This window comes from Colius striatus, chromosome 5 (genome assembly GCF_028858725.1).
Source record: "Colius striatus isolate bColStr4 chromosome 5, bColStr4.1.hap1, whole genome shotgun sequence".
NCBI lineage: Eukaryota > Metazoa > Chordata > Aves > Coliiformes > Coliidae > Colius > Colius striatus.
This window is the reverse complement of record NC_084763.1, coordinates 57,352,157-57,491,160: the sequence shown is the minus strand read 5'-3', so window position 1 is coordinate 57,491,160 and position 139,004 is coordinate 57,352,157. Positions and strand designations below refer to the sequence as shown.

At 49.9% G+C, this 139,004-nt stretch overlaps 4 protein-coding genes across 11 annotated transcripts; 2 read left to right on the top strand and 2 right to left on the bottom strand.

Moving 5' to 3' along the window:
- Nucleotides 1-19,963: 19,963 nt before the first annotated feature.
- On the bottom strand, nt 19,964-44,136 carry TMIE (transmembrane inner ear). The gene is made up of 4 exons (XM_061997423.1): nt 44,030-44,136; nt 35,532-35,649; nt 24,631-24,780; nt 19,964-20,316 (listed from the first exon to the last, which is right to left on the bottom strand). The coding sequence occupies exons 1-4, from the start codon at nt 44,126-44,128 to the stop codon at nt 19,964-19,966; spliced, it is 720 nt and encodes a 239-aa protein (XP_061853407.1). The 5' UTR covers nt 44,129-44,136.
- A 5,549-nt stretch (nt 44,137-49,685) lies between these two features.
- On the top strand, nt 49,686-93,773 carry ALS2CL (ALS2 C-terminal like). Of its 5 annotated transcripts, none has more exons than XM_061997451.1 (26): nt 49,686-49,789; nt 68,348-68,456; nt 69,288-69,480; nt 71,210-71,275; nt 72,007-72,172; nt 72,547-72,675; nt 72,962-73,081; nt 74,390-74,466; nt 74,847-74,913; nt 75,628-75,824; nt 78,920-78,985; nt 79,878-79,976; nt 80,583-80,741; nt 81,009-81,120; nt 82,730-82,807; nt 84,242-84,369; nt 85,067-85,240; nt 85,881-85,971; nt 86,839-86,996; nt 88,623-88,691; nt 89,599-89,772; nt 90,190-90,232; nt 90,461-90,522; nt 91,518-91,667; nt 91,797-91,893; nt 92,464-93,773. In XM_061997451.1, the coding sequence occupies exons 2-26, from the start codon at nt 68,351-68,353 to the stop codon at nt 92,533-92,535; spliced, it is 2,853 nt and encodes a 950-aa protein (XP_061853435.1). In that variant the 5' UTR covers nt 49,686-49,789; nt 68,348-68,350; the 3' UTR covers nt 92,536-93,773. The 5 variants fall into 5 exon arrangements, with proteins under 5 accessions (XP_061853435.1, XP_061853434.1, XP_061853436.1 ...); XM_061997450.1 differs by lacking the exon at nt 49,686-49,789 and adding an exon at nt 56,464-56,549; XM_061997447.1 differs by lacking the exon at nt 49,686-49,789 and adding an exon at nt 56,766-56,787.
- On the bottom strand, nt 93,640-101,775 carry JMJD4 (jumonji domain containing 4). Its single transcript, XM_061997457.1, has 7 exons — nt 101,670-101,775; nt 100,510-101,104; nt 99,390-99,555; nt 99,044-99,169; nt 98,155-98,422; nt 97,368-97,514; nt 93,640-96,380 (listed from the first exon to the last, which is right to left on the bottom strand). The coding sequence occupies exons 2-7, from the start codon at nt 100,772-100,774 to the stop codon at nt 96,069-96,071; spliced, it is 1,284 nt and encodes a 427-aa protein (XP_061853441.1). The 5' UTR covers nt 100,775-101,104; nt 101,670-101,775; the 3' UTR covers nt 93,640-96,068.
- SNAP47 (synaptosome associated protein 47) lies at nt 93,828-128,899 on the top strand. Of its 4 annotated transcripts, none has more exons than XM_061997453.1 (5): nt 93,828-93,932; nt 108,515-109,067; nt 114,842-115,326; nt 120,044-120,174; nt 126,498-128,899. In XM_061997453.1, the coding sequence occupies exons 1-5, from the start codon at nt 93,893-93,895 to the stop codon at nt 126,642-126,644; spliced, it is 1,356 nt and encodes a 451-aa protein (XP_061853437.1). In that variant the 5' UTR covers nt 93,828-93,892; the 3' UTR covers nt 126,645-128,899. The 4 variants fall into 4 exon arrangements, with proteins under 4 accessions (XP_061853437.1, XP_061853439.1, XP_061853440.1 ...); XM_061997455.1 differs by lacking the exon at nt 93,828-93,932 and adding an exon at nt 100,292-100,377; XM_061997456.1 differs by lacking the exon at nt 93,828-93,932 and adding an exon at nt 101,652-101,792.
- Nucleotides 128,900-139,004: the final 10,105 nt, after the last annotated feature.

Genomic DNA, 139,004 nt, shown 5'->3' with positions numbered 1-139,004 from the left:
CAGGAAGCCAGGTAGGGAATCTTCTGCCTCTTACAAATGCAGCACCTGAAAGAAGATGTTTTAAAGCAGCCAAGTGTCTCATAACAGCAAGAAACAGAGAAAATGAGCGAGCTGATGCCATGCAGAGCATGGGTATCAATTCCAAACCTGGCACAGCAGCAGGGGGTTGATCACCAGGCAAAACAGAAAACTGGAGAGCAAAAAAAGGTGAAAGGGAATACTTGTGTCCCAGACTGTGGTTTAAAGGCAGCTGCAAAACCAGGGCTGGGCATATTTCCTATCTGAGCTCCCAGTGATAGGTGTGAGTCAACCTGAACATCACTCCCAGACTTCTTCCAAGGTCCCTGTTTAACTCTGACTCTTCCCCACGCAAGGAAAGGCTTAAAGTTAGAGAAAATCGTGCTCTTCCATAGGAAACGAGTCTGCAGACAGCTTCTGCCCTGCTTGGTTTATCTTTCTGCCTCATCTGACACCTGGTGATGAGCCAGGCTTTGTCTATAGGAATGGTACAGGCATCTTTGTTCTCTTTTGGCACAGGCTTCGTGCTCAGGAGTCCATAAACAAGTGAATAAACTCACTTATTTGGTATTCCAGAGCTGCAAACTGCCAGGTTGCCCAAAGTAGAAGAGGATAAGCTTTATTTACCTCTCTTCACCCTTGGCTATGCTTCTGGAGAGAGATAAATCCTCAGCAGGTGCCTGGTATTACAGCCTCCTGAATTGCAATGAAACAAGATGCACAGCTCCTGCAATCAGTTCCCCCTCCTGAGAATCAGCCTTTCTGAGGTGTGTTTGTTTTGAGGGAAAGACTCTAAAGCTGTTTGCTGTGGCTCTTAATAAGGCAGAAGCAGAGGAGCAATCTCTGTGTGCTTTTCTGCCCCAGTTATCCCCCCTGAGGTGTGTCACTAGAGGATAATCCTGGCTGGGGTGAGAATACAAATATCCATCCTACCTTTGGAGTGCCTCTGATGCCTCTTTTGTGATGAATTTCTTGCTTCACTGTGGCACTCATGCATAAAAATGTACTAAGGACTAGCACTCAATAAAGGGACTAACACTCAACCCCAGCCTGCTGCAGGTTAGGGGTTTAAGTGAGAAATAGCCTGTAAATCATGCAGTTAATTGGCCACTATTGCAATTCAGAGCATTTGGGAAACACCAGATCAATCACACCAAGGGAAAAAAAGCAAAACCCAGCACCAATCCTGCCTCCTAAAGCTTGGTAGTGCTTTAAAGCTCTGAACTCTTGCAGACAACAGAGAGGGAGGCTGGGGGGACTCAAAGCAAGCAAAATGAATCTCAGTTGAGTCATCCTCATTGCATATAAATGTCTTTAAAGAATAAAGAGCTGCAGTTAGAATCAAAGGGACGTTTCTTAGTGAGTATTAGCAGCTATGCCTTGTTGGAACAAGGAAGGTGGAGCTCCAGAAGAAGAGATAATCTGGGTATTTTAACACTTTCAGCCAAGAGACACAGTGTGCTGTACTTTAGGATGTTCTTTCAAAGCCATGCCATCAGCAAATTCTTCTCTCCTTGCATCACTTGAAGTTAGAGAGAACCAGTCCTAGCAAGTGAATCCTCCCATCTGCCCCACACTGCATCCCTAGGACAAGCTGTCTGGCTGAGATACAATACCCACAGCCAAGATGATTCCTGGCCCATTTTAGTTCATGCTTGTGGCTGTGAATTCTCTTGATTCTGTGAATTTGATGCATTTCTTAGACACTAATTAAGCCTTTATGCCCCTTACAGAACCCCTCTGAAACGTCTCTGTACATGGTGGTGATCCTTTTTCAATGCAACTGGTATTTTACAGGTGAAGCTGCACATCCATAAGAGTATCCTGATGCACAACTTCATTGTACACCTATAACTCCAAACAAAAGTGGATGATTACACCTGTGCTGCTGAGTGCTGCTTCTCACTCTCCCTTCACACCCAGCCACTGGGTTTGCATTGACACCTGCTGTTAAGGAATGAAGCTCCTGTGCCATTTCCCATGGTTACACAGCAAAACAAGTGGGAGCTTTGGCATTTGTAAGGCTGTGTGTGTCAGCTGCAGGTTTTGCTGGGGGTTTCTGAAACTTGCTCTTGGTCAGTTGGTTTTCTTGGTGCCAAAGGAAAACAAGCCACTGATGAAGATGTTGCTCTCTGAGTTTGTGTCTGTGGGAAGGAATACAAATTGAGGCTGGTGGCAATTGCAGATTAAGACAGACTTCATCCCTCTGTCCCGTTCTTGTGTGGGAACACCAAGATTTGGATTTCTGCAGGGCTTTTCACCCATGCAACTGCAAGAATGGCAATGGCTGGTTGAAGCCTAGAAGGGAGAGCAGATCTCAGGCTCCTCATACATCTGCAATGTCACAGGTGCCCCAAAATCTGCCATTCCACTGAGACACACTGTAAGCAAAAGCAGCATCTTCAAGAGCTGCTTCAGAGTCCTTTAATTCTGCCTCAGATGTGGGGCCAAGAGTAAAGGAGGAGGAGGAAAAACTGTTTGCACATCTGAAAGCACACCCTGGGGGAAAGACACCAGGAATGACAGGGGAGAGATGCAACCCTTGGAAAAAGGAGGCTGCATGCCTCCAGAGGCAGTTACCTCAGTCTCTAGGACCTGGGAAATCTCCAGCTTCAGGAATGCTGCATCACTCCTCAGTCTTTATCCCAGGGCTCCTCTGCTCCAACAATTAGCAAGTTTCTTCTAAGAACTGAGATGATTTTACCTTCAATTTTAGCCTCTTCCGTGATAATTGTGTTTAAATGAGGAAAAGGTGATTCTTCTTAGAGAGGGAAACATCTCTATACCCCAAAGACGACAGCAGAAGTAGAACTGTTGGTGATGTTCCACATTTCCTATTGGTTATGCTCAGCCAAGACAAAAAGCTGGATAATCTACTCTAAAGGGCAATGCAGAGGGAAGAGTGGAAGCAAGATGGAATGCAGAGCCATCCTGTACCTGGAATAACCTCCCACAATCAGACACCACAAAGCTCAGAAGCTTCCTGAGCTGCAAGTTGAGTCCAGACTTTTGCATTTCACAGTCCCACGAGATGGATCCTCCACGGTTTTGTCTTTGTTTTATGAGCCTGTCTCTATATTTAGCCCCCACAGCTTCCTGTGTGACAGTGAGTTCCAGCCCATGAGCTTGGCAGAAAAAGAGGCCTCCTCTCATTTGCTTTCAACAGGTGTTACTCTAAGAATTCATTGGGTGCTGCCTTTAACTTGTAGAGGTGCCTGATCACTTTTTCCCACCTCATCACCCACCAGGAACGTCCAGACTTATGCCAATACTTACCAAGCTAAAGAGCAGGAAGCATCTTTTCTGATGTGTCCATCTGATGGGCTCTGTCACCCTTCTCTGAACCATTTCTGGTCCCAGTGTGTCCTTTCCTCCTGAGGGAAGGGGAGAACTGGACAGCAGCACTCAAGGTGTGGGTGCACTGTTCAGCTGTCTGATGCTTTTGTCTTCTTCTAACACAGGTATTTCTGTTGTCCTCTCTTTAGCTCAATGTTTGCACAGCCATTGCTGATATTTATCATCTCCTTGAGCACTGAGCTGACTTACAAAGAACTCCAAACTCACTTAACCTCCATGCTTGTCTAGTTAAGAGTAATGAAAACAACCCCCTAAAATTCTCTTGCCTGCAAAACCTTCTGATTTAATAAGAGAAAAGCGACTCAGGAACAACTTGACTGAAGTGAGTAACGTTACACAGAGCATAATTCAGCTCAAAGTCTTATATTAACAGTGCTGTCAGGCTTCATATATCCAGAAGATGTCTTGATTCAAGAAAAGGGTCATTAAAGTAAGCCAAGTGACTTTCCTACTCCAAGGCTCTGGAGCAGCTGGGGGGCAAGTGGCCATGGGGTTGGCTGGCACTGAGGCAAATGTGTTAAACACTGAAGAATTTGCTAATTTAAATGCACCATATTAATAACAAAGCTAAGGTCTGGGAGCTGTAATAAATAAATAATGCAGCTAAGATCTGAGAGACAGAACCAAAGATATATCATGAACAGCTTGCCAGTTCAGCCAGGGCTTTGAAAAGAGACTCCAAGCCCAAGAGAGACTGAATTAAGAGACCAGTTCCAAGCTGCACAGCTGCCTTTGGGTCACCAGCTCTACAGAAAATAAACACACACATTTTGCCTTGATGTTCCCTGACACTCCACAGGGTCTGTGCTGCAAGGGCTCCCACTCCCCATGAGAAATGGGAAGAGAGAATGGACATAGGACACAGAGGGCTGCATTAAATGGCTCTACTGGCCCACCTCTAACAACAAACTGCAGAAACTGCTTCACAGTCTAGTGAGAGAACTCTGTATGAAGTGTCACTCACCATAAGCATTGTCTTGTCTTGGGCTCTTGCTACTTCAGGATGGCAACTAACTGCTCAGCTTGAAATTCTCAGAGCATTTCAAGGCAGTGAGTCAGTTTTGCTCACGTGTCTCGTAGGTTTAGCTATGAAACAATCTGCATCACCCTCTCTGTCTGGGTTGGTCAATGTGTTGACTTGCTCCAGATAAAAGCCAATGAAGATCATCAGGAGGAACAGGACTGCAAGCTGCTTCCCCAGCCTAACCCACCAATATAGACACAAACCAGCTACAAGACAAAGCATGACCCTCAGGACTCATCCCTAGGTTTTCTCCTCTAACTCTGACACCCTTACCTATTCAGGGTAGGAGCAAACATGGCCAGATGCTCTAGGATTAAAGAACTCCTCACCTTTGTGTTTGGTCCTAAATGCAGAAGTCATGAACCTATTGAGTCTGTAACTATTGAGCAATAGATTGGGGTTGTTGTGTGTTACTGTAGCTACCTAAGAATTAGATATCTTGTCTAAACCAGATGTGATGCCTGAGCTTTTCTCTGCAACTACCAGGCAAAGAACCATACACTGCTGATTTTCCTACAGCAATTAAGGTAAATCCACAAACCCTTTGAGTGAAACATGACCTGCCCTAAATATCCCATCTGCCAATTTCAGGTAAGCTTCTTGGATAAGACTTGTTTCCTTACCCAGCTGTAAGCTCTTTCCTGGTGTATGCACTGAACAAACAGTGGATGGCAACTTCTGAGACAAAAATCAGCTGTATTTCCAAACCACCAGATGCTGTGTTGCATGAATGGCCATATTACTTGTTGACAGGGCTTTTGAGCTTCTCCAGGTTTCCAAGGGAGGGATTTTGCAGAAAGTCCAGTATGAAACAGCTGGGAAAAAGCATTGATTGCTGATAAAGGTGTAACACCACAGATCTTCCAGCCAAGCCAGCTGGCAGTACCCAAACATTGCACTAGGCATGATTAGACAGTCAGTGAAACCCCAATGAGAGTCCTCCTATTTTGTAAACCCTCAGGGTTGCTCCAGAGCCACAGCTTTTAAAGGAGAGGGCTTCCACATGAGGGAAAAGCTTGAGTTCAGCTGGGGGTGATGCTAATGCAGCCCAACCCATCTCTTAAATAGAGCTCTTTCAGAAGCATTTGAGTGCCTTCAACAGAGCCAACAGGGTGAAGAGCAAGGCTGGGATCTCTCTGCCCTGTCCACCACTCATCTCTGGACAGACCCAATCCCTACAGGTGAGCACTTGCAAGTGAAGATGTTTCCTATCTGCTTGTTTATTTATGACTGTTGCCGTGCTATTTGGGTTTGTAGCTCTTCAGGGTAGAAGCCAACTGTTAGTAAATGCTAATGCAACACAGCATCACGGGGCCCAGAGCCTGTTGGAGGCTCCTACGTGCTGCTGTGGTACAAATTCTTGGGTTTTATTTGCTGTGTGATGAATGAGTCTGGAGTAGACCCAAAGGCCAAAGCATGCACACGAGATAAAAGCAAACTGCTTGGATTAGCTCTGCAGAACTCCCTGAGTAAGTGTCTTTGCTCCTCTTCAGCCAAACGTTGCTGGATGCTTCAGGCTTTTTAAATGGTTTGCAAAATGTAGCTTGCATTGGCTGCAGTGTGCCTTTTTTAACCAAATGATGCATAAGGAGTTGGTGTCAGAAAGGGAGGCACATTTCTCTGTTGCACTCACAGGTGAAAGAAGGGATGTCTCACCTAATTCCTTGCCATACCCCTAGACACTGGAAATAATGATATCAAGCTGTGTCTCTACAGGGATGTGCCCAACTAATGCACTCAGAAACAACAAGTGGAACACCACCCTGTGCTCAAGTGCACTCTGGTCCTTCTGGAACAGCATGGCTCACTTGCCAGGGAAGGGGACAGATGCAGTGACCACAAGCCAGGTTTTAAATATAGGTGAGACCATTTTCCTCCCACCATCCCTAGGAGAGGAAATCATTGATCAGCCAACCTTGCCACAGAGAGCCTTGAAAGAGAATAAGCACCTGTGGACATCTTTCCCATCTTTTCCTGATTACCCAATAGATCTGTGATGGGGTTGAGCTCTCAGGAGAGGACCTCTTGTACCATCAGCTTCTCTACTGCAGGTCTCCATGTCCAGGCAGTATGAATGCTCTCCCCATGAGAACCTTAGTCTTTAATTCCTTTTAAGCCCAGGCAGAGGAAGATGATGGGAGCCTCTCTGTTAAGCATCACCCAACAGAACAGGCTTTTGCACAAGGTGATAGTAACCAGAGAAGTGTTTCTCTGGTCTGGGTGGCCTCCAGATCCCTAAAGCTCCAGCCTCTAGGTCCTCACTAGTCCATGCATTTAACCACACTGGCTACCACACACACCCAGAGTGTATTTGTCTTCCAATAAAGAAACAGGAGGACAGGCTTCTGTCTTTGCACCTTCCTAATGGAGTCAATGACTGCTTCTAACTTCTTTAATCTGTGTTTTAATCAAGATCAACATTTTGTGTAGGGAAAAGCAAACAAACCTTGCTGTTGACAGAGTGCCCAGTTGCTTGCTCCAAGCCTTTCAAGGCCTTCTGGAGGTCTGAACCTTTGGACTCATGACTGTAATAAGCTCCAGGAGATTTTTTTTGTGTACCCAGCTTTGAGAACTGGTATGGTTATAGTTAGGAAAGTGATTCTCTAGGAACATAAACCCCTTTCCCCAAAAGATCTGTTTCATTGCATCTTTGAGTCAGAGTGGATTCTTTAAGCAAGCAAACCTCGTATTTCAGTCCTGTTGGTTCTGCAGAGCCAAAGCTGTTAATGGAAAAATCATCTCCATTTGCTTCCAGCTCATGCATCATCCACAAAACCATTGGCCACACTCCAACAGCAGAACTTTTGGGGAGGACTTAAGAGGCACATACGAAAGGTTTTCATCCCAAAACTGAACTGATGTCCCTGGCAATTAGGGGAGGGGGGAGGGAGCACGTCTATAACTTTGAAAATGAAAAGGATGCAATCTGGAAGCCATTGAGGGAAAGCAGAGAGAGGGGGAGAGGATTCCAAACTGCACCACTTTTATCAGCAGCCTGTGCAAGGCTCTTGGATGTGGGATGAAGGATGTGGGACTGCATCTGTGCCCAGAGATCAATGGTGCTTCAGAGCTATTTTTTTGTTAAGGTTGCAAAATGGTGACATTAAAGGACACAGCTGGGCCACTTAATGTTCAAAGGTTAGATGTTAAAGCCTGGTGTTTCACTCAAATGCAAAGGAACCCAGTCTATATCACCCTTCAAAGGCTTGAGTTTAAAGTCATCCCCCCCATAGCAAACTCTGTGATGCTTTTTGTGGTGTTTAAGGTTTATGAAGTACTCAGGTGTTCTGGTGTCTTCTCAGGGCAAGGAAGAGCCAGAGATGAGCACTGGAAGGTCTGCAGATCAATTCATTCCCTTGTTGAATGCTTTTCTAGGGCAGGGGAGATCCCCCATTCTCTAAACAGATGTTCAGGGTGTTAGAGAGGCAAGTTCTGAGCTGCAAGTGTCTCTGGCTCACTGTGCTGTCCATAAGTAGGAACTGCAACCCTGGCAATGTGATGGGGAAGGTTTTCTTCTGTTTCTTTCTTTCTCCCATCATCCCCCTTTAGCAATGGGTGTCTTACCATCACTCCCTCAGGAGAAAAAAAACCCCAACCTAAACCCAATGAGGAAAAACCCCCCAAACCTCAAACCAATGACAACAACCACAACCTCCCCCACCTCTGAAGAGATGGGAGACTGAAAGGAGTGAAACACACACCACTGCAGCAGCTTTTAAATCACCTTGATGCCAGCTAAATTCTCCAAGTGACACTATTTCATAGCTTTTGTCCTTGAGACAGCTTCACAAAGCACATGTGCAAAGGGTATCTTCCCAGGTTTCCTGGTTCAAGTGGCAACTTCCTCCAAAGCTTGTTTTAATAAGCAGTGTCACCCTAAAAAGCCTTGAGAGATCAATTCAGTGCCTATTCTCCCAGTGAACTGTGGCCTTTGTCAAGGTGATGCAAAACCAGCTCTCCTTCCCCCTGTGTTGTGTAATACTCTTTGCAAGACTTTAGTGTCTGACATCTACAACATCTCTGATGCTTGTAAAACATCTATCACCATGTTGTGTGTCTAATAGCAAGGATTGACTGGGGAGAACAAGAAGTGTGGCAGCTATAAAATGAAAGCTTCCACGTGTATTAAGAGAATGGGAGACACTCAATGATGTCTGATGATGATGATGATGCTGAGCCTATAAGTATTGGATCTGGCTTGTCCCTTGGAAGCACTCCAGTGGTTTCATGGGTCATAGCTACACTTGCAAAACAAAAAGGAAGTTGGAGAGTGAGCCAAGACAGGCAACTTGACCTCCTCCATTCACGTTCTGTGGTATGAACCCAACTCTGGGTGTAGATACACCCGAATCCATAACTCAGGTCAGGCTCTTTCTGGTGCTCCAACTGGCATAGCTCAGCCTACAGCCCTGCAGCTGGGTTCTTCTGTTCCTACTTTTAGGTCATGACAACCTGAAACAGGACATCCTCATGCACTGCAGGTCAGGAACAGTCCTTGGCCCGTGCAAACCTCAGGAAAGGCGTCTGCTGGAAGGGTGCTAATTGCCATTGGCTGGGGACAAGAGAAGTTAGCTATGTGGATGGCAGAAGTCTTGTACTGAAGGATGTTCCCTGATATTCTTTGACTTATTAGAATAGGCATAGACAAAACCTTTGTATTACCAGTTTGGAAGGGGGGGGAAGTTCTGGGTTTATCATCTTAGAAGTTCCAAGTGTTTCTGCACAGTAAGGGTGAGTTTCTTGGCTAGCTGACTGGGTTTATTATTCCTTTATTTAGCACTCAAAACAAGTACAGCTCTTTCAGACCCTACAAGAACAACTTCTAGAGCTCCCTTGCTAGCAATCAACCATGCTGAGCCTGCTTTGAAGCATCCTCCATCCTCAGATGCACCTACTTCAAGGGTGATATGATGCTAGAGCAGTGACTGTGGTCGAGGGAGTAGAGTGATGAGGCAGCTGGGTTGGGTGCAGCATGGGCAGGGAGGGAACAGCACTCCTGAAGAAGCTTGTCTGGGAGCTTTCAAAGGATCCAAGACTCCTTCAGTCTCCACAGAGGACACCCTGGAACAGTTGGTCCAGGAGGGAGGACTCTTATCCTTGTCAGGGTAAGTACCATAGGGTATAGATGCATAAGTACATGTATAAGCACATTAACACTAAGGTTTGTGAAGATATCTCTTGGTTGGAGGCCAGGCTGGTGAGGTGGTGAGTTCTGACTCACGTGTTTTTGAGCTCTTAGGTTTGGCAGCATGGGGCATCCTAAATCACCCTGTACCAGGTGATGAGGAGAGCTGGGGAATGACTCAGCCACAACACGATATTTATGACTTTAAAGGCAAAATGAGTTCTGGGAAGCAGGAGAATGTGAGCTATTTTTAGGAGAGAAAGGACAATGAAGTCTTGTCTACACTGTGACTTTTTCTGCAGCTGAAAACCTGAAACCTGTTTAAAATCACCACTTAAACAAGTTCTCGGCTGCCAGTATCAAAGTTACCATTCCTTCAGCTTTAACCATGTTTCAGAGGGTTTGTTTGCTCTGTTCTCCAAGAAGACTCCATCCTTGAGTTAATTTTTCCTCATGAAGCAGGACAGAAGTCTTTCTCCCCCCTCTACAGAGGCAGCTGCCACAACTCAGAGAGGGGAAATGATTTGAAGCCAAACATGAAGCGTGTGGCAGAACAGGGTCTTGGTCCCGAGATTTGAGTTAACCCTCTAAGCATTGCACTGCCTTGTTCTGACTGTGCCTTGGGTCTTTTAGAAGCTGCTTCAGTTTGTGAGGGATGGAGCACTTGCATAAAGAAGACACCATTTTTCTCTACAAAGAGCAATGAGGTGTCAACTTTTAAACCTTTTTTTTTTCTCCTCTCTTTGCATTGGAAGAACAAGACCTGGAAATATGGAGCAAGAAGGTCTGAAAGCAGAATGTCTTGAGGGGAAAGAAAGAGGAACCCTCAAAGCTGTGTTTTTTAGAGTTGTTTAAATGAGTGTCATGACTTCTAGTCTCAACTGGAAACCTCACACATCTTGTGTGTGCAAAACCCACCAACTTTCTATTCAAGACATGGTCTGCTTCCATGTTACAGCCCCATCATTGATCCAGCTCCTCTTAAACCAACCAGGATTTGCACCTCACTTCTCATAATCCTCAAATGAGGGAGATCTCAGTACTTCATTGCTCTCATCAGTGGGAGTCTGTTCTACCACATGGCCCAAAGCTTGTGTCTATAATTAAGTTGATTTGTTCTGTCTGCATCATACCAGGAAAACACACTCTTTCTTTGATGTAATTAGTGATCTTTGAGGGGTTTGAAAACTATCTCCAGGCTTCTCCTTGGCATTCTCTAAGGTGAAGCTGTTTCCTTTCCCTTTCAGGCCATTATTTCCCTTCTCTCCTGCTTCTCCTCACCTCTGTCTGGACCACATCGACCTTCACTACAGTATCCAAACAGAGCATGGGACATTTCAACCTTCCCAGACATTCAGGGTATTCTTTCACTGTGTTTCAGCATTCATTAAACCCTTGCCAGCATTCTCCATATTTCCATTCTTTTTACAGCAAAAGGAATTGCTTTCAGCCACTCCTTTCCCACCCACAGATGTGTGAATCATACAATGGTAGGGGTTGGATGGGACCTTTAGAGACCATCCAGTCCAACCCCCCTGCAGAAGCAGGGTCACCTAGATCAGGTCACACAGGAATGTGTCCAGGTGGGTCTTGAAGACCTCCAAGGAAGGAGCCTCCACAACCCCTCTGGGCAGCCTGTGCCAGGGCTCCCTCACTGAAAGAGTTTTTCCTTATGTTTAAGTGGAACTGTTTGTGTTCCAGCTTCATCCCATCACCCCTTGTCCTGTTGCTGGCTACTATAGAAAAGAGGGATGTCCCAACCTCCTGACACCCATCATTGAGATATCTCTAAATGTTAATTAGATCCCCCCTCAGTCTCCTCTTCTCCAGACTAAACAGCCCCAGGTCCCGCAGCCTTTCCTCATATGAAAGATGCTCCAGTCCCCTGATCATCTTGCTGTCCCTGCACTGGCCTCTCTCCAGCAGTTCCCTGTCCCTCTGGAGCTGAGGAGCCCAGAACTGGACACAGGACTCCAGATGAGGCCTCAGCAGGGCAGAGCAGAGGGGGAGAAGAACCTCCCTCAACCTGCTGACCACACTCTGCTTGCTGCCCCCAGGCTGCCATTGGCTTCTTGGCCACGAGGGCACGTTGCTGGCTCATATTTAGCTTATTATCAACCAGCACTCCCAGGTCTCTCTCTGCAGAGCTGCTCTCCAGCAGGTCACCCCCAGCCTGTGCTGGTGCAGGGGGTTGTTCCTTCCCAGCTGCAGGACTCTGCCCTTGTCCTTGTTGATCCTCAGCAGGTTCCTCTGTGCCCAACGGTTTGTGACCTACTCCAGCTGGTCCCACCCTGACAGGGGGGTTGGACTTGGATGAGCTTTTGAGGTCCCTTCCAACCCTTGAGATTCTGTGATTCAACTGTATTTAAGTTGAACTGAAGTAAAGGAACCAAATAAAATAGGGGTTTAGTTTTCTTCAACCCTTCTTTAGTCTCTTAGTCATTGACTGAAATGCTTCTGTGAAAGTCCTCAGGTTGAACTATTACATAGTGCTCTGTAAGATGCTCTTCTGTCTGTCTGTCTCTTTCCAGGACATAACAGGATCAAATATTCCCTTTGGAGAATTTGTCTGAAAAGGTTTGGCAGCATTCTGAGATGTTCTTTGGCAGGTGGGACCATTTGATCTGGCAAAGTAGCTGAGAAGTTGTTGAAAGAATGAAGCTGTAATGTTGGATCAGATGTGATGTGGCTGATTTGCCAGAGCTGTGTTTTGGAGGGTTCATTTCCACTGGTGGGTATTTTTCAGGTTATATGGGCAAGGTGGCTCTCTTCTACGTGTGTAGCTCCAAAGATCCTTGGGTCCCCACCCCCAATGGCATGAAGACAGAATAGTTTTCAAGCATTCTTTCTAATAGCTCACATGAAATGTCTGTGTCATTAGTGTCCAAGTCATTAGGTCTCAATCCCATTGTAACTTTACAGCTTATTTTATGGGTAACATCTCAGTAAGCAGGTCAGTGCTTACATAAGGCTGTTGCATGTCCTTTATTCTTGCCAGTTCTTGTGCTTGGTTGAGTTTTCAAGCCTGAAGAGGAGACAAAATGCTGTCTGAAGGGCTCTGATCACATACTCTTACATATCAGATACTTTTACTGCTTCCCCTTGAGGATTTTCCATGGAGAGTGTCTCTCAAATCAGTCTTTCCTAATTGGAAAAACAGAAGGATGCAGTTTGGGAAGTGCAGGGCATTGGCTACAGCTTGCTCTGGGCAATGAAGTCACCCTGAGGCTTTTATAGAGAGCAGGGGGACAGTGGCTTCTTGGAAGAGATCTGAAGTTCACCTTCTCAAAGCTTGATCCAGTAACTTGGGCTTGAAGCTGCTGTCTTTGGCAAATGCAGGAGCTCTCATGAGCTGAAATGCTCAGCTTGGTTGCCTCAGAGATTATCATTCTCCTTTTAAGTCAGCTCTGAACCCTCCAAGAAGAGAAAAGGCCATTCCAACATGGTCCCACCACACGCAGCCTGGGATTCCAGCAGGTCCCTGAGCTAATGCCTCTCCTTCAAGCCAACACCTGGCTTCCATGTACTCTGTCAGAACATGCACTCACAGTGGGTTTACATCTCTTTGTTTTTGGATAGGTAGCCCTGTTTAATGAGATTGACCTGGAAATGCATCTGAAGGCCTGTGATGGGTGCTCATTCACTCAGCTGTGCCACCAGTCCAAAGCCCCCCAGTCACTAGTCTCCTTGTGCTTTCCAGCAAGTTTACCTCTTCCCCCCCCACCCCAATTATGCAGCTCCCTTAGAATCAGGTTATAACTTACCCTAGTGTTTCATATCTCCAGCACTGAGATGAGTGACACAGGACCCACCTTCTGCACCATTCTGATGCTCTCCCAAACCATCAGGTGTTAAAAACACACCTTAGAAACTCCCAGTCTTTGCAACCCCGAGGTAACAAACCTGCTTCACCTCAAAACCCCAGCAGAGCAGTTTCCCAGTGTCTTCCTTCTACAGATCTTCCTTGTGCATTGCACTGTGCCCCCTGAGCTCTGGAAAGCCAAACTCTAGGCCACCTTCCCATCTCTTCACTGAATGCTCTGCACTTATCCAGCTTTGTGGCCTGGGGAGCTTGTGTCTGAGGCTGGAACCCAAAAGCTCTGTGTGCAGAGATGGGAAGCACAGCAGCTTGTCCAGACACCATTATCTCCACCACCTCTTTCACATCACAGTCAGAAGACTCTCAGAACCTTTTACTTTCCTCTGTAACAAAAGCTAGTGATGCTCTGCAAATGCAAACACAGCTTTGAGTAGAGGAACAGCTCCAGAAAGGCCTCAGATGATTGGCATCTGGGAGGAAAGCAGGGCAGTTATGGTCCATGCCTGTCAGGCAGAGGTTTGTAGGATGGGAATATCTCTGGTAGGTGGTGAGGAACCTTGACAGAGCTGAGGAAGGGCTGGTGTTGCATTGCTCTGTGGGGAGTGGTGTGGATCTCCAAAGCACCACACAAGGTATTGTCCCAAAGCAGCAGGGAGCAACATATCTAATGAGCTCCCCAAAGAAGAGGCAACCCCACACATGTGGGGTCTGCCATTAGCTACAACCTCCACCAGCAGTCACTGGAACTGTTAGCATCTGCTCTCTTTCTACCAGCAACTCAAACAAGAGGCTTGGACTTGACAGTCTTAAAGGTCTTTTTGAGCTGAAATGATTCTGTGGTAAGATGGTCCCATGAGACACACATCTTGTGCAAAGTGCTTCCTGGAGCTGGGTGAGAGGCTGGATCTGCTCAGCCTGTGTTTGCTGTTGCCTGATAGCCTGTGTTCCCCAGGAGAGATGTTTCCTGATGGCTGTGGAGAACATATCCTTGATATCTCCTTTTCAACCATATGCCATCACCCAAGGGCTCAGCTCAGCCCAGCCTTCCTCCTCCCTGACTAAGAGAGGAGATGGAAAGGGGAAATGTGTGTTAAGCCTTTTCTGTCCCTCTCCCAGTTCATTGACTCATCAAACAGAAAGCCACAGAAATGAAATGATTAGTCTTTATTTCTATACACATGGGGCATTGCTCCTAGGGTCTGTTTTATGGGCTGGGGGAGGAGGGGAATGGGATGGGGACAGGGTGGAGGAGAGCACGAGTGCGTTTCATTTATGAAGCCAAGCCCTGCTCTAGCTTCTTTTCCTCTGTAGCAAACTGCCTGTCCCCTCACAGGAAGACTTAATCAAGTCTCCAGGGATGTTTAATTTGAAAAGATCATAATCCCCATCTGGAAGCATTGGCATCAGTAAGATCCACCACTGTGTGATAGCATGGAGCCAGGGAATGTCTTGTAAGCCTGTAAAAGAAACTCATTAAATTGCTATTCTGAATGCATTGCCTATGGAGAAAGCCCCTCCATAAGCTACTTCCTATCTCTTGAGCAAAGGAAAAGATGTGACTGAGTGTCAGAGCCAAGCAGTTTGAGGCTGGGGTGCCAGGAGAGCAGCATGACATTGTATAGGAGGAGCAAACAGCAAGGCACAGGCCTCTCTGCAAAGCACAGAGTCGTCTTTCCCATTCAGGGAGCTCTGTTTCAAAGCCATCCCTCCTTGAAGCAAGGAACAACCAGTCTAGAGGTCAGCCACTGAAAGGCTTTTGTGCAAGGAGGTGGCAAGGGGTCTTGGGATGCTAGCAATGGTAGCAGGTGCAGACCACAACAGGTCTCAGTTTTTGAAAGACAGAAAGGCAGGATCAGTCAGCAAAGTGCTTGGAAGTGATGATCTCATGTGGCTGCAGACCCCAGGCTGCAAGCAAGACACGCTGCAGATGGGCTGACTCTGCAAAGGGCACCAGAATCCAGTATCCCTTCACTATTAGAGTAGCCACAGGTCCCTGTAGCCCAGCCTCTTATCCTGGATGGCAGCCCAGAAACGTCCAGGAGAGGCAAAAAGAGCAGATAAAGTACAAACTGAATGCTTTTGGGAGGAATCTCCTGATCTTGAGGTAAAAGGAGACTTACTCTTCCCTAGAATCACACAGTCGAGAGCTGTGAGTAACAACCCAAAGAAAGGCCAATTCCCAAAGCCTTTATGTCTTGTTTTCCTTCTTCCCTTCTCTCAAAGCCAAAGGAGTTTCTCCAGTGCACTGAATCACCTCTTCAGCTTCTCAGCAGTGGGTTTTGAAAGTGAACATGCATTTCTATTGTGTCTTAAATAGGAGAAATTTCTATTGTGTGCTCTGACCTCCCTGCAAATAACTCTGCTTTGATAGGCACTTTTATGGTAAGAGAAGATAGCAAAGTTCAGGGAGGCCCCAGCACTGTTATTTTAGATCAAATCCCTGGAGCATCTCAAGAAGGAAATGTGCACAAAGCCCTGTTTCACAAGATCCCTGCTCAGGTCCCATCCATTGTCCCCTGTTTGGTTTCTGACATTGAGCAGATTGCCTTTTCTGTGCCCCAGTTACCCTGAATGACACTTCTCACTCTGCAGGAGTCCAGACTAAGGGACTGAATATATCAGGGACTCAGCACTTGGGGATGGGCTTTGTTTAGCCAGAAAACATTAGGACCATAAAAGTCTTTTGGGTCTGTGTGTCGAAATGAGGGGAGTGTCATGCAAAATGCCATGTGGTGTCAGGAAGAGTGGAGAGCCAGAGTTATCTCCCACTTATCTGCTGCATCTCTCAGACACCTTGGGGGGGTTGGAGTTACACTCCAGAAGTGTGTTTGCAGGAACACTCTCAAAGGACCTCAGTTTCTCCCCATCTTTATTTGTTCTCCCCTCCAAAAATCAAGGGAAAGAAATAACAGCAGAGAGGAACTTTTGCAGATCTGCAAGCCCCTGTCTCTCTGACAACAGCCACCCATGTCAGCAGCATGAGGACCAGTCTGACCTGCAGGTGAAAAGCTCCATTTCCAGTGCTGGAAGTATTTGTAGGCTGATCCTCTTTTATTTTGGCTACTGGAAAGGAAAACAAGCTGGTTCCAACAGCTCTAGCTCGGGTTTGGGACTCTACATGTCCCCAGTGATGACCTTATTTGTTCCTTATGGGTGTAAGCAAGTGGTAGGATGAGAGGAGACCCAGGTTCCTTCCTTACCACGTGCCAAAAAGGAGCTGGGCACAGAGGGCTTCCCTTCAGAAGGGAGATCCAAAATGCTTCTCCTATTTAGATGTTCTATGAAATCAACAAGAAGCAGCAGTTCTCATGCAGAGCCTCACTGTGTAAAGAAGTATATGAAGGGGGGAAAGACCATCTTTCTCCTTGAGACCTTCTGGAAACACTGCAGAGGATTTGCTCCTTTGCAGGAGCTTGCAATGTAGTGCTGAAGAGCTATCACAAAGCTTCCCAGTAGCTGCACCTTGTGTGTAGCATCTCCTGGCAGATCAGCACAGAAGCTGTGCTTAGTTTTTAACTGCTTTTCACTAATGCTAAAAGCAAAGCCAATGAGGAAAAGGGGGCATGAGGAAAAGAATGTGGACAGCTTATCCCTGGGCTTCTTTCCCCAAAAGAAGGAAGGGTTAATGTTTAAAGCCTCAGTTTAAAACCCCAGCTAGGCTGGCTGAAGTTCTATCTAGCAAAGGCAATGGCTGTGTTGTTGATGTCTCTTACATGAGTGATGTCCCTTGGGGTATTAAGCTCCTGTCAGCTGAACTCCTCACCCCTCTTAACCCATGGAAGAAGGATACTGGAAGAAGATATGATGGCTCACATAGATCAACCAACACCACACAAGTCATCTTTGAACTGAAGAAGAGATGTTGCCACTGCCAGCCTTGACTGAACACCACAAATAAAGGTGAAATATGCTGAGCACAAACGACTTTTGGAGCTCTCTCCACATATTAGAGAGGAAGAACAAGGTTCTGTCTAGTGCAAAGCAACAGAACATTTGGAGCAGGTCAGGCCGAGTCCTTCCTTGTCCTGGCTTGGTTTGTTTTCTCCACACCACCCTTGCCATGCACATAATCTAATGCTAAGCACAGCTACTGTCATAACCACCTGCATGTCTAAGCCTTGGGTCTCAGATCTCACTTTTGACCCCCAGGATTTGTTGTCTCAGTTCTGTTTTTTGGAGAAGGCAGCACTGCCCTCAGCCTTGTCATCAATGCTTCATTTTGCAAAGCTGCTGCAGCTGGCAATGGCATTTTTTCCAATGCAATCTCTCCATCTGGTGGTGTAACAAACAGCTCCCAAGCTGCTGGGGGTCAGTCAGTGTGCTCTACTCCAGCACTGCTATTGTACAGCCACCTGTAAAACCAGCTGGGGGAAAACACACAGCAGTCCTTCCTGCCCAAATCACAGCTGCATCTCATCCTGCAGCTGCTTTACCTGTGAACTGGAGTTTATAAGCCATAAACATCCACTCAGCCCCCCTAAAATACACAATGAGCTCATGCAAGCTTGTGCAGGTCTCAGGGAGTCACATCTCAGCACACAGGCAAAGAGTCTGACCTGAATGCACTTTTCAAAGTCCTTCCTTTCTTTTCTTTGTGCTGCTTATGGAATCAATTCATTGGACAGGGAGAGAACAGCTGGAAGATGATAACTGGAATATAAGTCATGCCATGTTGCTGTGTGTTGTAATCAATGTGATTTCCTTCACCCTGGCACTAGGAGTCTCTGCAGCTGCCTGGGTGAAGATGTGTTAGTATGAACTGATGCCTCAGTAGGTGTTGCACATCCACATCCACACACAGGCTGGGTTCCAGACCTGTGCTCCTGCAGAGCTGCCTCCTCCCCAGTTAAAAGTGGATAAAGGCATCCCTTTCCTGGACTTACAGCCCACTAGTTGTCCTGAGCCATAAAACCTGGACATCTGAGACTCCTCAAGCTGAGGAGGGAACTGAAAACAGATCCCCTGCTCCTGCCTGGGAGCTGCAGTCCCCACTTCTCTTCAGACTTAGACATAAATGTTCATGAGATACATACTCCCACTTATCATTGGGTGTCATTGCAATGGATGGAGCTGTAGGGCTCCAAACTCTTGTCTGCATACAGGAGAAGGATTTCTGAGCCTGACTTCTCTCTAGCATGGCAGATTACAGCTGGAGGCAGGGAACTGTCACTGTTCATGCTCTTAGTAAATATGTCTATGGTTGTGAACATCCTTCCCATCACCCCTTCAGTAGTTCTGGTGCTTTGGAATCCTTTTATGAGCTGACTGACCTCACTAGCACAGAAGAACATGCTCTTCATTTCTCTGGGTTCATTTGCTACCAGGATGGGTTGGGTAGGAGAGGACAGAGGGGAAAGGAAAGGTGAAACCAGGCAGAAATGTCTTTGCAGTGATGGACCAGCTCTCTGAGTGAAACCCACAGGGTGAATAGAAAGCAGCTGGATTAATGTAAATGTAGCTCCCAGAAGTTAGACAATAAACTGCTGGAGATAACTCCAGTTATAACTCCTCCTTGCCCCACAAGTAGACAAAGCCATGCCAGTGTGGCTACTCAGAGATGTATGTCCAGCAGAGACAATAGGTAGAGCCTCAGTCATCACAATAGCTTGTTAATTATCCCCCATTGGCTTTGTGGCTAAATACCCACTGGCTGTTAAGGTATAAATTGCTGAGATATTTACAAAACACTCCTGGAGGAAAGCTCTGCAAAGTCCCCCAGGAGGGGAGAGAGACAGCAGCCACACAGCAAACTCCCTGGCTGCAAAAGTGCCTGGGCAGAGAGCAGAGACATGAATGCATTCAGCTCCTGCTTCCCCTGAGACCACCCTGAGCTGCTGCTGCACCACACTCAGCACCTTCACAGCCCCTTGGTCCCACTGGGCTCTTCTTGCCTGCTGCCTTTTCTGAAGGGATGCTGAGCTGATGATGATGCAGTCTGCTTTGTGTTTCCTCTGTGCACATCCTCCTACAGGATTTATCTGCCTTTCAGCAGAACAAATAATGAAGAAGAACACAAAGAGGTGGATAAGCCTGGGAGAGATGTAGTTCTTTGCATGTCCTTCAGTCCAGAGAAGGAAAGAGGCAGCAGAGAAGGAAGGAAAGCTTACTGCCACGTGTCCAGGGCACCTCTCAGAAACCACATGAGCTGTGACTTAGAGAACTCTATTCCTTGGGGTTTTGCACCCAGAATTTATTCAATGTCTAAGGTTATTCTCATACAAGTCCTATTTAGGAGGAGATGATTTATTAGACGCCTTAAGGTCCTCAAGGAGGACAAATGTTAAGTGAATCTCATCCTCCCAGCAGTCTAGAGCTTCACCTCAGTGCATTCCTATGCTGATTCAAAGTCCCCACTCCAGCTTGAAGCTTGGTTCCAGGTGCTGTTGTTCTGTAGCTCTGCACAGTGCACTTTACTCACAAGACCCTGTGTAGCCCAATGGCCTTTGGTGGACAAAATGAACCAGTGACCTGGGCTTTGAAGTAATAAATGCATCTATCCAGCGGCACCCAATGACCTGAGTACATGGAGACAGTGTGTCCTCCTTGCTCCCAGTGCTCTACCCAAAGCAACTGGACAGTGCCCTCCCCAAAAGACTGGCAGCAGTGTCTTTTAGCAATGTCACTTCTTCTTTGCTGGGGCTTTGGCATTCCCACCAGCTTTGCCATTAGATTTGGTGCCTCCTCCTGATTTTGCTGCATCACCCTCTTTTTCACCTTTCTTCCCACCACTTTGTTTCTTGTCAGTAGCATCTTTTCCTCCTTTATCTCCTTTATCTCCTTTATCTCCTTTATCTCCCTTTTCTCCCTTTTCTCCTTCTTTCTTTTTGGCCCCATCCTTCCCTTCTTTCTTGGATCCTTCTTTCTGGTCCTTTTCACCATCCTTCTTCTTGGAGCCTTCTTTCTTACTCTGAGCTTTGTCCACTTTTCCAGACACAGTGGGAACTTCTTCCTTTTTTTCTTCTGCAGCTTGAGCTGTATGCAAGGATGGAAAAAGAAAACAGGAGAGCAGTTAACTTGGGCTGCCAGGAAGAGGGCAAAACTCCTGCTCCCTGCTGGCAAATCTTGGGCAAAGGGAAAATGCATCTACTGGGGCTGTGTTTGTGTGGCTCTTCTGCTCAGTCTTGCAGCATTGCATGTATTTGTTTAGGGAGGATGGACTGAGGGGGTAAAGCAGAACTGGTCATTGCAAGGGCTGAGTTGTTGGAGGAAATGTCTCCTGAGATCCATGCACATTGTAAGCACATCCCATAGGCATTTCCCAACAAAGACCTTCAAGGAGGAGTTGTCTCCTTCCCCAGGAAGGAACAGAAACACCTCTCATGCAATCCAGTGCAGACCTGTCTCAGGTTTGGGAGGGGTTTCTTTTTTGTTGGTTGGCTTTTCTCCTACTTTGTGTGTGGGATGTGTCTCCTGCAGCTGAGAGTGGACAGCAGGGATTCTGCTGGGGGCCTTTGCTTTCAGAGACAGACAAGCACATGATGGCTTTCCCAGCAGAAGACTAAAAAGCAGGCTTAGCTTATGTCCTGTCCACATCCAGTCACCATGGGCCTGGCTGCCCACCACAGGAGCTACAAGAAGCTTCTGATATCTTTAATTATGGAATGTTTTACTTGGGAATGTGTTGGACTCACAGGGGAGAAGACTCCTCAGCATCACCCTGGTTCTGCAGAGGTTTCATTAATCTGGCAATGGGTTTGGTAGCAGAAAGCTTTTCTTCACCTGTTGTTATATTTCTCCTACTGGAAGTGGTTCATTCTCTCAGAAGCATTGCTGAACTCAGAGTTTCATGCATTGAACTCTCAAGCAGCAACCTGGTGCTTAAACACAGGTCACATGTGATGTGTTTCTTAGGGCAAGCTTTCCCTTTGCTCAAGACCAGCAGAGTACAAAGCTCTGCCAAAACAACCCCAACCCTGGAAGTGTGTAAAGCTTCCCATCACCTCCTTCTCTCAAAGTCCCCAAGGTGGACATCAGATATGGAAACAGACAACCATGTGAACACAGCTCAACAATGAAAATCAGCCAGGATGGAGCAATGACCTCAGCAAATGGAGGATGATTGGTCACTGCTGAGCTTCCTTCCCTTGGCTTTGTCACAGGTTGAGGAAAGATGACAGTGACCTGGCTCAGGAGGCAGTTTGTTACAGGTGAGTTGTCTCAGTCCTTACCTGGAGCCACTCCAATCTGCTCAAGCAGCCCCCAATCTCCCATTGCTATGGATGCCTGCAGTGTCCCTTCCAAATGGCAGCAATGTCTTACAGGTGCTCAGCAAACTTGAACTTGTTGTGTTTACCTAAAACATCCCTTCAGCTGCACACTGCAGTAAAACATCACCCCTCTCCCTCTGGAGCTGCTGGTTCCTTTGCACATGCAAGTGGGAGTAGAACAACACAGACTGTTTCTTACAACCACAGGGCAAATCCTGACTCTCATTTTAAAACCAGAAGGAATGAGAAGAAGGAAAAGGAAATCAGAAGCACTGCAGGGTCTGTACCCTGGATAAATAAGGTAGGAAGCAGGTATACTCCACAACAAACCAGCTGGAGCATCCTCAGACCAGAACACAACATCTCCCAGGACATGGACCCAAACAGTCCATCTCCACTCAGAGCAAAGGCCAAGTCCTGCTTGTTCTTCCCCCACAGACTGGGAGACAGAGCACAAATGGATCCATTTGTAAGTAGCATTTCATCCACTCAAGCCTTGCCTCCATTTTATTTCTGACTAATAAAAGCCCTTGCCATATATGACACTCAAAAAAGTGCATGGAGAACCATCTGGCAGTTGGGATATTCCATCACACTGAATGTGAAGCAGGGTGAAATAATGCCAAGGAGTGAGAGTATTTCAGCACTGTGATACATTCATGATTAACAGCATTTGACACTTACAGACATGTTAAAGCATTTAATGGCCACTCAGTAATTCAAACCACTCAAGTCATCTCTCTGGCCTTGACTGGGTCTACCAGGGGTTGTTACAGCATAAGCACATAAATAGTTGACAGAGACACACATTGCATTTCATGGGTGCATAAATCAAGGTGGGCTGCCAAGTGTCAGTGGGGTGACATGGCAAAGCATCACGCTCTGTACAGACCAAAGCAGCCTGGAGATGAAGGCCAAACATTTGCATACTTTCCATTGCAATGCCTAAATCATGGAGTGAGACTCTGTTTTTAGGAGGGGGTTGGACAGGATGCACATTCATCTCAGAAGAAGGGAAAACCAGGGGGTCTGATCACACGTAGCTCTTGCATCTAGCTGTTTAGGCACTGACAGCTGAGTCAGTCCTGTTGGGTCCTGAGGGCTGGAGGCATACCAGACATCTTTATGGCACAATTCTAGCTCTTCCACTTTAGCAGCTTCCCTACTGTGAAAAGAATCACATCCTTTTCATTTCCCCCCATGAATAAAGGGATAAAGTCTAGACAGCTAGTGCTGATGCAGGCTTCTTGGTAGATGTGGATGATATACTTGTAGATGGATGACTCCCACCCTGTACCAGCTCCTTCAGGAGGACTTGAGCAGATTTATATCTGCCCCAGGGAGTGATTAGGAGCTTCAGAGGGCACAAATTAACGAGCCACCCAGCCATCAGCAGCCACTCAGCAATGTGTTATGCACCAGCCTCCTGCTCTGCACCACGCCAGGACCATCATTCTGGGATTCTCACAAGGTCAAAGAGTGCTCAGCTACCCAAACTCCACACTTAATGGGGCAAGCATTTAGATAATCTTTATGGTGCAGATGACCTCTTGGAGGTTGCTTTCTTGTGGTAATTTACTCATGAGTTCAGGCTGCAGTAATTTGCCATGATCTCATTAAACCTACAGCGAAGCAACTAGCCTTTGCATCCCCTGGTTGTGGCGTGTGAAGGCTGCTTACAGGAGCCCAAAAGTTACTGGCATGCTGGGGTGAAACAGCCATTCTGCTGCCTAAATACCCTTTCTGTCTCTTCTGCTTATTCCCATCCTTCATTTATTGGTTTTCCAGCAGTAACAGCTAAGCAGGAAGAGGATGCAGCCACAAATGAGTGAACTGGGCTTTCTGCTATCTGCAGGCATGATCCTTCCCAGCCTCTGGGATCTGCCAATAGCTGCTCCTTACAGAGTCAGGATTTGGCCTTTTGGGCAGAAAATCAAAGGACACAATACTAAGCACTTCCATGTGTGGTTGCTCATACACACAAGAATGCATTCACCAGACCTTTGGATAACCTTTGACTTTACAGAATCACAGAGGCTGAAGGGTTGGAAGGGACCTGGAAAGCTCATCCAGTGCAACCCCCCTGCCAGAGCAGGACCACCTAGTAGGTTAAAAGAATGTAACTGTTTGGACAAGGGCTTGCTCATGCCAAGTAGGTTCAGCTCCAGAGAGTGGTCTGTGCATGAGTGGTCTGTGCATCCTCAGTTTATAGTACAGGCACAGTGAGATGTCTGAACCCCTCTGAAATAGAGGCATGTGCAAGTTCCCACCATCAAGCACTTAGCTCTGTGTTTTGCTGCTGTGGGACTGAATTTCTATGACTGTGTTATCTGCCTCTCTGAGTAATTTCAAGGGCTGAAGCATCACATTCTGAGTGAAGGAAACTTGCAGTTTCTGTGGATCTTGGAGCTTGCAGAGACACGGGAAAGAGGGGAAAAAAGTTCATTAAAAAAGGTATTGAGAAAACAGAGGTCAAATGCAGACAGGGAACTGAGAAGCAGAGGGTCCAGGGTGCGGTGGATCTCATCAGAAAAGGGAAGCCACAGACAGACAGACAGGAAGGCAGTCCCCTAATTTCCTTGCAGGGCCATTTCATCTTCTTCTTTCACCACAGGCAGGGAGTTGAGAGGTCTGGAGTGGACATGACCAGAGAGAGTTAGAAGAGTTTCAGTAGAGCCTAGGGTACAGAATCAGGAAAGATGAGTGAGAGCAGTGGAGAGCAGTGACAGAAACACTCTTGGCCATCTGAATGGGTCAAACATGTATGAGTAATGGGAAACAACTCTTTTTTGCCTACTAACATCCCCCAACCCAATAACCAGCCCTTAAACCAAACAGTTTAAACATGAACTTGGAAGGGATGACCTTGTATCAATGGAGAAACTGATCCTTTCACCTCCATGACCACAAATGCAGGTGAATGGAGAGGGCAGGGAGGGACTTCCCAAGTCATGGCAATGTCTTCACGTTGTGCCCAAGGAGCACAAGCTGCCTGAGACTAAGGGAGGACCCACGCATACACAAAACAACCCCAACAGAAGAGACGGGTCTGGTGTGTGGGTGTGGGCAAGGGCAGTACCTCCAGGGATCTCTGTGAGCTCGTTGAGTGGTGGCACAGTCTCCAGTTTGTCTGCATAGGTCTTGGCTGCCTGGCGCTGAGCGTACCGCGCTTCGATTTCTTTCCTTGTCCGGGGAATGCGGCACTTGAAGATGCAGCACAGTGTGATAACTGGGGAAGGAGAAAGGAGGCAAGAGCATTCAGCTGAGTCAGCAGCCTAGCACAGGGCAGACAGCAGGAAGGACAATTAACTTCAGAAGAGTTTCTTCCAGTGGGAGCCTGTAGCCTTTGGTATCAGTGGAAGTACCAGCCTGAGGGATGTGGCCGCACCGACGGCTGGAAGTAAGAGTGACCACTCTCTAGGTGAGCTGTGCTAAAGGATGGAGCTTGTGCTTCCCACCAAAACCAATGTCAACCATTGCCTTAATCCACATCTGCCACCAGTGCAGGGCATCAACACATTTAATCCCTCCTCTCTTTTGAAGTGACAACGGTGACGATGCTGATGGAGGCTCCTGACAAGATGCCTGAGCCATTCACTTCTGTGGCAGGGAGATGCTGGGGCTGTGGACCTCCAGCTGAAGAGTTTGGCATGCAAACATCTCAAACCCTCCAAACCAGATCCAGGATAAGAGCTCAGTATATGTCTTAATTGACTTGCAAGCAAATCCATTCAGGGCAGGCCAAGAGCTCAGGTCCCCTAAACCCTCTCATCGTGCATGCACTTATTCCATCACTCCTCTTTCCATGTCTTAAGGGTGCAGATGATGGTTTTAACTCCCAGTAAGATATTTTCCTGCTTAAACCTATACATCATTTCAGAACTTCCATCTGAAAATCTAATCATGCTTCAGACAATACACTGGGATGAAATCACTGCTGGTTGGTTTCCTAGACCGGCCATTCCTGAGCAGAAAGTTGGTTCACCCACATACCACTCTGACAACAACAAAGCAGCAACTGCAGGGAAAAGGCCAATTAAACCTGGAAACAGGTAATCATCAAATTAGCTGGCCCACAGGTCATAAACACATGCTGGGAGGCATGGGATAGTGTGGGCTCTTGGAGCTCTCCAGTTGCCCTTTTTTTTGTGGGCATCTTTCAAGTAGTTTGAGGGATTCTTCTGTTGTAAAGAAAAGCTGAGCTTTCCAAGCCACCTAAGCTCTTAACCTCATTTATATCCCTTGTGGAAATGGGTTGTGCAGGCAGGCAGAGCCACGTGCTTGGAAAGATGTGGTGGGATCAGTTTTGTGCTCTGTCCCTTGTTTTCACTGGAGATCCCTCAGGCTGCGAGGATGCCGTCAGAGAAGGGCAAGCATCCAACTTGCTGCACACTTCAAAAGCCAGGTAATCTCCTCTGGCTTTACATCACCATGAGCAATGCATGAGACCTTTGAGATTAATCCAGGGAAATGAGAGAAGTGAGCTCTGTGTTTGCTTCCAAGCATCAGCCTTTCTCATTCACCAGGACTAAAACCACTCTGCAGGCAGCCTTTGCAGCACAGGCACGCACAGACCACTTGCTAGTGTAAATATGACTCCCTAAAAGCTTGTTCTGTGCTTGTCCAGCCTCTCCTAAGTCAAGAGGGATGATGTTAACCTGGAATGAGCTCTGTGTGACCTCTCCACGCCACAAATAAGAAGAGGAAAGTTGTGCAACGCCTTTCTCAGTGTCCTGAGGTTGGTGTGAAGTTCCCAATTGAAGTCTAGCAGCTCCTCTGTCCCTTTGCTGAGCTTTGCTGCCAGAAATATCACCCCAGCTCAACAGTCTGCTGTTGTGTGTAATCCCACTCTAAATGTCCCAACAGAATGTGACACCTGAAGCTGAAGCAAATTGCCTAAAATGACCTGAAACTATAAGGACCTGTGAACTGGGGAAGCCATCAGGATGCTTTTACTCCTGCTGTTCCGTGAGGGTCAGCAACAAGCTGAGGGCAACTGAGTCTGATGTGCAAGGTGCCCATCTGGTGTTAGTGGCAGCTTGCAAGTGGGTAACGTGCCACATCTGGATGGCACACAGCTGGCTCTGGCTGCTGCTCAGGGCAGGAGAACTTCACTGTGAACCTGCCTTTACAACCAAAGCATGGCACAGACCTTTTCAGACTGAAAGATACCCAACAGTTAGGCAAGGCAAGGTCAGGCTGGACATAAGGATGCGTTTTTAACAGGGACAGCAAGCAGGGAAACGACTTACTGGGAGGAGGATGGGGTATGAGCCTTTCTCTAACCACTTCTACATCAAGGTCTATTGTTTCCCTAAAAGCACCATGGAATTCAGCTAAGCCAGGAAACACTCTACTGACATCTGAGCAAAACTGCCAGGGAAATTGGCATCATATTTCCTGGAGAGTGAGAAATGAGAAGACTTCCAAGTAAAGCACAAAGAGATTGGTCAATGCCCTTAAAAGCCAAGGACAAACTGCCTGCCAACGTCACAGTGGCTGCCTTAGCCCTACAGGAAGGAGTAGGGCTGCTTGTATCTCTCACAGTCCCACTTCTCAGTTGCCAAAGGACAGAGGTGGTAGTTGCAATGTGACAATCCTGAGCTGGGCTCTGCTTAACAGTAATAATGCTATTCCCATCTCCATCCCCTTTGCAAGTCGTGGGGCTCAAACCTAAGGATTCACCTGCTCTGCTTTGTGTGTGCCAGAGCTAGAGATCACAGTCTTCATATCCAACACTATCCAGGTAGCAAGAGCTGAGAAATGGCCCCAGCAAACTCTCATCTGAAGTACAGTAACAGGGCCAAGGTTAAACAACATCATTTCCACCCTAAACAATTAGATGCTTGTGATTAAGTGGCAGCTGAGTGTTCACTCCCCACTAAAACGTTTTGCTCTGTATAGGAGTAAGCTAAGAGCATACACAGAAGACCATGAAAAGAGCTCTACTGGCTTAAAGTAATTATCCATGTGGCTAGATTACCCTGTCCATGGTCCCTCCTTCTCTTTTCACTGAAGTGAATCCAGTTAACCAACAGTAACAGCTGCTTCCAGATAAACTGTGCACTAAACACAGACCCATGTGCAAAACCCACCAAGAAAAAGAGGAGAGAACTAACTGAGTGCTCCCAGGAGATGGACAAGATGTAAAGGAAATCACCTCCCCAGGCTCCAGACATAGAGAACCATGAGTGAGAACTGGGCAGTTTTAGGGATGGAAGGGAAACTGGCTGCAATCCACAGTAGGTTTGTTCCCTTTGAAGCTGAATAAAACACAGTCTGGCAGTGGAGCATTTAATTACCATTTAGCAAAGTAGCCTGTGCTGCTCTCAGTTAATTAGGCAGCCATTCCATTGTTAATAATGCAAGCAATTAATGCAGATGTATTCAATGGCAAGTTAACTGCAGCACTTGTGTTTAAATGCCCTTTGAGGAGGCTGGAGGGCTGCTTTGCTGCACCACTGCAGTGATGCTTTAAGGAAAGAGCTGACAGATTTGGGCTGTCTAAGGTACTTGTGGAAGTGTTAACAAATAATTGTGGTAATGCAAAGGGCAATGAGGGCTACTAACCCCAGGTAAGTAGCTTAGTGATGGAGAGGGGTCTTGTAGGACTGGTCTACCTTGAGTGCTCAGCTGCTGCTGCCTCAATCACCTTGTTTAAAGCTGCTGCTGGAGCTATTGCTGAGATATTAGTGCCTCAGAAGAGGATGCCCTCTTTGAGCTGGGCTGCAGAAGGAGGAAGCTTTCCCTCTAAAGGATGTGTAACCCAATCCTGGCTGCTGCTCAGGGTCAGCTTGTGGCAATGGGTACCTGAGGATCTGCTTTCTTCTGGGGGAGAGAGACATTGGTGCTAAAAATGTCAGATTGAACATCCAGGTTGGACATTAATTAGATGCCTGCCTGAAGATTTTTCTCAGTCCTGTCCTTTATCCTGCTCCATAGATGAGTGGACAATGAGCTGGAGTGAGAACTGGCTGCATGACAGAGCCCAGAGGGTGATCTACAGTGATGAGTTGAGCTGGAGGGCTATGGGCAGTGCAGTTCCACAGGGATGGGTTCTGGGGCCAGTCTCATTCAACATCTTCATCAATCACCTGGATGAGAGCACAGAGAGACCCTCAGCAAGTTCCCTGCTGGCACCAAACTGGGAGGATGGGCTGATGCACCAGAGGCTGAGCTGCCAGTCAGTGAGGAACCTGCTGAGGGTCACCCAGGACAGAGTGCTGCAGCTGGGCAGGAACAAGCCCCTGCACCAGCACAGGCTGGGGGGGACCTGCTGGAGAGTAGCTCCAGGAGAGGGACCTGGCAGTGCTGGTGGGCAGCAAAGAAACTGCTGCAGAGAGGCCAGTGCAGGGCTACCACGATGCTGAGGGGACTGGAGCATCTTCCCTATGAGGAAAGGCTGTGGGACCTGGGGCTGTTCAGCCTGGAGATGGCTCAGAGGAGACCTTATCAATGCTGATAAACACTTAAAGGAGGGGGATGGAGAGTCTGGGGCCAGTGTTTGTTGTGTGGTGGCCAGTGACAGGACAAGGGGCACAGGCTGGCACACAGGCAGTGCCCCTGGCACAGGAGGAGAAGCTCCTTTGGTGCTGAGGGGAGGGAGCCTGGCCCAGGCTGCCCAGGGAGGGTGTGGAGGCTCCTGCTCAGGAGGTCTCCAACCCCACCTGGACACATTCCTGTGCCCCCTGAGCCAGGGGAAGCTGCTGGAGCAGGGGCTGGGGCAGCTCTGCAGGGCCCTTCCAGCCCCCACCATGCTGGGACTGTGTGTGATTCCATGTCTGTTCTTTCAATGCAAATCTAGTACTTGGCTTAATGTGCTGATTTCCTAGAAAGTGAAAACAGGAGCCAAAGAATGAAGAGCCATGGACTGTAGTCCCAATAGTTGTGCCACTATGACTTCAAGCAAAACATGTTTTTGAATACATCCCCCTTTGTCAAATGCCCTGAGGACATGCTGAAAGAGCTGCTGCAAGGGGTCAGGGCCAGGGGGTTTGTAGTAGCCTTGTGCATTTGTGTGTGTGTGTGTGTGAGCATATACAACAATGGAAGTTTAAGAGAACATGATGGTACAAAAGAAGAACAGTATAGGTTATCTGTTACCAGAGAAAGAAAGACTCACTGTTAATTGCAGTACTTAGAAATGGGTCTTTCCTGAGTCAGAGACACTCTGAAGCACCCCATGTTGTGTTCAGTTTGAGCTAGTGCCCATAAGTTTAGGGACACAGGCTGTTTTGTAGGCACAGGAGAGCAGGACAGCTCTAACACACAAATGTCTCACATGTGAGAAAAGGTTTCCATGTGAGAACATTGAGGGTAAAAGAAGGGCTCAGCTCCATCCCTTGTCCCATGCAGTGTGACAGGGGACAGTGCTCCTCTCCTTGCATCCATCTCTGTGTGTGTGTGTTATTCCCTGCACCCTGAGGAGTATTTCTCATAGTCTGGGCTGCTGGGCATTCAGTGCTTGAAGAGTTAAAGCTTGTGTCAGAAAGCATCATGTGAAGCATCCCTGAGGCAGCCTGAAGGGATCCCTGCAAATCCTGCACATCAATGGAAACAGCTGGCTTAGTTTTGACATCCAAAAGCAATGGTCATTCAGCAGTGCAAAGCCCTCACATGGCATTTATACTTCCACACCTGCAACAGGTTGGTAAATAAAACCACTAATGCTTGAAATGAAAGTGCACTCAGTTAATTGCATGCAAGATGTCCAACAGCTTGGTTGGTGCTCCTGAAATAACACCCGATGCCTGGGAACAGGATTGTTCAGTGTGAACCTCTCTCCCTTGTACTCTCACACTGTTATACACCCCTCTTGAACCTCTGACAGCTTCAAGCTCCCAGTTTGCACTGGCTGATGAACAGAAGCTTTGTGTTTGTGATTCCCAAACATCCCTCCTGGTGACAGAACTATTTCTTCAAGCTTTCCTGCCTGTGGTTATATGTCAGGAGAAAAACTACTCCTGCTTGTGTCTGAGGCTACATGAGCCTTTTGACTGGCACAGGAGAGAAGAGGACAGCATCTCTGGTAGATCATAGCATCATTTCAGCTGGAAGAGACCTTTAAGAGCACTGAGTCAAGCCTTTGTCACAGCCCTATCAGCCACCAGCCCATTTCTCTAAGGACAAGGGAGAAGGACACAAAGATGACTAGAACTGAGCATCCTGCTTTTGCAATCAGCTTCTGCTTTAGCCCACTGCTTTGTCACTCCTCACCCAGCTAAAGCCCCACTTAGTACTAGACTGGCTGTGGATGTGCAGCGAGCAAACCTGTTTCCATCTCCCCAAAGCTGTCTTGTTGCCATTAAAACACCAGCAGCCAATGCATTAAAGCCTACCACCAGCTTAAGTAGCTCAGGCTTTCCTTGGCATGATAACTAGGCACCATCCAAAGCCAACTTGGTTCTTCAGTTTGAGTTGAGCACAAGGCACCAGCAGCTTATGCCTGGAACACAGCAGTGAGATGTAGTAACAGCTCTGCTGCAACCCCACCCCACGTGGGAGCCTCCTGCTACACTTCCATCCTACCTTCCAGTACTTTGGTACTTGAAATGCCTCTTGTTGACTCTACATCAAGCTGTCACAGAGGAGGACTTTGGGTAGGAGCTGGGAGGCATTGCTTCCTCTTCACACCACTGTTGCTACTCCTACAGAATCACAAGGGCTGGGAGGGAGCTGCAAAGCTCATCCAGTGCAACCCCCCTGCCAGAGCAGCACCACCTAGAGCAGGGCACACAGGGACTCATCCAGCTGGGCTGGAATGTCTCCAGAGAAGGAGCCTCCACAGCCCATCTGGGCAGCCCCTGCCAGGGCTCCCTCACCTCAACAGGGAAGCTTTTCCTTGTCCCATCACTCTCTTTGTGCCCTCTCCCCTCTAGAGGGATAAGCCAGGAGGGGTGCTGAGGCATTGGGTGTATATAACTGGCTGCTGGCTTTCCCAGGGATGGAGCAGAACCACCCCCTGTGCAGTTTGCAAAGGGCAATGCTTTGGTGCAGAGTCCTCAGGCTCTGTGAGTGAAAAGGAGCTGTGCTAGATTCCAAGACTGTGACTCAGTCCCATCCTAGCAGAGTGCTGGTTCTCAGGGAGAGAAGGAACCAGATAGCAGTGCTCCTGAGTGAATCCAACCCTCCTGATGGCTAATTAGTTGTCTGTTGTTGTCTCATCAAAGGCTCTCCAAGAAAAAGACACAATAGTGCAAGCTATCTCTGCTCCTGCCTGCAAGGGGAGGTGGGGGCATCTCTTCATCAACCAGCTCCCAGAGAAGCCATCCAGAGCAGCTGAACTATGCTGAGTGCTCAGAGGCAGCCTTGATAAGGATTTCAAGCCACATTGTCAGGCTTTCCATGCTCTATCCAATGCAAACATCCAACAGGGAAGGTTTCCTCTAGCCAAGGATGAAATGCCTGAGCTAAAATCTCGCAGCAGTGACTTGCTCTGTGCAGCACCTGAGGAACTTTCTTCTTCCAGCCTTTCTCTACAGACCTTTCTCCCTGTAAAGGCTGTGCTTGCCCTAAAAATCAGCTCTTGTGCCTTCTGCAGTTGTGGCAGAAAGATTTGATGGTCCTGATCTTGCAGTAGAAGTGTGTAAATGCTGTCCACAGCCCTGGGAGCTCTGCCTGCAGCATCACCTGAACGATGCTCTGCAGCTGCTACCAAGTTCTATTTCCTAGCATGAGCTGGGTTACTCCTCAAGCTTTTGTTTCTCTTGGGATGTGCCCCCAGCACAGAGCAGGAACCAAGGGAAAAGGGATGGATGGGTCTGACAGAGGTGCTTTCACGTGGCAGCTGAGAAAGCTGCTTCTCAACTGCTGCAGCACAGACAGAAAAGCCTTCATCCCTTCTGCTGGGTAGAGACAGGGCTTCTCACCTCTGGTTTGTAACCTCCCCAAAAACCTTGTTAGGAGTTAGAAGGTTTCCTCAGAGACTCTTTGCTCATCTCAGTGGTGTGTGTTGGTGTGTAAGATGCCTTTTAAGTAGCTTTTTAGGTTTCCATTAAGCAAGGAAATGGAAGAGATTGATGCATTTGGCCTTTTTTGCCAACCCCCCCCCCCCCCCCAGCCTTTTCTTATGTGATGATGCCATCTCGTGGAAGCTGCTGAGAGCAGAAGCTCACACCTCTATTTGCAAGTCCTGACACTCAGCAGGAGCAGCTTCGTGGGGAGAATGGGGAGTATGTACTTCAGGTGGGATGCTCTAGCTGGGTGCTGTGCCTGTCCTGAGCAATTATCATGCTTATCCGGGACCATGCCAGAGCAACTGCCTTCTATTTCCATTTCAACTGCTGGAGGGAGGCCAGGGAGTGCTACCAAGATGCTGAGGGCACTGGAACATCTCTGTGAGGAGGAAAGGCTGTGGGACCTGGGGAAGAGACAGCTGAGGGGGGATCCCATCAATGCTGATCAGTCCCTAAGGGGTGGGTGTGGAGAGGATGGGGCCAGTGTTTGTTGTGTGGTGGCCAGTGACAAGACAAGGGGTGATGGGCACAAGCTGGACCAAGATAATTCCCCTGGCACAGGAGGAAAAGCTCCTTTGGTGCTGAGGGGAGGGAGCCCTGGCCCAGGCTGCCCAGGGAGGGTGTGGAGGCTCCTGCTCAGGAGGTTTCCAACCCCACCTGGACACGTCCCTGTGCCCCCTGAGCCAGGGGAAGCTGCTTGAGCACTGGATGAGCTCTGCAGGGCCCTGCCAGCCCCCAGCATTCCATGATTCTGTGAAGGGAATCCACTTCAAACGCTCCCCAATCACCCACAGTGATGTAGATAGGGGCATCAGAAGCAGCTCAATTCCTCTCCTCATCCTCATTTACTCCTCACCTGACTCCACATGACAAAGCAGACACACCTGAAAGCCTTGATAACAAGGTGAGGTGATAAACCAATGGGATTGTGTGCAGGCCCTGGGAAGGATGCTCCTGGGTCTCCTGGGGCTGTTAGAGGAAGGTGCTAGCTCTTGCTGGCTGGAGATGCAGCTCTGGCTCTGAGTGGGAAGGTGCTCCTGGAACTAGGAAAAGGAAGCCCTACTAAAGCTCTTGTCCTCTTAGAGAGCCAGCCCATTGCCTGGCTTTCTGGACTGACACCAAGGCAGCCTCTGAGAGCTCAGCTCACCTGTGTCTGCTCCTGAGAGTTAAAGCTTTTCTGGCCAAGCTGGGGAACCATCAGTGCTTTGGGGATGGCAAAGCAAAGGAGGAGGAGGAGGAGGAGGAGGAGGATGTTGCTGGAGCAGGATACGAGAAATTGGTGAGAACTTGGCTGTATGATTCAGCTCTTCTAATGTCCCTGAGGTTGCACCTGCCTTGTTCTGACTTGGGTCCCAGGCTTGGTTAATAGCTGCTGTCTTCCCCAAACACAGCCTGTTTTCACAAGGCTGGGGCACTTGCTTTCAAATCCCCTCTACTTGTGGAAAGCAAGCCTCTTCAAACAAAGGCTGTAAGAGAGCAGGAGGAGGGCCATAAATGGGTTCCATGATGTGCTTTAAAGTGGTTTAGTTTCTCATGAGTCTCTGCTTTCAATGCTCTGCCTAGACTGCAGCTTTCCTCTTGTGTTGTTTTCTGCAATGTATTTCATTTCTGGACTGTGGTTTGATGAGTGAACTTCCATGGGTGCTTGCTTCTTGTTGCTGGTGCTTGTAGGTAAGCAAACACCCCTTAGCTGCCCGTGGGATACCTTCTGATGGGTTGGTTTGCCAGCATGGCTGCATTTCCATGCTTCTAACCCTAAATAACCTGCTATTGCCAGAACCAAGAGTGTCTTTAACAGTTTGATGCCCCTGAGCCAAGGAAAACGAGCCAAACAAACCCCATTCACCTCTTGCATCCCAAAGCTTCTGCTCTTCACTGGGATGCCTGTTTCACATGGTGCATGGAGTCCTTAGGCTGAAATACCTGGCCCTGTTTGCTTTGCTCTGTGAAGGGATTGTTTGCAGAGGGTGTTGTGGCATGGGATGAATTAGCCTCAGCTTCATCAGGGGAGAGCAGGCAAGTTGCAGCAGTAGTTACCTCTCAAACTTCAGGTCTAAAGGGGGGTGTTTTGGCCAAAAAAGGACAAGGAGGGAAGGAAAAAGGCTGGCTTTGAAAAGCATGAATGCCTGGTTTAAATAGAGCATGGAAAGATAATGGGAAGGCTCTGAGGGAAGGACTGATCCAAGGCTACCTACAGCAGCCAAATGAGGGTCTGTGGCAGCAAGAAAGGACTTGATTCCCCCCAATACCAGCACAGGCTCCATCACACAGGCTGCTGTGCTCTTTGATTACAAGGAGAACCAGAAGTCAGTTGTCTGCAATAGTGTGTTTTTAGAGCTGGCCCAGCAAGCCCCTGTTCTGAACCATGGCTGCTTGTAGGCCAGGGTTAGCATTGCCCATGGAGCTTGTCTGTGAGGCCAGTTTCTTTGGGAGAGGGCTCCTTGCTGATGAGGAAGAAGAGCAGAAGTGATGCAGAAAGCTAAGGCACTCAGATGAATGCTGACAAGCCATTAAGGTCAAGAGCTAGAATGAGAAGAGAATGGTCAAATATGCCTAGGAGATTTAGATGCATCTAAGCCCATACGGCTGGGTGATGCCCTTGGGGTGGGTAAGGGTTTGAGGTGGTCCCTGGGATGATGGGATTTAGCTGTAATAGCTGTTAATTAGCTGAGGAGAGAGCAGATTGAATGCTGATGGGGTAGTTTGCTACAAGATGCTTTGGGGCTGGAATGTGCTTCTGTAGCTGAGCACACTTGTAGGGCTCACACTGTCTTCTTCCCTGAGAGGCCACCAGCTAGGACCTGTTGTATGTTGCAAGATGAAGCTATAGTGGCCTTTCTGTGGTTCCTTCAAGGATCCCACCTACCTCTCCCTGCTCCACAATCCCCTCTGTGTTTGTAGCCCCTGCAATGACCAAACAGCCTCAGCCTACAACCTCCACAGCCATCTGGTCTGTAGTCCTCCAACAACAAGTCCTACTTGGAGGGGTTCTGTGGTTGGTGCAAGGCAGAGAATTACAACTTACTGACTGCCAGGACAAAGATGGCAAAGATACCAACCACCTGCCAGAGACGCAGCCCCCAGATCACCACGGTCTCCGACGTCACAGGGTCCGGCTTCTTTTTTGGGGGTTCTGTGGTAGCCTGGGAAAGAGGGAGAAAAAGAAAGAGAAAAGTGGTTTTTAAGGCTCTTTTTTAAAGGTTTTTCCATGGGTTTTGTTGCAGTGGTATCTGCTGGGTGGGAAGGGAAGGAGGAAAAGAGGGTGCAGTGAGAGCCAGCTGCTCCCGAGAGATGGGACACAGAGGTCCACGCTGACCTTTGTGTGTTTGGGCATCTCTTTCTGGTTTTACAGCATGCTATATGGTGAGGCCTGGCAGTGGAATGAGGGAGCTGCTTCTCTGTCTCAGGCTGCAGTGCTGCTGTTGAAAAGTCTTGGTGCTGTTCCCCTTCTTGGTGCACGTTCCCTTGCTGACCCCACACCAGTCTCCTTGTGCTCGTACATCAGGGGCTGAGAGAAGGGCCAGGACATGGTGTGAGGAGAAAGTCCTTTGGTGCTGAGGTGAGGGAGCCCTGGCCCAGGCTGCCCAGGGACTGTGTGGAGGCTCCTTCTCAGGAGGTTTCCAACCCCACCTGGACACGTCCCTGTTCCCCCTGAGCCAGGGGAAGCTGCTGGAGCAGGGGCTGGATGAGCTCTGCAGGGCCCTTCCCACCCTCACCATGCTTGGGACTCTGATTGTCTCCAGTTGTCCTCCCATGGAGCTCCTCCAAAGTGTGTATGTCTCTGTGGGCTTGTGTCCAAGCTCTGAACATCAGCCTTAACTCCCTTTTCTGTACAGGGAATGCTCTTCTGGAGCGGGGGGGACTCCTAAACTCCAGTAACCTGCAGTTCTGCTGTGTTTCACAGCTCCTTGGCTTGAAAAGATGTGAGTATAGGACTCAGTCTCTTAAACACAGGCATCTAGTCTTGTCTGAGGTGATCTGGAGCGTCCTCCATTTGTATCTGAGTGTAGGAACAGCTCTGAACTGGCAACAGCCTTTTGATACAAGCTGAAAAGTTCACCTCCTGAACAGGCACATCTGACTCCTTCTCAGCTCATGGAAGTGCTCTTAAAGCACAGCTGTAATGGATACCACAGAGAGAACTGGAGCTACTCTCCAATTACTTGCCTATTTGTGCAATACAAACCTCATTTCAGCCTCTTACTAATAAAGGATGCTTCCCACTGTGTCTGGAGTGCTTTGCCTCCCAGGGGCATCCTATTCAGAGCCTGTCTCCTACAAGCTGTCTTGGTTACTCAGCATCACCCCTCAGGGCAGTTTTGGACAGCCATTCATCTCCCCCAGTGCAGGGACTGACCATGGGGCATCTCAGGCTCCCTCACCTTCAAAGTAAAGGCTTTTTTTCCCTTGTCTTTGAGTGTTCCAGCTTATGCCCCTTGTCCTATTGCTTGATGCTGCAGAACAAAATGTGTTTCTCCATCCTTTTAACATCCAGCCTCTCCCCTCAGCCTTCTCCAGGCTGAACAGCCCCAGGGCCCACAGCCTTTCCACCTCACACACATCTTCCATCCCCTCAGCATCTTTGTAGTCCTCTGCTTCACTCCCTAGAGGTTCCCTGACCCTTTGAGCTGGGGTAGCTCAGAACTAAGCTTTCCTTACTACTTATCCTGGAGTGAACTTCTAGGGTAACCTCAGTCTGATCCCCAGGAGACATTTCATTTGTAGTACTTGGTGTGTTTCTGACATGTGGTGAAGCTCAGCTTTGCAAAGGATGGGTCTTTACTTCCAGACCTGTCTCTGATGTGCAGCTGGGAAAGGGATTCACAAAGACACGGCCTTCCAAGCTTTCCTGACTCAGCATGAGTGCTGGGCTGCTACAAGCTGTCCCAAGGCAGAAGAGAGGCTGTAGCACTACTGTGCATGCAAGAAGTGTGTTTTCTCATGAGGGGCTGCTCTGGAGAGATGCTTGCTTGTGGATGCATTCCCTGTGTGCAGCTGTGGAGAAGCAGCCCTTTGTGGGTTGTGTAACCTGCTTTCCTGCCTGATGACAAGCCACAGGGTATCTCATGCACCAGAGCCTGCTGGTCTCCAGCAAGCTGTTTGACTTTATTGCTGATGAATTATTTACTGCAGTCATAAATATCATGTCCTGAAAGAATCCAGACTAAACCAGAATGCAAACTGCAGGTCTGAAGGTGTAGGAACAAGAACCCACCATCCCAGCTCTATGGCTTGGAAGTGATGGGACCGGTTTTCCACAGCACACACAGACATGGCTTAGTGCTGGGCTGGCTCTGCAGGGTGAGGTGAGGGCTTGGACTCAATGACCTTAAAGGTCTTTTCCAACCAAAACAATGCCATGATTCCATAACCAGAGATCCTTGCTGCACTTGCCTGTAGAGCCTCTCAGTGTCAGTCTCTTTGCTCTGGGGATCCCAGAGCACTGGATGCATCACCCTTGTTGAACAGAAGCAATATTCCCAGTCCAAGGTCAAGTAGCTGAGACAGGCAGTGAAAAAAGACATTCTCAAGATCTCAGCATGGATCAGTAAGTCTAGAATGGACTGCAGGATCCTCCTCTAGCAGCTGGATGGCTTCTGTTGAAGCCTTCACAGAGATGAAACGTGCACTAGGTGTTGTTTTTTGATGTTTAAATGTTCTCCAGTCTAATTCATGAAGGAGTGATGAAGAAGGACTAGTAAAAAGGGTTGGGGAGAAGTAAACAGAAAGGTAAGGGATGTGCTGACCTATCAGGTGCTACAGCAATCGTGGCTCAAAAGGAGGACATCCTGACTGGGTTCTGCATCACTGTGCAAGCATGTGCTTGCCATCAGCAGCAGGGAGGTTAGTGATGGCAGTGCTTCCTCCAGACCTGGCCAGGCAGTGGTAGGAAGCTGTGGATAAGGAGCAGCATAACCCTAACCATGGCTGAACCTACATTGGAGGGAAGAAACAGCAAGGTTAAAGATCTCTGCTGCTTCTCTTTGTTCCACAGAAGCTCTTGATGTGAAAGAGTACAGAAAAGAGCAAAATATGATGGATATTTAAGGCAAAAAGCATGAGGCAAAGACTCTGCAGAGTCATGACCATTCATGTAGATCCTTTGGTTTAACCACTGAAGCTCCTCCTCATGTTCTCAGGAGGGAGTGTTAAATGCCAGAGCTGGAGGATGCAGGGAACTCACTGTGGTGTCGTGGCCAAGCTGCCACAGCTGCTCTCTGGCAGGAGGTGGAAGAGGTTCTGCTGGCCCATTACTGCCACATGCTTTGGGTTTGCAATGCTTCAGCCCCTGTAGGGCTGGTTGTGGGAGGGGATCTAAAGCAGGAGCCAAAGCTGGACCATGTTCATGATATCCTGGACCTTCTGCTTTATTACCCACTGTGGCAGGTTGCCTTAGTTGTGGAGGCACGATATCTCCTTCCAGTTAAGACCGGGCTACGCCAAAGGCTTGCTCTCTCCCAAGCCCTGAGGGATGGCATATCCCCAGGAGTGGTGGAGCTCAGGCACATCTTCCCCCATCCCAGTGTGTCTCAGAGTCGCAGTGAAGTCAGGATCTCTGCATTGTGTGTGGGCATCACTTTTGCTTCCCAGCAAGGGCTGGGAGAAGGGAAAAACTACTCCCTAGGGAGCTGGATCTGAACTGACCTTGGCCACTTAGGGCTGTAAAACATCTACTAAACCCCAAAGCACTCAACCATTTCCAGGCAGGTTGCCTTTTTAGGTCAGGACAGTTTGACACTGGTTCTGCTAACCATAAAAAAAAGGAGGAGAATGATGAGACTCCCATGATTGCTCTATTTCTGATTCATTTCAGGCAGGAGCTGTCAGTGCTGATGGTGGGGGAAGCAGAGGTCTCTTGCCCAGTGGAAAAGGAGACAGCTGCTAGAGACTGGAGGTTTATTTGCATCATTAAGCATCAGAGGAGGAAAATTGAAAAGGGTTTGGGTCTTTTTCTAAATGCCTTTTCTCATCAGGCTTGAGTGCTGCTGCTGCTTTGCCTGCAGCCTGGCTGGGCTCTGAAAAGCTAACCATGTTTATTCCTAATTGCATTTGATTGCACATATCTAAAGGCCACAGATGGGTTGGGAGGGCTGAGCTTTAAATAAATGTGTGCACACACTCTGTGCACACACTCTCTTCCCTTCTCCTTCCAAGCAATGAGGAAGAGCTGCACAATCAGAGCCATGGATCCCCATGCAAGGCAAAACCTCCCTGGTGAGGCCATCAACGTGCTCTGCAGTGGCAGGGGAAACCCTGGCAGAGTCCAGCTGCAACATTAAAACCACAGTAGTGATAAGTGATGACTGTGGCTTTGCAGGTCAAGGGACAGGGTAACAGGGTTGTGTGTTTAGAGGGGAAAAGACTGGTCACAATGACTGAGTTTGGTAGCTGATAAATCGAGTAATTCATGTTAAATGATGAGGTAAATACAGCTGTTGTCCTGGATCTGAGGTTTGTGCTGCCCTTGCTTTGGCTAAAGGGATTCTTCCTGTGGCCTCAGACCTCCAGCCTCCCTCGTGTGTTTCTTGGGTCTGTTCTCCTGAGCTGTTATTCTCCTGGTTGTCCTTTTCCTTCTCAGCTATTGAGCTAAATCTCTGCATCCCCATGGGAAATGCACCTTGGGAGTCCACTCTTGCTCCTCAGCAATCTTCCCTGCCTTCACTGAAACACACGTGAGTATTTTTAGCTTGTTGCACACAGCACCACATCCATCACCCTCACTGGGAGGCTACAAGTGAAGGTTACTGTCCCTTGAGGCCAACAATACAGAGCTAAGTGTAGTATAAACTCCACTTAACTCCCTGTGAATCAAATACATCACTTGTCTATGTGGCAGTTGGAAGGTCTTGGAAAAGACTGGAGAGCCTGTAATTAACTCTCCCTATTTTAAATAAGAAAACTCCAGTGCTCTTCAAGTGACCTCAGTCATCTTCTTACCCCCCTGCATCAGGACCTGCCTTTGCTCCACTGAAGCTGCTCAGAACTGATACCAAAAGATGAGTTAATTTGGTTTCTCCTTCCCTGTGTCACAGCTTTTCCAAGGAGCCCAATCTAGAACTGACAGGAGACCAGAAGCACTTTGATTTCTGTCATGGCAGTTGGAAAAGGCACCTTTTCCTGCTCTGATAAAGCTTCTGAAGTGTTTATGTGTCTTCCCAGGATGGAGTTTGACCTCCTGAGTAGGAAGCACCAGATTCCAATCCAAGAGCTTAATAAAGGTCTGACAGATGCAGAACTGATTCAATAAGGGGATCCTTAACTCAGCCACTTGCTACATCCCAAACACTTGATGTGCCTCCCCATCCCTGGCTCCAGCTTTACACTTGCTCCAAGCCTTTTGAGAGCTGATTTCATCACCCTGATGGTTTCCTCTATGAGGAATGCATTGCATTTGTGCCAGGGCACCCTGTGATAACCTGGGAGGCTGCCAAAACAAGGTGGACCTCTCCTATAGGACAGTGGGGATTGCAAAGGTCCAGTGTTCAGGCTGCTGTTTATTTTTTGCATGTGCTTTTATGCAGCCTGATTCCCCCCTTTATGCACCTGCAGACAGCCAGAGGTGCTCACAACAAAGGAGGAGACTGGGGTAAATCAAACAAGGGCTGAGAACAGCCTTGGGATAGGAATGGGAAGACAATTATGTCAATGAGGAAGCCAAGAACAAACCCTATGGGGATGACTGGGACAATGTGGTCTATTCCAGATGGTTTATCAGCCCTTAGTACCTATAAAGTGACTCCAATCAGCACAGAGATTGCTCAAAGTCGAGTCTCAGTGCTTGTCCTGTTCTGCTGCAGAGTTCCTCAAGCTGATTACCAAATAGCCATCAATACCACAGTGCTAACCTTCACCCAAAGGAGAGACAAAGCTAAGAAAGGATGGGATCTATATTGGCCTGTACATTCTAGAGGCACTGAGAATGTTGATGCCTCTCCCTCCCTAACTCCTCCCAGCTCTGTTTCCAGAGCATCCCTTGGGCATGTCAAAGGTTTGATGGGTAAAACCAGTAGCAGTATGAACAGTGCTGTGTCCTCATCTCTCTTTCCCTGCGTCAGCTGCCTACTCCTTGCAATGCACACTGTATCCTAGCTGGGGCTCTTGGAGAAGTGAGGAGAAAGGTGCAAAGCCAGAAATAGGCAAGTGCCATACACAGGTCATGTAATGGGTTTCATTTATCTGGGGGGAGCCAGATGCATGGTCTGAGCAGCCCTGTGCAAAGGGAGCAACAAGCCAAAGCCAAGCTCTTTTGTTCTTCAGTCTTCTTGGTGCTAGAACATTGGTGTGATGCTGGAAAAGTGCCTTCCCCCAGCCTGCCAGGTGTTTAACTAGCACCTACTGATGCCTAAACATGTCAATGCAGTTTAAGGTTGAGATATAGAGGCACTGGGTAGAGCTACAGGGTTGTGCATCTTCTCAGACCTGTCCAAACAACAGTTGAACCTGGGCAAGGGGTTCCTGGACAAGAGCCCACAGCTCTGGGTGAAAAGCAGAAGGTCCCTCTGCAAAGCACCTTCGTGGAGCACTTAATTTAGCATCATCCAGGGCAGCCCATGGAGCTATTTCCCAGTCTTCTCAGTGCCAGGGCAGCTTGCTAACGTTTCAACAGTTAACTGTCAGCTTGAGAGACTGAGACATCCCATGAAAAAGGAAAGCTTTTTGTCAGGTCCAATATTCAGAGGCTTTTATTGCCCCTTTGCTCCCAAGTACAGGCATCTGCACATCTACAAATGCTTGAGCACCATTAAGCAAGAGCATCTTCTCAGTCTCTTGCTTCTCCTTATCGTGGGGGCTTTATTTTTCCTTCTCAATGGTTGTCTGTAGCTCACTGCAGTGCTCTGATACCCAACCCCTCTGACCTTTTCTCTCTTTGCTTTTGGTGGGCTGGCTTAGCAGAAATTGAATTACTCAGGCTAACTACATCATGGCATTATTTGAAGTGAAAAGGTCCTTGCAGAGCTTTGGAGCAGCCTGTAATTAATCTGCTTTTAGAAACACAGCAACTGGCTGTTCATCTCAGCTCGTTTTTGGATAGCTGCTACTTAAACTGCTGTGTTTCCTGGTGACATTTGCTCCCTCTGATGTGCTCTAAGAGCCTGTCTGGTTAGTTTTCAAGAAAGCCTGCTGGAAGTAAAGCAGACCCTTAAAATGACACCTGCTTTATAACAGTGCTGTAGCTTTGGCCATTTCTCTTTGTTTTGCTTTGGCATGAGGACAAAGCTGTAAAGTGTGTGGCTGGGAAAGATGATTGAAGGGAACATCTCCCTAGTGGGGTGGCTGCTGTGTCTGCACGTCCCCCTGGGCTCAGTGAGGCATGCTTTGTGTGAAATGTGCTCTGTAAGAGAAAGTTCTGCCTCGCTTGTCACCTTGAGAGCTGCTGGAGCTGGGAAGAAAACCATCTACAGCAGAGTTTGTGTGAGTCTGTAAAGGAGTTTTAGGCTCCTGTTTGCCTGGCTGGGGGTGTTAGGTAGTGGTCAGATGGGATGGGTTGGTACATCTGTTTGAAAGTCCTGACTTAACTAACTTTAAAGTGAGATGATCAGAGAGCTGGAACACAAACAGTTCCACTGGAACAGGGGGAGAATGTGCTTTGGTGCTGAGGTGAGGGAGCCCTGGCCCAGGCTGCCCAGGGAGGGTGTGGAGGCTCCTTCTCAGGAGGTTCCCAGCCCCATATGGACACGTTCCTGTGCCCCCTGAGCCAGGGGAAGCTGCTGTAGCAGGGGCTGGGGCTGGCTGAGCTCTGCAGGGCCCTTCCAGCCCCCACCATCCTTGCATTCTATGAATATTTTCCTATGCTAGCCCACCAGAGCCCTTAACACAGCCATGCCTGCACAGAGGTTAAAAGGGGTGTCCTGCCAAATTGTTGGCTGCTGTCATTCTGAGGAGCCTGTCCTTCCAGGCAGGATTCTCACATCTGAAAGTGCTGCTGCTAAATTCCAACCCCTGCCAGGGCTTGTTCCTGAGCTGTGAAGCTGCTCAGCCCTCCTGGGTCATCTCAGCCTTGCTCTGGGGCTATGGGAGTGTGTAGGGCAAAGCTCTGAAAGTGAGCTGTGGGTGAGGTACATCACCACAAAAGTTGAGGTTTTGGCTGAACTAGAGGAAGGCAGAAGGTGATAAATGCAGCCCAAATGTTTAACTTGTGCAGGTGCATCCAGGGAGGGGGATCACTGGGGTCATGTCCTCTTGTTTCCATGAGCCTCTGACGTGGAGCACTTGTTGGACATGTTGGGTGGGAAATACCATGCTGCCACTTTGACCCTTTGCACTGTGTCGAGCCAAATTTGGGACTTAAAGCAGCCCTGAAGTGCTGACTGTCCCCAGCAGCCACTGCTGGCATTTTAAAATGCCCCTTCTTTCTAGTGCTGGGCCTGTAGAAAGCAACAGGCATCTCCTAAAGAAGCCTCTAACTCCTTGGAGCCACCTTAAATCCCCTGCTGCCTCCCTACCTGCCCTCCCTGGGCACCACACATAGAAACCCCCCCATCTCTGGATACCCCCAAGTCTGTAAAGCAAATTGCTCCTTACCTCAATCAACTGTGCCACTGCAGCTCTCGAGCAGGACAAGAAGAGGGAGGAAGATCCCACCCAGGAGAGAGGATGCTGCAAGGGTGGATCCCACGCCATCTTCCCAGTGTATCTCTGACTTCTGCTCTGCAGCCCAAAGCAAGGGAGGTGAGGAATCACCCAGGCAGCTCTCAGCAACCTTCAGCATTTACCAGAAGCAGTCTCATGCTGTCCTGGCCCCTTGGTTCCTTTCTAAGCCAGCAGCCACAGAGCTGATGCCGGGGAGTCATTAATTAATCAGACCGGTGTCGCTTACCCAGTGCTCTGCTGCTCCTCACGCTGGGCTTTGTGAAGGGAGGGAGGGAGGGAGGGGAGCAAAGGAGTGCTCAGAGCTCCCTGAGTGATTCCAGCTCTCTTGCCCTTGTTTTTCTCCTGGCCTGTTGAGAGAATTCTCTTCCCCTAATGAAAAAAGGGCTGCAAGCCAAGCTGATGCCTCAGCACAGCAGCACGGTGGTTACCCTGCTACAGCAGAGCCCAGGGCTGCTACACAGGAGGATCTGACATCTGGGGATTTCAAAAGCATCTTTCCCACAGTCTGTGACTTCACCTGGACTTGGTCTCTGAAGGGAGCTGATGGAAGAGCACGTGCACAGCGGGTTGGAGGAGCTAAAACCGCAGGACCGTCATCTCTGTCCCCGGGGAGGAGACGCCCTTCAGTTCCCTGCTGCATTTGCACCGTGGCTGCAGAGTTACTGGGCTCCCACTTGCTGTGGTCCCACACGAGAGGATGAGGAGCTGTGTGCTCAGCAATTGAGCTGAGGGATGAGGTGCAGTGGCAAGGGAATGCAGGACGCCGTGTTGGGAGGTCTCAGCAGGCGGTGGCAGCACTGAGGTAGGGAATGAAGCATCTGCCTCCAGACTTGTGCAGCTTGGTCCTGCTGCCCACGATGAAAATCCACTCTGGAGCTCTGAGATCCCACATAGTGCTTCAGAGAGCTGGTTTTAGCTTGGTTTCTTAATGAAATGTGGCTTTTTGGGTGTGCTAATTTGCTTGCCCCTCTCCTCACTCCACCCTACCTTCCCTCCCCTTGGGCTTTTGAAACTTTACTGTAGTTTTAACCCAGCTGGCACTGCCCAAGGGACAAAGGCTGGACAAAGATGTTGAGTTTCTGTGTCTCACTGCAGTAAAACCCCCAACATTGTAGGGTAAAAGTTCCCTCAGTTGCAGCCCCCATAGCAGGGGGGTGTGGACAGTCCTTGCTGGGTTCCTGAGGATCCACACTGGGCAGAGATGCTGTGATGAGCTGAGCCATGGGGAGCTTTGGTTCATGCCAAGCCATTTGGTTCATGCCAAACCATTTGGTTTGTGCCACCCATTTTGGTTTTATTGCTAAACCAGCAGATGCAACCCCAGGGCATAAAGCCACAGCAAACTGAGCTGCCTGTCCTGCTGCTTGGGCACTGCTTCCTTTCAGAAAACGTTGCCTAAGCACCAGTACTTCTCTGCTGAGGAGGAGCTGGTGGAAATGCACTTGCTGTGCCCTGGGTCTGAAGCAGTACAAGCTCCCTGTGCCACTGGGTTGCTGTTTCCAGAGTGCACTTTGCTGGCAGTGCCTTGCTCACGAGCTGGGAGCTCAGCACTGCTCCCATCCTTTTACTCCTGGGTTCTTAAGAGCTCTGAGCGTTGAGAGTTGTGCTTGCTTTATTCTTTTTAAAGCACTAAGCGAGTCAGACTGTGATTTTCCTGCAGCTGATGGGGAGCTCTCTCCTCTCTGTGTGCTCAGCAACCACTTTTGTGCCAAGAGCTATGCAAAAATAGCACAAACCAATCTGACTGGGCTTTACTTTGGGGTTTTTTCTTTCCATCCTCCAGATTTTTCGTGTTCTATCTATGGGTCAGTGGAGCAGAGTGTCTCTTTTAGTTTCCAGGGAAAGAAAAAGCAGGTTTCTGGAGGCTCCAGCCCTTTCAGCACTTTGTTGCAGCTTCTTTCCTTGAGACTATGTGAACACAGCTGGGGTGGTTCAGAGCAGAATCTCCTGTCCATGTGCAAAGCATTTACTTGTGCTTTGGTGAGCTGACCCCTGAGCTGGATATGTTCTAGAGAAGGGAGGAGGGGGGAAGCATTGCAAAGCTGCTGAATTTAGCAACAGTGAGGAAGTGAGCTTTGCAGAGAGAGGGGAAACAGCTGCCACTGCCCATGCACAGCCCTCCCAGCTCTGACCCCTCACCGGATAAGGTTACTCACAGCCCACACTGTTATCTACTCACCCATTGCTGGATGACCACCAGCCTCTTAGTGAAACTCCAGGCACTGTTTAAATGTGTCAGCTTCCTATTTATAGCTTGTGTCCCTTGCATTCTCTTGGGAAACAGATGAAATGTGGCTCTTGCTCAACGGGTCACGCTGCCCGTCACTGCGGCGCTGCCACGTCAAAGCACCGAGATGCTGCTTGGGAGAATGTTGCAGTCTTCAAAGAATCATTTTGGTTGGGAGAGACCTTGAAGATCAAGTCCAACCCCTCACCTCACCCTGCCCAGCCCAGCACTGACCCACAGCACCTCAGCTCCACGGCTTTGGGATCCCTCCAGGGCTGGGCACTGCCCCAGCTCCCTGGGCAGCCTGGCACAGGGGCTGACACCCCTCTCAGGGAAACAGCTCTGCATCAGCTCCAGCCTCAGCCTCCCCTGGGACAACTTGAGCCCTCTTCCTCTTGTCCTGAAGTGTGAGAGTTTGCTCCAGAGCCTCAGAGGTCAAACCACTGAAAGGGGATGTGGCTCCTTGCCTGCCTCTTCTTCTCTCTCACTCTGGGGCTTCTTTGCTGCCTGCCTACGTCTGGAATGATGGGCACATGGATGAAGAGGGTCTGCTCTCCCTGGAGAGGCACCAGGCACGTGAGGACAGGGAAGTGAATCTCTTTGCTTCATTCTGGTGTCACTGAGGTCTGCCAAACAGCTGGGATTTCTTCACAGAGGTTTCTAACACCAGTGTCTCTTCTGGGAAGGTCTGTGAGAGAGAATCTGTGTGTCACAGAATCATTTCAGCTGGAAGAGACCTTTCAGCTCATGGAGTGCAGCCTCTGTCCCAGCCCTGTCACCCACCAGCCCATTGCCCTCAGTGCAGCACCCACCCGGCTCTGAAACCCCTGCAGGGTGACTCCAGCAGCTCCCTGGGAGCTGTTCCAATGCCTGACAGCCCTGGCAGCAAAGAAATTCCTCCTCACATCCAGCCTCAACCTCCCCTGGTGACACTTGAGGCTGTTTCCTCTTGTTCTATTGCTTGTTCCTAGTGAGGACAGCCCAACCCCTTGCAGAGAGCAAGAAGGTCTCCCCTGAACCACTCCTGGAGCTCCCATACCCTCCAGCACTCACTTCCAGGCTCTCTCTTCTCTCCTTGCTCTTCTCCCAGAGCACCAAAGTCCCAATGCCTTGTGCTTGCCTGCTCTCATGGCTGTTTGCAGATTGCCAGGGCCATCAGGCTCTCAGTTCCCCATCACTCTTCAGCCCAAACGTGAGCAAAGAGGATGCAGCCCCAGGATAGAGGAGGAGAGCTGGAAGCCAGCAGAAGGGAGTTGTGGTTCTTCTTAAATACCTTTTTGGCTGCAGTTTAACCCCCAGAGCTTGGTCAGACACTTTCCCCTTAACTCTGCAGCTCCCCTTTGGGCACATGAAGGTTGCCCTCTGTCCCTGCAGACTATGGCTAGGAAATCTTCTTTGCAGGACAATCCTGGAGCCTGTGTTTGCTTTCAGCTGGCTCAACCACAACTTGCCTGCACAACAAACCCTTGTGCAGAGCTGAAGGCAAACCCAGGAGCAGCCCTCACGCTGTCCCTCAGGGACTGGCAGCCACAGCACCCATCCAGGGCTGTCGTTTCCCCTTTAAATCCTCTGAAAAGCCATTCAAGTGTGGAGTTACTCACTGAAATGTAATGTGGAGACTGGGTTAAGGGATGGCAGCCTGCCAGGGGTTTCCATGCCTACCAAGAATGTTTTGCAGTGCACCTTGGGAGAGGAACCATCACTTCCTTGACTTTTACTTATTTATTTGCTTGTTTTCCCCTCCTTAGCCTGGGTAAATAAAGCAGCTGAGAAGTTAGAGCAGGCAGCTTTCCTCACCAGCTCCTCCTGCCACTCACATGGCTGGATATCCTGGCTGACAGCTCAACCCATGGTAAGACAGACTTTTTGCTCAGGTTGGTGTTAGGTTGCTGGGGGATGCTGCTAAACTGCTGTTGGTCTGATTTGCAGCAGCTTTCTGGTGTGTGGCATGATGGAGATCAGGGGTTACAGCTTTGGAATAAAGGGGGGATGTTCAGACAACGCCTCTCACCCAAGTTTATTGCTTGGCTGTTTTGTAGGGCTAGGGAAGGATGTTTGAGATGCAGGACAGGTTTGGAGAGGCTTTGGATTCAGCACAATCCTGACATCTCTGCCTGCATAAAGCAGGAATGGTGCTCATTTCCTCCTTGCATCGAGGCAGATACTCACCAAATCCCTCCTTGGTGCTTGGGTGTGGGATATAATGGAGCAATTCACCTCAATGCTGAGGGACAAAGTGCCTTTGTTTCTCCGGCTCCACATCTCTGGGCAGTTGGACTCGTTCTGTAGCCTCCCTGTTGCAGGTAGCTTCCAGCCCAGTGGGACAAAGCCTTGCTGTCCCCATTTAGCAGCTGAAAGGAGAGGTGGGTCACAGCCAGCAGAGGTGGGTCACAGCCAGCAGAGGTGGGTCACAGCCAGCATGGTGCCTTGGGAAGGCTGCTCAAAGGCAAGGAGAGGGCCTTCGATGTCCTGTGGCCACAGGAAGAATGTCATCTCCTCTTGGTTTGCTCTTAAAGCAAAGGTGAGCAGCTGATGGTCTTCAAGACCCATCTGGACGTGTTCCTGTGAGAATTGATCTAGGTTGACCTGCTTCTGCAGGGGGTTGGACTGGATGAGCTCTAAAGGTCCCTTCCAACCCCACCATTCCATGGTTCTGTGATGGGCTGTCTCATCTATGCTGCTGCCTCAGTGGGGGATTTGGAAACAGGGAGGGACAGGAAAATAGGGAGAGGAGTGAGCCAAGACTTGCTCTGCTCTTCAGAGTTGCTCATGTGCTGGCTGACCCTCATCACCATCTGCCGTGCTGCCTGTGTTTGAGGAGCGCCCTTCCCAGCCCTCCCAAATCAAACAGACCCATTAAACCCACCTGGGTGGTGGAGAGAGACTGGTCTTGGGCACAAGAAGTGTCTTATGCCTTCAGAAATTGAAATGCAGTTGGTTTGTGCTCTCCATCCTCCTCCAGCGAGCCTCTCGCCTCGGCACCTTTGCTCCTCTCTCATATCTCCACGTGCCAAGCGCCTCTGGCTATTGCATTGCTCTGATGCACCAGCTGAATGCATCTGACAGCTTGCCAAGGAGCTGGGAAGGAGGCCTCAACGTTGCAGCTGGGCTTGTGCCACCCTGCTCAGAGAGCTTGGAAGAGCCCTGGTGAAAGTCCCTGTCCCGCTGCAGTCATGCACCGTAGACCTCTGTGCCGGTCCTTAGATGGGGTGTTCTGCAGCCCAAAAGACTCTGTGTGCAATTCACTGTTTGCTTATCTCACTGTTACCACTTCTCTGCTCCAACTCACACAGGTCTTCACATTGTTTTCAGAGCCAGAAGGGTTGTAATCCTTGTGCTACAAATGGAAGAGCAATATGATTACACAGGTTTCTGGAAGCTTATCCTCTGGATGATCTTTCCAGGTCCCTTCCAGCCCTTGAGATGCTGTGGTCCTGTGATCCATCCAAGGCTCATGGTTTCAGGTAACTTTGCATAGAGGGAGAAGCTGTTCTGAGCTGAAAGATGATGGCTTGGTGTTAACACAGGACAGTTGGTTTCCCTTTGTCTGCCTTCTTGCTTTCTGCATGTACAGCAGCTCCTATGGAACTGGGACTGACTGCCAGAGCCAGTTTTCCTCTTTAGCAAGGCTGTTGGTTAGATAAACTCCCACAGAGCAATAAATAGTCTGGAATCATGAATCATATTTCATTCCTGTAATGAAGTGAGCACCATGGGTGGGTTTATTTAAATCAAGGCTTCCTTGCTCCTGTGTTTGTTGCTACAGAGGAGGTATCCTCAAGCAGAGTCCTTAGAGGATGTCTTGGGCTGGTCAGCTGCCACTGCTCTCAGGACTGGTGCTTCTGTCTGTTTTGTTCTGTGGAGTGGGGTTTAGAACTGCTTCACTGAGCAGTAAGCACATTAATCATGTAACACCATGTCCCACGTGAGCTTGTGTCTTTGGACACGATGTGAGGTGATTGCAGAGGTTTGTGGTATCTTCCCAAAGTGTCTGTAAACCATTTGGGCTTCCCAGAGTTCTGAGAGCCAGGTAGCACCCCTGCCCTTTGGATGGCAGCTGAGGCCAGATGGATGACCTGATCTAGGTGACCCTGCTTCTGCAGGGGGGTTGGACTGGATGATCTCTAAAGGTCCCTTCCAACCCCTACCATTCTATGAGCATCCTGACTCGCTCCTCTGCTCTCAGGGTAGAAACAAGTGCCACAACTCACATGGAGGAGGACACACCTTGAAATAGTGACCATCTGGTTCTCCTGCCTTGGCAGCCTGTGTAGGACAGGGGCAGGATGGGACCAGTCGGTGCAGCTCGTGATGCACAGTTTCAGCACCACCTCGTTGCAGCTGGAGTTTGTCCAACAGGCTAAGGGACTGGTACAGCTTGACTAACAGGCACAAGGAGACATGTTGCTCTTAGGTGGTACTTGGTCCTTGGATCAGGATCAATGTTTGGCCCCTCAGGCTGGTGGCCAACGTGCTCCTGTTTGGTTTTGCTCCTTTCTAGCTCTTCCTTACTCTGAAGAGAATCAGGTGCTACTGGGTGAAGGCCAACAGCTACTGTCTGTCCAAGGTCTTGGCAATGCCTTGGATGACCTTGCACTCCTGTAACTTCTACAAGTTGTTCCAAATCCCTGCTGCTGCTGGACCTTTAGCAATGCTGGTTTTAAGAACTGGATCTGCCATTGGCCAGGCACCACACAGACATGTCATCAGAGACCAGGACCAACTGCTGCCTAACAGAGAGCAGAGCTGGAGTGGACTTGCTGAAGGTCGTGTAGACAGCTGAGGCAATAGCATTTGGGTAATCTGGCTGCTGAGCTAAGGCTGAACTTAGACTGTGCATGCTTCCAGGGATTAGCTCCTGACTCCTCGAGCTGAGAACCTGTGTGGGATCAATGCTGTGACATTTAGCTTGCATCTGAGCTCTCTGTCTAGCAGACACCAAGACTGGAGCTTGTAGGAAGGATCAGTCTCTAAGTTTTGATGGGACTTTCCTACATAAAGAAATGAGTGTGGCAAAGGTAAATGTCAAGTACATGTCAATATGTTTTCCATGCCTTCCTTCCTTCTGCTTGTTCTGTGCCTGTCCTGCTCCTGGCCAGTGTTGTGCTGCAATCTCTCCCTTGTATTACCTCATTGTCACCTCCGTCTGTCATGGACAGCAACACAGAATACAGACACATGACTGTCACCTGACTTCTTTTGTGCATCCTGATGTGAAGCTGGAGAATTTCTACAAGTGTTTGGTTCCTACACTGGTTTGCTGCTGAATGGCAGCTCAGAAGCCTTTCTGTGCCCATTCCAGTTGCTTGTTCCTTGTTTTCTAATCGCTCCTCCTGGGTTGTGTTACCTCAGTGAAAAGAACTGGGGCAAGTTTGGTTATCAAGAAGCTTGTGAAACATCTTTTGCATGAGATATGAATAATTGCACACTTGAGCTCCTGTTTCCACACATAGTTTCCCAGTGGCATGAACAAATAGTGTGCTTCTGGGCTTGCAAGTCACATGAGGTAACGAGTACGTGCTTGGATGAGACATCCACCCCTGTGCTAGAGTGCCCTAGGTGAGTGAAGCTGGGTACTTCAGCTTTGTTGCTGCTGTCTGGGGTGGGTGTTGTGTCAGATCTTTAGCTGGCTAAAGCATAAGAGCTGCAAGGAGGTCTCAGGTGCTATCACTGCCCTGTTCTTTACTAAAGCCTTGGATGTCCTGTGGCAGACAGCAGCAATACCAGGCTGGTGCTATAGGTGATATTATGGACCTGATGCCACCTTAGGTTTGCATTGCATCTACCAACTCAGTCCTCTTCTCCTAGACACTGATGCACATCTGAGACTCTCAGGATTTCTTGAGGGCTAAATGAAATTCCTGGTTTGTTTATGAAACCAGCTTTTTGCAAGGAAAATAAAGCTGTGTGATATTGGCCTTGATGCTAGGAAGAAATACCTTTCATTGGAGGGTTGGGGGAAAAGCAGTTTATCATTCACCCATCTTCAAACAGCCAGCACCTAGGGGTGAGCAGGAGCTGAGGTTTCACTGGGTGATGCTGTGGGAATGGGAGGCTGCAGGTTGTCTGCTGCTGCTCTGGGACATGCGTCAGTAACCCCATGTCAGAGCTGGTACACTCAAGGGTCTTCTTGTAACTGAGTGAGTCATAAAGCAGCAATTTCCAGAGTGGTTGGTTCTTGTAGATTGGGTTAGTACTGCCCTGTTAAACAGAATGATGTGTTGGTCAACAGAGCTGACTCAGCATCACTAGCTCCAGAACTCAAGAGTTTGCCTGGGGGTTAGTTTCAGCAGAGGAACTTGGACTATAAATAGGCTTTGATTGAAAAAAACCCCAAACAAAACCTTCTTGATGGAAAAGGCAGCTTGTTTAGGGGAAGATGTATTTGCAGGAGATTATGAGGGTGCTGAGACACTGGAACAAGTTGCCCAGGGAAGCTGTAGATGCCTCATCACTGAAAGTGTCCAAAGTCAGGTTGGATGGGGCTTTGTGTAAGGTGTCCCTATCAGTGGTGGCTTGATTAGATAATCCTGAATGACCCTTTCCAGCCCAAACCATTTGCTGATTCTATGTGAGGAGACAGTTTCTCACGAGGCACAAACTGGGGTGAGACTTGGTGAAGGTGCCTGTTCTCATGGCTGAAAACACTAAGCAGGAGGAGCAAGGCTGAACTTCTCCTTAAGCTTTCTTGATCAAGCCTACTTTGGTATTCCTAGAGGGGTAAATGCTTGTAATTGCATCAGGTTGGCTGAATAGCAGTTTGTTGTGCCAATGACTTCAAGGCAGTCAGTATATTTGCTGGTCCCTCTGATCCCTTGCTAGGCTTAGCTTTAAACCACATTCCCTACAGTAACACATTCAGATGTAGGAAACAGAGATTTGAAAGTGAAGTGAAGCAGGAAAGCGAAATGTAAAGCCTGAACCACCTCTTCTTGCTGTCTGTAGGCAGATGAGTGCTGGCAGCATCCCCTAAGCTCCTGGCTAGAAATGGTACCACGTGCTCTGTGTTTAAGGTCTGTGGCTGCAGATAGCCAGCAACAATTTCATTACTAATGATCTGGTCAGACAATGGGAGTGAGACCTGGGACTGATAGGGAACATTTCTAAAGACCTCTGTAGAAAACTGCTGTGTTTGTTTACTAAGACCTGTTTGTAGAAGCAGCTTAGTTCTGACAAAACCCCAGACATAGGCTCCTTTTATTTCCCAAGAGAGAAGCTGCATCTGTCACTGTGCCCCCACTTTGTTGTTTCTTTTGCACAGTTGAAATATCTCAGATCTACTCTCTGCTTTGTTTGTTTTACTTCAAGTTTGGAAACCAGCCAGTTCCCAAGATCAAACCAGGAGACTCTGCCTTCAGGTTGATGAGGACTAAAACCTATCTGTTTGCAAAACGTGTCTTTGGGTATGTTTGTTGGGGTTCTTTCCCCCCTGAATCAAAGCAGGATGGGGAAGCAGTTGCAGTGTTATATTTAGAAGATGAGAAGCAGGTCTTAAGCAGTTGCAGTGTTATGTTTAGAAGATGAAAAGCATGTCTCATAGACAGCTTTAGATGCACTTGAAACATCTGTGTCCTCACCACTGTCCTGTCTACTGCAGAAATGTTCTGGACAGCAGAGCACTATTGATACCCTTTATCTTAAGAAATACTGTTTGTACCATCTGGATGATGGATATGGAAAATGACACACAGCAAAGACCAACCCAGACCTAACCTGGTCTTCAAGGCTGGGTATCAAGGTGTCTACAGCGTGCTGAAGGTTCCCATTGTGGATGCAGAGGAATCAGAGTGGTCCCAGCCCTAGGGGGTGGCTCAGTGGTTGCTCAAGTTAGCAGCAAATCACTCTGTTTTCACCCAGTGCTTTAAAAAAGCAAAGCAACAAGTATTTGTGCAACCTGTGGCAACCTGGTAGCTGCTGCACAATCTGCTGAGTTGCTCATGCAATGGGGACTGGGTAGATGATGGAAATGGTCTGGTCTGGAAGCTGTGGGGGGTCTCAATTGAAAACAGCATGTTGGAGGCAGGAATGTCAGGTTGTTCAGAGGAAGGTAAAGAAAAAACCTGGCTTGCCTGGGTTGCTGTTGGAGGCATCTAAAGGAAGAAGGATGATTAGGGTTGGGAGAAGAGGAAAAGCAGCAAATGAGTAGGAGCACACAGAGAACAGAGCGGATCATGACTTGCCTTGTCCACATCCAGAAGGGATGTCTCAGAGCTGAAATGCAGAAATGCAAACATCAGGACCTGGGGCTTCTGCTGCTCGTTGGGATTAAGGTTGAGAAGCAGTTTGGAGACCTTGGACCAAACAGGACACTTGTGCAAATCGTGAGTACTTCAGGAAAACCAGCTGAGCGACTGGAGACAGAATTGTGCTGAGGAAACACAAGCAAAAGCAGAAGGGATTTCCCAAACCAAACTGTTACAGCCCTCTGTGTCAACACAGCTTTATCAGGCTGGAGGTAAAAAGAACAACAGGGGCAAAACATTAATCCAAAGGACACACTCAAACAAGCCACTTGACCCAAACTGTACAGAAACAAGGCACAAAGCTGAGCTTGAGGACCAGACCCAAATGCACTCAGTGGGTTGTGCCAGAAGACCTCAGATGTAAGGTGGGTTCTCAGGCACGGAGCAGAGCTCATGAGCCTTTCACACAATGCCACAGAGGAACTGGAGAGCCCTAAGCTTTCATGCTCAACAGAGAAATGGTCAGCACTGGGATACTCAAACCCCTCCCTGCTCTCTAGAGGGCAGGCACTGTCACGAGCTGCAAAGCTCTCTTGGGCTCAAGCACCTACACAAATGCTTTGCAAGGACCTGAGGTGCCTGTGTGCCATCCAGCCTCTCGTGGGTAAACACTTCCTCAGGATGTGGAAAACGTGATTTCATTCCAAGTTTTGGCCCAGAAGAAAAAGGTCTGTAATTGTGCCAAGTCCTGATCACCATCTCTTTGACTTGAAGAGCAGGTAGGAGGCTGGCAGTGAGCTCATTGCTCACTCATCCTTTCCACTCCCTGCCTGCATCCTTCCCTGCTATTGTTCCTTGCTGTGTACAGGGATTGCTGCTCTGAGGGCTGCTGCATTGCCTGCCTCTGTGGTGAAAACCATTGTGTTGAGGCAGACAGTGAGCTGTGGGCACATCCCTCCCTGAAAAGACCCCAGAGTCCAGCAAGGGAAGGAAGTCAACACAACACCAGAACCTCTCTGAACAAAAGGTGACTGAGGCATCTCTTGTCTCCTGAAACACCTTGAGAGTCCTCTCTGTGGAAACAGATTTGTCCTGATCCCTCACCCCTCTGTAAGTTCCAGTAGTACCTCACTTGTAAAGCTTCTTGAGATGATATAGCTGGGGAAGGAGGCAAGCTGCTGAGCTGTAACATGTTGGGAGTGCCTGGGAAAGAATGGGGCTTTGTTAGCACTCCCTCAGCACGCTGTGAAGCAGAAGAGGAGGGCATGGGGCTTTTGTCAGGCACCAAATGTGCTTTTCCTGCTGTGGAGGGTGGGGACATCTGCTGCTTTAACAAAACACACACTGCTGTGATCAGGGGGGGGCAAGTGGAAAAAAGGCTTCCGTGCTGTTGGAGGTGAGGTGACGGGCTGAGGAGGACCCTGGGTGCTCCCAACACATGCCTTGGGTGATGTGGGGCTTGTTCTCAGGGCTTTTGGGTTGTTTTTGTTCAGAAGGAGGGGGAATTGCTGCTGGCTGAGCGTGGCAGAGGCCGTGCATCACGTGCAGGCTGCCGCATGCCCTGGGCAGCGCTCCCCGGAGCACGAAACGGCCCCTTTCCCGTCAGCTCCAGCCAGAGCAGGGGCTGGGCAGAGCCAGGAGAAAAGGCACAGGAGCCTCGTTCTGCAAAGTGCTGCTGGAACACAGCCTGGGTGGAAAAAGGGGATTGGAGCTGGGAAACACCACTGTGCAAAGGAAAACACAGCCTGTGCTTTTCCCTTCCAGTTTCCTGCACAGTTTCCTCACCGAGAGGCACAGAACGAGCAATTGCTCTGCAAAACCCTCTGGAAGGGTTTTGGAAGCGCCTCCCTGAGCTCTGTGGGTGTCTGGTGCAAAGGAACAGGCCTGGATCTGTGTCTCAGCAGAGGAGGAGGCTGGATGTGGGAGGGAGAGGTGGGAGGGGAAAGCAGAGCTCTGGGAGCACCCAGGAGTTCAGGAAGCTCAGAGGAGCTGCTGCCACAGCACTTACCAGGGGGAATGTTAAGTGGCCGCCCTATGCCAGGTATGTTGCTCTCTTGTGGGGTTCTGGGGCATTGGGGCTGTGGGTTTGGCACTGGGAGGGAAGAGCTTGGACTGTTCTTAAAGGTTCTTTTCCACCCCAAAGGATTCAGCGTGGGTTGGTTGTTCCCCCGTTGATCCCGAGGCTGGGGTTGATGTTTGGCCACGTGCTTGAGGAGGGATGTGTGAGCTGGAGCAGAAGAGGTTCCAAAGGAACACAAGGAAAAACCTTCCCTGCTGAGGTGAGGGAGCCCCGGCAGGGGCTGCCCAGATGGGCTGTGGAGGCTCCTTCTCTGGAGCCATCCCAACCCAGCTGGATGAGTCCCTGTGTGCCCTGCTCTAGGTGCTGCTGCTCTGGCAGGGGGGTTGCACTGGGTGAGCTTTGCAGCTCCCTTCCAACCCTCCAGCCTCTGTGATCAGCTGTTGAAGGCAACATTCCATGAGTAAAAGCCCTGAGGCAAAGTTTGGGGGAGTTTTCCATAGGTAGAAACTTCACCTGTGCAAGTGACCAAAGGCATGGAGTGTCCTTCAGTATACAATGCACTTACACCCACCCCTGTGCTTCATTTAGACACCACCTTGGACTTGCCATCAGGGAGGCAGGTTGTCTTTCAAGTGTTTAATCCCCAGCACAACCCAGACCCGTGGCATTAAACCCTCTGCTTGCTCTCACCTTGTGTTTGCCAGCAAGGGATGCTGCAGCAGCGTGTGCAGGTGTGATCCCTCTCGTGCAGGCAGCTCTCTGCCCCATGTGTGTTAGCTAGGGCTTGCTCCTGCTTTGAGGGAGGGGTTTTACCAAGCAGGCAGCCTCACCTGGCAATACAAACCTGATGAAGTAAGGCTGGAAAACCACATATTGGTGCTGGGGTTGCACAGCTTGCCTGGCAGAGTAAAGAAACCAATGCCTGACTAATTAGTCAGGGTGAGAGGAAGGCTGATAATGTCACCTGGCTTTCTGCAAGGGAGGGACGTGGTCAAAACCTTGCAGGTGTTGAGTGAAAAGTCTGGGTCAAAGGGCCCAATTATAAGGGACCAGTAACACAGCTTAAAAAGGAGCAACAAACAACTAGGTGTTCAGAGCCAGAAGAGGAGGAGCTGCAGTTCACAGTAGGGACTGCTTCAAAACTTTAGTTTGATTTGGACCTCAACCAAAGCTGTGTCTCTGCCCGTGGAAATTTCCTATGGGCTGGAAGCTTCCTAAACCTTTGCAGCTACTCCCTGAGTAGCTGAGCTGGGGAGTTTTGTTCCTGTGACTGCAGTGGCTTCCATTCCCAGTGAGCTGCAAGATGAGGGTCAGCAAGGAAACCAGGCAAAACTGTTCTTCAAGAGCCTGCCTTCCTTTTAGTAATGCATTTTGGAGACCAAAAAATATCAGCAAGTTCAAAGGGGGTAAGGGAAATTCAGGGACAACAGGTCCATAGGCACGTTCTCTTGGAGACAGGCTGAGAGAGTTGGGGCTGCTCAGCCTGGAGAAGGCTCCAGGAGCCATTAGAGCAGCCTCCAGTCCCTCGAGGGGCCCCTAAGAGACGTGGGCAGGGACTTTGGGCAAGGGCCTGGAGTGCCAGGACAAGGGCTGCTGGCTGCTGAGACTGAGCTGAGATGGGAGGCAGAAGCTGTTCCCTGGGAGGGTGCTGAGGTCCTGGCACAGGCTGCCCAGAGGCAGTGTCCAAGGGCAGCTTGGATGGGGCTGGGAGCAGCCTGGGCTGGTGGAAGGTGTCTCATGGCAGGGGGGGTGGAACAGGATGAGCTTTAAAGTCTTTTCCAACCCAAACCATTCTAGGATTCTATACCAGGATCAGGGTTGAAATCCCTAATGCAACAGTTGGTTGTTGGGGGATACAAGAGGGATGGTCCTCAGAAAGTGGCCAAGCTGATGTTTGTTTTCTAAACAGCAGCTCTTATCCTCACTGCCAGACTACCCAGAGCACTGGCCTGACCTGGTCTGCTGTTGTTTACATTCCTGATGTATTGGAAAGCCCTCATGCAAAGTACCTTGGGCTCAACAAACAGGAATTTTCTTGTGAAACAGCTCTTCAAGTCATCAAAAGACCTGGTTTGGGCATTCCAAGCATCCCAGTGAGCTGTGGCGTCTCGGAGTGATCATCAGAGGCTGAGTGGAACTGGAGACTCTTTGCAGGTCTGTCCTGCCTTCAGTGGCTTGTAATTTGTTCCCCAAGAGCACCTGAAGGGTTTGATGAAACACTAGAAGTTGCCTCCTACACTCAGTCTTTGGCAAAGACCTTGTGGGCTACAGGAGAGAGGAAGGAAAACGTGGCAGTTCTTCATCAGCGTTGTTGTTCACGTTCCTGGGATGGGAATGACCCAGGGGACCCAAACAGGAGGGAAAGGCTGGGTGCAGGGTCTAAACTAATCCAAGAAAGTCTGTCTTTTTTTTTTCCCCCCCTCCATTCCTGTTCTTTTTCTACAGAGTTATGAGCCAGCAGCATGCCCAGATAGCCAAGAAGCCAAGGGCAGCCTGGCCTGGATCAGGATCAGTGTTGTCAGCAGGAGCAGGGAGCTGATCATTGCCCTGGGCTCAGCTTTGGGGAGGCTGCACCTCCAACACTGTGTCCAGTTCTAGACCCCCTCTCTACAAGGACATGGAGGTGCTGGAGAGGATCCAGAGGCAGCTGCCAGGCTGGGAAAGGGTTTGGAGCAGGTCTCAGCTGAGGGAGGGCTGAGGGATCTGGGGCTGTTGAGCCTGGAGAAAAGCAGGCTCAGGGGAGACCTCCTCACTCTCTACAAGGGGTTGGGCTGTTCTCACTAGGAACAAGCAATAGAACAAGAGGAAACAGCCTCAAGTTGCCCCAGGGGAGGCTCAGGCTGGATGTGAGGAGGAATTTCTTTGCTGCCAGGGCTGTCAGGCATTGGAACAGCTCCCAGGGAGGTGCTGGAGTCACCCTGCAGGGGTTTCAGAGCCAGGGCAATGGGCTGGTGGGTGATGGGGCTGGGACAGAGGCTGCACCCCATGGGCTGAAAGGGCTCTGCCAGCTGAAAGGATTCTGTGATTGTATGACTTCAGCCCTGCCCTGATTCTGGCAGCTGTTGGGGGATGCTCTGAAGTGCCTTGGCTTTGCATTTGTGCAGATGTGAGGGGCTGGGTAAGTGGCATTTTGCAGTGTGTAGCTTTTGGACGTTGCCTCCAGCATCACCAAATAGCTGTGAGTTGGGAGGAGAGGCAGGTAGTGGTGTCAAAAGGCAGAGCAGATGCAGAACAGATCCAGAGCTTGACTGGGGAGTATTTAGTGGACTCAGCCACCTCCAAAGGTGCAGTTGCCTCACTTTTATGATGGGGTTTTTTTGCCTTTTAGCACAAAGGCAGTGAAATCCCTCTGGTCCTACTCAAGTTCTGGAGGTGCTGAGTGGAGAGGATGATTCAGGGGGGTGACATGAGTGTACAGTGAACTCCTCCTCATCTGTGCAGCAGTTCTTCCTCCATTGTCCCAAGGGACACTCCTTTGGTATTGCTTGTCCAAAGCAACCTCTGGGTTGGTTTCCAGGCTGTGGTTGAGGCTGTAATCCAGCTCTGACTCACATCAGCTGTGATGGAGATAGCAACATGTATTCTAAGCCCCAGGTGTGTAGTGCTTTGTCATTTTCCCTTCTTTTTGGGGTCACCATGAAATCCCACTTGCTTTGGCAAAGCAGAGTAGGCATATTGTATGTATGAGGCCAAGGAGAGGAGCTCCTGCTCCCCAGGCTGCTACCAGAGCTGTGACACAATAGCTGTTACCTTCTGTCTTTCCCATATTTGCACTTCAATGGAGAATGATGGAGTTCCCTCACCATCTCCTTTCCTTTGCTGCCTCCAGACAACCTGTAGCTGTTTCAGGTTTGGTTTGGAGTTTCACCCAGCAGCCCCAAGTGGTTCTGTGTTGCATATAAGCTGCTGGCTCAAAATTGTTCTGTTTCTGCATGAATAAGCTGCTTGGAAGTGATGATGAGCATGGGAGCTGCAAGGCCATGGGGGATTAAACCAGTGAGTAAACCCCATGTCACCTGTGGGCTTTAATGGTGCTTGCCTTGCTATTTGCAAAGGCTGAATGAGATCCTTACTCGTGGTGAGAGTGGTCTCCAGCCTTAGCTGTCAACAAGGGGCATATTTGAGCTGTTTAGTTCTGTAGTTTGCCAAGAGACACCAGGGATGCTCAAAGGTCTCACTAAGGCTGCATTAAATTGAGCTGCTCACGTGCTCTTTTTGGTTCCAAAGGGTGTCTGGGGCAGGTAGTTCAGCTTTCAGACACCCAGAAAGGGCAGATGGGTTTTGTCCAGGACAAAGTTTATGGCTGTTTTTATTGAGCTCAGGAGTGAACTTCCTAAGGAAGAGCCACGAGCTTCCAGTTTGTGTTTGGGGAAGCAAGAACAAAAGCTGGCTCAGATAAGGAGGGTGTAAAGCTTTTGCATTCTCTGTGGACAAAAAAAACCCCAAAATAAAGAGCAAACCACACTCCCCTTCCCCCCAGCTTCCTGTTTTTCCTATTTTTGTGTGTTCAAGACAGAGACAAAAGGTTTTTGGGGGGAGAAAAAAAGGTTCTCCTTGGTCTGAAAAGTCAATTCAGTCAATCAGAGAGCTCCAGTGCTTTCTGGGGAGAGCACTGAATGCTTGTTTGACCCTTTGTAAGCTCTTGGCCACTCACTGCTATCCTAAATTAGCTGAGATGGTCAATATTTTGCCAACTTTGCATTGCCTCTTCTTTCAGTGCTCCAGGTCCTGCCATGCAGTGGCCAACCAACTCTCTGAAGAGTGATGCATAAAAGCAGCAGCATCAAGCCAGGTTCTCTCCCCTCTCCTAGTGCAGGAGAATGTGCCTGGAGAAGAACACCTCCAAAACTGGAAAGGCTTGTAGTAATACTTCCTCCATATGTGCTTCTTGCCTCCTCAGGGACTTTGTGAGCTGGGGTGGATGCTTTTGGTTTAAATATGTCCATGGACTTTTGCTCTTGCATAGTATCCTCACAGCAACAACAAGCTGCTTCTGGCAGGGAGTTCCAGGGCTCATTTAGACACAGTGAGGTCAAATGTCCTGCTGGTTGTCCTGAGCTGGCCCCATTGCTTGAGGGGAGAGGTGTGGTTGTGCTGTGTTTGCTGTGTGACCTTGGCTGTGCATGAACCTGGGCTGACCAGAAGCCTGAGGGTTTGGTGTTCAGGGTGGGATTCTTGATGTGGGGCTGCTCATTTGCTGGTGCTTTAAGCTTTGCCTGCCTGCTTCCACAGCTGTGCATGAACCTGAGCTGACCAGAAGCCTCAGGGTTTGGTGTTCAGGGTGGCATTCTTGATGTGGGGCTGCTCATTTGCTGGTGCTTTAAGCTTTGCCTGCCTGCTTCCACAGCTGTGCATGAACCTGAGCTGACCAGAAGCCTGAGGGTTTGGTGTTCAGGGTGGCATTCTTGATGTGGGGCTGCTCATTTGCTGGTGCTTTAAGCTTTGCCTGCCTGCTTCCACAGCTGTGCATGAACCTGGGCTGACCAGAAGCCTGAGGGTTTGGTGTTCAGGGTGGCATTCTTGATGTGGGGCTGCTCATTTGCTGGTGCTTTAAGCTTTGCCTGCCTGCTTCCACAGCTGTCTTGCTCAGGAGTTTCCCATGATGAAATGTTGAGCCAGACCCTGCCCAGTCCTTTCAGATGGCTGGCATTGGTACACTCCCTGTAGCCAATGCTAAAGCCTAATCCAAAGAACCTCTGTCCTCCTCTTCCTCCTTTTTATACTGCCAAGGGCTGCCTGATGGTTTGGTGTTTTATTGTCTTTCTGCTCTAGTTATACCCAATTAACCTCTTAACTCACACACTGCATGTTTCTGTCTGTTTATGGGGTGGCTCCAGTAAGTTGGAGGCTAATTCATGTGAGGCTGGACAAGGGTAGGGTCTGAATGGGGGAATTTGTTGGTTAAACAAGGTCTGGAATTGTTTTTTCCACATGACAGGATGGTCTTTGTGCCAGCCTGAATGCAGCCTCAGCTGGAGCCTGACAGTGAGGAGGAGAGGGGATGGCAGCTGGAAACACAATTAGGGTGCAGGAGGATACTTGGTCCCTGGAGAAGAACCAGCAAAGGCTGGGACAGAAAGAGGAGAGAGATCTTGGCATTGCCTGTTAATTAAATGAGGAGATCACACCCTGCTCATGGGCATGTTTGTGTGATGGCACATTAAGTTATGCTGGGGAATGGGTCCAAGTTAAAAAGTAATCTGGCAAAGAAGGCTAGAGTCCGTGGTCCAGGCTCAAACAGTTCTTTGCTCTTCACCCCACAGAGCTTACAGAATCATTACAGTTGGGAAAGACCTTGAAGCTCATGGATTCCAACCCTCCATGGATTCCAACCTCAGCAAGCCCACCACTACCCCTCAGCACCCCAGCCAGGTGTCTTCTAAGCATCTCCAGGGATACTTTCAACAAGTTTATCTGCTGATATTTCTGAGGGAGAAACCTCCTTCCTGGCAGGTTTAGTGCAGAGCTGTGTTATTCTGCCCTGTAATGAGCATTCTTCAGAGCTGTACACTGCAAGGGGGGAGCCACTATGCTTGTGCAAAGGGCTGAGTGTTTCACAGGGGGAATTGGGGGCATTTGGGAGGCAGCCTGGGAAGAAGAGAGTGTGGAATTTCAAATGCTTTAAGCTGTATGCTGCTGCAAAGTGGAGGGGCATTCACCAGCCCAAGAGCCTGTGCTCTGTATTGCCTTTGCAGACAGCATTAGGTGCTTTAATTAAAAGCAACAGCATTGCAAGTGACCCAGAGAGTGAAAAGCAGCAACTGAGGAAGAGTTTCAGGTTGACCCTGACAGAGAGGGTAAGAGACACATCTCTTTAGTGTCTCTCAGCTTTGATTTGGAATGCTTTTGTTTACTTGTGAACCACAGCTTGAGTTGAAGCAGCTTTATCCCTGCCTCTGCAAAGGTGATGTACTCGATGCAGGCTGTAGCAGGAAGGTGCCTCTCCAGCTGCATGGCCCTCCAAGGGCAGGGCAGGGGAAAACTTGGCCTGTTTGAGGACTGTGTGTGAGCAAGTGAAGAACTGGCCTCATTTCAGAGGCAGTCAGCAGGAGAAAGGCTCTGAACTGTGAGGATGGATGAGCTTGGGAGGGCTGCAAAGGCACAGTGGATGGCTGATGCAGGCAACAAGAGTTTTAGGAGGAGAGGCAGCAAACGTGGCCATGGCATTTACTTCTCACCTGGCTTTTAAAATGCCCTAAGCCCTCCCTAAGTCTGGCATAGCTCATGCCAGGTTTCTCCTGAGCAGTGCCTTTGTTGGCTGACAATCTCAACATCAGCACAGAGGTGGGGGGATTCACAAGGGGAAGATGGAAAGCTTGTAGCCCTGTGGATGTCCAGCTTGTCCCTGAATGTACAGGAGCTGAGAAGATTGTTTGCCCAGACATGGGGCACATGTGTTTCCATGTGTCACATCTGAAATCTCTGGGGTTTTCCAGCCATTTTCCTGGGGGAACAGCTGCCTCAGAGCTACAGGCTGCAAAGTAGGAAGGTGCTTCATGCAAAGCTGGAGGTCACAGAATCACAGGATCGTTTTGGTTGGAAAAGACCTTTGAGGTGATGGAGTCCAGTGCTTAGGGATGAGGCTCAGCATTCCAGCAAAACCTCTCTTTGCTTGGTTTCCCACCCATTCCACCCACCCCTTCAGGCAATTTCCTATCACTGGGTAGAACAATCCCTTGTGAGACATGTGCTTTCTTGCTGAAATATGCCTTTAGCAGCTTTGGACAGACCCTGTTTGGGGATTCATTTCCCTCCAGATGACCTGAGCTGTTCCTGTCTCTTGCATGCTGAATAACCACTTGAGTTGGTATTAGCTGCTGCAACACCCTTTTTTCCTGCCCTCATTGCTGTGCTCAGTGGACAGGCAAGAAAGTGATGAGCCATGGAGATCTGCTGCCTCCTGCAGAAGCTGTTTCTCAAGGTGCTTTGTTTCCCCCAGTTTCTACACAAACACTATAAGGTGTCTCTTCTCTAATTACAGATCTGAGCTGGTTGGCTTTTCTTGTACCTTCCCTTCAGAATAAATAGATGCATCTCATGCTTTGGAAGGTGTTCTCCTAGGGAGGGCTCATTCCTCATGGGAGCCTGAAGCTGGTTTGTTTTGCCAGGGGAAGTTTCCCTCCTCAAAGGCCATAAACTTTCTGATTTTGCATGTGAAACCAGATGCTATCATGCTACATGCAACTAGTGGACCTTTCCTTGGAGGTGCATCTCCTTCAGTTCTGGCCACCAGGAGTGCATCATCTTGCCTAAAGCAGACCTAAAACCTTGTGATCAGCCTTCAGAGGGGCTCTGCTCAAGCTTGCTTCATCCTTCCTGGAGCAAACACAGCGTTACAAACCCCCTGAGTGGTGTGAAACTGTGCCCAAGCTGGAGGAAGACAGCATGTGACAGCCCCAGGTTCTTGCTTTGTGCTCCCATCACCCAACAGCACTGCAGTTTGCATTCAGTTCTTCACACAGGTCCACACACCCCTGGGCAATCCCCATTGTTTCCTTTGCCCAGCCTTGGTTTTGTTCTCTGATGACAAACTGCAAATCTTCTTTGCCTGACTGGGCTAGAATGAGAGTGCAAATGCTGTTCTCACAGAGCTGATGGGGAAAGGCTGGAAATGGTGCCTGAAACTCACCCTTACCTAATTGGGTGATGTGATGTGATGTGGCAACTTTGGTCTTTCTTTTGTGGTGCTCTGAAAGCTGACTGGTGCTGCTCATCCATTCAGCACATCATCCCTGACTGTGGTTTCCAGGCTGGGTGTAGCCCACAAATGTTCCCATGGAGGGGGAGAATGTGATTGTTGAAAAGACAAACCCACCACCAAAACCCAAACCAAAGCACTGTGTCTGGTTGTGATGGCCAAGAGGATCCAAATGCAGAGGTGAGCCTGGGTGCCTGTACGCTGTGGCTACTGCAGGGCTTTCTCAACCCCACATCCTGCACTATGGGGGATGCTTTGGGGTCATCCCCCCCTAAGGTCTGAGCTCAAGTCTTCATGGGTAATAGACCCTGAGGTGAACCAGGATTGCAAATGGGCAGGAGGCAGAGTGTGGGACCAGCTGATGGTTGGAATGGGTGATGCTGCATCCAGATCAGTAGGTCCACCTTGGACAGACATAGTTCTTCTCCCAGGTGACCATTACAGAAGTAACCAAATAACATGCTGTGGGGCAGTGATGCTCCTGGGGTGTTGTGCATGTGCTCTTCAGCCCTGAGGAGGCTCCTCAGCTTCTTGCCCCTGCTCACAGACTCCCACAGCTCTCTGGGGTCTCTGCACCCTTGGTTTGAGCCATCCAGCTTGCATTAAGCCATCTGTGTGTAATGGATGAGAGGCTCCTCTGGTTGTTTGAGAAGAGCTTGGGCAAGACACTCTGAGCTTGGCATGTAGGATCCATTCTTTTTGTCTGGCACAGGAGAAAAACATTTTCTTGCAGAATTAAGTGGGGACCAGGTGGAGACACCCCCTCTCACATCAGAACCACGTGAAGGGAAGGCAGGGGGCTTCCTTCCCCCCAAACCACACCAAACAGGCAGAGTTAACAAACACAAATGCATCAGACCCCCCCAGGCTGTTGCTCAGTCAGCCTGATGGGACCCCACTGACTAGTTGCTGGTCTGCTGAAGCATTTGGGAATGAAGTGCTGTCACACATCCAGCCTCATTTGGACTTGCTCATAAAGCAAGATGCTTATGCTCAGAAGTCTGCAAGACAGGGGATTAATGGTGGCACCTTTTAGCTCTGTGCTGTCTCCTTAGTGCTCTGAGGTGAGCTGGCTGGCTGCTGGGTTGTTTTGCTTGTTTCTTGGCTCAGTTGCCTTCCCTAGGAGGGGCCAGGAGGAGTTTGGACTGTAGCTTTTTTGAGCTGTTTGCATGCCTGGAGCTTTCCTCAGGGACAAATCACCAGTGTTCCTGCAAAAAACCCCCCCACAGCCTGATGGTCAAGGAGACCTTGATGTATGAAAACTTGCAGACTAATGAGATTATGGAAGTTTTTTAATGCTTCCCATTTTTCAGGCAAATGCAATTCCAGAGGCAGTGGTTACTAAACCTTGTCATCCATCTGTGCAGTCAGTCGTGTCTGGATCCAACCAACCACTTAAACCCAGTCCAGCTCACCATTCAAACTGCAAAACATCCCTTGTTCACCAGCACCATTCCAGCCCAAGCTGCAGCAGGGCTGGGAAAGGGAGCTCCTAAGCAGAGTTTAGTGACTTTAGGGAGCTCAGACTCTTATTGAGCAAGGAATCCACCCATGGGTGAAGCTCACAAATGAGGCATTCCCACCTCATTCAGTCACCTCACTCAGGTCACCTTTTTACAGCCCATGCTGAGATGGTTGACTTATTTCTTCCCATGAAGTACAAAAGGAAGGTCAGGCTTTGATGGAGCACTGGAAAGGGCTGCCCAGATGGGCTGTGGAGTCTCCTTCTCTGGAGATGTTCCAAACCCAGCTGGATGAGCTCCTGTGTGCCCTGCTCTAGCTGGTGCTGCTCTGGCAGGGGGGTTGCACTGGATGAGCTTTGCAGCTCCCTTCCAGCCCTTGAGATTCTGTGACTTGCTGACATCTCTACCCAAGGAGAATGAGTCTCACCTATTGTTTGCAGCAATTGGGGTAGAGTTCATGGATGCCTTGGGAGTAAGCAGACAGCCTTGCTTCAGCTCATCCTGGAAACAATGGTTATCTCTCCATTAGCAAATAAACTAGGTCTAGCCACATAGCCAAGTGGTTATTGCATAAGCCAGTTTCTCCCCACCTCCCAAAACAGCACTGCTACCTGCAAGCTGGGCCATACCTGGCCACTGCCAAAACTGTACCAAAGCCTCCACCACCACTTCAGCAACGTAAATCTTGCAGCATAGTGCCGTGTCCTCCTCTGCTTCCAGCTGTGCAGGCAGCTTTTGAGCCTGCACTACAGCCAGGCTGAGGATAAACGTGGACAGGCCATACATGGTCCCTCCAGGCTGCTGTTTTGCTTCAAAAAGATGAAAGAATCTCAGTGTTCTACACTTGTATTGCTGTCAGTAGCATCATCTGCCTGTAGGACCATCACCAGCTGGGCTTTTTCCAGAGCAGTCTCTTCTTGATGTGCTATCAACTGCCTGCATTAACTTCCTCTGATCCATTGCTTTTGGGAATGAGGAAGCCCCTGGAGTTTGCTCACGTGAGTTTGCTGCCTTTTTGGTTTGTAAAGTGCTGCCCACTTCCACTTCAGGCAAAGCTGCCCTTGTTGACGCAGCAGTTGTGACACAGCAGTTGCAACGTGCTGCTCAGAAGGGAGCAACACCCAGCCAGACCTCTCTGCTCCTCTGGAGGGTTGGATGTTTGAGCATGGCTGGCACAGCTCTGAAGCTCTGGATGACAGCTTTTGATGCCAAAAGGTGCAGACTGGGGCAGCCAGGCAGAAAAAAGGTGAGAGATACAGGAAGAGATGCTCTGCTTCATCCTTTGCTGCCTTGTACTTCAAGGATGTTCTTCTGAGAGAACAAATCTGGCACTGAACAGTATTAGGATATATGGAGATATTCAGGGCCTTTTCAGTCATTTGGAAGAGAAATTGTGGCCCATCTGAGGAGATCTTCAACTTAAGGCATCAGGAGAAGGGGCTGTAGCCTCAGTAGTCTCCTGTGGCACCAGCTCACGTTGAGCTCTTGGGTTTCTCTTTCCTCTTGCAACCTTTCCAGATGCTTTTTGGGGACAGCAGTTACAGCCCTGTGTGCTGCCAAGAGCACGAAAGGCTGTTTGGTTTGCAATGAGCAGCGAAGCCTTGGCAGATAGATACTCTTGCAATGGAGTTTATGTGTGCCTTCTGTGTTGTGTCCAGGACATGTGCATGGCTGAAGCAACTGCATCTCTGCTCCAGGTAGAGGAAACCTTCTCAGCATGCCTGGCACGGATAGATGCCCTCATCCTCAAGCCTCTGCTCCAGGCAGGTAGGTCACAGATGACTAGTTTTTGGTCTGTAGTTCTAACCTTGAGCCATTGGCACACCTATGGAGGCATTTGGATCTGAAACTCCGTGGCTGAGGACTTGCTGAAGGCTGGTTTGCTGGAGTTAAGTGGTGTGGGGAGATGTTTCGTTTCAGATAGCGAGCTCTTAAGGATGCCTGTGGACTTTCATTCAGACCTAGGTCTGTGGTTGCTCTTGTTTTTCAAGGTTAATCCAAATTGTGGCTAATATCAGCCTGTGCACACACTCTGAGGCTTGTTTCCAAATGCATCTCATACATACACAACCCCTAAACTGTCCCCATCCTGCCTCCCTGCTCTGGGTCCATGGTCCTGCCTGTCTTTGAAGGTAAAACCTGTGGGTACAGGTTCTGAGCTGGCAGTAAATCAGAGCAGCTCCACTGAAATAACAAACATATAAATATTCACAAGCCAAAAGTGGTGCAACTGGATTAGTCCTGTAGGGTGGTTCCTTCTCATGGCACTGCCTTTTTGGTCTGTCATCTGAGGAGACTGGGAGCAACCCTTTGGGTCAGGGGCAGAAAAGTTTCCTCTGGTGCTCTTATCAGGGCTTTTCAGACTGCTCTGACTCCATACCCTGCAAGAATGGGAAGGACAAAGCCTTAGCATGGAAAGCTTGTGCAATTACTCAGAGACACAGCCCTAAATCATCATCATCTCCTTCCTCCATGGCAGTGTTTTCCTGTAAGAATGTATGTGCTTTACCAGAGTATTAGGTATAGGCAATGTTGTCCACAGGGTTTCTTGGAGTCAAGGCTTCCTGATAGCCTTTTCCCCCTCTCTTTTCCTCAAAGAGCCAAGTGACCAGAAGGGGAAGGAGAACTTCAAGCTCTTTCTGCTCCTGAATGATCGATTTCAAGCTCTCTGGAACCTCACAGAAGAAAATTACAGGGTACTGAAGCAAAAATGCAGCACCTCAGAGTCATTCTGCATCCAGGACATTTACCCTGTCTGGAAAGGAGACTTGTTTCTAAGCCTCTACATCCAGTAAGTACAGAAGCAATTTGGAGTAGCATAAGGGACTGAATTCACCAACCAACTGGTAGGTTGATGATTGCATTCAGTGCTCACAGTTGCTGGAGGATGTGGTGTCAGTGCAGACTGTTCCAGGGAGCCTTTTTGTTGTGGCTGTGGGTATGTTTGCAAGAGACAGAGCTTTCTCTTGCAGGTGTAGGCTGTTGCTTTTAAATGCATGTTACAAATGGGAAGAGGATGGGGGTTAGAATTCGTGCCAGGGTGATTTAAGAGGGTGAGGCTTCTGCTGTCATTAGGAACAGAAAGGTGTGCACAAGCCTGTTTAAAGAGCTGATAGGGACAAGGAGAGGAGATATCACAGTTTCTGTTGTTTGTGGCACGCTGTTATCCTTTAGATGGGGATATGATGGCAAGTGATGGATGTAGCATGATGTGAGAACCATCCTGCCCCATCGCTGCTTCTGTGATGAATGACATCTGCTCCCCATCTGTAACACAGACACAGTGCTTACCAAAAGCCCTGGACCCTGTGTTAACCTATCTGGTCACCTCCTAGCGTGAGAAATGCTTTATGGACATCTGAAAGTGACATAAACACCAGACAACATTCAACCTTTCCTTCCTCACATCAGCCATAAACGTGGCCAAGCCTTTGCCAAGGTGGGCTTGTGGTGCCTGTGCAGTTGGGCACCCACACAGGGATGGGAGATGGGCACCTTCACTGTTGCTGTTCATCTGGGCTTGGGTTTGGTGGGTTTCGTGCACGTGGAGGAGGAGGAGGAAGGAAGGAAGGAAGGATGGAAGGACAGACCACTGTTTGTTTTGTTTTCACTTGGACAGAATCACTTCAGAAAGTGACAGGCTTTGCCCCTGTGGGGTTTGGAGCAGTGTGTGGTGTTCATTTGGGAACTGATCCAGGGAAATGACACCTGCTCTGCCTTTAAGAGGCACCCGAAGAAAAAGAAGCCAAGGTGCTGAGGTTTCGGATGACACAAAGAGTTTTACCTTAAGGTCTCATTTCCCCTCGTTTTGAAATGCAAACCTGTTTTGGATGGGCATCATGCAAAGAAGAGAGCTGGTTTCAACCCACCTCTGCCGACTCTGTGCAGTCCTGATCCTCCAATGTCTCATGTTGATTGGAGTGATATGAGGGGAAGCAAAAGCTGCTGTTCCAGGGGATCTGAGAATCAGCAGTAAATACGTGTCCCTGGAAGATGTAATCAATGCTAATTAGCCTGGATGTTATCTGTGACTTGCCTGAAAGCTCTGCTGGAAGAAAGGGGGTTATTTGCTGACAAAATATGGCTCTACCTCCCTCTAGTGTGAGATGAGCTGCACTGGCAGGGGAAGCCTTGACTTCACCATCAGTGATGCTCACCCCATACTCCAGCCAGAAGACTTTCGTCCACCCCAAGCTCAGCTTTTGTAGATTTGCTTTCCAGGACAGGTGTGCAAGTTTTTACTTCTCCTCATGCCAAATGCCAGGCTGATTTAAGCTTCCTGTGATGATGGTGGTGCAGAAGTCACCAGGGCAGTAAAAGCAAGGGGATGAAAGGGGAGTGAGCCAAGGTGAGAGGTACAGGAGCCACATCTCCCTCAGCCTCCCTTGGATAAGTGGACCTGACGTGACGTTTTCAATTGAGCTGCTTCTCTCTGTCACCTCAACCTCGTAGCTAACATGCAGCTCTAACCTGACTTGTGCTTGTCTGGGTGTGGTGGGGTTTCTTGTCCTTGCCAACAGGTATTTCGTCACTTTTGCAAACTACGCTGTGGTGCACGGCTTCGAGCACGCCACCAAGAGCAAAAGGTCAGTGGGCTCAAAGCAAACACTCATTGCAGGGGCTAATGGGAAGAGGGTGATGTTGTTTGGGCTAAGACATTGAATCACAGACTCTTAAGGGGTTGGGAGGGTGCTGGAAAGCTCATCCAGTGCAACCCCCCCTGCCAGAGCAGCAGCACCTAGAGCAGGGCACACAGGGACTCATCCAGCTGGGGTTGGGATGTCTCCAGAGAAGGAGCCTCCACAGCCCATCTGGGCAGCCTGTGCCATCCTCTGAGACCATGGCTGCTGAAAGGTTTCCTCTGCAGATCTCTCTCCATCTCTTTCTAGCCATGGACAGCTCCTTTAGTAGGAGTGGGAGCCCATACATTAGGGGATTTGGGTAAAGGATTCTGAGGGAACGTAGCAGGAAATTCCCACTGCTTGTCCTAACTATCACCAGAGTCTGATGAAAGCGTGAGCACTAAACCTGAGCAGCTCCACACTTCAGCTGAGCCACCCCCACGGTGTGCAAACCACCATCACAGTCCTGCTCTGGTCTGTGTACCTGTGGGATGCAGTTCCTGTTGGTGGGGTGGATGCAGCTCTTGTTTGCCTCATCCCTCTGTGTCCAAACACGTGTATTGGCATTATATTATCTCCTTCTCTTTCATACCCTCTGTGGGACTGAGGTAATGCATCAAGTTTGGAAGGCAGAGGAGTAGCAGTTTGCAGAAAAGCTCATTAATGGACCTTTGTCTTTATTGACCATCTTACAGCGAAGCTTGGAAGCACCATAAGACAGTGCTGAAGCAGCTCCTCACAGACTTCACCCCTGAGACCTCCATGTCACTGGCTTTATACACTATTCTTCACAAACCTATCCGAGATCATGTCCAGCAGTATGTGCAGCTCCTGACCAAGCTGAAAGAGGTTCTCAAGGAGGTAGGCAGCTTTATGTGATGTTCCTTGGCTGCTTTATGCTAGCAGGGCTTGTGTTGGTGTCAGGGAACCCAAAGCAGGATGGAAGGAACGGCGTTTTCAGTGGGCAGCTGGGGTGGCAGTAACCAGCACCAGTGGAGTACAGCCCATCTGAGGGTCTCAAAGCAATAGTGAGAGCTACTTGTCATATAGAGAAGCTGCAAAGGGTCAAGTAACTGGCCCAAGGTTGCTCACTTCTGCTGGTGTCAGAGATTCGGGAGGGTTTAGCTCTCATGAACCCTTTGGATTCAGAGCTACTGAGGCTTTTCTAGCCCAGAGAGCAGCTGTCTTGCACAGCCACGTGCCAGTGTTGCTCAAGCCCTGCTTTCTTTTATCAGGGCTCTGAGAAGGATGTTGTTATCAGTGCCATCAAGGAATATATGAAGCTGGAGTCTTTCATCAGCCAAGTCCTGGATGAAGCTTGTTTCACCAAGGCTTTATGGAAATCCTTGAGCTACAAGTTCACGGTGAGTCGTGGCTGTAGAAAGTGGCTGGATGGGGAGCTCTTCTGCTTCCACTTACCTGTGGAGGAAACTCCACGTGGATCAAGAATCTGAGGGTTGGTTTGAAGCCAACAGAACAGGGCAGTGTGGAAGCCTGGGAGAAACAGGATGGTTATTGGGTGCTTTAGAAGCTGAGAGTCAGACGGCCTCTGCAGGAGCTTGTGGCTTGACATGTATGTCCTCTCCCAAATCCTGCTGTTTCCTCGTGCTTTTAGCCCTCTTGCCTTGACCTCTGTGGTTCCCTCTGCAGGACATGCTGTGTGTACCTGAGAGGAGGCTGCTGGAAGATAGCAAAAACCTTCCCATCTCCGCCAGCACCAATCGATCCGACCGCATCTTGCTCTTTGATGACGTCCTTGTGCTCATTCAGGTGAGTCTGCAGCCTTTCAGGGGGGTGGGAAGGGAAGGGCAGTGCAGAGAAATGGCAGTAAAACCCAGGTTCCTTCAATGCTGAAAAGGCAGCAGAGCTTATCTGCTGGCAAAACGCTGTCTCAGAGCCTGTGGTGTGCACTGGAGAACAAATGAAAGGTTAATGAAGAAGGAACAGAGGAACATGCACATAAGCATCTCCACAGTAAATGTGTCCTGTCCAACCACCCCAGGCACCTTCCTAGTAACCCAAGCCCAAGCCTGCACAGGAATCTGTTGGTTTCTGTCCTTACTTGTTCAAAGGGAGCCTGATGGGTCAAAGATATGATGCTGTAAGCACTCGTGCATAGGACTAAGTGTTGTCTTTCATGGTTGACTGTGTCGGTGGCATGGAGGCAGAAGTTGCAGGTGTTCTTGGGGCTGTTTCAGGGATTTGGGTCCTGGGCGTGGGGCACACAGTGAGTGTCTACAGCCACAGATAGCTAGATGAATAATATGTGTACAAAGCTGTTCTGAAGCATGTTAACTAAGCCCAGCTTGGCTTGCTCTGATGTACAGCACCTGTAATCTAGCAGGGCTCTTTTCATGTGCACATTCTCTCTTGCTCTTTAGTCATGTGCCAGCCCCTGAGGTACCCAAGCACAAGTGCCCTGTGAGCTGATACCTCTCACTGCTCGTCACAAAGGCTCATGTTTGGAAAACACCAGGCAGTCCCACTCAAGCTGCAGGGTCTAGGCCTGAGGAAAGAAGAGTGGTGATCATCTCACCCAGCTTGACATTGCAGATTTCACAGGAGCTCTTAGCACTGTGGTGATCTTGCTCTGAGCAAGTGCCCCCAGGCTCTCTTTATAGTCAGGGGAGAGAACCATGTGCTGCCTGGGTGTGGTTTATCTGACCTGTTTTAGATGCCAAAAGTCAGGATGAGCTGAATCAGGTGCTTGACTCCATTGACTAGAATGAGAGCACAGGGTAAGGAGCTCACACACAAGTTTATCTACAGTGTGGGCAATCTCTGTTGGGTCAATGGTTGCAGCCCACAGTGTCTCATCTGCTGCTGTGACTGGCAACAGTCTGTTACTGCTCATTGTAGCCATGGCATTATGGAACACCACTTAAAAGTGCTAAACTAAGAACTTTCTTCTTTCTCCTGCAGTTTTTCACCTCCAAGTTGTGTCACCGTAGCACGGGGCAGATGTGTGGGTCACAAGAGCAGGGTTTGGCAGTGCTGCTGTTCAGTGGGCTGACAGAGCAGGAGCAGAGTGTGATGTTGACATCAATAACAGCAATGTCTTCTCCCTTCTTGTTCCAGGGGAACAGCTTTCAGAGTTTTGATCTGAAGCTTGTGTGGGTAGATGAAAACTGCAAGGAGAAGTCAGCTCCAGGCCTGTAAGTGAACAATTTCCACTTGGAGGTAGAAAAAAAGACAAGGGAAGATGTTTGATTTCACTGGGAAACTGAGACCCTCGTTCCAAGCTTTGTCCCACCTCCTTTCCACTCAGTGGGATCGGCTTTGGGCTGTGTGTGGCACCTCTCAGATGGGATGACAGCAGCTGGTTGGTTGCCTTTGCTGATGTATCAGTCAATAATAAAGTGGTTTTGGCTCCAGCCCTAGAGAACATAGATGATTGACTAGTCGAGTGCCTCTTGAGAAGGAGAAACTGTCTGCAAAAGCACCATTAGCTTCTGAAGAGGAATGGGAAGGCAGGAACTGCTGCTGGACTGAGAATGTGGTTTTCACAGCCTCTGTGATGTCTTTTGCTTCCCAGGCACGGACTCCGCATTGTGACCCCGGAGGAAACGTTCTTTCTCTCTGCCAAAGACCCACAGATGAAGGTCAGCAGCGGGCACAGTGTTTCTGTGCCACCTCAGATACTGTGCACCACGTTATGGAGCAGGGGAATGGCACAGAGGGGCTGGCAGTGCTTCAGGGGAGGCAAAGCATTGCCTACTGAGGGGAGGGTGAGATCCCTTTAGGCATCAGGGTTTTACCTTCCTGGCTGGAAGAAAGACCAGTGGACTCTGTACTTGCTTAAATGCTTGAACTCTGTGATTTTCTTCCTCCCTTTAATTATTTAAAGCAGAATAAGCTTGTTATTTGTTTTCCCCTTCCCCTCTGTGCAGCCACCTGGATTAGATGGACAGAGGGGGCTTGGGCAGCTCGTAGAATCATCACAGGATCACTTTGGTTGGATCAGATCTTTAAGAACATCTTTCTTGTGGGGAAAGGCTGTGGGACTCGGGGCTGCTCAGCCTGGAGAAGAGAGGGTGTGGAGGCTCCTGCTCATGTCCAACCCCACCTGGACACGTTCCTGTGCCCCCTGAGCCAGGGGAACCTGCTTTGGCAGGGGTTGGGCTGGATGAGCTCTGCAGGACCCTTCCAAACCCCACCATTCCACCCCAACCCCACTATGATCATCAAGTCCAACCACTAAGCTGGTGGTAGATGAAGAACATCCAGATGCTAGAAGCGATCTGCCCTCGGCAGCTCCTGTTGGGAGCTACTATGCTTCATTCCTTAATCCAGCACTCCTCTTCCTCTGTCCCCAGGCTGTTTGGCAGTGGAAGCTGAACCAGGCTGTCAGACAGGCACTGAATGGGAAGAGAGATTTCCCTTTGTGGGGCAAGGCTGGGGAAGGCACCCAGCCCCCATCCTGCCGCTTCTTCACCTACGTCTTCAGGCTGGAGGGCAAGTTCAAGAGCGCGTCCTACGAGGGCGAGTGGCACTGGGGGAAGCCACATGGCAAGTAAGCAGCATTCTTCTTTTGCCCCTTTCCTAAGCAAGAACGTGCAAGGATGGCTCTGTTGTCTTTGTGTAGCACTGCCTGGATGCCCTGCTGGAGGCAGAGATCACAGAATGACAGGGTCACAAGGGATGGGAGGGAGCTGCAAAGCTCACCCAGTGCAGCCCCCTGCCAGAGCAGGAGCACCTAGAGCAGGGCACACAGGGACTCATCCAGCTGGGTTGGGATGTCTCCAGAGACTCCACAGCCCATCTGGGCAGCCCCTGCCAGGGCTCCCTCACCTCAACAGGGAAGAAGCTTTTCCTTGTGTCTCTTTGGAACCTCTTCTGTTGCAGCTTGTGCCCGTTGCCCCTTGTCCTGTCACTGCCCATCCCTGAGCACAGCCTGACTGAGAGATACCACAGACTGGCTGTGGATGTGGGTTGATCCACCCTGTGCTGAGGGCCTGAGCCACAGACTGTGGGCTGATGATCTCCCAGGGTGTGCTAAGCTCTCTGCTTCCCACCTCACTTGTTTCCAGAAGTAAATCTGCTATTGAGGCCACGTTCAGGAGGAAGCTGGGACACGTTTGCTTCATTTCAGGGCTCAGTCAAAGCATGAGTCCTGACACATGTTTGACATGACTGTAGATGTCTTGATAGCCATGCTGGTTTATGCAGTAGAGGCTGCCCCTAATAATATGATGATGATCACATTCAAGGTGCTGCATTGGCTCACACCTGTAATTAGGGCTTGAGCTTATGTTTATATTCAAGATCTCAGCCCAAGGCACAAAGTCTTACTGTCATCATGACAAAAGGAAAAGAACAAAGACAGCTTTTGCTTGTGAACAAGAGGAAAGTCTGATCCTGTCAAGATCTATTTTAACAGCCAAACTGTTATCAGAGGAATTAATTAAGTGAAACACAAAGGAGGCTCAAATGCATTTCTTGGGAACACGAGAGCTGTTCGCCAGACCCAGCTGCAGTTTAAGAGTGAGCTCTGCCAAAAGGCAAGTAGAAAACATCAAAGGTTAACTGATGCCAATGAAAATCCCTTTGACATGGGGGAGAGCACGGTCTCTGGTTATCTGAAGAGACACTGAAATGTGACCAACCTCCTCAGACACCAAAACAGGCTGATGTGGGAGTTTTGCACCTCCTGAGGCTTGCACAGTTTGTTTGCAGCTGCTTTTGAAGCAAAAAGCTTGTGCAGACTAAGTCTGAGAGGGCCTTAAAGTAATGAGGACATCCAAAATCAAGAGCTTACCTGTGACTCTTCTGTGGAAGAGGTTGTGCCTCAGAGTAGCATTAAATAAGCATTCAGGGAAGAGCTGTGCTTGAGGCAGTCACAGAATCACAGAATATTCTTTACACCATCCCCAGTCCTTTACATCACCCCCAGCTCACCCAGCACCTGCACTCCCAACACACATCTGCAAACCACTGTGTGCATTCACGGAGGGACAAGCACCTCTCATTGCTCTCTGTCTCCTCCTGCCTTAGGGCTGGAGAAATGAGATTGAGAAGCATCTCTGCTGCTTTGCATTAAGTGACTTGACTGAGGCATCCCAGGAAATTTCTGGCAGAACAAAGTAACTTCAGATGGTTTTAATACTTGGGCTTTTAATGGCCTAAGTACTAGTATTTCTTTCCCAGTCCTGAAATTGCCCTTCTATGTGGCTTGCTACTACTGCAAGGTTACAGAGCAGTAAAGCTGGCCTGGATAGCTTCTCCATCTCTGAGGTTGTTTAGCCTGGGGAAGAGGAGGCTGAGAGGAGACATGAGCACTCTCTACAACTACCTGAAAGGAGGTTGTAGCAAGGGGAGTGTCAGTATATTCCCTCTCTAGAGGACAAGAGGAAATGGGCTCAAGTTGCTGCAGGGGAGGTTGAGGTTGGAGCTGAGGCAGAACTGTTTCCCTGAGAGGGGTGTCAGCCCCTGTGCCAGGCTGCCCAGGGAGCTGGGGCAGTGCCCAGCCCTGGAGGGACCCCAAAGCCCTGGGGCTGAGGTGCTGAGGGTCAGTGGTGGCTGTGGCAGGGTGAGGGCAGGGCTGGGACTCAATGATCTCCAAGGTCTTTTCCAAACAAAACGATTCTGTGGCTCCATGAGGGAGGCACTGGCATCACAAAGCACATGAGCAGGAAGCTGCAGCAGTGTGAATCAGGGCTCTTCAGCAAAAACATCTCTGTCCTTCACTGTTCTGATGACCTGGCACGGGGGTAGGAGATACTCGACTGAGAGGTAGCTTAAACTACCCCATGGCTGGAGCAGGCATTGTGTCTGGCTTGCTCTCCTTTGCTAGCAATCATATCTAGCAAAGCAAAAGGAGATGTGTTTTAAATCCACTTAAAATGAATGTGTCTGCTTCCCTGAAGACACCAGAAAAGAAGACAGAGCCTGTTTAATGTAGGTGTTTAAAGCAGCAGCTTTGCTGAAAGCCAGACCGATGCCCCATGGCTTTGGTACTGCCCCATCTGCTGTTGTCTCTGACTGGGGAACGTGCAGGGAGCTGGTTGAACCCTGGGATGGTCCAAAAATTCAAGCAGGGAGTGGGTGGAGTGAGAGACTGGGAGAGAGGGAAACGTGTTTGCAGCTGGGCTGGAATCTGACCGTCACCTTGACTGTTCCAGTCTCATTTGGCACCGTTACCTTGTGTAACCGTTTCTACAACCCCCACACGAAGCAGATAGAAAGTTGTGATCCCTTGAGGCCAGTGCTTGTCTCTTGTTTTCACAGAGCCTGGCACAATGTAGTTGTGGACCATGGTGTCATTATGTTGTCTACAGGGATGTGCTGGGACCTCAGCTGGGTTAACCACGTGCTGCACTGCAGTTACAGAAGGGTCACGTGCAGGGTCACAGGAGCACAGAGTGCTTTGGAAAGTGGGGAACTTGGAAGAGGATCCATCCTGCTCACTCCAGGGCATGAGAACACTGTGCTATCCAATCCTTACAGTGCACACCGAGGCCCCAGAGGTGCCTGGAGAACTCCTGTGTCACTTTTCCTTGATGAAACGATTGGATGTTAGCCACCTCTAGGTTGTGCCCGTCTCCTTTCTGTTTCAGCTGGGAGTGTTGCTGCTCCTGTCTCTCCTGTAATGCCTGTTTTGGGTTGCAGGGGGACGCTGAAGTGGCGAGATGGACGCAACCACGTCGGAGATTTCAAGGAAGGCTTGGAGCACGGGTAAGCCTGGAAATACAGGCTCCTTCTTGCTTTAAAATAAGCTGAGAAACGCTTCCTCCCAGAGGTACAGGGATGCTGGTGTCCCTCAGAGGGGCTCTATTTGCTGTCACAGCCCCTCTGACCTAGTTTAGACACCTGGCTTAAGCTTGATTGTAACCGAGGACAAGTGGATAAGGAGTGTGTGCAGATGACCAGAGACAGCTGAATGAATTTAACCCCAGATCTCTCAACCTGTGTGTGTTCAAGACATGTGAAGCACTTGGTAAAAATGATTCATAGAAATCTTTAAAGCCTCTCTTCCCTGGGGAGTTTTCAGGGGAAAGAAACCACACTAGGACAATTCAGACCTTGTTTTTCTAAAGCTTCTGTGCAAACAAGACTTTCAGATGCCTCAATCCTACGTGAGTTCCAGCAGAGCTTTGGTTTTAAAACAGGGGGGGGAAAGAAACGTCTCAAACACTTTGTGTTGGGATTAAAACAAACATTTTGCTTGGACCAAAGCAATTCCTTTGGTGGTCTAACTCAGCTCCTAAACTGGAGAAGAGGGAGAGACGAGAAAACCAAGCAACACCACTGAAAGCAGCTCTGCAGAAGCAGCATTGAGAAGCTGTGAGTGCAGTGCACAGAGAGATGAGCTTTTCCTTGGAGCAAGTCTATGTGAACCTGCTTTTGTAGGGAGGTTGGTCTGGATGATCTCTAAAGGTCCCTTCCAACCCCCACCACTCTGTGATTCTACAAAGTCTCCTGATGTCTGGAAAGGCTGTCCAAAGCAAAGCTCACCCCAGCCATGTAAATCAGCTTGGGAATCTGGGAAGTCCTTCGTTTTCAGGCTTCATCCAGGACAGCTGAGTCACCTTTTGCCACGCTGACCTCTGCCAAATGCACCTTCTAGGTTTGGCATATGCCTTGTCCCACGCCGATCTGAGGACCGGTATGACTGCTACAAGTGCCACTGGTACGAGGGCAAGATGAGAGGCTATGGAATCTGTGAGTAAGTAAAATCCAAAGAGGGACATTGAGGGGAAAAAGGAGACTCATCCACTGCCCTCAGCCCATCTCCAGGGCGCTCTGAGGAGCCTGCCTGCCCTCATGCAGATCTCTGCTCTCACCCAGCTCAGTGTGGTCTGCAGCAATGTTGTAGCAGTGAAGGTTTGCTGGCCAGTGTGGCCAGAGCTGCAGGGGACTGTTTTGACAGGGATGAGCACAGGAGAAGGGGTGGTTGGCAAGCACAGAAAGGTGAAGGGCAGGTCTGGCTTCCTGCTCCATCTCATCTGGGTGAACCAGTGGTCACTGCAAGCTGGCTGGTGAGAGGTTGAGTGGCCTCTCCCAGGAGAGTTGCAAGCCTAAGAGTTCTGTCCTTAGATCATGTTGGAAACCATTTGTGGAATGGCTAACTTGGCAGATTGATGTTCCTAACAGAGAACAAGTACCAGCTCCAGAGCTATCAGTCAAAGAGTTGGAATGTCCAGCACACAGATGAGCCCAATCCACTCACTTTCCTGGCTTCCTGCTCCCACAGTAGCTGTAAAGTGGTCTTAAATCAGGATTAAATAGTAGCTCCCAGAGCCTTAAGCTCTGCCTGCCTGTCTCCCTGCAGGTATGGGAACGATACGGTCTACAAAGGGTACTTCAAAGACAACGTGCGCCAGGGGTTTGGGATCCTGGAGAACCTCTCAGCTGAGCATTCCTTTAAATACACAGGACAGTGGGAAAATGACAAGAAGAATGGATATGGAGTCTGGGAAGACAAAGACAGGTAAAGATGGTGTAGATCAGAGCTGGCTCGAGCTGCCTGATGGTTTTGTCCCTCTATTAGCAGGGGTGTAAAGCCTCATGAATGGGAACGAAGGGGTTGTGTGTCCAACCTCTGCTGTAAGGCTTCAACTCCTGGGGGGGAGATTTGTATATGACTTGAGTTTGTGCAGCACACCCATCACTTGTGCTGCAAAGGGCATTGTGTCGGCTCAAACCCCCTCTAATGGAACAGGGAAAGCCCATAAACTGGTTTTCTGTTGCATTGCAGAGGGGAGAGATACATAGGGACGTGGCTGGATGATCACAAACATGGACAAGGCATTGTAGTAACCCAGTCGGGTGTCTGCTATCAGAGGACATTTCATGCTGATAAAATGGTGGTGAGTATCCATTTCCAGGGGGTTTTCTAGATCAATGGGACGTGGAATTCTCTGCCAAGGGCACAATTAAGATTTCTCTTTGTAACCTTTGAGGGAAAACAGAAAGAAAGCACATGTAAGCCTGGACGTGTTCCTATGCACCCTGATCTAGGTTGACCTGTTTCTTCAGGAGGGTTGTGCTGGATGATGTCTAAAGGTCCCTTCCAGCCCCCACCATTCTGTGATTCTATGATATTTTACCACAATACTTTCCTGAAGGAGGCAGCCTAGATTCAATCTTGTTTCTTATCTTCCTGAGATGCAGGTAGGAACTAGGTGTGAGACTGTCATTTCTCCTTGCTCGTGCTAAGACACTTTACCTGGCTGTTTGACTGGAGGTGGTCCTGCTGTGGCAGGGGGGGTTGGACTGGATGATCTTTCAAGCTCCCTTCCAACCCTTATGATTCCATGACCATCAGGTTATCATTCTAGACCAGAATTCAAGTGCTGTGCAGTTGCATATGACACTACACTTGGAGATCATTAAGGTCATTTGCAGTGTGTTTAGCTAGGACAGGCTGGCTGCCCAAGTCCATTGAAAGCTTGAGATGTCGGCGTGGAAAGGGATTGGCATCACCAGAACCGCCTTGGAAGTCAAAACACACGCTTAAAACAACAAACAACCCCCCTTCCCCACTCACCAGGCGAGAGGAGGAAATGGTTAGCACGGAAACTTTGGCAGAAGGGCTTTCCATAAAAGCCTCCATCTGCAGGGAAGCAAAACAAAGCTGTCTTGTGGGCTGCCCAAAGCTCCTTTCACCTCCCAAAGCTTCCGGGTGGGGAGCAGTCGCTGCAGCTTTCCTAGTGGAAAATTGGGATGGCCAAGAAGCTGCCCTTGGAAACCTTTGATTTTTGCCAGAAGGGGCACTTTCCAAACCATTCCAGTGGAAAATGTGTTACAGCTCTAAAAGTGAGCACATCTTCTGGCTGGTGTGGGTATGGACAAACCTTTGGGGCCAAACCATGGGCTAAGCCTCAGAAAGGAGAATCTCCTCACCCCCCACCACTGATACCCCTGATCTTGGTATAAATGATGCTGTGTCTGTTCTGCATCTTGGTGCTCATCCTCTAAGCTACTGCAAGAGGTTGTGGGAGTTGGGAGGTAAATGGAATGAGTTGTTTTCACATGAGAAGCTCTTTTAAGCCCCACTGACAGGAGGCAAAGCAGCTCCTTCCCCTGTTCTCTTGTCTTGCAAAGAATGACACAGTGGGCTACAGTCACCTAGGGGTCATGGGACTGGGAGGACCATGAGTTTGGACCCTTGAAGCAATTCTTGGTGACTGTTTTCAGAACAGGAGCCTGCCTCTTGCTCCTTGTTCTGGGGCAATGAATGTGGTAGCACTGTTGTTCACAGCCTCCTGACTACCCAGTCCTTCTCCCCTGTGCAGTGATGCTGATGCCTTGTCTCTAGAGCACCTCTTCAGCACTGCAATACTGTACTGGACTTCCAAAGAGGTTCTTGGCAAGGGCAGGCCATAGCTATTCCAAGCCAGTGATTGTTTCTAGATGAGTTTGAGTAGGCAGGAATGGATTATGTCATCAATTCACTACTGTTGCTTTCCACTGAAGGGTTCTGGGATTCTGCTGCTGGAAGATGACTCTGTCTATGAAGGGAACTTCACAGAAGATCTGACCTTTGTTGGAAAGGTGAGCTCTGTACAGTTGCCTGCTTTGCAGAAGGGCTGATTGATTCATCTTCAAAGCTCCTGAACCTCCAGTTCCACGTCCTCCAGTTCCCTGGCAAATCACATTTCCCTGGGGTTTGGTTTTGGGTTGGTTTTTAATGTCTTCCCCTGTTATCAGAAGGAAGGTTGCAGCTGAGGGGCTACAAGGAGCTGGGGGCTCTGGGCGTTGTTTTAGTTTCTACTGGTTTTTGTTTCCATGGAGGGTTTGGGGTTTTTTGTTGGTTGTGGGAGATCTTTGGGGCTTTGCAGCTGCAGTTGGGGTGCTTTTGTGTTCTTGGAACAAATACTTTTAGCCTTTGCAGTGGTTGGGAGCCCAGGAAATGATGTAAAGTATCAGCACTGTGCTCATGTACCCGAGATGTTAACAGAGCTGAGGGATTTTGGAGGCTGTGTTTTGCCATCTGGACACTGCACAGACACGTTCAGCGTCCTGTGGTTGATCTTGAACAGAAATATCTGGTCAGAGTGTTCATAAAGTGCCCTGCTGCAGGGAGAACTGGTCCTCCTCCTCCCCACACAAATCCATGATGAGTCTCACAGGCAGTGTGTGGTTGTATCACACCGAGTGGATGGCAAAACAGATGCTTGGTAACGACTGCAAATGAGCCCTGTCATGGGAAGAAGGGTTTGTCATCATCTTCCTCAGCCAGAAGAAAAGGGGTAGATTCTGAAGAGAGTGATTAAAGTGCTTAGATACTGCTTGCTCCAAAATCAGTGCTTAGTTTTAGTGGTTAGTCTGGAAGAATCCATTCTTTACCTAGGGATGGAGTGCCTCCTGCTATCAGCAATGAGGACTTCAGGCCCATATTCAAAGCCAGACTAGTTATGATAGTTTGGCTTTGGATTTGATTTAATCAAACAGAGCCAAGCTACTGCATGTCTCCTGTATTTGCCTCAGAGACTTGGAGGTTTTTCTCAGGAGCAGCAAACATCCTGAAAGCATTTATGGTGAATATCCTGTGATTCCCTTTAGCTGGGAAGCCAAACTTCCATGTGGTTTCCAACAGGGAGAGGGAAAACAGAGGAGAAATTGAAGCTTCATCTGTTTGTTCCAGGTTAGAAACAACTGTTGGCAGATTGAAGCCAGAAAAATCCATCACCAAAAGAAGATGTTGTGTATAATGCAACTGGTTTACTCTATGCTTGTGGCAATCTCTCCCTTTTATCATCCTATGTGTGTCATCCAAAAGCAGGGACATGTTTTCTCTGGTGACTGTGACCTTCCTGAGTCTCCTGCTTTGGATGCTGAAGGTGTGCAGCTCTGTGCTGGAAGATGTCCTCAGTTGCTGTTTCAGGAGCTGGCTCTGTTGGAAAGAGAATGCTGAGATCTTGGTCCAGCTTGTTTCCTCTCACTAATGAGATCTTGGCAGAATAACCCTTTATTTCTCTGTTGCAGGGAAAGCTGTCCTTTGCCAATGGCTTCATTCTGGAAGGAACCTTTACTAACAAATCAGGCCAAGGCCTTCAGACACATGGCATCCTGAACACGTCCAACGAGCAGCTGGATGACAGGATAACCAAAGCGTGAGCAACAGCTGCCTTCTTGGGCCATGGCTTGTGCTGGGACTCTACCTAGAGCAGTACTGGAACAAACCCTGCAGAGATCAGGGCAGCCCTTGATCTAGATTATATGCAAGAAAAGCAAAGGGAGCACAGTTTGTCATTTAGTCTTGAATGTCACGTAGGAAGCAGGAGCCAGGTGCTCTACTCCCGTCCTGCCCCCATGCACCCAGAGGTATTCTCATCCTCAGACTGGAGGCATAACCTGCTCAGTGATTTGTTGCATGTGCATTCACACAGCCAGGCCTGAAGCTGTACCAGGCAAAGGTGTGCTGCTGAAATGCATTGCTTGCTTCTCTCCTGCTCCTCTCTGCTGCTACATGAATATACTGCCAGGCTGGGATTGCTTCACGGGGCACTGATGCTGCTTTGACAGGCAGTGGTGTGAGTGCAGGGCAGGAATAACTGAGCTGAAGCTATAAGGCCACATCCCTTGATACAGACTCATATCCTCTGGGATGAACCCTGAAAGAGGTGGGGGAGTGCCCAGCCCTGGAGGGATCCCAAAGCCCTGGAGCTGTGGGCCAGTGGTGGCTGTGGCAGGGTGAGGGGAGGGCTGGGACTGCAGGAGCTTCAAAGTCTTTTCCAACCAGAATGATCCCACGATTCTATGATTTGAGGAGGGATGCAGACAAGCCTAATGCTATGTGATGTTTTGCAGTCAGCTGGGCCTCGAGGAGTTCCCAGTGGAGAAGAGATGGAAGGGAATCTATGACCAGTTCCTGGAGTTCATCCATTCTGGCTGCAAAGAGGAAACAGAGGAGTCCTTCACGGGGTTCCATGTACAAACAAGCAAGGAGCTGAGGAGATCTCAGGAGTACCTCTTCTGCCAAAGGTACCACTGTTACATCCCCTCATGGCAACAGAGGAAGCCCACCTGGATGAGTCCCTGTGTGCCCTGCTCTAGGTGGTGCTGCTCTGGCAGGGGGTTTGCACTGGGTGAGCTTTGCAGCTCCCTCCCAGCCCTTGAGATCCTGTGACTCTGTGACTTGTGTGGAGACAGACAGTGGTTTGCATTAGGGTCTGGCATGTGTTCAAGTTATGAACCCAAGCATTACCCACTTGTTCCTTGCTGCTGACACAGGACAGTGAATTCTGAGCATGAATTTAAGGTTGTGCTGTTGAGACTGATCCTTGTAAGTGAAAATATGGATGGAATTCATTTGATTAAATACAAACATGTGGCCCAGTCATCTCTGGGATTTGAGGGAATCCTAGCTGCCATCATCACCTGATGGAGAGCAAACTCATCTCCCCTTAAGATAATATCCAAACCAGATCAGACAAGCATACCCAGGCTGGTTGTAAGGGGAGATGGACATAAATTTAGGTAACTGCAGGTGGTGTAAGCCAGTGGAGCCATTCCTTTGAAAAGGGTAGAGAAAAAAGCATCTTATTGCCCCCTCTGAATCCACCTGCAACACCAACTTGTATTTATCCCAGTGGTTTTCCTTCCTTAACTGTTATCTTTCCAGGGGGACTGAGGATGTATCCTGGAAGGCAGAGGATATTCTTGAGCTTCTCCAGCACCAGGGGCTGGAGTCACTGCAGAGTTATTTAGAGAAGGTAAAGCTTGAAACCATAATGCTCCTTGTCTGCCCACCAGCCACAAGTCACAGCTGGTGGCCTGTTAGCACATAAAACATTGCCAGTGGCTTCAAGAGTCTGCTCTGAATTATGTGTGAAGGAGAGGGTTATCCTCGGTGCTTTTTGGACACTCATGTTGTGTACAGCTGTGCAGGCCAGGGAGTGATGGTAAAGCTAAAGGGATAAAGCTAAAGGGATGATAAAGGGAATAACCAGCTGCTGGAGAGGGTGGGTGTGAGGAGGCTGGAGCCAGGGTGTGCTCAGTGATGCCCAAGGATAGGACAAGGGACAATGGGGACAAGCTGGAACAGAAGTTCCAAAGCAACACAAGGACAAGCTTCTTCCCTGTTGAGGTGAGGGAGCCCTGGCAGGGGCTGCCCAGATGGGCTGTGGAGGCTCCTTCTCTGGAGACATCCCAACCCAGCTGGATGAGTCCCTGTGTGCCCTGCTCTGGGTGCTGCTGCTCTGGCAGGGGGTTGCACTGGGTGAGCTTTGCAGCTCCCTTCCAGCCCCTGTGATTCTGTGGTTGTGTGAAAGGATTCACAACCTTCTGTGCACTCTCAGTGGTCGCTTTTCACTCCACCACAGCCCTTCCCTCAAGCCCCCTTTGGTCTCTCTCATATCACAGCAGATCTCATCAGAACAGCAGTTCTGCTAAGCACATTCCTGTCTGATGATGGGAGGAAGAGTGGGCTTGTGGCAGCTACAATGGACCAGAATGCTAGTTGATTAGCTCTAGGCTTGCACTGCTTTGCTGACAGGAGAAGGTTGGGTGGCCTCTTGGTGTTCTTCTCTACTAAGGGCAAGGGCTGACTTGTGAAACGTGCTCTCCCTTCTATCATGCAGGCATTGAAGTCTTCCCTGCACCCACTGGGAAAGCTGCTGAAGGCCTTGATGATAGCTTTTCAGGCAACATATTCTGGGATTGGGGCCAACAGACACTTGCTGACTATGGCACAAGAGGAGGTCAAGTACTATGCAAAGAAAATATGGGAGTTTTACCAGTAAGTCAAACAGGCTGAGCCCTTCCCGTGGCTGTGGGCATGGAGGGCTGCTGGAGCAGGGCACTGGGATCATTTCTCTTTCAGGTGCCAGGGCTGCTTTGGTCCACAGCATATATCTTGGAACAGTTGCTTCAGAGTGGTGCTAGACAAAGCAATAACTGATGTCAGCTGGACCTAGAAAACCTTTGTTATGCCCGTTGCCCATATGACTCAAGGGCTGTAGCGTGGCTGAATCTCACTGACTTGTGGCAGCCCAGGGAGCTGTTGCCCACAGTGAGACCTTGTTTAGACAAGCACAAATACAAGCAAGAAGCCTCAGTAAGGAGAGGAGGCATGGAAGCATGTCAGAGCACACAGCAGTGGTGGCCAGTAGCCACGTTTGAGTGGAAAACAGCTTCTGCTTCATGTGCCTCAGCTCAGCAGGAGCTGGGGACATGCAGTGTAAGCACGGCAGGGAGGCTTGGCTGGTGTGGGTAGTGACTCCAAAATGAGCTTGTGCAGTTGTGTGTTTGTGCCCATGGGTAATTAGGGACTGGATCAAAGGTGTGGTTGGGGTCCTGTTGCTGTTTGACTGTCTCTTAGGAGAAGATAAAAGAAACGTCAGAGGAGGCAGAGGTGGGGATCTGCCTCCAGCTGCACTCAGGGTGCTGTTGCCTTGGAAAGGAGAGGTTGGATAAAAGCTCTGTTGTGCCTGAGGAAGGCTGCCAGCTTTATGATGAGGGATTGTCTGTCCTGGAGCTGTTTGAGAACAGCAGCACAGCTGATGGGAGCAGGTCACATTTGATTCTGTGCCACAGTCGTTTGAGCTTGGAGCTGAGGAAGAAGTTCTTCACTCAGAGGGTTGTCAGCCCCTGTCCCAGGCTGCCCAGGTTGGTGAGGGAGTCCCCAGCCCTGGAGCTATTTAAAAGACACAGAGCTGAGGTGCTGAGGGCCATGGGTTAGTGGTGGTTGTGGCAGGGCGAGGGGAGGGCTGGGACTCCATGACTTTAAAGATCTTTTCCAAATGCTCATGAACAACACCACAGGGCTGGCAACATGAGGGCTGGTTCCCGTGAAGCTACTTCTGAGCTCAGTGCATGCTTTGGGAAGCTTGCTTTATCTCTCAAGCCCTTCCAGATGAGGTGTGGGGAGGGAGACACATCTTGCTGTGCTGAGTTTCTTAGGCTGATGCTTTTACACCAAAAAAAAGAGGACAACTTCTCTTTCCTCCCCATTCTAAGATGATGGAGTTTTGGTTTTGAACTATCAAGATAAACTCAAGTGACTTTTTCAGAGTAGGAGCATCCTCTCATGTTCACAGATGGATCAGAGAACTGGCTGGTAAGGCAGGGCCTGAAACCTATTGAGTGGGAATGCAAGGAGGTGGTGCTCAATGCAGAGCACAGCTAAGATCTCCAGAGTGACCACCTGGCACTTCAGAAGCTCTGGGTGGTTTTTGAGACGTTCCCTCATTCCTGGAGGCTTCTGCTGATATTGGAGAAAGCCCTCAAATAGTGCAAAGACACTGCAAGGGTTACAGAGAGCTTTCCTAGCACCACACTGCAAGCTCCTCACTTGTGGATCACAAATTACCCTTAAGAAATGAAGGAAGGAGGGAACTAAATCTTGGTTCTGCTCCTCTTGCAGGGGTTTGCTCCACCTGGCCCTGGAACAGAAAGGCCAACTGCCCCCAAAGTGTGTGGATGAAGACACAAGGTACGTGTCAGCACCGGTTGCTGAAGCTGCTTGGGTGTATGAAGTGTCTTCCAAAACACATCAAGTGCTGGACTGGTGGTGTTCTGCCCATCTGAGTCAGGTGGAGCTGCTCACACTTCTCCCTGAGTGCAAAGCTCTCAGTACTTCTGCTTGAAGCACGAGAGCAACTCGTGGTCGTGTTCTGCAGCAGAGCAGAAGGGTGGGTTGGAGGGTGGGTGCTACACAACAGCCTTACGAGGTTTCCCACAGCAGCTGCTGTGTGAGCCAGTCCCAGCACCACCATGGGCTTTGCATTAGTGACAGGAGCTTGTCCATTGTGGGGATGGTGACTTCCACAGCAGCACTGGCAGGAAGGCAGCTGTGGAAATGGGGAGTACAGGGTGAGAATTGTGCCAGAGGAGGTACAAAACATGATCTTCCTAGAACAAGAAGGTAGGTATAGTTGTGGGAGATGCAGGTTTAGGGGGTTTGAGGGTGGGGTGAAGCATCTTTGTTCAGCTGGCCCCTTTTGGTCTGGATTTCTCTTTGCTGTGAGCTGCAGCTGTCCCCAGGGGAGCTGAATGACTCCAAGGGCTCAGTGGAATGGTGAGCAGCTGGACAAGGGCTTTGTCTGAATTTGTTTGGTCTTTGCCCCTTAAGAAATAACAAGTGGAGAATAGGTCTTTGGTGCTGGAGAAACAGTGCCCTGGCCTGTGCTACAGCATAAGGTGCTCCTTCAGCTTGTGGGTACATGCAGGAGAGTGTTGTAGAGCTCACTACTGTCCAGCTGTGACCCTGACTGAGGGCTGAGCAAGAACACCTTGCAGTCTCAGAAGCTGCTTCTTCCATTGTCTGCTGTGTGGTTCTTAATAAGATGAAGGTTACAGCTCCTCACTGTAGGACTCTGCTTTGCTCTCCCCTGCCACAGTGACCAGAAGGCATGCAGTGTGGTCCTGCCACTGATCTTGCCCTGCTTCTACCCCGAGCTTTTCATGCTCTACATGCTTTACCATGAAAGAGAAGATGACCTCTACTGCCAAGGGATCGTGGATTTAAGTCTGTTTCCTGACATCAAGCTGCTGGAGTTCCTGGATGTGCAGAAGTAAGTGCCAGGTTTTGATTGCCAGGGTGCAGCCCTGTGATGCCAGCTGGGAAGGATGCAGCCAGGGAAAGGTCTGATGGCACAGGAGGAAGGGACATGTAGCCTATTCCTGGTTGTGGCACTGAAGCTTTTCCTAGGCTGCCAGATTTGATTCAGTCCAGACTCTGAGAGAGGAACTGAAAGTGCCAAAACTGTTGTTACAGGAGCATCTATGGATAAGATGAACCCTACACTCAGGTTAATGAGCCTGAGCTGTCAGTTCCTCCTGTAGCAGTGTGATGAGGGGAGCAAACAACCTCATGCACCTCCAAGACTTCAGCATCAACTGGAATGACAGGGCACAACTAGTCAAAGCTGACTTAGAGTAAAGATGTAGCCATCTACTTTCTAAACCTTCTCTCTGTAATCTCCTTTCAGACACCTCTGGCCTCTGAAAGATCTCACCCTGACAACCAACCAGGTAAGAACTAACTCTTAAGAGCCAGCTTTGGGCTGTTAGGGACATGCTACTGGGACTACATGCTCCTGTGTGCCCTACTTGAGGTGCTCCTGCTGTGGTAGGGGGGTTGCACTGGAGGAGCTTTCAAGGTCCCTTCCAGCCCATGAGGTTCTGGGATTACTTTGGGTCCAGGGCTGAGGAGCCATGTGGATGGTCTTACAGAGGCACAACTCTTTGTCTCCCTTTCAGAGGCGGTCCCTTATCAAAGACAAGTGTTTCCTGTCTGCCACAGAGTGTTTGCAGAAGCTGATGTAAGTCAGTGTCCATCACCTCTGAGTTGCAACTGGGGACTCGGTGTTGTCTGAGCAAATGCCATCGATTTACAGCTGTTTGCTAAAGCATTTCTGGGTCAGGCTGCAAGGCTGCTCAAAGAGAAGTGGTTTGAGATGTTGTTTTTGTTTACTAGGAAAGGTAATTGCTGTGTTGAAATGCAACCTCCCCCTGGCTCATAGCTCAGCTTTTGCAGAGACATTACTGCACCAAATTGACTTGGGTGAAATGGACTTTGCTCATGTCAGTGTCCATAGCAAACTGGGCCTGTGTCTGTCAGATCATGGCAGAGCCCATTGCTTTGAACACAGTTGAGTCAGAGGAAGGTTCTCCATCCAGTGTGGCAGCCCAAGAGGTTAATGTGGCAAAGCACAGCTCGGTTTAGGAAGCTCAGCTTGATTTATTGGCCTGAAGTCCAGCCTGAGGGGGTGGTGCTGCAGCAAGGAGTGGAAAGGGAGTTAAAGGGGAGCAGGGAGATGTTGTGAGGTCTGTCAGACAGGAGCTCTCAGATCCCTCAGTCCAGTACTCCTGGTGAGAGCCTCCCTGTGAAAGCCAAGGTGACTTTTCTTCTGGGGAAGGCAGCACAGGCTGTGTGTACCTTTGCAGGACATCAGAGGCAGGCAACCCAACCTTACAGGTGTGACAACTGCATTAGTCCCTTGATAGAACTGCCAGAGGGATTCATCCTCTGCTCTTCAGCTTTCATTGGAGGTTAGTCCTGTCTCAAATGAAAGCCTGAGAGTAGGGTGAGCAGGGAAGAAGACCCAAGGTCCACCTAGGTGATGTTACACCCTGGTGATGCCTCAAGCCACAACCTTGTTGACCTCTTTGTGGTGCAGCCATTTCAGAAGACTTGATGGGCTTTCTTTCTGTAGCATGGCTGGCTGATTTAATGGGTTCTTTTTTAGTTGTGCTGCTTTATCTCTTCAGCTGTGGAGTGGGAACATCTTTGACATGGCTGTTTTCATACTGACAGCACCACAGTGGATCCCAGGGAAAAGCTGGTGATCCTCCAGAAGACATATGAGGAGATAGAGAGCACAGTGTCCCGGGTGCTAGAGAAGGACTACAAGCTCCCCATGGATGACCTGTTGCCCCTCCTGATGTATGTTGTATCCAGAGCAAAGTAAGTGGCAGCTTTTCATTTCCCAGTCCTGCTGTTGTGGGAGACAAGAGCTGGAGCACTGAAAGTTCCACTGGCACAGGAGGAGAAAGATTTCTTCTAGTTTTGACCTTTTTCATTCTTTTTGCCTAGAATACAGCACCTGGGGGCTGAAATCCACCTGATCAGAGACTTGATGGACCCCACGAATCAAGGAGGACTGTATGACTTTCTGTTAACAGCACTGGAGGTAAGGAGGTGCTTTCAACAGTGGTGGCTGCAAGCTGCAGGGTAGACAGGACAGATACAGATGGGCTCAGTTACCTTTGGAGGGCTGTTTATGTGGAATCATTGAATGATGGGGGTTGGGAGGGACCTTTAGAGCTCATCCAGTCCAACCCTCCCCACTAAAGCAGGATCAGCTAGATCAGGGGGCACAGGAACGTGTTCAGCTGGGGTTGGAAACCTCATGGAAGGAGCCTCCACACCCTCCCTGGGCAGCCTGGGCCAGGCTCCCTCACCTCAGCACCAAAGGAGCTTCTCCTCCTGTGCCAGGGGCACTTTTTGGGTCCCAGCTTATGTCCATCACCCCTTCTCTTTCACTGGAGACAGCAGTGTCCTCCTGACACCCACCCTTTAGCTACTACTTGCAACTCTTCCCCTCTCAGCCTTCTCATGTCCAGGCTGAACAGCCCCAGGTCTCACAGCCTTTCACCAGAAGAAAGATGTTCCCCAGTCCCCTTTTGTGTGCAAGGGATCCCCTTTTATCCCCAAGTTCCCAAACTCGTCCTGAATGTGTTTTTCTCTCTTCCTTGCCCAGTCCTGCTATGAACACATCCAGAGGATGAGACTCCACCAAAGAGAGAACTGCCCCATGCCTCACAGCTCCTGAGCCCCAGCACCCCCAGGGAGCCTCCTCCCTGCTGCACCTTCCTGACCAAACCAACACTGTGGGATGAAGAAGCAGAGCTGTCGCTGCCCTCCTGCTGCCTTTCAAAAGGGGAACAACAGCTATCTATCAGAGGAGGGCTTTCTTGCCCTCTGAAACCAGCTATGACCATAAAGCACAGATGTAGGGATGCTGTGGGACCTAAAAGCCTTGGACAGACGAGCTCAGCTTGTGTTTGGGGGTCTCTCTGTGGGATGTGACCAAGGTTTCCTCTGCCCTGCAGTCTGATTCCACTGTCCTGCCAAGAACAGCCTGCCCTGTAACCTCGTGGAGCTGTTCTCTCAGGTGCTCTGGGTGGCTTTGCTCTGAGGAACCGACTAAGAGGCTGTTTGGTAGTCAAATGAAAGCCCAAGAACCACGTTGGTGGGGCTGTGTGTGCTTGGCAGGGGCAGGAGAGCCCATGGCCACACTCCTCAACAACCTGTTGCTGGAGTGCAGTGGCTTTTCCCTTCTAAAAGGGGAAGGTTTGTCCTTTCCTCTTCCTACCTGTGCCAAACTCAGTACCTCTCCACTGCCCTGTAAAGCTGCTAAATGACTAACTGCCTTGTATTTATAACCCTGCAGGCTCCTGGTGACTCTCAGGGATATCCCACCTCGCACCTTCAACTTGCCTAGTGCTGCTTTGTAATGCTGCAGGGGTCCCTGTGTGCCTGATAGAAGGGACACACACTGTCCTGGGGTGAGGAATCTCTAAACCTGGTAAGAGAAAACATAAACCCAGCTGTTGCTCTGCACTGACAGAGCTGCAGGAGCACCAGTTTTCCACGGTGCACAGCATTGTGCTGCCAGATTCCCTCCCCACTGTGGCATCCAGAGGTGAATGGGGCTGGGTTTTATGCTGCCTTTATAAAAGGCAAAGGGATCAGTTGCTATCCTGTGCCTATCAGACCAAACAGAGTCAAGTCTGAGTTGCACATTTCGAGCAAGAGCTCTTTCAACCTGATTTTTAACCTGCTTTTGGGGTGGTTTTTAACAGTTTGACTTCAAATTGTCCAGGTCTGGGACTGGAGGAAAACAAACCAAAACTCTCCAGGCTGTGTCCTCCTGTTTCTCACCAAGTATTATGCTTTAATAAACAGTACAACACTGATCACAACAGTTACTAGATTGGTATGAGATGATCCTGATGGATGTCTGGCAGTAACTTTGTATTTAAATAAAGCTGTTGAGTTTTTAAGAGACATTCCAGGCTTCCACACTTCTCAGTTCCAACCTTGTTGCTGTCTTTAGGCATCTGGGCATTTGCTTTCCCCCCTCTTTTAACTTCAGAGGTTGATGTGGCTCCTTTCCTGCCTCTGCCATGGGAATGGAGAAGCTGAACCACAAAGGAGTTTCCCCAGGTAAGAGACTGACTCAGTACAACTGAATTGCTGTGCTCCTGTGCCCTGATGACTCAGGGACAAGGTTTAAGATCACTTCCTGCAATTAAGCTGGGTTTTTAACCCCCATTGTCTCACATTAAAGCCTCAGGAGGCTCTGAAGGAGGGCTCTTGCACACCTTCAGGGCTGAAGATGCTGTGCTGCAGACACAGATGGGGTGAAGCAGTGAGAGTGAGCACCCCTTTAGCCACCCTCCTCTTTCAACCCACCTTCTCTCCTCAACTGTATTCCCCAGAGGAAAGGAACCAAGTGCAGGAATGATGCCTCTTCCCTGAGAAGTGCTGCCTGGCTTTTTGCATCACAGCAGACTCATGGCATCTGTCCCAAGCTGATGGACAAGTCCAGTGTCTAAACTCATCCTGGCTTCTCAGGTGGAAGAGCCAGCCTTGTGCTTTTGCTGGTTTCACACAAAGCCAAGCAGTTCCAGCTTTGTGGGGCTGCAAATGAAAAGTGCTGTGTTCAACTAAGCAAAAGCCTCTGGAGAAGTGCAGTGTTGGGAGTGGTGGGTGCCAATACCAGCTGCACAGCATGCAGTGAGGCTGGGGAACCAAAACCACCTCCTCTCCTCCCACTACACTGATTGTCAACATGAAACCATTGCTCCTCACCTCAAAGCAATGTCACCTTACCCTGTTCTGCCTCATTCTATAAGGAAGAAAGCTCCAGCTGCCTGTCTTGAACACAAACAGCCACAAATAACAGCTGTGAGCTTTTCATTCCAGAGCTGCTTAGAACTGGCACTCTTCCAATCTAAAGAAACACCCTGCCAGAAGGTTGAATCACTGAGGTGAAGCCCCAAAGTCTGTTTTGCCCCACACTTCATTCTCCCATGCTCTGGTGTATGGATTTTAACTGCAGGTATCATTTCCTCAGCCCAAATGCAGAACTTACCAGCAAAGAGGGACATGCCAAATGCAATGCACCTACCAACTCCACAGGGTGCTCTAGAAAACAGGGTGAACTTCCAGCTGAACTGAAGGTTCCTACTATTGCACTTCCTAAACACAGGGTTATTAGTTGCTCTTTACTGATCATCTGGTTGAAAACTGAGCAAGTTCTTGAGTGGTAATTCAAGTGAGCCCTAAAAGGGGCAAGGAAGGTTAACAGTGTGCAGCCATTTGTGTGCTTCTAGGCTTTTCTCACTACCCACTAACAGCCAGTAAAAGGGATGTTTCACTGGAAATAACTCTTCTAGCCCTAAGGTGTAGCATTCAGGTTGCAACTTGTGCTGTGCTAACCATGCAGTAGTGCTGTTTGGTGTGTTAACAGCATGGCTTTTTTTAGGAGGTGAGGCTACTCACTAGCTTCCCTGATGAATCAAAGCCCTGCTTGATAAAATACTGTACCTTGAAATAGGGTGTGGAAATGTGAGAGTACATTCCAGTTCCTCCTTTTGAGCTTGGGTGGATCACATGCTTAAATCATCAGAGAGAGATTTGCTCTTCCTGCTGTGTTAAATTGAAGCCTGCAGCCCCCTGGGGCAGGATGAAAGCTGACTACCCAAAGCCTTTCAGCTTTAGAGAAGGTGCCACACTACAGGAAAATAGGGCAGGGAGCTCTTCCACATCCAGGCTACAGGTGCAGAAGCAGCTTCAGGCCTCAAGGGAAGCTCCCTAAGGTTCTCTGCTGTTTAACAACAAACCCCAGACCACAAGAGTAAGAAAGGCTGAGCTGCACAAGGAGGCAGGACAGGTCTTAGAGCAATGCAGGTATGACCAGAGAAAGCAGAGCTCAGCTGCTGGAGCCTGCAGTACAGTTTGCTGCCTCAGAAGCAGAGGGAATGTGGTGCAGATCTCCCTGGTTTAAGCCCTGAGACCTAAGCTTGATCCACTTTCTCTTCCCCTTCCCTGCATTGCAGCAGGGCTTGTGGTACAATGATCTGGGGTTCTTTTCCTGCCCAATCACTCCAGCCACTCAAATGCTGTCCACTGAAGGATTCAGCCTTGTGATGAATGTACTCTCTCTCCCCACACTCTACCTTAAGGTTTTTTGTCCTTAAACTGCAACAGCTGTGAAACAGGGAGGAGCCTGTTTCTTTCCTCCAAACAGCCCTCTTGCAAGAGGCTCATTTCCCAAAGGCCTGGATAAATGGGAAGTCAGAGCAGGGCTGTATCTATTGCTGCTTTCAAGTGGTGGAGCAGTGCCTCAGGAGGTGGAGAAAGTGATGTCAGGTCTAGCTTCTTGAAATCTTCATTAGCACTCAGTGATGTTAACACCTTCACAGCCCTCTTTAAATCAAACACAGCATGCAGCATGCCCAAGGTGGAGATGGCAGCTTTGGGAGTGTTCTTTGCTGAAGCTTCCTCATCCAGGCCCTTTTCCAAGACAGAAATCCTGTTCTCTGCAATCACTTTGAGGAAGTTGTAGAACTCCTTGTAGTCTATCCCTGTGCAGGACTTCATGATCAGCTGGTGGGGGATGGAAAAAAGACCAGCATTGAAATGGGAACGGCTTTATCTTAGGTACAAAACCATGTTTTATCAAGCTAGTAATCACCTGGAATCATAAGTACCTGTGTTTGATCACTTTCTGAGTTCCCCATTGGCACTTGATGTTACTTAAAATACCACCAGCCCCCAAAGCAACAGGCTCTTTCATCTAAGTACTAAATGGCTGTGCTTTCAAAGCTAGTTTTTGAAGGATCCCAGCATGGTGGAGGTTGGAAGGGCCCTGCAGAGCTCAGCCAGCCCCTGCTACAGCAGCTTCCCCTGGCTCAGGGGGCACAGGAACGTGTCCAGGTGGGGTTGGAAACCTCCTGAGAAGGAGCCTCCACACCCTCCCTGGGCAGCCTGGGCCAGGGCTCCCTCACCTCAGCACCAAAGGACTTTCTTCTCCTGTGCCAGTGGAACCTTTTGGCTTCCAGCTTATGTCCATCACCCCTTCTCTTTCACTGGACACTACAGAAAAAAGTGCTGCCCATCCTCCTGACACCCACCTTATAGGTATTTGTAGGTGTTAATGAGATTCCCCTCTCAGGCTTCTCTTCTCCAGGCTCAACAGCTCCAGCTCCTGCAGCCTTTCCTCCTCACACACGTCCCATCCCCTCAGCATCCTGGGAGCCCTCACTGGCCTCTCTCCAGCAGTTGAAAATGATGAAAGCATCATTTTCCAGGCACAGAAACCTGCTGCAACCTTCACCTTAACGTTGCTTTTTTCACACTCATGGTGTTTTGTTATGAGTGGTCTCTGTGGGTCTGTTTTATCAATTCTGTTTATAAAACACAGGTGCTTTTTCCCTCCTCAGTTCCAGCACAGGGAGCTGCTGGAGAGAGTTCAGCACAGGGCCACAAAGATGATGATGGGAGTGGAGCATCTCCCTCCTGCTGAAAGGTTGGACTGAATGATCTTTCAAGTTCCCTTCCAGCCCTTGTGACTCTGTGATCATGTTGTTGTACCTGGCATTGTAGGTGCCAATCATCCATAGGGTCCTTCCACTCATTGATTTCCCTCTGGACAGCTGCTAATTCATCCTGCAGGAAGCACCACATGATAGCCACGTTGCAGCCATTCACCCAGTTGTGGTTGATGGAAATGGTGTCCTCCTGAAGGGAGAACTTCACTGGTTATTAGGCTCTAGCTTGGGGAGTGTGAGAAAACAGCTGTAACATCACCCACTCTGCAAAGTGTGAGATCATACCCCTCTCAGCAAAGGACATGCTGCTTTGGCACCAACAGCACCACTGTGCTAAAAGAGCTGAACAACCCAACCTTGGTTCAATCTGTCAACTGGCAAATGTCTCTCCTTCCTCTGCCTGGACCTTCCTTTCGAGAGCACAAAGGTGGGAGAAGGTGCTGAGGTGAAGTAAGGCTGGTCATGTGGGTTTCTACTCAGGAAGATCAAGTCTTTAGCACTGTAGCAATGCCTCACCATAAGCCCATCTCACCTGGCACCCCATTTCTCAGTGCCCAGTAGCATCTAATGGTGAGAAGCACCAAACAGGGTGCAGCTTCTGCAGTTGTACACTCTCCCAGCTTCCAGTGCTCAATGACTCAGGGAGCTTATGAGCTCAGCTTTGCTTTTAGCCGTCATTTTGAATGACACAGATAAACCTTTCCTCTGTGGATCCCTCCAAACTTCTTGGCAGCCCAGTTACACTTTGGCACCCACAACATGTGGCAATAAAAGTCTGATGTGATTCAGTCCCTCCCCTGTTATGAGAAGCTCAGTATCAGCCACCTTACCAGATTGTAAACCTGGTGATGCCATCCACTGGGGATGAACACTATCTCCCCTGCCTCCTGCACTATTTCCACAGGGGGCTGGCTTTGGTTGTAGCGAGGGTAAACACTCCTGTCCTGAAGGCCAGGTGCAGTCACATCAAAGGGCAAGTTGCCATGGAGGTCTTTTAGGTAGTCCTCCTGCCCTGCAGGGTACAGCAGCCACTTCTTTCTCCCACATATATTGGCTGACCAGCTATAGGAGCGGAAGACATCAGCGTGGAACGGAGTCCTGGGGGAGGTCAAGTCAGAGGTTTAAGTACAGTCAATGCCTGAGAGCTGTAAGATGAGCTCAGGTCTCAGGCATACACACAAAACTGGTTCCTTCCCCAGCTTGTAGTCCTAAGTTCCCATCTATTTTCTCTAAATATTTCCCTATTCAAAGCTCAAGGACACTGAGGGTAGCAACTGCTCCCAGCTGCTGAGCAGTGCCTGAGCAGAGATCAGCCCCTCACAGAATCATACAACCAGCTTGCCTGGAAAAGAACTTTAAGCTCTTGGAGTCCCAGCCCTCCCTTCACCCTGCCACTGACCCATGGCCCTCAGCTCCACAGCTTTGGCATCCCTCCAGGGCTGGGGACTCCCCCAGCTCCCTGGGCAGCCTGGCACAGGGGCTGACACCCTTCTTGGTTAAAAAGTTCTTCCTAGTTCTTCGCTCCTTGCCACCTCTCCCCAGTTTCTATCCTGGGTGTGAAGTTCTATAGCCCTTTGGCTAGTTGGGCTCAACTCTTCTGGACTTGCTCTCTCCCAGCCCCTCCTGTCCCTGTGTCATTAGCACAAATCCAAGACACAGCCCTGGAGCAGGTGCTAGGAAGGGAATGAACTCCATCCCAGCTGCAGGCAGGACGCTTACCACGAGCCTTTAGGTCCCATGTAGACGAAGCGGTAATCATCCACAGCAATGGCATCCCAGTACTCATTCAGCCAGTCAGATGAGAAGTACACTGGGGTTGTATAAACATCTTGCTCAGGGAAAGCTCTGGGAAACAGAATGTGTTGGAAAAGGGGTCTCATAGAAACAACTTAAAGGACCTTGCTGAATGACCTTGCCCTGGGAAGTCGCCCAGGAACAGAGCTGGGTGAGAGTGATGTTTTGTTGGGTAGGTGCTAACCATCAGCACTAGAAGATGAGCACTCAGGGGCTTGAGGGCAGCTCTTTGCTGTGAGTGGCACCCAGGGGTTCCCCAGGGCTCTCTTACCTGCTCAGGTGCCAGTCCTTCAGGTACAGGCACCCTCGGGAGGAGTGGTACCCGTTTTTAATGTACTCTTTCCAGTACTTGATGTACTCCTTGAAGGGCAGCTGCTCCTTTGGGTTGGAATTGTACTCCTTGACATCACAGTTGGCAACAGGCACTACAGCCTCTCCTGGAAGATAAAACTCTGTGAGCTCAGCTGAGGACACAAGAACTGATGCTGAAACTGAACTCCTTTAACCTCAGCCACCTCCAGTATCGGGGCCCTGTAACGCTAAATGCAGTACAAACACATCAAGCAACCAACCCTAGCCCAGCTCTCCCTGCCAACACCACCACTCTAAAATCATGGCATCACAAAATGGGAGGGTTGGAAGAGACCTTTAGAGCTCATCCAGTGCAACCCCCTGCCAGAGCAGGACCTCCTAGATCAGGTCACACAGGAACATGTCCAGGTGGGTTTAGAAGAGAGACTCAAGGAGCCTCCACAGCCCATCTGAGCAGCCCCTGCCAGGGCTCCCTCACCTCAACAGGGAAGAAGCTTTTCCTTGTGTTGCTTTGGAACCTCTTCTGCTCCAGCTTGTCCCCTTTGCCCCTTGTCCTCAGGCTCATCCTGCTGCCCACCAGCACCCCCAGCTCCCTTTCCCCTGTGCTACTCTGTAACGCTTCATTCCCCAGCCTGTGCTGGTCCATGGGGTTGTTCTTTCCCACATGCAACACTCTGCCCTTGCCCTGGTTGTATTACATTAGATTTCTCTCTGCCCAACCCTCCAGCCTGTTGATCCAATGCACTAATATTTTACAGCCTGAAGAGATATTTCAGTGTAAGTCCAGGACACCTTCCCCTTGCCCGGGGAAGATGTCAGGAATGTCAGGGGAAATGCTCCTGTGTCTCCCACCGAGCAGCTGTATAAACTGGCACAGTTCAGCCCCACAACCCATTTGATTTCCTTGTGGGAATAAATCAGAAACTGGAATCTGCAGAACATAAAGGGTAAGTATAGGGAAGGAGCATTTTAACTTAGGGGAAAGCCTGGAGAACAGCTTCTGGGTTCTGTTCCTTAACATTACATACAAAAAGCCGTGTCACTTGCTCTCCTGAGGCGCTCCAAAGGCCATGACTTACCAAACTTTTGCAGCAGGTGCTCAAAGTTAGGCTTCCCATCCCAAGTAACCCAATTTCTCCTACTTCCCCAGTCTTCAGTGAACTTGGCTGAGAAAATACAGGGCTGGTTGGGAATCAAATAGTCCCGGAAAAAGTCTGAGTAAGTGAAGGAATCCACTCTCTCAATAAAGTCCACGTGTCCTCCGGGGAGGCAGAGTGCACCCTGAGATGAACTGCTGCAGTCACGGAAAAAGGCAGTGGAACAGGCAAATGTTGCCCTGTCCATGCAGGCTGGATTACTTCTCCTGGCTTAGCCAAGACAGATGCTGTCCTGTTAGGCTATGGCAAAAAAAACCCCACCCCAACCCTGCGTTTAAAACTCAACTCGAGTCTCTAAATCCGTGAGAACGTGAATGGCCAGAGGTAAAGCGAGAGGTATGTGCAGGAGCATCCCACCACGTTGGGTTAATGAGGATCTTCCACGGTTCATCAGGTGTAACGCTGGTGGCATTCCCGATGTCGCCCTAGGGGTGGCCAAGGTGTTGCTTTTCCCTCATCGCCTTCGTGCCAGGGTGACCGAGCTCCTTGGGGATGACCAGAGGAGGCTGGTTCTCTCCTAAAAACAGCAGAAACGTCACGACACCCGTGTGAAACGGATTCGTTCTGGAGGCGGGGGAGGGAAGGAAAGCCCTGAAACATACAAGGCCCTGGGAAACCCGCAGCGGCTCAACGCTGGGCTGCAACGTCAGGAGACACAGCTCTGGCACCCAACACCCCCCCCCGACCGTTCTCTGTGGGCCACGCAGCAATTATTGGGTTTAAAAGGGGAAATAATAGTGAATAAAAAGGAGGTGTCTGGGAAGGGAGACTGAGGGGGAGGATGGAGGGATGGATGCCCGAGGGCAAACGAGGCCACGAACCCCTCACGGATGGGCTGGGGGAGAGCGGGGGCGAAGAAGGGGAGAACGAGGGTGAAGAAGGGGAGAACGAGGGTGAAGAAGGGGAGAACGAGGGTGAAGAAGGGGAGAGCGGGGCCGGCATGAGGCGCTTCCCCCCCCCAGAGCTCCTGACGGGGGAGGGACCCGGACGCCTGAGAGCGTCGCACCCGCGTTGCGTTCGCGGCCCGCGCACCCGCGCCACGCAGCAGCTCAAAGGGACAGCGGCCGCCCAGAGATACTCACCCCCTCCCCGTCCCCTCGGGATAGGGCTGCCGGGACGAGCGGAGACAAGGACGGGAAGGGTCGTGCCAGGCTCCCGAGAGCCGCCGGCGGAACGTCGTCGCTCGGCGGGCGGGGCCCGGGGGGGTAAGAAGGGGAGAGCACCGGCGGGCGCAGGCGCGGAGCGGCGCTGCGGGAGTGAAGCGGGTGAGGGGCCGGGCCCGGGGTGGGCACGGAGGGGGTGAGACCGAGCTTCGGACGAAGCGGGGAGGTCGGTGGTATCTGTGTAAGGGCGTGGGGAAGGGGGGGGGTTGGCCTGAGCCGGAGGGGCGGGTGAAGATGGAGAGGTGGGGGCTTGGCCTGAGGGAAGGATGGGCTGGGGGGGGCTGGCTGAGGGCGGAGGGCAGCGGCGGCCCCGGTGGGAAGGGCAGCGGCGGTCCCGGTGGGAAGGGGAGCGATGGCCCCGGTGGGAAGGGCAGCGGCGGCCCCGGTGGGAAGGGGAGCGGCGGTCCCGGTGGGAAGGGGAGCGATGGTCCCGGTGGGAAGGGGAGCGATGGCCCCGGTGGGAAGGGGAGCGATGGTCCCGGTGGGAAGGGCGGCGATGGTCCCGGTGGGAAGGGCGGCGGTGGTCCCGGTGGGAAGGGGAGCGATGGTCCCGGTGGGAAGGGGAGCGATGGCCCCGGTGGGAAGGGGAGCGATGGTCCCGGTGGGAAGGTCGGCGGCGGTCCCGGTGGGAAGGGCGGCGGTGGTCCCGGTGGGAAGGGGAGCGATGGTCCCGGTGGGAAGGGTGGCGGCGGCCCCGGTGGGAAGGGGAGCGATGGTCCCGGTGGGAAGGGGAGCGATGGCCCCGGTGGGAAGGGGAGCGATGGCCCCGGTGGGAAGGGGAGCGATGGTCCCGGTGGGAAGGTCGGCGGCGGTCCCGGTGGGAAGGGCGGCGGTGGTCCCGGTGGGAAGGGGAGCGATGGTCCCGGTGGGAAGGGTGGCGGCGGCCCCGGTGGGAAGGGTGGCGGCGGCCCCGGTGGGAAGGGGAGCGATGGTGCCGGTGGGAAGGGGAGCGATGGTCCCGGTGGGAAGGTCGGCGGCGGTCCCGGTGGGAAGGGCGGCGATGGTCCCGGTGGGAAGGGTGGCGGCGGCCCCGGTGGGAAGGGTGGCGGCGGCCCCGGTGGGAAGGGTGGCGGCGGTCCCGGTGGGAAGGGTGGCGGCGGTCCCGGTGGGAAGGGGAGCGATGGTCCCGGTGGGAAGGGGAGCGATGGTCCCGGTGGGAAGGGCGGCGATGGTCCCGGTGGGAAGGGGAGCGATGGTCCCGGTGGGAAGGGGAGCGATGGTCCCGGTGGGAAGGGCGGCGGTGGTCCCGGTGGGAAGGGGAGCGATGGTCCCGGTGGGAAGGGGAGCGATGGTCCCGGTGGGAAGGGCGGCGGCGGCCCCGGTGGGAAGGGTGGCGGCGGCCCCGGTGGGAAGGGCGGCGGCGGCCCCGGTGGGAAGGGCGGCGGCGGCCCCGGTGGGAAGGGGAGCGATGGTCCCGGTGGGAAGGGGAGCGATGGTCCCGGTGGGAAGGGGAGCGATGGTCCCGGTGGGAAGGGGAGCGATGGTCCCGGTGGGAAGGGCGGCGATGAAGGAGGGAGGTGGGTTTGGCCTTAGGGAAGGTGTCGGGGTTTGCGCAAAGCTGCGGTGAGGATTGCAGTGGGGCCTGGCCTGGGAGTGAAGGACAGGGAAGGGGTTTGGGTGATGTGACTTATGGCTTTGTGCTGCAACGGGCTGGAGGCTCTTTCTTGGGAGGTTTCCGAACTCGTTCCTTTGCCCCCCTGAGCGAGGGAGACCTGCTTGAGCTGGAGCAGCTCTGTAGGGCCCTTCCAGCCCCCGCCATTCTCTGGTTGTATGACCCAGGAAAGAACAAGGTCTCTTCTGGTAGTGGGAAAAGGCCAGAGACTGGGGAGAGAGACCTGGTGTAGCAGGTTAACTATGTTGTGTTTGGGGTGAGAAGGAGGAAGACTGGCTTTGTGCTGAGAGAAAGAGAAAGCAGTGGAAATGTTTTTCAGGAGAGGATAGTTCTAGCATGGGATATCATTCATAGAATGGTAGGGTTGGAAGGGACCTTTAGCAATCATCCAGTCCAACTCCCCTGCCAAAGCAGGGCCCACCTAGATCAGGTCATTGGGTAGGGAGAGGGGTACAAGTCGTGGTAGGAAAGAAAGGGGCAGAGGAGGGTTCAGCTCAGAGCTGTGGGGCAGGGCACTCTGCAACTAAGACTTGAGAAGCATGAGCGTGTCTGTATTTGGCTTGGAAGGCTGATGACATTTAACCTGTGTGCTGTAGGGGCTGGTGTGGGTTAAAGGATGGACAATGGTGCACTCCCATTCTCAAACAGGTTTGGGAGAGGTTGTTTTTTTATCAGAAGTGGAGAGGGATCAAAGCAGTTTTTCCATAGGAGGATGGAAACATGTTGGTGGGGAGAATCCTCCCAGTCTAGAGCCATTCTTTTCTGGGGGTCTGTAGGTCTTTTTTGATGAGGACAGCTGAGTGTGCCATAGTAGAGAGGTACTGTGTGTATTTGCCTCCTGCAGCTCTTGGAGGATCACCTCTGAGTGCTTTGTGTCTTGCAGCATCATTTGGAGAACAGTAGAGTCAGAAACCTGGTGGAACTGCCTTTTAGGCCTTTAGTGAACATTGGTATTGTGAGGATTCTTGGGCTCACAGGAACCTTAAACTCCCCACTTGCCAGATGGTAGCTTTGGGAATAAACCACCAAAGATAATGACCCTACGGGGGAACTTTGAGCCATGAAGGAGAGGAAAAAGCAAACACCAATGCATTAGGAACATACACAGGAATGTTTTGCAGGTGATTACCGAGGGCAGGTGCAAGAACCTGTGACTAAGTTTTGGAGGCTCTGAGGTAGGCACATTGCAAAGGGGTTGTGTCCTGTTCATGGACTCACAAGGTCCTCTCCCAGTGTATGTGGCATCTCCTGGAACCCAGGGGAGTTAGTAATGCTTACAGCTCACTGAGTGATCTCCAAGCACTTCCCAGGAGAAGGTGAGTCACCTCCTTTTTATAGGAGCAGACACCCAGCTCTGTCTTAGCTAAAGAATTTCTACAATGCTGTGGTGATGCTGCCAGAAATACAATCCCCATCTCTGGTGCCAGTGCTGCTGCTTGCTCTGTGCTGCTGTGTGGAGCTGTGCATGGTGCAGTTGTGTGATTCTAGGGGTGAGCTCACTGTTGCTATCAGAGGTGAAGCTGATGGACTGAATTGCACAGCTCAGGTGTGGTGAGGTGTCCCCCATGTAGGTGCTGTACAAGCTGACAACAGAGAAGCAGAGGCCAGGTTCTGTTTTATAAAAGGCACAGTACTGCCAGGAGATGAAACCAAGAAGTTCCTTTAATAGTGGCTTGAGGAGAGTTCTAACAGTAATAGGATGATGGTTTTTAGCAGCTCAGAAACAGTAATCACAAGTTAATATTCATTAGAGAAGTGTGAGGCGTGGTGTGTGAGTCTCACAGGTGAAGTACATCTTTAAGACCTTTTTCCAGTGAACTTCAAATGATGTCTAGTGATAGGACAAGGGGCATTGGGGACAAGCTGTAACAGAAGAGGTTCCAAAGCAACAAAAGGGAAAGCTTCTTCCCTGGTGAGGTGAGGGAGCCCTGGCAGGGGCTGCCCAGATGGGCTGTGGAGGCTCCTTCTCTGGAGACATCCCAGCCCAGCTGGATGAGTTCATGTGTGCCCTGCTCTAGGTGCTGCTGCTCTGGCAGGGGGGTTGCACTGAGTGAGCTTTGCAGGTCTCCTCCAATCCTTGAGATCCTGGGTGATTCAAATGGTTGTGACTGTTTTTATTCTCGTGTTTAACATTGGTACAACTTCTCATGTGTTTTATCCAGCTCTTGGAAGTCTTGTGTTAACTTCTAGCCTGCTGTTGGGTGTTCAGAAATAGTAGCTGCTCTGTACCATTAATAACTGTTTTCATTGTTGGATAAAATCAGCCTGATTACCCTTACATACATCCCTGTTTCTGCAAGGTTTCACTTGCCTCTCTGGGAGAGAGAAAGGGACAAGAAAAAAGGTTATGCAGGTCTAATGCTAATTAATTATATTGGGGGAAAAGGTGCTGGAACAATGAACAGATTTAACTACCAAATAAGTTCTTGCTTGAACGTTTTTGGCCTGAGGCACAGAAAGGTGCTGACTATCAGGCCAAGGCTTTAAGGTCTCAGGTGATTCACAGGTCACAAGACCCAAGGTATGTCCACATAAGCATACACAGGTTGAGTAGCTGCTTCATTTCTCCTCCTGGCCTGAGAGGACTTGTTTTACTTCCAGGTCCAGGGTTAAATCTCCATTCCCTAGCCCTCATCTTTTGGTAGCAGGCATAGTAGGATTTTTTTACCTGCTCTTTTGAACTTGGAAGAGAAAGAAATAGGAGAAAATAGATCAATATTCTACCTTCAGATGGACAGTTCTGTGAAGGCAGCAGCTCCCAGAAGCCTGCCTGAGAGTTCTGCATCTACAGACAGAGGTAAGGAGCTTCAGATATGGTTTAGGAAGATCTCTTCTTAGTTTTTCTATGGCATGGCTGTGCAGCTGCAGCAGACATTGATACTTTCACATCCTTAGTGGTAGAGAGGAGGGAAATTCTGGCTTTGATAGGGGAGCTAGTGGTGGTGGATAGTGCTGAGCCCTTAGTGTGTGAAAATGGGCTCTAGGCTGAGATTGTGCAAAACTTTTCAGAGTCATTTGCTTATTGACAGTTTCTTCCCTGCTTGAAGGCAGCTGTTGCTGTTAGCAAGGTCTGGTGGTTGTTTTTCAGAGGCCATGATGTTCTATCCCATCACTGAGCGTTGAGCAACCTGCATTTGGTTCCAGGTTTCGCTTGTGACCTCCTGCAAGGTGTATAGTCTTTCAGTGTCTTGGTTTCATCATTATTTATATGTATTCTTTAGCAAATAACATCTCAGGGCAGCAGCTAATTGTGAGATGAGTGCTGAGCTTCCTAAGACTTGCAGAAACTAGTGTAAAGTAGCAAAGACTTGCACAGGGTGGGGGCAGAGGATGGGATCTGCCGCTCTCCTCAATGTGACACGCTTGTTTTGATAAATGAGGAAGCTGCTGGTGAATTTCAGGGTGGTTTTTACTCTCCCTGGGTCTGATGGGAGCTCTTTCAGTAAATTTCCTTTGCCTCTGCAATGTGTTTAGGTTGTGAGGAGCTCCAAGGTGTAATTGTTGCCGTTTGGCCTCTGTTTGCTGTTGCACTTCAGGATCAACGTTTAAGGTTTCTAACTTCATGTGGGCTTGTGATTTGTGAATCCTGAGGAATTAAGCCATAACATGATTTAGATTCAACTGTCAATATTTCAGCACTAATGTTGTTGAAGCTGATGTAGTTGAGTAGGAAAAATGAGACCACTGTTAGCACATAACTGTGGAGCCACGTTACAAACAGTTCCCCCTTAAAATATCCTGTAAAAGCCCCTGTTGTGCTTCTGGCTGCTTTGGAATCCCCCTGCTGATGTTTGTTTCTTTGCAGCCTCGTGGCAGTGCCACAGGCTGGGGTAGAGGGAGTCAGTCTCTGCTCCCAGGTGACAGGACAGGAGGAAGTGGCCTTAAGTTGTCCCAGGGCAGGTTGAGATTGGAGATGGGGAACAGTTTCTTCCCCAGAGGTCTGTACAGCCCTGTGCCAGGCAAACTCCACATATACTTCATTTAACTTGCCATCCCAGGTCAGAGATTGTTGTGATGCAAGCAGGCCAGGCTTAAGGCAGGTGACAGCTCTTTGTTTCTTGCTGGGATCTCAGATTCTGGTGAGCAAGTCTTATAACATTGATATTACATCATCAAATAGCATCATGGGCTCCCAGCAAAACACAGCCTGTCACTGTCACAGCAGAAATCACTGCTGCTGTGGATGCTGTGTCACCTCATGCACAGTGAATAATCAGTTCTGCTGGCTCTTTTAAGCCTCTGCCAGTCCTGCTGTTGCAGCTTACTCTCCTGTCTTGAGTTGCTTTGTGTACCAGGATGTCAGCACCTCTTCCAGTAATGCTACAGCACCTTTTTGATAGAGAGAAACCTGCTGAGGGTCACCCAGGCCAAGGGCAGAGTCCTGCAGCTGGGCAGGAACAAGCCCCTGCCCCAGCACAGGCTGGGGGGGACCTGCTGGAGAGCAGCTCCAGGAGAGGGACCTGGCAGTGCTGGTGGGCAGCAAAGAAACATGAGCAGCAGTGTGGGCTGGTGGGCAAGAAGCCAATGGCAGCCTGGGGGCATCCAGCAGAGTATGGGCAGCAGGGCCAGGGAGGTTGTGCTGCCCCTCTGCTCTGCCCTGCTGAGCCCTGTGCCCAGTGCTGGGCTCTCCCGTTGCAGAGAGACAGGAAACTGCTGGAGAGAGGCCAATGAGGGCTCCCAAGGTGCTGAGGGGACTGCAGCATCTTCCTTATGAGGAAAGTTCCATTTAAACATAAGGAAAAACTCTTTGACTGTTGAGGGAGCCCTGGCCCAGGCTGCCCAGGGAGGGTGTGGAGGCTCCTTCTCAGGAGGTTTCCAACCCCACCTGGACATGTTCCTGTGCCCCCTGAGCCAGGGGAACCTGCTTTGCTAAGGCTGGTTGGACTAGATGATCTCTAGAGTTCCCTTCCAGCCCTCTCCTTTCTGTGATGCTGTGTAGTATTGTCAGTGTTCAGTAGATAATGACGTGGTTAGGACAGGCACCAAATTTCACAACCCATCTGCAGCTATTTCCAATCTCTCTTGGGTGTGCACCTGAAAGGGTACAGTGAAAGGACTGGAACCTGCTGGGGATGAGATTGGTTATTTATGTGTTTCAACATCAGCTTCTTTATGTTGGTAAGGATTCTCAACCTTTCTTCTTCCCCTCTAGTTTCTCCTTCTGGCTTTGTGGGCGTTGCTCTTGAAGAGGATCCCAACGGCGAGCTGATGAACAAAGACATACGGATCCATAGCTGGCCTTGCTCTTACTACCTGGACACCACCAAACAATGGGTCTCTGGCAGGCTCTCACTGACTCCTGTTGCCATCAAATTTACAGCTGACAAGACTGGGGAGCTTTTGGTTGACTTCCATCTTTCTAGTATCAGTGAGATCAAGAAGGAATCTTCTAATCTGATCTTCAGCTCCCTTACAGTCTTAGAGAGGAGCACCAAGCACTGGTTCAGTTCCCTGCAACCCAACAGAAATGTGGTCTTCAACATCCTTGAGCACTTCTGGAGGGAGCAGTTACTGTCAAGCCAAGGTGCAGGAGCAGAAGCAGCATCTTTGCAGTCAACAAAGGGAAAAGAACTGACTGGATTATTGACTGGGTCCCAGAAACGACTGGAGGACACAGCAAAAGTGCTGCACTACCAGGGAGAGCAGTTTGATAACATCATGAGAGGACTCAACAAGATCGAAGGGGATATGGATGTAGCAGACAGGTATGGCACTGTAGCATCCTCTGAGCTAAGCCATGGTTGTCAGATTGTGTTACTCATGCCTAAAATTTGTGGGGCAGATCCACAGAGGTCTGTAAGAAACTGAAGTGTTCACTTGCTCTGCAAGTTCAAGCCTGTGATGGGCTTTTGTTGATGTAGCTCTTGTTAGAACATGTTTCTGTCTTTCTGTCCTACCTTCTGTGCAAATCCTTTTCCCTCTGATGAAACTATTCTCTGTCCTTCAGGTAACTTTGTAAGCCCTTGTGAGTTTCAACCATGACTGGCAGAAATGGTAGAGATCTCAACAACACTGTTGAGGTGAGGGAGCACTGGCAGGGGCTGCCCAGATGGGCTGTGGAGGCTCCTTCTCTGGAGACATTCCAACCCAGCTGGATGAGTTGTGTGTGCCCAGCTCTAGGTGGTGCTGCTCTGGCAGGGGGGTTGCACTGGGTGAGCTTTGCAGCTCCCTCTTAGCCCTTGAGATTCTGTGATTAGCAACCTGTAAGTTTTGAGAAGAACAGGCAACTGGTTAGGGGCAAGAGATACAAATCAGTGTCCTCACTGAAAGGCATGAGATGCCAATCATGGCATTGTTACATGTCCTAGAGTATGCAGAAATGAAATAGCCTGGAGATGGCCTTGGGTTGGTTTTTGCCACTCCTGAGCCAGCTCCTTTTTTGCTGTCCCACAAGAAACACCTTTGGTGGTTGTTTCCAAAGGAAATGTTGAATGTGGTGGTTGGGCTCCTGGTTTGGACACAGCTTGATAGAGTTATCAGGAGACAGCTGCCAATTCACCTGTAGTTCAAGCAGATTGTGCTGTTTTCTCTGTGCATACAAAGTGAGAACAGTTGAGGGCTTTATGTTTGTGCTTTCCCTCACAAGAACCTCCCAGCTACTCATAGCAGTCAGGATTGGGTCTGTGGTGTGGATGTAGTCTGTAGAAGCAGCGCTGCCTGTTTTGTGCTATAAAGCTGCACTGCTTTTGACCTCACATGGAATATTCCCTGCCTGTAGGTTTAATGCAGTACAACCCCCCTGCCAGAGCAGGTCACACACGAACTTGTTGGGATTTGTCTGCAGGAGCTGCAGGGACAGCTTTGTTGGAATCTCAATCAGTGTTTTCAACCCAAATTAGCCTCCAAATGCTGCCTTAGACAACTAAAACAAGACATCTGGAGCACTTCTGAGATGTTGCTTAACATTAGCTGTTGCAGAACTCGATGTGACCAGTAAATGGTCGGTGCCTTAATCAGAACATTATTGCTTTACTCTTAATAATGAATAATCTTGTTCCAGGCTGTTTTGTATGCTGCAGGTTGGATTTGACAGCACTCCAAAACAGACAGCAAGGTTAAGAGTAGTATTACAATGCCTGAAGATATACAGCTACGAGTGTCTTCTTAAAAGCTCTGACACCTGCACGAAGAAACAAACACAATAAAGTTCAAAGTGGTTGTTTTTGGAAGAAGCATCTGTTTTCAGATGGATATGGTGTCTGAAAGTGTTGCTTTCACAATGATTCTGGTGATACTCTCCATAGCCTTTTAATGAAAAGCCAAGAGAACTGAAAGCTTTGAAAGTTCTGTGGCAATAAACAATGAGTAGGAAAATAAATACCTGCTCCTTGGTTTTGGAAGAGAGTTTTGTTTTGGGTTAAGATGCACTGGGAGGTATTATTTGTCCTCATGAATCTGAAGAGCTAGATGCTTTGATTTTAAAAAATGGAAAAATAAAGACAGGCATTGACCAAATGTTAGCTGAGATGCTCTTTTATCTACAGTATGAAGAGTCTGGCCATCCTGCTTGCAGGCTGAAGTGCAGCCCAGAAGCCATTAGCAAAACTGTGTTCAATTGCACCGTGTTTTCTGAGGAGTTGTAAACAGTTTTCTAGCATATGTGTGTGTTTTCTCATCAAGCTGCTTCCTCCTTGCACCTAAAGGCTCTGAAACTGATGCCATCCTGTTTCATGTCTCTAACCAAGAGAGTGGGGAAGGACTGTGATTGAAGCTCTTTTCATTGTTAGGTATTGGACAGTTTAGGCTATTGACACAGATAAACATGCTAAGGTCTGTTCAGCCTCTCTGCTTTCTGTAGAAGCTTGCTGAGAAGTAACTACATGGCTAATGTTGTGCAGGACTGTTTGGCACATGGAGCAGCTCTTGTGCAGGAGGAAACTCTGGTTACAAACTCCTACATCTGCTAGTTCAAGGTTCAATCAACACCACACTGATGGTGGTGCCTTTCACAAGGAGAACCAGCTTCCTTTATCTGCTTTCACATGTTTAAAACTTTGACTGACTCTGTTTTACCTGTATCTGTGGCCATTTCTTGGTTGTTAATTCTGTTCCTTTGTAAGCCTGGCTATATATATACAGCTACTTTCAGTGGGCCTGTGTGCAGATAAGCACAGCTGAGTCTGATGTGCCAGTAGATGCAGAGTCCTGCAGCTGGGCAGGAACAAACCCCTGCCTCAGGCCAGGCTGGGGGTGACCTGCTGGAGAGCAGCTCCAGGAGAGGGACCTGGCAGTGCTGGTGGGCAGCAGAGAAACATGAGCAGCAGCACTTTTTGCTGTTGTATCCAGTGACAGGGTAAGGGGTGATGGAAAGAAGCTGGAACACAAAGTTAGGTGTAAACATAAGGAGAAACTATGTCAGTGCTGAGGTGAGGGAGCCCTGGCCCAGGCTGCCCAGGGAGCCTGTGGATGCTGCTTCTTGGGAGGTTTCCAAACCCACCTGAACACGTTCCTGTGCCCCCTAATCTGGGTGGGACCTGCTTTAGCAGGGGGGTTGGACTGGATGATCTCTAAAGGTCCCTTCCAACCCCCACTATTCTCTGATTCTATGACCAAAACTGAACAGAAGGCCAGGTTCAGTGGCTCCTTTTTCATACATTGCTGTTGGAGGACAAGACACTCTGGTTGCAAATGTTCATCTGTATATAAAGAATGGTCATATAGGTGGTTGATACAGAGGGGTGCCTCCTCTGTGGAAGGCCAGAGGAACTGGCTGGAGCTTTTGGTAGGACTGTGCAGCAGCAAAAATGTTGAGTCAGACATTGCACTGCCAGGGTGTCAGTCCCTGGGGAAGGAGGGGAGGAGATGGGCAAAGGGATAAAGTGATAAATTAAGGCTCAAAGCTATCAAATGCTTTTCTCACCATGAATGGGATGAAGTGAAACCCAGATTGTGGTAGGAAATGAATGACTTTTCATAGGTTCAGACACAGACATAAGCTGCTGTTGCCCTGAGGTATTTTGTTGTAACTCTTTCATGCACCAAGTGAACTGCAAACATGCTTTGAAAGGCCATGGGGTCATTTCTTTCTGTGAAGTTACAGCAGGTGAGAGCGTGTCGTTTCATTGGGAAGATGGCACTTGCTACAGCTTTTTCAGTCATTATTGAACTTCAGCTGAACCTCAGTTTCAGAATTCAGCCCTAAATCTATGACCCTGTGCCATTTGAGCCTGTTATTGCAGAGCTTTCTCTTGCATCTCCTTGGCCTTTCTTCTTTCTTTTCCCCCTTTTTATTTAAGGAGCATTTGCAGAGGGCAGCAGAGAGCCCCAGACCCATTACTCACGCTGCAGAAGTATCTGATGGCCATCCTTTAGTTCTTGGACAGATTCCTTCTGCCTCCACTCTCCATGAATCCAGTGCTTGACTCCCAGTATGACTTTTCCTTCTTTCCCTAGCAGATGTATTGCCTTAAGTAGGTCTGTTTTGAAGCCAGTGCAGAACTTTGGCTAGTAAACAAAGTGTGTTCAGTTAGGAGCTTCCTCTTTCAGATTAGGCTTTGTCTGCAGCCAAATTAAACAGGATTTTAACCTTGCAAAGCCTTCTGTAGACACACTCGTCATGGAAATAAAAAGAGCAGCGCTGCTGTGATGCAGATTCTATCAGGCAGCACCTTTCTGGAGTAAACTTAAGAGCAAATTAAAACCAGGTGGCTCTCCACCATAGCAATGAAGCACTAGGAGTTTGTGTTTTGCTCTGATAAGGTTGGCATCTGTAGGATTTAAGTCAGTAAATGGTTTGTGGTAGCACCAGCAAGGTGACAGTGTTTTGTTGGAGGTTTTGTTGTATGTGGTTTGGGTTCGTTAGAAGCAAGTAAAGGGTGTGAGGAGGATGGAGCCAGGCTGTGCTCAGGGATGGCCAGTGACAGGACAAGGAGCATCAGGGACAAGCTGCAACAGAAGAGCTTCCAAAGAAACACAAGGACAAGCTTCTTCTCTGTTGAGGTGAGGGAGCACTGGCAGGGGCTGCCCAGATGGGCTGTGGAGGCTCCTTCTCTGGAGACATTCCAGCCCAGCTGGATGAGTCCCTGTGTGCCCTGCTCTAGGTGCTCCTGCTCTCTTCTCTTGAAGGTATTTATGGGGTAGAGGAGATACAGTTCAGACTGGGGTTGAACTTCCTTAGAGCCTTGTTTTGTTAGGTGTAAACATAACCTCTTCAGCTGGTTAGCTGAGCCTCCATTTGTGCCTGCAGAGCTGGCTTTCCTGCTCTGCTCAGGAGCTGAGGGGTGGGCTGAGAAATCTCCATTTCAAACATCCCCATCAGCCACTGGGGCTGAGTCATCCTGAAACACAGAGTCTTCTGCTAGCAGGATGAGTTGGGGTGGCAGGCAGGGGATGAGAGGAGAGTGAGAGAAATGGAGCATCATAGGTGCTGACTGTGGCCCTGCCTCCTGGCCAGACCTGTAGAGAGATGCTAACAGACCTGCGGCACAACATGTGGAAAACCAAGCCACCATTCCTCTCATTCCCATTTCCTTTGTGTTGAAAGAGTGCTGTTGAGGCTTAGACCAAAAGATATCTGTGACCATGGTACATCCCTGGGAGAAGACCCTAGAAAAGGGCAATGGGCTGTGCTGATAGAAAATACAGCAGGAGGATTGTTTCCTCCATGTCATTGATTCTTCCTAACAGTGTGTTACATCTTTCTGACCTACAGCTGGCCAGCTTCAGTGCCTGCTTGGGTGCATCTTCTTGCTTAGAGACAAGGAGTTTGACTCCCTGTGTTATTTGTGGCCTTCCCTGGGAGCAGTTGCTTAATTCCTCTATAAAGTGATACCGGTTACCTTGAAGCTAATGCACCAGTTTGCCAGCAGGGAGGTCTGTCTGCTTCAGGAGCTACACCAACATTGATAAGGAAAATCTTGTTCAGTGTGAGGTGAAGGAGCCCTGGCCCAGGCTGCCCAGGGAGGGTGTGGAGGCTCCTTCTCTGCAGGTCTTCAGAACCCACCTGAACACCTTCTTGTGTGGCTTGACACTGGGCTGGATGATCTCTAGAGGTTCCTTCCAAGCCCAACCATTCTGTGATTGATGGTGAGGCAGCCTCTGCAGGGCTTTTCAGCCTCAACTTTGCACTCCTAGTGTTTTGGCTAACGATGGGGGCAAAGCAAAAGGTGACATCAGGTTATGGGGCTGAGCTAGAAAGGAGCAGAGAAAGGCAGCGGTGGCCAAGCGTGGAAACACTGAGGTAACAGGGGGTTTAGTTGAAGAACTGATGGGTGTAAATTGGCCTGAATAAATCCAGCTGCAAGTCAGGTTTCTCACATCAGAGCAGTGTGATTCTGGGACTGTTTTCCAGCGTGTTGGGGACCAGAGGAAAGCTGGTTCATAAAACAGACGGATGCCACGGAGCTGTGAGGAGAAACAGCAGAGGCCTGGGTTCAGTGGTGGGAAATGACCAGCTCTACCACAGCTTGCTTTGAACTAGGGGGGCAGCAAGGCTTCCCCTGGGGCTTTCACCCTTCTAACACTCTCTTTTCTCTGCTAGGTTGTTGACTGAGCTCGAATCTCCTTCTTGGTGGCCCTTCAGCAGCAAGCTCTGGAAAGCGCCCTCGGAGAACAAGCCAAAGGAAACTGCCGCAGTTTCCGATCCAAAGAACCAGGAAGGAATCCTAATTGGAATTCCAGTTATTATCACCCACAGAACAGACTCAAATGTCAAGCCAGGAAAACTCACTCTCTTTGCTTCTGGCCTGGAAATCAGTGACTCCAGTGGTCAGGTCATTCACCGCTTCGAGGCGAGGGATGTGGATGATATCAGGGTTCACACACCCTACGAGATCAGCGTCCGGCAGAGGTTCATTGGCAAACCCGACACCTCCTTCCGCCTCCTCTCAGCCAAGATGCCAGAAGCAATCCCCATCTTGGAGATGCAGTTTAGCAAGAAGATACAGTTTTTGGAAGATGCCCTAGGATTTGTTGGTGCCACAAAGTCTCCTCAGGTGGATTTGGGGACGTCTGTTTGGCAAGCAGGTATGTGACAGTAACACTAGCACCAAGTGGGTGTCAAAGTGTAACACATAGCAGGCAGCTCCTTTCCCTTCTCCCTGCTGCCCCAAGCATGCTGGTGACAAAGTGAAAGAAATAGGTGATTTGGACCTCTGCTAAAAGGGAAAGGTAGAGGTGACAAATGTGTGTGGCCTTGGTTTAGTCTGGTTGGATTTACTTTCTCCTCTCTGCCCAGATGGGCTGTGGAGGCTCCTTCTCTACAGCCATCCCAACCCAGCTGGATGAGTCCCTGTGTGCCCTGCTCTAGGTGGTGCTGCTCTGGCAGGGGGGTTGCACTGGATGAGCTTTACAGCTCCCTTCCAGCCCCTGAGATTCTGTGACTACATTAGCAGAAGCTGTGACTGTAGGTGCTGAAGCTGTGTCCCCCTCGGGAGCCTGACACCTGGAACCCACCAAGCCCTCCTTAACACTGTGCATTCATCTGTTGGTGTCACTAACTCCACACCACTTTGGAGAAGGATTATCGTGATACGAGTTTCAGCTACTGGCCTGTGCTTGAACTACAATGCCATGCTGCTCCCCATGCTCACTGATTGAGTGTTGTAGCACTCTGTGGGGAAGGGGCAGCAGAGATTCGTTCTGCTCTCCTGACTCTGTGCTTCAGAGTCCTCTGTCACTGCTGCCATTTTTCTCCTTACATATTTATATTAAACCTGTCCAGCAGGTTTTTCAGTAGCACATGGGATAAACATCATGTTCATGTCTTCAGAAACAGGACTCTATTCTTTGAGCAAAAGCTGCGTTGTTTGGCTTTAGGAGACTCTCACATCTCAGATTAGGCAAATGCATAGCTTAATTGTTTTAAGAACACACAGTAGAGGCTGAAACACTTCCACAACGATAAGAATGACATTCCTTACTACTGTTACTTCTGGGAAAGGTTGTTTCCTTCCCAATCCAACCCTGGGTTCATTTGGAGTGATGGTGAGTTCTTGTGTCCGTTGGGGATTTGCTTCTATCCATACACCCGAATCTTTGGTTTTGGGTTGATTGCTGACAAAAGCAGCAAAGCCATGGATGGATTCCTTGCCAGTGTATTCAAAATGAGTAGAAAAATGATACAGCAAAGCAACAGATGAGCCTGTCCCTGTGCACCAAGCTAGAAGTGGACTTGGGCAGGGAGGGTGATGTCCTGTTGTTGACGAGTCGTCAAGGGCCGTTGCTTGGAAAAGCTTGTTAATTTTTGAGGAAGTCAGTCTTGGGCATCTGGCACTAAAATGTCAGCACAACAACTTAGAGGAAAAACAACCTGCTGGTTTCTTAAGCAGAGAGTTATTCCAGCTAATTGCTGTGCAGTTCCTGATGGTCTTAAGGCTGGTTACATAAAATAATTGGTTATACAGCCCTAGTGTGCTTCATTTCCCACTGCTCTGCTCTGTTTGCATTTGAGTCAGTCAGTCGAGGATATTGCTCTCCTACCCCCACCTGCATTTTGACTGTTTGATTTGGAAATGGCAGTAAAGAAAACTGGAGGTTATGGAAATCTTGACTTCTCCAGCTCCACCAAAACCCTTGTTTGTTCCTTCGCCGGGGCCGCCGCCGCGTGCCTTCTGTCACAAGGTGGCACTCACGAGCTGCCTTTTTAATCTCTGGTTTATTTTCCGTGGCTGCTCACATGGTGGAAATACTGATGTTTCATTATTTCCTCCCCCCCGCCCCCAAAAGCAGGGGAAAAGGGGGAGGAAAAAAGCGTGTGTGTGTTGTGCGTGCCTACCCCTGCGAGTGCAGAAAGTGTATGCATCTGTTGTCAGAGAGAGGATGTTGATTCAAAGGCAAGCTGCAACAGAAGAGCTTCCAAAGCAACACAACGAAAAGCTTCTTCCCTGTTGAGGTGAGGGAGCCCTGGCAGGGGCTGCCCAGATGGGCTGTGGAGGCTCCTTCTCTGAGACATCCCAGCCCAGCTGGATGAGTCCCTGTGTGCCCTGCTCTAGGTGCTGCTGCTCTGGCAGGGGGGTTGCACTGCATGAGCTTTGCAGCTCCCTTCCAGCCCTTGAGACTGTGACTTACAGGAGAAAGATGTTTGCAGCAGAGTTACATTTGTCTCATCAGCTGGCTCCTGGTGTTCTTTACCCTCTGTGGTGCAGCCTAGACATGAACATTTCCACAGCTGTCACAGTCTCATCTGGATCCTGTCTGTTCAGACTCTCCCTGCCTACAACTCGTGCTATATTGCTCATTTCTATAAAAGCAAATTCATAAACTCATCCTTCTGAAGAGTTGTTGGCTTGATTCCACTCAGCAGAGGGATTTATGGAGAGTTTTATACACACCAGATTATCTGAAAGTATTTTTAGCTGCTTTACATGTCTTTTCTGACTGGGGAGGGGGGGTTTGACCAAGCTCAGGGCAGAGCAGTGAGGTTTGTTGTATAACAGAGGTTCTTCTGTGCAAGATCAAACCACCAACGTGCTGATAACAGCTGCCCAGGATGAAATCCCCTGCAGTGGCTGCAGTAAACCAACCTAAGGCAGTCCTGTAGCTGAAGACTAGGGTTGTCATCCCTTTTGAGGCTGATGAATTCTTACTGCTGGGACTGAGAGTTCTGGTTGTGCTGAGCTTCCAGCTCTCTGTGCAGAGCTTTGGTAGCTTCTTGTCCTCACGTGGTGGCAGCCAGTGTCCCCATCCAGCTGGGTGCTACACAAATGGAACAAAGTGGCTCTTGGAAGTGTCTTTGCTTTTCTATTCAATCCCCTTGTTTTGGTGGGTGTTTTCACCTAGAAAATGAAATGCCTCAGTTCTTTTTGTGTGCCTTTTTCATGTGCCACTCCTGTTTTCATGTGCCACTCCTGTTTTCATGTGCCACTCCTGTTTTCATGTGCCAGTCCTTACCCTCAGCAAGGTTAAGGAGTGAAATAGAGAGATTTCTTGTTTTTAATGAGATAATGGACACAGCTGCTAAGAAACACCAAGAATCTCATCTGGCTGTTTGCTGCCATGGGAAGGTCTGTCACCCCTTCTCCACTTTGCCCTCTGAGGTGAGGCTATGACAGTTGTTCCCCATAAGCTGTGTTTCTCAGTGCTTGGTTCTTCACCTCTCCAAATACAAGGAGCATTTGCACAGGGTAACACCAGTGCAGTGACCGACTCGCTTGTCTCAGTGCCTTGACTGAGTCCAGTGCCTCTCAGGCTGATAACTGAATCATTCCAGGGATTATGTGTGGCCCAATCTAGGTGGGACCTGCTTTGGCAGGGGGGTTGGGCTAGATGATCTCTGAAGGTCCCTTCCAACCCTAGCCTTCTGTGAGTTTGCAGTAGTTGCTTCGGGAGGGATTTTGCTCCTTCTGGTTTAGCTTTTGTCTCTTTGCAGGGGGAAGTAACGTTACCCAAAGTGGTTGGGTGTGCACTGGCAGTTGGCCAGCCAGCTGGGCACCAGCTCTTGGGTGAGCTGTGGCATGCTTGGTGTCCAGGTGTGCATCAGAGCTGCTCTCCTCATCCCTTGCTGGGGCAGGCCTTGTGCTCACAGGCAGCGGTAGTCACGTTATCTTCCTCCTTCGTACCTCTTTAAGTGGGAGAGCTGGGGAAGCTTTGGAGAGCCAGGATGGTTGTCTCGGGTGTTTAGCAGCCATCTGGATCAGAAATAACAACCTTTCCTTGCAGCACGTCCCTGTCACCCTCCTGGGTAGGATCAGATAGTGCAATAAGAGCTGATGCTTTAAATAAAGGCCAGGTGCCGTGTTACACGAGGGATTGCGTCCACGCTGCCGGGCTGGGGGTGGCTCTGAGCGTCAGTGCTGCCCTTCTGCTGCAGGGCTTTGCTGACTTGACTCTTGGGCTCTGTCCCTGATCCATCACTTAGAAATTCTTTAGTTAAAAGAGGAGAAGCAGCAGGTGGAGAATCTTCAGGGATGTGTGTGGTGGTTTAACCCCAGATCGCAGCTAAGCCCCGCACAGCCGCTCGCTCTCTCTTCGCCCGGTGGGGCAGGGGAGGGGATTGGAAGGGGAAAAGAGAAAACTTGTGGGCTGAGGTAAGGGCAGTGTAATAGGTAAAGCAAAAGCCACCCACACTAGCAAAGAGAAATGAGGAGTTCATGTGGGCAGGCAGGTGTTCAGCCACCTCCAGGGAAGCAGGGCTCACATGTAACGGGTACTGGGGAAGACAAACACCATCTCCCCTGTCCTCCTCCTTCCCCCAGCTTTATATGCCCTGCTTGATATCATAAGATCTGGAATGTTCCCTGAGCCTGTAGGAGTCAGCTGTGTCCCCTCCTCACTTCTTGTGTACTCCCAGCCCGCTCCCTGGGAGAGTGGTGTGAGGAGCAGAAGGACTTGACTCTGACTAAGCACTTCTCAGCAGTAACTGAAACATTCCCGTGTTCTCATCACTGCTCTCAGCACAAATCCAAAGTCTATCCTGATGCAAGCTGATAGGAAGGGAATGAACTCTATCCCAGTTCAAACCAACAGAGTTTGACTGGGAATGTGTCGCTGCTGCTTTGCTCCCTGTCCAGATGAATCCCCACAGCCCAACATGAACCCTTTTCCAAATGCTGCCTTTAATCATAAGTCATCTCTTGGCAGCCTGGTGAGCTCTGGCTGAGGCACTGTGCAAAACCCAGCTAGAAAGAAGACCACAGCTTAAACTGCTGCAGAGCAAAGCAGAGGTCAGCCTGTTTGGTGCTGGCACTGGTCCTGCCCTTTGCTACAGGAGATGGCAGTCTGACCATGGGAATTTCTCTTGCAGCTACTGGACTCTTGGGAGGAGTGGTGCAGCCCAGCTCTCCTGTGGGAAGTAGAGAAGGGATGGACAATGACCAGGCTCAGCTGCAGAAGCAAGAGAAGATCTCCCAGGAAGAAGCAAAAGAGCTTAAACAGGTATAAGTTGAGAGAACTTTGATGAGAGTTGTTTCACTCCTGTAATGTGACATAGTCATTGTCCTTCACACATTTCTTTACCTAAATGTAGATGGGCTCATTGAAAATGTCAGTTAATGAAGCCTGTGATTAAAACACACTGATCATTTGATATTGGATTGTAGCTATTTGGAACAGACTGGGAATTGTCACCAAGGTACACTAAATGGATTATAACCCAAGGAAAATGCTTAAGTGTAGCTTGAAGGTGAAGGAACTTCACAATCCAATGGTTTTCCTGTTGATTCTGTTTATCCTTCTGCTATCTTATTCCTTTGAATGAGGAGGAGAAGTTCTGTTTGATAAAAAAAACCATCCCCAAAGCTGAACCAAGTGTTTTACAAACACACAGAGAGACCTTGCAGCGAGGAGCTAAGTCAGTGCTCTCGTAGCTCACGTTCTCAACTCTTCCTCCCTCCTCAAAAACAAAGCACTTGCAGTAATAACTGTGTCTGTTTTGGAACAGGAATTGTTGAATGATACTAAATTCCTTCCATTAGAGCTGGAAGCCCTGAGCATCTGCCTTTGTGTTTGAGTGCCAGAGCAAAGGACCTCACCAGGGCTGCAGGAAGGAACGTTTATGTTCAAAACCACAGGGCTTGGGGCAGCGTGTGCCACGTTCCTTCAGCTGTGATACACACAGAAAGAAGCCTACAAAGGTTCTGTGGCCTCTGGCACCAGGTGTGGGAGGGGATGTGATAATATTAGCTTGAGGGCTGTGGTTGAGGAGGGGAATTCACTAACTCTGAGTTTATTTTGCCAAATCAGTGCTTTCTAGTTTCCAAACCCATTGCTGCCAAAGAGCTGTTGCCCTGCTGTCTGGTGCCTGCGTGTGCCATAGAGACAGAGATGGTATTGGAGAAGTGAGCTCTGGGGCAGCTGGGAAGAAAGCCTCACATCCCAGTGCATATCTCTGTTTTCTTCCTTGATGTTGCCTGGGGTCTAGGTAGTTCAATTTCAGTCCTTTGCTACTTCCAGAGTTGCTTCAGTGTTTACTTTTATGGTGCCCTCCTCTCAGGAAATCACAACTGTTAGGTCAAAGTGCAAGTGTTCTGGTGAGAACAGCTCATTCCAAGGGCCAAATACCAGCTGTACTCCCAGGGTGGCCTTGTTCCATGGCCTGTAGCACCAGACAGTAACCTTAACACACACGTGTAATGACCATGCCTTGGGTTTATTCTGTTGGAGGGCACAAGAGTGGGAGAGATCCCCACAGCGAACCCTTTGTGTTTGCTCTTGTCTAACAAGTGTTGGTACCAAAATAAAAGGTGGTAGGTACAGCCTGTGGAGCTGCTTGAGTGGTTTTTTCCAGACCAGGTGTACTGGTGAGACTGCTGCTTCAAAGCTTGTCTGCTTTCATGTGCTTCAGATCTAAGGAACCTGCTGTCCTCTCAGATTTGCCTCTTGCAGTGCCTGACATGTTCCTGTGTGACCTGAGCTAGGTGAACCTGCTTCTGCAGGGGGTTGGACTGGATGAGCTCTAAAGATCCCTTCCAACCCCACCATTCTGTGATTCTGTGCTGTGTTACATGAGACAGCCCAATATCCTAGAGCAGGCACAAGCTCCTGTGCTCGTGGCTAGTGTAGAGCTTGGGTACTCACCCACTAAACAACGCTGGATCAAGCAGAGGGAACGTCTGTGCTTCGCATAGCCACAGGCAAGTGCTAAGAGTGGCAATGTAAGGAGAGGAAGCATGTTAAAGCAGTGTAAATCCATGCAGTTTTGTTAAGACAAGTGGCACTTGTCTCATGAAACACTGACAAATGTCCTGTAGTAAGCTCTGCTGCAGGGGTTTAAGATGTTTGTGCTTTCTGCTGTGTCTCTGCCCCTTTCCAAGTGCAGCAGGAGAGGACATGGACAGGCCTCTTGATACTTTTGGTGCAAGATCACTCAATCCCTGTGGTGGGTTTGATCTTACCAATGAGACTATGAATTGGGGTGCTTTGGGTGCTGTCACCACTTCTTGCTCACCCACAGTATGTGAAACACCACATGGAGTCATGCCAGATAGTCACTGTCACAAACCTGTGTTTGCACCCTGGCTCAGAGCACTCTGAGCAGCACTTGCTTCCTAATACCAGGTGGAGCTGGATGGGAAGCTGCATTCAAGAGCCATTTCTGGTTATATGTGCTCTGCTTTAGTGTTCAGGGATAACAGAGCAGGTCTCAGGGAGTCCAAGCTACTGTTGGCAGTATTTCCTGCACAGTGACACTTCCAGCATGTTACTTGTGCTGCTGGATACTCAGGGTGTTGAGGTGACTGACCATATTCCACAAGCTTTAGCCAAGTTGCATTGCTGTGATGGCATCTCAAGACCAAACCAAACTGAGGTCTCCCACTGTGAGATCTTTAGGATACAATCTCTGAGAGTACTGACACTTCAAGTTTAGGTCTTCAGCTCATGTGGCAAATAATAGGACTAAATAGTGAGCAGGTTCACAGGCTTGGAATCCCCTCCTGTCATTCCATTTGTGTCTGCTGTGGCTGTCTCCAGCAAAGCTGATTGCTGAGCCAAAGCAGAGAGCAGTGAGCTCTGTCTTAAGCAGGGAGATAAAGCAGGTGAATCACATCCTAAACTGCCCTGTGTTTTCTGGGTACTCACATTCTGTCCAAGAGCTTGAGGCACAGAGCTTGGATGGACACCTCCCTGCAAGGCCCAAGTGTGCTCTGGCTCAGCACTTGACACAGGGTGGGTTTGGAGAGCAGAGCCAGGTTTGCTTCCTTGTTTTTGAGAGCAGGAATCTGTGCGTGGGAATACTGGGTAACTTGCCTGAAGCTGCACAGAGAAGCTGTGGCAGAGCCATGAGGGTAAATCAGGTTTTCCAAGTTACAACCCAGTGGTATAAATCTGAGGCTGTCTCAAGTGCCTGAGGAGATGTGCCTTTAAAATGCCCCTTTGCTGGGCCCATACCTGCTGTGTGACTCTGTGTAACAGATAGAGTTTCATGCTGAGGTTTCATGGCTTGCTTCAACGTCCAAATTAGGTGCTGGCACAGGAGGAACTGCTGCTCTGAGCAGCTGGCAGGACTGGAGCAGTGATAACTAGACATCTGGCCATCATTCTGCTTTGCAAAAAAAACCAGTGACCAGCTTTGGCCAGACCTGAGATGCCAGGAACTCACTCCAGCACCGTGGGCTGTGCTGGAAAAGCATCCTTAACCATTCCAAGGTTGCATTGGGTTGAGGAGCAGCACCAAACTGGGACGGATGAAGGTGCTGACAGGCACAGGGTTAAAAGATTTATCACCAAGCTTTCTCAGGCAAAGAGAATTAAGAGATGAAAGTGAGCTGCTTGCCTTTTGTTTTGGTGTGTGAGTAAGCACATCATCATCACCCACCACGTCCAAGGCAGGGCCTAGCTGGCAGGTGAAGTGAGCAGAGCCCTGTAGCCAAGTGAGTTTCCATTGTGCTGCTTTTGTAGTTGAAAAGCTTTCCTGTTCTCCACAGTTGTGTCTCACTGTATTTTGAAGGTGAAGTGTGCTCTAATGAGTGAGAAGCCTAGCAAAAGCCATCTGGTTTGAAACTAAAGCTGAGTTGCTTTCCATGGCAAAGCTGGGCCTTGTTTTGGCACAGGTTTGGTTTACAAATGAATTTGGTTCCTCTTGGAGAGGTGGGGGAGGAGGAGTGTCCCTGCTTCCTCTCAGCATCCTCTCGTGACAGCCCCTGCTTTGCTGCATAAGGCTCTTGGAGGCTTGCCCCACGTGGCACCACATCTGCCTCGTGCTCCCCTTGATGGGATTTCACACTGGGATGTGCTGGGTGAGAACATGGCTGGGGAAAGCTAAACTTGAGCACAGTGCTAAGGGTGCTGCTCAGCAGCCAGTGGATGTGTTGAATGGCCAGAGGGACCATTTCTGGAGCAGGCATTGAAGTGGCAGCAGCTGCTGCTTTTGTTCTGGGCTGCGCTAGAAAGCCAAGTTTGGGATGCTCTTGGGTAAAGCTGTTTAGTAAGCTTTCAGCATGGGCCATCTTTAAGGCATTTGCAAAGGATGATGTCTTTCATTGCCATCCTTTAGGGTATTCTGAATATGTAGGGCTCTTCTCACTTAATAACCAGCTAAAAGGTTGTTGGAGTGGAGGCTGAAGCCCTGTGATCTCAAAACCCACCTGGACAAGTTCCTGTGTGACCTTCTCTAGGTGGTCCTGCTGTGGCAGGGGGTTTGGGCTGGATGAGCTTTCAAGGTCCCTTCCAACCCTTTTGGCCCTGCTCTCTGTTGAGTGGTGGGCCAGTAGCCCTCCAGGGAGCTTTTCCAATCTTAAGAGCACTGTGAGTTTAGGAATGGTAGGAGCCGTGTCCCATGGCAGTGGCTACTGTGTTTTAGATACATGTACCTCTATCAAATGGCTGCAGAACCAGCTCAAAAGAAGGACTGAGGCAGAGCTACCTCTGCATTTCCCATTTCCAAGCAGTAAAGTTCCTGAGAAGAGGCAAAACCTTATTTGTGCCCCATGTCCTGAGCCAAACACGTGATAGATCTGGCCATGCCATTCGCTCTGTCTGGTACATCATCTGCACACCCCACCTCCAGCGAGGGAGAATCCAGCCTCACTCCCCTGCCACAGTGAAAGAGCAACAAGTGTTTCATTTGGGATAGAAACTGAAGGGGTTTCTTTTTTAGCTAAGGGTAGATTAAGCTTGATCCAGGGTTTGGTTTGTATTTTCTGCTGTGTCAGCCAAACTGCAAGCCCAGTTGTTCCCAGTGCTCTGAGCTGCCTGGCCCTTACAGGAAGAGCTGAGAGATGCTGTGGGAGAGAAATCTCACTGCTGTGGCTGACATCCAGCTTCAGGCAAAGCATTTTGTCTGCATAATATTCCCCTGGCATTGCAGCTAGGTCTGAGGTTCCTCCCTGCTGTGCTCAAAGCAGTGCCATGTGGGGCTGTAAACCTGGCTGCTGTGGGACTCAACCCTGCCATGGATCAAGGGGCTGCTGAGGTTTCACAGCAGCTTTCTGGGGGCTGGTGTTGGATGTAGTCTGAAAGGAAAACAAGGAAACAGAGTCTGCCAGTTGTTCTGAAAAAAGAAATGAGATGGAGAGTACATTTCCCCCCACCTTGTTTTACCAAAAGCAACAGGTTTATTGTGTCAGGCTGCAGTTCTTGTGCCTGCAGTAGCGTCACCTGGATGCTGATGGACGTGCCACAGCAGCTGATACTGTGAGATAATCCTGGGATGATCATAGAGTCATAGAATGGTGGGGTTGGAAGGGACCTTTAGAGCTCATCCAGTCCAACCCCCCTGCAGAAGCAGGGTCACCTAGATCAGGTCACACAGGAACGTGTCCAGGCAGGGCTTGAAGAGCTCCAAGGAAGGAGCCTCCACACCCTCCCTGGGCAGCCTGTTCCTTGCTTCCTTGGAGGCTGCTGTTGCCATTGGGGTAAACTGCTCTTATTAAGCAGGCAGGGTGAGAATATCCTGATGGAGCCATCTGTGGAAGCCTGAGCAAGCAGATCATGCAGGTAGAGACAGCAGAGACAAGCCCTTGATAGACTGAAGTGACCGAGAAGCTGCATTTGCAGTCAGTTCTTCCACATCCCCCCTGATAACCCAAGCAAAGGCAGCTGAGGCTTGCCAGGCAGGCAGGTGCTTCTAGTTCATGCAACCAGGCTTATAAAGGGAGCAGCCACAAGAGGGAAGAAAAGGCAATGATATGACTCATGTCTTGCACAGTTGCTAAAAGGAGCCAGTGTCACAGGGCAAGGAATTAAGACCCATCTTTTCTTGTGCCACTTGGATCTCTGCTCTTGGACTCTTGTGTGAACTGATGAAGGTTAAAGGTGAGTAGGCCCCATAGGCCTGTGCATACTGTGTCTCCTGGCCATAAGAATGCATCAGCCTGGCTTTGTCCTTTCACTTCAGAGGCTTCTGCCCTGTTTGGAGCAGGGTCTGTAGGCTTTTCCCAGCAGCAGGGTCAGAAGAGGTTCCAAAGCAACACAAGGACAAAGTTGTTCCCTGTTGAGGTGAGGGAGCACTGGCAGGGGCTGCCCAGATGGGCTGTGGAGGCTCCTTCTCTGCAGCCATTCCAGCCCAGCTGGATGAGTCCCTGTGTGCCCTGCTCTAGGTGGTGCTGCTCTGGCAGGGGGGTTGCACTGGATGAGCTTTGCAGATCCCTCCCAGCCCTTGAGATTCAATGTGTCTGTGATCTCACCAGAGATCTTACCCCATGTCCTTCCCCCAGCACCTTTAGCGCTGCCTCCAAACAAACTGAACCAGCAAATCGCCCCCAAACCTCTTCCATTTCCCACCCATTCCCTGAGAGCTCTCAAGTCTTTTCTTCTGACAGATCCTAAAGAAGCTGAAGGGCCTTGCCTTGGAGACAGAAGCTGAGCTGGAGAGGCAGGATGAAGCTCTGGACTCCATCACGAGCTCGGTGGAGCGCGCCACGCTGAGCGTGCACAAGCACAACCGCAGGATCAAGAGGCTGACGTAGCGCCCCCAGGAGCAGGGGAAGAAGAGCACCAAGGAGCTGGTGGCTTTATCAAGACTGTCTCTGTAGTAGACACTTTGCTTGCATGGGAAGGGGTTTGCTGTATTGTCTGGAAGATGCTGCTGCTGTGGAGTTGCTGAGGGTTTTGATTGCAGGCTCGGGTGACGTCTGGAGGCCGTTTTGGGATGGAGAAGGCCAAAGCTTTTCACTGCACTGAAGCACTGAGGGGAGTCCTTTGCAGCAGAAAACCTGTACATATGGGATGTGATGTGGTAGAACCCAAACCAACTTTGATGTGCCCTTTTATGTTGCTGCTTTGGAAAGTTTTGGGTTGTTTGGTTTTGTTTCTTACTCCAGCGAAGAGGTGGAGGAGAAGTGCCCTGCACGTGAGACTGCTTTAGATGATTAGAGCCCATTCATTCTTCCTCAAGGTCTTTTCATACATTTAATAGCCAATCTGAGGACCAGATGTCTGACTGCAAGTCACTGAGGGGTGTTTGTTTTGGTAGTTAATGCTGAGGTGAGCAAATGATGGTGATAAAACTCTCTGTTCCCAGAGCAAATCGTTTCAATAGGTTTCAGTCACAGAAAGGGGGGGCTGGAAGGGCCCTGCAGAGCTCATCCAGCCCCAGCCCCTGCTAAAGCAGCTTCCTCTGGCTCAGGGGGCACAGGAACATGTCCAGGTGGGGTTGGAAGCCTCCTGAGCAGGAGCCTCCTCAGCCTCCCTGGGCAGCCTGGGCCAGGCTCCCTCACCTCAGCACCAGAGAAGTTTCTCCTCCTGTGCCAAGGGCACTGCCTGTGTGCCAGCCTGTGCCTGTTACCCCTTGTCCTGCCACTGGGCACTGCAGAAAAATTGTCCCCTCATTCTCCTGACACCCACTCTTAAGATATTTATAAGTTGATGAGGTCCCACATCAGCCTTCTTCAGGCTGAACAGCCCCAGGTCCTGCAGCCTTTCCTCATAAGGAAGATGCTCCAGTGCCCTCGTCTTGGTAGATCTCTGTGGGCCTCTCTCCAGCAATTCCCTGTCTCTCTGCAGCTGGGGAGCCCAGCACTGGGCACAGGGCTCCAGCTGAGGCCTCAGCAGGGCAGAGCAGAGGGGCAGCACAACCTCCCTGGCCCTGCTGCCCACATTCTGCTGGATGCCCCCAGGATGCCATTGAGAGCACGTTGCTGCTCATGTTTAGTTTATTGTCAGCCAGCACTGCCAGGTCCCTCTCCTGCAGCTGCTCTCCAGCAGGTGCCCCCCAGCCTGTGCTGGGGCAGGGGCTTGTTCCTCCCCAGCTGCAGGACTCTGCCCTTGCCCTGGATGACCCTCAGCAGGTTCCTCTCCCAGCTCTGGATGGGATGCAGTGTCCTTACAGCACCATGAGCATAGGCTGCACTTAGTGTGGTCCCTGGGTACTGTCTGGGATCTGTGCTGCCACGTCTCTGATGGATGTGAGTAGATCTATTGTTTGTCTCTCAGTGGGAAGCTCAGGAGCTGTGTAGAGCATCCTGTGGTTTCTGTGTGTCTCCTCCAGCCTCACAAAAGGGAGAGGGGCCTGTGGCTGCTGCTGCAGAGCATCTGCATCACATTTGGTAGTGGTGCTACAGCCATCTGCCCCATGGCTCTCCTTTAATTGCACTTAGTGGTGAAGCATTTCAAGGCTTCTTGGAGACCTGTGTCTCTAAAATCAAAGGGAATACTGTGAATTTTTGCCTGATGGGGGATGTAGAGTTCACAGTTGGCTTCACTTTTCCTCTCCTAACTTAAGCTTGAGACTGTATGGGAGGGACTCCAGGTCATCCCTGTATCTGTGGTGGCAGAGAGCTCCCATTTCACCAGTCCCTACAGTTTACCAGCTGTTTGAGTTCCAAGTAGCTGTTGGAAAGTGTCTTTTGAAGTGTTTTTCTAAGAAAAAGTTCTTCTTGTATTGCTTTCAAATGCAGCCCTTTGGGTGTGAGGCTTTTCACCAGTGCAGCTTTCACCTGCTTATCCCACTGACATCTGGTGTGAAGTGGTCCTGTCTCAGCCTCCCTTTTAAAGAGGAGGCACAGTAAATCACACAGAGCATGGTGTTTTCAAGGTCTCACTCTGTTTTGTATTTCTTCTTCATATGTGTTGGTTAGTTGTGGAGTGAAGGTACTTCTGCACTGCAAGCTCTTCATTCCCAGTCCCAGCTGGTACTGGCATGCACTTTACCTCCCCCTCCTCACTGAATGTGCTGGTTTACAGACACTCACCCTATGTACTGTGAAATAAAACATTATCTGAGGCTCTGTTGTTTCTTCCTGGTGCCCAAGTCACTGTTGTTTTCCTGGGAGAGGAAGAGGTGTTTACACAACTAACGCACCAAATGTGTGTGAATGACCCTGGTGCTGCCTGGAGGGAACCTCTGAGCTGCACCAGGCCAAGCTGGGATTGCCAAAAGTCAACAACAGTTTAAAGTTCTTTGTGCCATGTTGGGTTTTTCTCTCTGCCTGTTGTGTTTTTGCTGTAGCTGTTGCCTCTGAGTCAGTGCCTCGTGCTTTGTGTTACTCCAGCGTGTCCACGCTAGGGTGAGCAGCACTGCTGTGTGTCAGCAGTGACCCTTTGTACAGCTCTGCAGTTGCTGGGTGACTCTCCAGCTGTCATTTCTTCTTACTAAATAGCTTGGAAGAGCAATCTCTCTTGGATTCACTGGGCTGAGAAGCTGCAAGGAGAAATACACTCATCCCTCCCCTTGTCTGTCCACCCCCTCGTACTGTGGGGTTTAACATCAAGCTCCTTGCAGGGCTGGGCTTTGGGACAGGCTGCTTGCTAAACCAGAGTGGGGGAATATTGGCCATGTGAAGCTGTCCTCAGCTGGGCACTGCAGTCAGTGGGTGTCAGCACAGCATCTGCAGGGGCTGCTGCTCTGGCCTGGAGCTGCTCCAGCTCTGAGAGTGGACTAAGAACTGCTCAGACACATGATTTCAACAGCCCCTTGGTGCACATGTACAGAGACACTGAAGGGTTAGCTGGAAGAGACCTTTAAGGTCAAGTCCAACCACTCACCTCCCACTGCCAGGCCCATCACTAAACTGAGCCATGTCCCTCAGTACTTCATCTCTGTGTCTTCTGAGTATCTCCAGGGCTGGGCACTCCCCCAGCTCCCTGGGCAGCCTGGCACAGGGGCTGACACCCCTCTCAGGGAAAAACTGCCTCAGCTCCAACCTCAGCCTCCTCTGGAGCAACTTAAACCCATTTCCAGTTGTCTCATTTGTTACTGGAGAGAAGAGACCTGCTGGTCACACTGTTCCTGATCCCAGCCAGGATGCCCCTGGCCTTCTTGCCCCCCTGGGCATGCTGCTGGCTCATCTTCAGCCACTGGCACCCATCCCCCAGGCAGTTTCCAGCCCCTCTGCCCCAGCCTGTGGCACTGTCCCTACTCCAGGTGCTCCTGCTGTGGCAGGGGGGTTGGGCTGCATGATCCCTTGAGCTCCCTTCCAGCCCTCAAGCTGCTGTGATTGCTGGTTAGAAAGCCCATGTCTCATCCCATAGACCACAAGGAGAACAGTTTTCCTTCTGTTCAGTGTAACAGATACCTTCCTGCTTGCTGATCAGTCTGCTGCCTGCTGGCTTGTCAGGACACTGCATTCATGCTGCCTGTACCTCTGTGCTTGCAGAGCTGCTCACAAGTGATACTGTGGTGATTTCTTTCCCCCCCCCAAACCCATCAAGTGTTCAGTTAACAACTGGATCCAGTTCAATTTAGAACTACTTAATGGGTTCCAGCCTTTTCCTGTGTTGCACTGTGGGTGGAAATAAATGACAGTCAGACCCTGGGTTTCATACCACACTTGTCTGTCCTGTCTCCCCTTCTCCCTCCTGAAATGCAAGAGGCAGCTCATACAGCCTGGTGACACAGCAAGCCAGGGAGCTATTTGAGGCTTTTATGCTGTTGAGACAGCTCTGATCACCCCTGTGTATATTCTTTCCCTGTGGTAAATGCTGGTCATACCTTTGTGCCTCTTGATGAAGCCTGAGGGCATTTGCATTTGGTGGGATAAGGAAGCACTTCCAACTGCCCTGGAGTTGCACATGTGCCCTGGCTCATCTGATCTGGTGTGGAAGCTGTCCAGTCTCAGCCAAATCCTTGGTGTAGCAGGTAAGGATCAGTTCCTTAACCTTAGTGCCTTTTTTCCCCCCATTCATAGCAAGAATTCATACAAGTAGAAGAGAGAGGAAAGGAGAAAGCTGGAGGAAGGACATGGATGCTGAAGGGATCCCTTGTTCAGTATCTTCCCAGAGGCTGAAGCTCTGCCAGAGCCACGTGCTACCTGTTTGTGAAGTCCAGCTCCCAGTGGCATCCATGCCACTACCCATTAGAAGAGGCCAGGGCAATGGTTTCTAATGGAGGAATCATTTTGCATTGCTGCTTCTTTTTTCTTCCTGTTTTGTTGCCTTCAAACCCTGTTTGTCAGCCCATGGCACGGGTGTGCCCTTCCACACCTGCATTTGCTGCAGGCTGGTTGCTCCCTGCTGTCCCTGTGGACAGTTTGCAGCACAGACTGTGTTCACAGCCCTCAGTGGCTTCATCCCTTTTTCATGTTTATGGTTTCAGGCTGTGGCTTCATACATTGGGGACCTTATAGAGAGTGTCTCCCCTCCTGTGCTCTCACTCTGTCCAGCTAGTCTGCATAAACAGCATGATGAAGAGGATGCTGAGGCTGGAGCCAGGCTGTACTCAGTGATTGCCAATGGTAGCACAAGGGCAATGGGCACAAGCTTCAACAGAAGAGGTTCCAAAGCAACACAAGCAAAAGCTTCTTCCCTGTTGAGGTGAGGGAGCACTGGCAGGGGCTGCCCAGATGGGCTGTGGAGGCTCCTTCTCTGCAGCCATCCCAAACCCAGCTGGATGAGTTCCTCTCTGCTCTGCCCTGCTGAGGCCTCATCTGGAGTCCTGTGCCCAGTTCTGGGCTCCCCAGTTCCAGACTGGTGGGGGCTGGAAGGGCCCTGCAGAACTCATCCAATCCAAGCCCTGCTAAAGCAGCTTCCCCTGGCTCAGGGGGCACAGGAGCGTGTCCAGGTGGGGGTGGGAACCTCCAGAGATGGAGACACCACAATGTTAGGACTTAGTTGTGTATTTCTGATCTTAGCTTGCTGGTGCTGTCCAAAGATCTCCTCTCCTCTCCTCTCCTCTCCTCTCCTCTCCTCTCCTCTCCTCTCCTCTCCTCTCCTCTCCTCTCCTCTCCTCTCCTCTCCTCTCCTCTCCTCTCCTCTCCTCTCCTCTCCTCTCCCTCTGTAGAGTGCACTTGCCCTGCTGTGTGCTTTTCTAACCTGCTTCCCTGTATCTGTAGCAATACAAATTGCTGCAGTTTCTGCTCAGGAAATGAAAGTATTCCATCATCCCTCACACTAGCTGGGAAATGCAAGCTGGTCAGCTTGGACCAGCATCCCCAGGTGCCTCCTTGGCACTGGCTGATGGCAGGGCCTGAAATAACATCCATCTAGGCCACGGTGGAAAGCCACTTAATGAAGTTTACAGTGTCCTTTAGACAGGCAGCTCAAGTGCTGGCCAGCAAACGAAGGGATTTTGACTTTGTGCCTGTGGCAGGTGGAAAGAATTTGCACTCAGATGTTAGTAACAGATGCCATTCTCCCTCCCAACTTCCTTTGCATGCTGAGGAAGGTGTTTTCAGCTAATGCTTGCTGTGTTGCTCCCCTGGGATTCCAGTTGCTTTTACTATAATGGGATTTTAATTTTAGCCTCTAATATGAGCTTTGCTGCTCTCCAGGGACGTGAGAAAATCAGTTCCACAGCAGCTTTCTTCCAGGGCTTCATAACTGGGAGCTGCAGCTGGGCTGGATGAGGGAGGCTGGAGGCCAAGGGCAAGACCATCCAGAGCCAGAGGTGAAAAAGTGCAAAGGGTGATGGAGCTTCAGTGTGACTTTCTGACACCTCCATCTCCAAAGGTATTAATTGCTGCTCTTGGTAAGTGTTCTCTCCTCCTGCAAGCCTGAAGGGCCCTACTGTGCCAGGTTCTGCACAGGGGTCAGTGAGCCTTGATCACACAATCTCAAGGGCTGGGAGGGAGCTGCAAAGCTCACCCAGTGCAACCCCCCTGCCAGAGCAGCAGCACCTAGAGCAGGGCACACAGGGACTCATCCAGCTGGGTTGGGATGGCTCCAGAGAAGGAGCCTCCACAGCCCATCCTTCAGACACCATCTTGGAGCTCATGGCCCCATCCTATCCCAGACAAGCAAACTTAGGAGTCAAAGATCTTTTCCCAGGCTCTTCCAATTAATCTGGATGAATTGTGTGATTTTATTTCATTTCCCCTTTAAATTCTCAAAGCAAGAAGAGGCACCATCCCCCCCTCCCATGGCATTCTCCTCTGCACCCACTCCTGTCAGCCACAGATCTCCCTGCCTCTGCCTGACCCTCATTCTTTATGCATCCCATGAATTTTGATGTATTTAAAGCAACTTGGCTTGCTGGGAGCTGGAACAGGCAGCTGAAGCAGAATGTTTCAATCATGCTGTGGTTTGGAGCTGGCTGGTTTCATCTTGTAACTGAGGGAATCCATTGACAAGCCTGGTGATGGTGCTGGAGCTGAGCAGATGAGAATGTCGTTAGTTCTGTCTCAATGATACACAAGCCCATGAAAAGATCTGACCTAGTTCAGCTTGAATCAAGGGGATGCCACTCCCAGGATGGTCTGGTGTACCTTTCAGCTCAGGTGGTGGGTGTGTTGGAGGAGGGATGGCCTGAATACAAGGAGGTGTCGCCTCTGGGAGATGGCACCAAGAGGTTGTGTGCTCCCAGTGCCCTTCAGTGGGTAAAGAGCCTGGTTCAGAAAGGACAAGCAGGCAGGAGAGCACACAGTGAAGCACCTGGGGCACACAATGAAGCAGCTGGGGGTGTGTAGCCTAGGAAAGACTCAAGGGGGACCCCATTAACACTTGGAAATGCTTAAAGGGTGGATGTCAGGAGGATGGGCACTTCACTGTCTTCTCCAGTGGCAGGACAAGGGGTAATAGACATAAGTTCCACTGGCACAGGAGGAGAAAGTGCTTTGGTGCTGAGGTGAGGGAGCCTGCCCCAGGCTGCCCAGGGAGGGTGTGGAGGCTCCTGCTCAGGAGGTTCCCAACCCCACCTGGACACGTTCCTGTGTCCCCTGAGCCAGGGGAAGCTGCTGGAGCAGGGGCTGGGGCTGGAGCAGCCCTGCAGGGCCCTTCCAACCCCCACCATGCTGGGACTGTGATGATTTGCCAAAGCTGTTACACACCCTTGTAAAAATAAACCTTCCCCCCTACCCCAATGGTCAAAGGCAAAGGGGAGGGAGAGGAAATCCTGCTGTTCCCAAGGGGTGTTTATTAGTTCAGGTTCTCTCTGCCATTTGTTTTTATGGCATTTCAGATGCATTTCAGAAGCTTTTGTGCCTTTTCTTCTGCTCCCCCTCCTCTTCATCCCACTGCCCCCCTTCACTCGGGCTCCTTTCCCCTAATGGCTCTCCAAAATAATAACCCCTGGGCATTTGCTGTAATAAGGCACAAAGAGCTTGTTCCAAATGAGTCCAAGTGCAAAGGAGAAGCCAAACCCAGCTCAAAATGAGATTTTTCTCACTCTGTGAATTTGCTATACTTGGAACTGGCAAATAATGAATTGAGCAGTATGTGGGAAAACATGCAGCCCTGAGGACAGGAGGGAAGGGCTGGCAGTGGCTGAGGCCACAGGGCTTTCACTCCCCAGCTTCCAACACGCTGTGGCTCCCAGCCCCAATCTCCTTTGTCTGCTTTTGGGTTGCATTTGGTGAGCTTGACTTGCCCTGAGCAGTGCTGAGCCACCTCAGAGGACTGGGAAGGGCTTTGGGGAGGGGGTTTAGAGACTTAACAGGAGATGTGTGTGTCCTGATTGCAGGACTCTAGAAGCCATAGTCAAAGGCAGGTTGTTACAGGGGATGAGGCAGCCCCACTACATCAGGAGGTGAACTTGAATGTCCTCTGAATGTCCAAGTAGCCCTGGGCCTTGCTCCTGTCCAGAAGTCCAGCTGGGACACTGAATTCTCATGAGACCACAGCTGGGATGTTGTGTCCAGCTCTGGGCCCCTCAGTTGCAGAAGGACAGGGAGCTGCTGGAGAGAGTTCAGGGCAAGGACACAGAGATGCTGGAGTGGAGCATCTGCCTTGTGCTGAAAGGCTGAGGGAGCTGGGGCTCTGCAGCTTGGAGGAGCCTGAGGAGTAAACTCAAGTCATGTTACAAACCCATCAAGGGTGGGTGTGAGGAGGATGCAGCCAGGCTGTGCTCAGGGATGGCCAGTGACAGGACAAGGGGCAAAGGGGACAAGCTGGCACAGAAGAGCTTCCAAAGAAGCACTTTATCTCATCCCCCCCCAGAGACTTGACAGGCAATTTTAGGTGACCATATAACTCATCCATTGTTTGTCCCTGCAGAATCAGAGAATCCTTTCTATTGGAAAAGACCTTGAAGATGCTTGAGTCCATCCCCTCCCCTCACCCTGCCCAGCCCAGCACTAACCCCTGGCCCTCAGCACCTCAGCTCCACGGCTTGGCAGTGGCTGGGCACTCCCCCAGCTCCCTGGGCAGCCTGGCACAGGGGCTAACGGGACATTTCTGACTCCAAGTCTTGGGCAGGGGGAAAAAACATCATTTCCATACCCAAGCAGGCACTTTCTAGAGATCAGAGATAGCTAAAGCAGAGCTCTGCCTCCCACCCTAAACCCACAGAGCCAAACCTCTGGCTTCACGAGTCACTGGTGGGTGCTCATGTGTATCTAACCAGGGCAGGCTGACAACTGGACAGGTAGGGAACAGATCTGAATGCTCTTAAGCCTGCTTCATGGCAAAGTTGCTTGGCTTAGTTCAAGCTGTCAGGCAATAAACTTTACTGGGTGAAATGGCTCCTGAAAGTGGCCCAGCAAGAGGTTCTCTGAATAGCCCCTAAATCCATATGTAGGGCTGGGCTAAAATCCTTGCTGCTATTTTGGTTCCTGGAACAAAACTGGTCCTTAATCTCTTGGGAGCAGATTTGCAACTTGTTATCATTGTTCTTGGAACCAGAGAGGCTTTGTCACAGAGTAAGAGGCTTTTACTACTCAACAGCAGCAAATCTTCCCCCTGAACACACAACATGGTCAAATGTGCTGTTTGCAGACAGGGAGAGATGCCCAATCCAACAAAAAGGGGCACATTTCACCAGAGCTCCTGAGCCAAAGCCATCCCAGTCATGCAGCTCCATCACTTGCAAGCTCTGCACCCCACAAACCTGCCCTATAAAACCTGTCAGGAAGCAACTTGGGAGGTTCAGGCCCTGTTTGATTGTAAACACCTACTAATCCACTGAGTAGCTTTAGCATTCCTTCCCTGTCTTTTCCCTTCCTCTGTCTTTGTTAAACCTCTCCTTACAAACCCCTTTCCTCCTGGCAGCCTCAAAAGGGTGACAGTAAAACACAACCCCTGAGGGGGTCAGAGGGCTTTGGGTAGGCTGTGGGAGATGTTGAAATGCTGCAAAGTAGTTGTTTGCTGTGTGTAGGGGTTGTGTTGGCCCTATAGGACCCTGATGCACTTCTTAAGTGTCACCCACTGCAAGTCCAAGCTATTAGTAACAGCTTCCCTGAGCGGATAACCAGCTCCTGGGGACTTCCTAGAGCTGAAGTGGCTTTGAAAGAGGTCTTGATACTTCTGAGGAGTCAATCCCATGAACAGTTAAAGTGGATCCAGTTCAGAAAGGCCCTGAGATGTGGATCATGTTGTTCCTAAGGAATGTAGACCAGAACAGGGCTTTTTTCATGTGTTCCAACCCCATTCTGTGCAGCCACTTTGTACAAACCTCTCCATCACTTGAATCACAGAGTCATTTTGGTTGGAAAAGGCCTTGAAGCTGATGGAGTCCCAGCTCTCCCCTCACCCTGCCAAGCCCAGCACTACCCCATGGCCCTCAGCACCTCAGCTCCAGGGCTTTGGGATCCCTCCAGGGCTGGGCACTCCCCCAGCTCCCTGGGCAGCCTGGCACAGGGGCTGACACCCCTCTCAGGGAAACAGTTCTGCCTCAGCTCCAGCCTCAGCCTCCCCTGGGGCAACTCCAGCCCCTTTCCTCTTGTGCTGTCACTTGGGAGAGGGATTGACCCTCACCTCACTGCAGCCTGGGGGTTCCCTGCAGCTGGAAGCAGTGTTCTTTGCTTAGGTTGCCCTGTCACTGGCTTCTATCCATTAGCCATTCATGAGTGGCTCCTCCCAAGCATACTGCACTCCCCAGCTGGGAAGGAGACTTTTCCTTGGTAAATGAAATCCATTTCTGTTTGTGCTTAGCTTGGGCCTCTCCTGACAACGAAGGGTAAATTCCAGTAGAGCTTTCTGAAAGGTGGCTGATACACAGGAGTTATTTTCACTGTCTGCTGCACTTCTTCCACGCTTGCTTGCATTCCCAAGAGTCTTTCAGACAACTCATGCCAGAGCACAGACCTAAATGTGACACTGTGGGCAAATGTCATCCATCAGTCACACACTGAATATCTCTGTTAGCAGCAGCTTGGACCATCCCCTGTCCATGTGCTGCTGTGTCCAATGCAGGAATCCCATTGCTCCATGGCTTGGTGTGTGGCTGGGCTGCACAGCCCCTGCCAGGACCCCAGGAGAGCCAAAAGAATTGCTCTCCTTCATGGTGTGCAGTGGCTGGTTCCTTCTCAGCACTTCTCCTTTGCTGTGTTTTGAGCCACTTGATTCTCCTGACAGTCTTGGTGGAAGGCTGATTAATCATAGAATCACAGAATGGTAGGGGTTGGAAGGGACCTTCAGAGGTCACCTAGTCCAACCCCCCTGCAGAAGCAGGGTCACCTACTGGCTGCTGGGTAAAGGCAGGACAAGATCACTTGGGGTAGTTTTTCTTCCAGCTACGTGCATGCTGAAGCTGGAGCTGACACAGACTGGCTCCTGTGACCTGCTCTGGCACATCCCAAATCCCTCAAGCTTTAAAACACTTGAAAGGCAGAGATTCAACCTGCAGCACCAAATCCACCCATGTCACTAGAGTTTAACTCTCACCCAAGTCAAGGATCCAGCCTCGTGTCGAGGCCCTTGAGGGAAAGCTGACCAATCTGCATCGCATTGCCACGTGCTTCCCTGGTATTTGTTACAGCTCCTATTGGAGACCAGCCATGGTTTCATATTGGACAAAGAAATTCCCTTCCACCTCATTCATCTCTGGTCTTTTGAAGCTTAAATGTCTTACCTAGCTCGTTGCTTTCTGTTCTTGACCTCGAGCTGCCGCCTCGCTTAACCGTGAGCAGGAAAGGACAGAGGAGGGGTCACCCAAGGGGGTTTTGGCAGAGGGAAGGAGAAAAAAACCCCAAGAGAAGTGAGTTTGGAGTCCTTTGCATGAGTCAGAATTTCATCTTAAAGAACATAATTGCTCTGTTGCTCAGTTGTGGTTTGAGGGGGGTCGTCTTAGCAGAGGGAAAGCACGTGCTGCTTCGGTCGGCAGCGCTGCCGCAGGCTGTGGCGGCTGTGCCAGCTGCTCTCAGGCTCCCTCTGCACAGGGGAACATTCATTCCTTGGTGCCTCTTTGTTAGGAAGAGCCTGACCTTACTGTGGACTGGGCTGGATGCAGTGAAGCTGCATTGATGTCTCCATGGCAGGGGCAGAGGTGGAAGGGAGGAGAGGGAAAGGAGGGATGGATGTGCATGAGAGAATGCACTGGAGCAAGGCAGTGTTTAAACATGGCACTTCTAGGTGCTTAATACCTACCAAAGCTGCTGATTTGAACAGAACCCCTTTCAATTATCACATTTGCTCCCACCTTCCCCAATGGAACAGCAAAATGGACAGCCAGTGGCCAAATGCTGGGTCCCTTCTCTGGGTTAAAGTGTTTGTTAAGCAAATAATGCCCTGTCAGATGTATTGTGGCTTTGCCCTGGTTTTGGTCAGCCCTTTTGATGCCTTACTGTGGCCACAAACAGTGCCTGTCCACGTTATATGTGTCAGTAAGATGACTCATGGGCTCTGAGGTGAGCCCCAGCATGCTGGGAGCAGTGCTACCTGTACTAAAGTACATGTAGGCAGGGAGAAATCTGATGGCATTCAACCAGGGCAAGGGCAGAGTGTTGCATGTGGGAAAGAACAACCCCATGGACCAGCACAGGCTGGGGAATGAAGTGTTAGAGAGTAGGGGAGGGGAAAGGGAGCTGGGGGTGCTGGTGGGCAGCAGGATGAGCCCGAGCCAGCAACGTGCCCTTGTGGCCAAGAGGCCAGTGGCAGCCTGGGCTGGGTTAGAAGGGCTGTGAGCAGTAGGTCAGAGGTTCTGCTGCCCCTCTGCTCTGCCCTCCTGAGACCACATCTGGGATGTTGTGTCCAGTTCTGGCCCCTCAGTTGCAGAAGGACAGGGAGCTGCTGGAGAGAGT

Excerpts from the sequence above, each read along its gene's own strand:
- TMIE (XM_061997423.1), bottom strand. The coding sequence starts at position 44,128 with ATGGCGTGGGATCCACCCTTGCAGCATCCTCTCTCCTGGGTGGGATCT. Across the intron at positions 35,650-44,029 it reads CAGTGGCACAGTTGATTGAG|GCTACCACAGAACCCCCAAA; the intron begins GTAAGGAGCAAT and ends CCTCTTTCCCAG. Across the intron at positions 24,781-35,531 it reads CATCTTTGTCCTGGCAGTCA|TTATCACACTGTGCTGCATC; the intron begins GTAAGTTGTAAT and ends CTCCTTCCCCAG.
- JMJD4 (XM_061997457.1), bottom strand. The coding sequence starts at position 100,774 with ATGGACAGGGCAACATTTGCCTGTTCCACTGCCTTTTTCCGTGACTGC. Across the intron at positions 99,170-99,389 it reads AAGGACTGGCACCTGAGCAG|AGCTTTCCCTGAGCAAGATG; the intron begins GTAAGAGAGCCC and ends TCTGTTTCCCAG. Across the intron at positions 97,515-98,154 it reads ATCACCAGGTTTACAATCTG|GAGGACACCATTTCCATCAA; the intron begins GTAAGGTGGCTG and ends TTCTCCCTTCAG.
- ALS2CL (XM_061997448.1), top strand. The coding sequence starts at position 67,882 with ATGACAGCTTTTGATGCCAAAAGGTGCAGACTGGGGCAGCCAGGCAGA. Across the intron at positions 67,936-68,347 it reads GGCAGCCAGGCAGAAAAAAG|GACATGTGCATGGCTGAAGC; the intron begins GTGAGAGATACA and ends TGTTGTGTCCAG. Across the intron at positions 75,825-78,919 it reads TGGGGGAAGCCACATGGCAA|GGGGACGCTGAAGTGGCGAG; the intron begins GTAAGCAGCATT and ends TTTGGGTTGCAG.
- SNAP47 (XM_061997453.1), top strand. The coding sequence starts at position 93,893 with ATGGGAATGGAGAAGCTGAACCACAAAGGAGTTTCCCCAG. Across the intron at positions 109,068-114,841 it reads GATATGGATGTAGCAGACAG|GTTGTTGACTGAGCTCGAAT; the intron begins GTATGGCACTGT and ends TTTCTCTGCTAG. Across the intron at positions 115,327-120,043 it reads GACGTCTGTTTGGCAAGCAG|CTACTGGACTCTTGGGAGGA; the intron begins GTATGTGACAGT and ends TTTCTCTTGCAG.